General features: G+C 42.0%; 1 protein-coding gene and 1 long non-coding RNA gene across 3 annotated transcripts; both read left to right on the top strand.

The window, feature by feature from the left end:
• The first annotated feature begins 399 nt into the window (after nucleotides 1-399).
• LOC134558786 (uncharacterized) lies at nucleotides 400-4,005 on the top strand. The gene is made up of 3 exons (XR_010082408.1): nucleotides 400-455; nucleotides 1,161-1,275; nucleotides 3,876-4,005. It is a non-coding gene; the product is annotated as an uncharacterized LOC134558786 (long non-coding RNA).
• A 5,904-nt stretch (nucleotides 4,006-9,909) lies between these two features.
• ARNT2 (aryl hydrocarbon receptor nuclear translocator 2) lies at nucleotides 9,910-106,115 on the top strand. 2 transcript variants are annotated; one of them, XM_063412442.1, is made up of 20 exons: nucleotides 9,910-10,278; nucleotides 34,953-35,064; nucleotides 40,662-40,709; nucleotides 43,711-43,755; nucleotides 46,672-46,885; nucleotides 48,779-48,992; nucleotides 65,859-65,961; nucleotides 67,913-67,978; nucleotides 68,379-68,464; nucleotides 75,574-75,650; nucleotides 77,188-77,322; nucleotides 78,090-78,164; nucleotides 81,104-81,255; nucleotides 87,001-87,073; nucleotides 87,232-87,355; nucleotides 91,340-91,439; nucleotides 93,940-94,078; nucleotides 96,505-96,670; nucleotides 99,215-99,351; nucleotides 101,605-106,115. In XM_063412442.1, exons 1-20 carry the CDS (start codon nucleotides 10,248-10,250, stop codon nucleotides 101,701-101,703), a joined length of 2,196 nt encoding a protein of 731 aa, XP_063268512.1. In that variant the 5' UTR covers nucleotides 9,910-10,247; the 3' UTR covers nucleotides 101,704-106,115. The 2 variants fall into 2 exon arrangements, with proteins under 2 accessions (XP_063268512.1, XP_063268513.1); XM_063412443.1 differs by lacking the exon at nucleotides 43,711-43,755 and having other exon boundaries at nucleotides 9,920-10,278.
• Nucleotides 106,116-119,222: the final 13,107 nt, after the last annotated feature.

The raw sequence follows: 119,222 nt of genomic DNA on the forward strand, positions 1-119,222 counted from the left end.
TTTCTGTAGACCCTCTGTCTGTTGTCTCAGGAATGTCTGCTGTTTCTCTGCAATTAGAGTTTGGAGGCACCTGGGACCAATGGACAAGCAGAGCAGCCAGGTAAACAGCAATTTATTGTTTACTCTGAAACCTAATGGTGCTAATTAAAAATGTCAATAATCTCAACAATTCAATAACACTATCAATTCCAAATATAAGCATTTGGAATGACAGCCAAAACATTATTTTGAAAAAGCTGATCATAAAATAAAATTGCAGCTCCTCAGGCCATTGTAGCATCTCTAGGACTTTACTGAGTATCAGTTTAAACCCCCTAATTTTCGAGGGAGGGGCTGGTGTTGCAAAAATGCATTCAAGTCCAGAAAAGTCTCATGACTTGCTTCATTTAACAGGACAGAAGGATTTGATGCTGACTTTTGAAATTAATGATTTTGATAGGACTGAAACAGAACTTGTGAGTAAAAAATGCTTCCACTTTTTTGCAAAAACCTTTTTTTGGGGGGAGAAAAAAATAAGGCAGCTTGTTCCAAAGGAATACTTTGATGAAACTGCAGATTCTGGAAAAAGCTGTTGCATTGAAGAAATGTCATCAACCTCTGTCTTGGGGCTCATTCAGGCAATTTAATGAATACAAAAGCTAACACTTGTAATCAAGAAGGACTAGTGATACATTTTTGAAAGGGAAATTAATTTTGGAAAACACTAGAACTCAAACACCATAGGAGCCTGTGGCATCATGCCAAGTACTTGATATTAGCTGTTAATTGGCACTCAAATTCTCATTCTTTACGTGGGCATGTATGCCTGAAAAGTGATGGACCCAGGGCAGCTCTAGGCAGCACTGGATGCTAAAGGAGCCCCTTAAAACCATTCCTATAAATGGTCACACCTCGCTAGCAAGAGGCACATGTCCATCATCCAAATCCTGGTAGAACAGAAGCTCAGAGTTCATTAATCTTAGACTGTAACAGCCCCAAGCATTAGCAGAAAGCCCAGGTGGGCAGAGAACCTGTTCCTGTGCTCCTTGGGAAGAAAATGATGATGCTGATGAGCTATGCAATGGATGTCAGGAGATTTAGAGGCAAAGCTCCAACCCCTTGTGATCCTGCAGTGAGGGAAAGACAAGAATTTTCTGAGTATTATTTCTTCTTCCTGGCAGTGAAGAGAGGAATAAATGAGCAGTTACTGATGAGTTCTCCTCCATTTAAATCCTGTGACATGATCCACAGCATCACACTTAAGAATTTAAAAACACTCAATCACGCCTTTGAACTGTGAGTACTTAAACTTTCATTTGACTGTGGCAGAGATTTGTTTCTGAAGATACAATACAGAAAACCAGAAAATTTAAAGTTAATCTTTAGATAAAAATGTGAAGTACATATAGTGTGAGTGCCAGAAAAATGATTGATATTTTAAGAAATTCTTCTTCTTCCCTGTAACCTCCATGGTGTTGTAGCACAACTCAGCAGAGTTGACTTTGCATGTGCAGCTTTGTGTTCCAAGAGATGCTTAGATGATTGGTAATACAACATGACCTTGACCTCCATCACCCACAGACTAGTAATCACACAGCTTATTTCTGTTTTGCTATTGCTTTGGGCAGGAGAAAATAGAAGGATTTGCCTGCTTTGTGAATACCTTAACAGCAGGGCTAATCTGGTTCCATATGGTAGTAATAGAAGTTCATTCCTTTTTTTTTTAAGTATTTGAAAAATGTCTGAGAACAGCACTTGATATTAGTCATGGTAGTATGAAAACATTGTGTCAATATTTTTTCCATGGGAATTACTGCCAGAAAAGATGCATTTTGCAGATTCTGGTCTTCAGGACACATTCCTGCTATTCAATCACCTGTGCTCAGGGGTAAGGCAGTGAGAGGTACAACAAATATCTCACATACTGAAGGATGTGTTCATTGGGAATGAGACACAGAGTACACAATTCTATTTTTAATGACTGTCTTTCATTTCAGGAGGGGATTCTCAAAGACCTGATTTGCACAGGCCTTTTGAAGACTGTAAATTCAGTAAGGTGTCTGAGGGCCAATAGGGGGATGCAGAACTTACCCAATCCACATTTTGGCACTGGAAAATGTCTAAATTAACTTTCTCATTCCCAGATCTTGACCAGGGGTGACTCTAGCCACGTGCCTCTGTAACATTCAGCAGCTTTCAGGCAGTCAGATAATGACTGGGAAGTCTTACTGTTCTCCGTGGAAATAATCTGTTTCAGGCAACAGGAGCAGCAGAAGGAAACATTAGACTGATGCTGAGCATGATTAAAGGCAAATTTAGACAAGGGCCAGACCATTCCAGCTGGAAGCACTGGGGGAAGTGTGTTCCTGTGATCTCATACTGTTGCTTGTGCCCTGCCCAGCCACATTTCACAGCTCCTGCCTGCACCTGCTCAGTGCTCTGCTCTGTCTCCATCGTCCTGCCATGGGCTCTGCCCATCTAAGTGTCACACCAGGGGAAACCTGTGGCCCTGTCCACACAGACAGAGCTGCAGAGCCTTACCCCTCCCTCCTGGGGCTGGCAATCAGCATCACCTCTGGGGTCCTCTGCAGCTCCAGTGCACCAAGGGCATTTCTGGAAAATCCTGTTCTCTGATTTTGCCTTCCATCACCGTTCAATACTCTAATTGATAGATGGTAACTTTGAGGTGAAGCACAACGTGCTTAGAATGGAAAATCTCTGACAAAACCTGTAAACATCACATTAAAAAGGGTAGCTCAGGCTCTGAGGAATCAGGCCCCAACCCACCATTCCTCTGGTCATTTTGGCTTTGTCTTTCTGCCTCACACCAATGGGCAGAATAAAATACACCATGAAAGAGGCAGTATGAAAAAACTAGTATCCTGCTTACCCCTCACCAACAAAGCTTTAAAGCTGTGTCCTTTTCAACTCAGCTGTGAGTGTGCAGCCCTGCAGTGAAATCCATGTGCACTGAGGGAAAAATGCTGCAGTAAGTGGCTCTTCCAGAAGTGTGAATTGTCCCACAAATCAACCAGGAGAAGCCCAACACAATATCCCAGCCCTCATCACATTCCATTTTGAAATATGGAGACAGCTGTGAAGCAGCTTACTACTTTTAATTCTTGTTTTCTTAGAGCAAGATGAGTGGGAAAAGAAGATGCTGATTTCCCAGCTTCCAAACACCCAAAATTCATTTGCCTAATATTGTCTTGGAGTCTTATCCTCAAAATTCTGTGGCTGTGAACACTGATGTTGTGAATTGGGATGAGATGAACACAGTAAAAATGCATTTGAACCTCTGGATACCCAGGATATTCAGTGACAATTTTTTTCAGTATTTTGTCCAGTTCAAAGCACAGACCTCAGGCATTGCTATTCCATAGCCTTTTCTTTATAAGCATTCATCTCAGTTGCCTTGCAGTGCTATTTGCACTGTACTATTACTTCCTACCCCAAAAGATGCAGCTACCAAACAGGAATCTGTGTGCCAACTCTATCACTCTACTGTTTAAAATCCTGACACTCAGCCTCCTGTTTGAGAGGAATCAATACATGATCTGGCCTGGATGGATAGGAATTAATCGATGTGACATTTTACAACAAATACAGAGCACTGGGCTAATGCTCCAAGTGGATTTCTTTTGCAAATGAAACCTCCTGCTGCATGAATTCTTGTAGTTGCAGTTTGCTGGAAGCTGCAAAAGTACAGCAGAGGGAAGTATAGCTCAGTATTTGCCTTGTCTCTGCTTTCTTTCCTCAATTGTTGCAGAATTAGTGGACATTGTCAGAAACAAAATGCTCAGCCAGCTGCATCTTTGGTCTGAGTAGATGTTATATGTTGGCAACTTATTAATATACGTATATACTGATACAATATTTTTTTTATATATTAGCAGATATGGGAAAAGATTTTTATTATATTCAAGGTGATCTGGAAGAACAGATAAGAAAGAAAAATTGTCTATGGCTATATATCCAGCTATCCAAGATGGTTGCTCCTTCTTGTTAATGCAACTGCAAGAACCATAAAGCATATGGTAAGGGATGCTCCATCACTTTTAAAGAACACTTGAGCTAATGTAGAAATTAATTATGCTGCATTCCATAATTGAGGGATTAGATTTTTGAACACAATTGAGCATGTACTGCCTGGTCTTTGAGACACTGGTACATGTGTTCAGTTTTTCTGTTTCAGAAATAAAATCAGGTAGTGAGCTACCAAAAATATTTTGTGCAAGCTCTTTAAATAAAAGGGTCTACTGAGAATTTGCATAATGTCTTACTTGTGAAATGTAAAAACTGCTATAAATCATTATTCAATTTATAAGACAATTAAATGCATGTGTTTCTGTTCTCTTTTATGGTTCTTGGAAATCATTATCTTGTGCAGCCGGAGAAAGAGGGGCTAAAGGAAGCAGAGAAGAATTAGGGTAGAATTAGCATTAGAACAGAGGGCAAATATCAGACAGTCACTTCCTCTCCATATTTGTTTTTTCTAGCTGTCCTGAGCTCAACTGAAATAGCACAGCATGCTCCACATTCCTCAGAATTTCTTATTTTCCTTAGGACAGAGGTTGCTTTCTGTGTCTTATGAGACTCGGATGGTTTTGCTGCAATTAACTGTGAGAGATTTTCTGCCATTGTACTCTCTTTGCATCTTATGATACTCATTAAATATCTCTTGATGACATAAAGAAAACCCTGTAAAGAGGATAGAATGTTGTTTATAAAACTTACTGAAACACTCTTCATAAATTCTCATTTCAAACAAGGCAAAGGTGTCCCTTAAGCTAGCAGCAATATTTTTCTTATGTACCATGTTCTTAAAGTATGATTTTCAAACTGCATTGCCATAAATGTAAAGGTGTCCTGGTCCTACCAGTGGTTTTATTGTGTGTCAGAATGTATCAGTCTTTTGTTGGTTACAAATAGATCAAGTCTAGAAATATTAAAAAACTAGAAATCAAAATCAAGAAATTAAAGACTTTTTTTAAGATGTATAGTGTGGATGTTGCTTTACTTGAACCTTTAGATTTTACTACATTCACAGACTTTGCAATAGAGCAGATGGGGCAGCAGGAATCTGGGAAAATGGCACTTTGGTCCCACACTGAGCAGTGAGAGAAAAACGCTCTTTCCCCTGCAAAATCCCAGCCCTGGTTTTACTGCTCATTTATACTGAACTGACTGATCTTTTACTCCAGCTAGTATTATAGCACTAGTGAGTAGGGTGATGTCACACAGTAGCAAAAGTATTGAAGAAAAAGCCTTCACCTTATTGGAGCTACTATGTGATGTGCATGCTTTTGTTTCTGCAGAATTTAGTTTCTTATTTCTGAAGGTCAAAAGAGATAAAGATGTTCAAGACACTCTAGTGATGTGGAACTCCATTTCTGTGTCTCTAATCCAACAGGTCTTCATGCTTTAAATCATTATATCCCAATTAAAGTGTACCAGAAACACTTCCTTCAGAAGAAAAAGCTTTTAATTCAACATGAGATATATGGCATTTGGGGGAAAAAAAAGCCTGACTTGCTCAGTTCTCATCTCAGCTGCTGATTCAGTGCTGTTTCTGGGATATATCTTTTTTGCTCGTGTCTTGGGTTTATGTAAGTAGACCAATATTGTCTCTAACATTTTGGTTTCTTACCCACTGGCTTTACAGAATGGATTCAGGGATATAATTAGGTATGCAGAGTGAAAAGTGTATTCCCAGATGCTTTGTGGTCAGTTCTGCCTGAGGTAACCACCAACAGCTTCTCTCAGCTTAATGATGTCTACTCTTGGCAGTGCTTCTGCCAGAGAGTGAGGTTAATGTCAGGAAATGAAATAAAACCTGCTTAGTAAACACTGCAAAGAAAACAGGTTATGTGTTAATGTGCTTGCACCAGCTATTCGTCTCTGAGGCTTTCTTTTCAAGTTTCGTTGTCTAAATTTTGGCTTCTCACACGTGGTTAAATTTATACAAACTTTGAAGAAAGTCAAAATGATAGAGCTGAAATTAAGAGGTAAAAGATGTCTGTCAGGTGTTTGGCTCCAAGTCCATACTTCCACTAGCATAGGAACACTTGTCTGATCTCAGTTGAATTTCTTAGGTAAGAGACATCTGCCACACACATTTCACCTTTAGAAGGGTTTCTCTAATACTCAATGTCATTTTCCCTGGAGGAAAACCACTGCAGAATTTAACAGCAATAGCTGTAGAGAACATCACAGAAATTACATTTCTATACCTGCAGGACTGAATAGAGATTAATATAACTTACACATTCCTATCGAGGAGTTTTATTGCATTTTATAGGAAGAATACAATTTTCTCTTAAATTATATGGGATAGTTTAAAGAACAAGGTTGTAATTTCCTTAACAAATGCTTTTAAGACCTTCCTATGATAGTTCACGTTTTAAATTTCATCATTGTCTCTATAGCTTATTTAGGCAAGTGTAGCCACCCATATGTGACGAAACAAATTAAAAAGGGCACATAATGTCCCAGTTTCAAGTACTTGGGTGGATGGGGTTGCTTAATATACATATATCATACCCTTCCAAGCTATCAAAGACCTTTGGATGAATAGGGTGCAATATATTAACTCAATTACAATGGAAACACAGATCAAAGAATGTAGCTGGGAGGTCTTATTAAAGCATGAGACTTCATTAAAATGTCACTGGTTTTGATTATACTGGATTAAAGTGTCTGAAATTTCACTTCACTCCTTCATGTCCCCAGAAAAGAAAATTCTGCTGCGTAACTCTAAGTTCACGGTTTCAGACCTTGTTACTCAGTGTTGTTATTAAAGTGGACCTTTCATAAATTGGTAAAAAACACCAAAGATATTTTTTAATAATTTCTGACATTGAATACATAATCTCATTTGCTTCAATTTATTTCCTTTCTCGTTGCTTATATTTGCTGCTGACTTTTACTAATTCACATCCATCTTGGAAAGATTTCGGTTTTTCAAAGGAAATAACAATAAAAAAACCCTCCTTTTCATCCATTTAAAAGAAATAAAATCATTTAGAAATTGCTAGTTTGCATCATAGGATGAACACAGAAATGTAGCAAGTCCAGTTTTTTCCAAGTGGCAGAGCAGTGCTGAGCTTTCCAAGGAAAGCTGTTCATGGGGAGCAGTTTCTGTGCTGCAGTGTTCAGCTGATCTAATTCTGCCTCTCCAGCCAAGAGACTGAACACACATGAATGCTGAGCACTGCTATCAGTGGTAATAGCCCTTTAAATTGGAAACAATCATTGTAAAGACACCTAACAGGCATTCTCTGGTACATAGTAACAAGATTGAGATAAAAATCACTTTTCTTAATTCGTTTATTTTCCTGTTGCTACACATGATGTCAACACTCGTTTGTGATTTTAGTAAAATGATGACGCACCCCCTGTTGTGACGCAGGAACAGTGAAAAGTTTGCATATTTCTATTTTGCATATGCATCATATTTTGAGCTTGATATTGATACAGCCCTGCTTAATATCTCTGCAAGTACCAGGGTAGAGTCCAGCCCTGTCCCTGCTTTTGTTGTGAGGAGCCCCATTCTGTAGGATTTTGGCTTTCAAGGTACACAGCTCAGCATGAACTTGACAAAACATGAATTCATTCAGTAAATAAATTGATTTCCTACTTTGCTGCGTACGTGTTCCTTAAATGACAGTGAAAGTAAAACACAGAGTGTGCATTTCCACCATAACTAGGACACAGTTTTATGAGCAGTGATGGTTTCTCTCTCCACTTGCCGGTGTTATGGATCTCCCCACAGATCTGAAAGGCTCAGGATGAGATAGCAAGGAAGTAGTGTATTATAGATAAACAGAGAATAATTCCATTCATTTATGGATTGTTTCAGGGATTCTGAAAGACTCCACTAATACTGGCTATTAAGATAGAGAAGATGGGGAGGAGAGAAAATCAATTCATTTCTCAATCTATTTAAGAGAACAAAGAACTGCGTGTGAAACTGAACAGAGCGTGTCAACAAAGCTCACACCAAACAAAAAAAGCAAAGCAGCTTTATTTTGCATAATTGCGTCTGAATCACGGAAGATTTGACAGAACCTGTTCCATTCTAAGCCCCAAGGTCTTATTTAGGCAGAGCACAATATCAAATACCCTGTAATGTGTTTTTTCTGGGCTAATCTAACATCTCACGGGATATCACGCAAGGGGACAGCACAGGCAGTTGAGTGGTTTCCTTGGTTTATATTCAGTCTTTGTAGGACTTATTCCATCTGTCTCTTGAAAGCTACGACAGTGCACTGTCAGATCTCTCCCGTTTTTTTAGGGTGGCTTCCTTATCTCTAAAATAGGAAGGAAATAAGAAATATTAGTGCTTTTCTGGTAAGAGAGAGATAAGGTTTAACCTCTGAACACTTGTAAAGGTCTTCAGAGGACACTTCAGAAGTGCCTAATGCTATAAATTCTGGCTTTATAAGGTATTTTACTATCATTAGATTATTAGGAATTTGACCTTTTAACCTTTATGCACATATGTAACCTGACATAATGGTGGCTCATGGAAAAGCTTTCATGACCAGCATAACCTGTGCAATCTGAACACCAGACTTTGCAGAAGCCTAAAGGAATTGAGATATGACTCTGCAACAAGGTAAGTCACTCCAAATTTTGCCTTCCTCATAAAAGGTAAGGGTCTAGAAAAACTGTGGCCAGGATTCCCTCAAATCACAATGTTTTATCTGAACAAAAATAAGTTGCATTTGCAGAATTGCTGATATAAACAGTCTAGTATTAGCAGGGTAAACACCTTGAGATAAGAATTAAGATTGCCTGCTGAGCATCCAAAACTCTACAGCATCAGCAGGCACTAAAGCAGTAAGACACTTGGAAAAACAGCTCCACATCTGATAGTGAAAAGCACAATAAATCAAAGATAAAGTAAACTTTCTAGATAACTAGGAGCATTTAGTGCCATTCTGATTAAACTCCTCTACAGGAAATGAGTAAACACAGCCTCCATGCTTTCCCTGTCTTTCTGCCCATTTACGTCCTAATGGATAAACTGGTTCAGGTTACTCATTTGGCAAAGCAAGGGACTGATTTGCAACTTTTCATTTTGACTGTTCCCATCAACTTCTGCAGGGCTGTTCAGGGCAACTGAGCACAGCCATGGGCAGGCACTTAAAGATTAACAGGCCTTTGCAGCATTCCAGGGGGATGACAAAGCCATCAAAATATTTCACACACATTTAAGGTGATACAGAGCACCTCAACCTTCCTGCTCAGTGCCGGGGGTCACGGACAGCTCCCCAATCTTCTCCCTCAATTGAAGGGTGATACAGAGCACCCCAACCTTCTCCCTCAATATCAGGGTGATGCAGAGCACCCCAACCTTCCCTCTCAGTGCCGGGGGTCACGGAGATCAACCCAACCTTCTCCATCAACTGAAGGGTGATGCAGAGTACCCCATCCTTCCCGCTCAGTGCCGGGGTCATGGACAGCTCCCCAACCTTCTCCCTCAATGTCAGGGTGATGCAGAGCACCCCAACCTTCCCTCTCAGTGCCGGGGGTCACGGAGATCAACCCAACCTTCTCCATCAACTGAAGGGTGATGCAGAGCACCCCAACCTTCCCTCTCAGTGCTGGGGGTCACGGACAGCTCCCCAATCTTCTCCCTGAATTGAAGGGTGATGCAGAGCACCCCATCCTTCCCGCTCAGTGCCGGGGTCACGGACAGCTCCCCAACCTTCTCCCTCAATGTCAGGGTGATGCAGAGCACCCCAACCTTCCCGCTCAGTGCCGGGGTCACGGCCAGCTCCCCGTTTCCCCGCTGGTTTTGGGGGCGTTGGGCCGCACCCCCAGGGCCCCGCGCCCCCCCCCGCCCGCGGGCCCCGCCGGCCGCCCCTGGCCCAGGGAAGTTCGCGCCCCGGGGCCGCGGGTTCGAGCCCCGAGGGGGGCGGCCGCTGCGGGGCCGTGTCGGGGGCCGCCCCCGCCGGTTCTTGCGGGGGGTCCCGGCCGGGCAGCGGCGACCGCGGGCCCAGCGCACATGTGCGGCCGCCCGGCACATGCTCACTGAGCGCGGCGCATGAGCAGAGGCGGCGCGGGGCCATCGGACATCTTGGGGCGCCCCGCACGGAGCGGGCAGCGCCGCCGGTCCCGGGGCGGGAGCAGCCGCCGCCCCCGCGCCGCCGGCCCGCCCGCCCTGGCGCCGGCTGCCCGCCCCTCCCGCGCCTTCCCCGGGCTGCCCTGAGCATCCCTCCGCCCCTCTTGCATTTGTCTTAATTCTTCTCAGAGACAAGATGGCAACGCCGGCGGCGGTAAACCCTCCCGGTGAGTAGCTGCCGTCTCGCCCCAAGTGGCCCCGCCGCACAACACGCCCCCGCCGCCGGCTCCCCCCGCCCGGCCCGGCGCGGTGCCCGCAGCCCCGGGGCGGTCCCGCCGCTGCCCCCGCGGGGCCCCGGGCCGGGCAGAGCCGGGCCAGCGGAGCCGGGAGCCCGTGGGGGCTCCTCGGGACACGGCGCCGCTGTGGCCCCGGCTGCGGGCGCTGGTGCAGCCCTGCAGCGATGAACAGTTGTGCAGAAGCATTGGCGGGCAGCGGAGCAGCGGGGCCGGGCAGTGCGGCACAGCCGTGCCTGCCCTGCGGATGAGTAGGAACATTGGCTTTCCCTGCCTCGACGTTTGTCAGCTTTATTGTCGAGAAGCCCAAACAGGGTGTTGAAAGTGACCAAAGGCACCTCGGCGTGTGCCCTGTGTTTGTTTGCATTCCAAAGGACGCAGTAAACATTTGCTGGTAGTACTTAAGTTATTGGCAAAAGAAACTTACCAACATTTTCCCATTGAATTTTTTCGCGAGGGAAGGCATTCCCCGACGTTTCCTTACGTGTCTGTGAGATGTAACATCTGTTCTGTTCACTGCGTGATGGAATAAAGTGAGTTTGGATAAAAGGACAGAATAGTATTTTGGGGATGTACTTGGGTCAACTTGGTGTGGATCAACAAGTATCTGACATGAAAAATAAGTGGGACAACGGATCTTGCACTGTGCTCAGTGTTAATGAAGAATATTGCTATTAAAGTCAATTCCAGTTTTACGTGTTTTAATATGTGCTTGCATTGTGTCGTTTTTTGTAGAGTCAGGTTGAGTTCTGACAATTAAAGGCTTGCTTGAGTAAATGCCAACTAATGTTTAAATCTTGTTCATTAGATTAAATCCTGCTGTAGTTGGTAATGTCGTTGTCATGCTGAAAGTAAATATTATGATATAAACAATGAATTTGGTTCAGTAAGCGCCAATACAGTACGCAGAAACTGATATTTGTCAGATTAGGTTTTAATATCAGAATTCTACATATTTAATGAAAATCAATATTTAAAGGAAGGTTCTGAAATTAATACCATTTAGCTTCCAGGGCACCATGTTGTGCATCATAACAGAGAGTTTCACTGCGTGCACTCATAGCTACCATCAGTTTTGCAGACAGAGGAGGATACAAACAGCATTTTTGGCTTGGGTTTGCTTTGCCATTCTCCTGTTGGCTCTCCAACTTCTCTTCACACTGAAGAACAGCCCTGTCCACTCAGAGGTCAGTGCTGAAACTGCTGAGTTACAGCAGAGCCCAGTGCCCCTTTTTCATCAACCTTTTCCACTTTCTGTAGCCACCTGCCTGTGGCTGAGCCCACAGAAGGATGTGGTTTCAGGAGGTATGAAATGCATGGACTGCTCCTAGCTCTGAGCGGGGCTTCACCATTGCTGTCCTGTGACCACTTCGTGAATTGAGGGAGTGTGATGGCATTGTTGAGGAAATGTAAAAAAAAAAGAAAAGAAGAGCCAAGTGTGTTGTCTGTGTGCATCTCTGTGCACGTGACACAGTGAAAGTTGACTTGCAGTGTGCTCCTCAAACGCTCTGCAGCACAGATTGCTGGTCTGGGGGAAGGATGAGGAAATGTGTTGGTTTCCTGAAGTGAACCGAGATCACCTTCTGCAAGGCTGAGGTTACAGAGCATCATCCTGCTCCTGTCTGAGCGGCTGGAGCGGATCTGAGCTGAAAGACGAGCTCGCTGCCTGTAGTGATCCTCCCACGTTTTCTGTGCAGGAGCGTTGCTGTGTCTGGCACGGAGGGGCGAAGTCAAAGTGGGGAGCTGTGAGGAAAGGAGACCCTCTATGTGCAGCACCGTGCTGCCTTTGCTCTACCACGGACAGCAGAAGATAGAGCCTCTGAAACACCTGAACTTCTACTGTGGCTTTTTAAAATCATAATTTGTCACTGTTCTTTTTTTTTTTTTTTTTTTTTTCATAAGTAACTGCAAACCAATGCAGAGAAACAGTCAAAATCTGTAACAAAATGATTTTAATCCTGTTGTTTTCTCTTGGGGATAGATCCTCAGCTGGAGTACGATGAAAGTAGCCCTATTAGTATTGGTGAAGCTGTGCCACCTTGCACCAGTTGACTTTCTGATCTGCAATATTAGGGGAGCACAATAGAAGATTAACTTGTTAAGCATCTTTAATGATGATTAGAAATTACAATATGATTAAATTTTTATTAAGCAATTGTCTGGGGTTCTAATAGCAGTTGGTAATTTAGGCAGGACATTAACTTGCAGCTACCACAATACAAATACATGTGGTTTTAGTCATATTCCAGATAGTGGAATGGGGATTAGCAGAGAGAGAAAAGCTGGGTGTTCTCTGACCATGTGAAGTCTTTCAGTGTGGGATCTCCTGCTACAGAACCATGCACTGCTCTATGGCAGCATCTTCTCTCTTGTGTTAGATGCAGATTTATCCTTTTTCCCACTGATCTTTTTTTGATGGGCAGTTTCAGTTAAGGAAGGTCACAGGAGTGGGAGCAGTTTGCATCTTTGCATCCTTTCCCGTCTGAGGCTCACAGGAGCTGCAGCGTCAGGGACCAGATTTGTGGTGGGGTAAGGCTGCCTCTGTGGGCTTCCTGGGCTGTGTTAGATGTACACTGATAACTCTTTTTGGTGGAGGTGTTTGTGCCCAGCTGCAGCTGGACATCACCCTGACACAGCTGGGTGGGAGAAGCTGCTTCCTCTTGCTGCATGCTCAGCCTTGGAACGGGTCTGGTTGGGAGCACTGTGTTGGTTTCTCGTACTCTGGATGACAAACTGAAGTGTGAAACAATACAGGTGTGTGGGAAGCTCATCTGCATTGGCACAAAGCATCACAGTTAATTTATTTCCTGCTGAAATAAGATTGGCATATTAAACGGGATTTAAGAACAAAAAAACTGTGGAGGTGTAACAAGCGTTTCGTAAATTACTGCTCGCAGCGAAGTAACTTGGTGCCTTGTCTGTTTTAAATGTATTATTTTTGGAATGCAAACTTTGTCCGTAACTGTTGCTACTTTGGGTTCAGATTTTGCTTGAGTGCCACACATGAAGTGGGGATTCTTGTATTAGCCAGGGTGGGATGAAAATGGAAAACTCTTCATGAGTTTAGGAATTTCATTTTCCTGAGACGTGACCTGGTTTTGGGTGATGAGTTCCAGTCTGGTTCAGTCTGAGGAGTGAGCAGAAACTTTCTGCTGTGGTCAGGTGATGAGAAATGAGCTGAAAGGCATCCTTTCAATTCTTCCCAGTGAGGTACCCCTGAATGGAAGGTGGTACACGCAGATGTATTGCCAAAATGCCACGAAGTCAAGTCAAGGAAAATCCTGATATTTTGGAGTTTATCTGGAGTTACTTTAGAGGGAAGATCCCACAGGATGCATTTTATGATTTTATGAATCCTTAGGGTTGTATTTTTGTATTTAATTGAAAAAAAAAAGTAACTGAGTTGTTCATGTAATCTCTAAAGCTCCTTTTAGTGATTTCTTTTTAAGCAAAGAGCCTCAAACACAAAGGTATGGAGACTACATGTCCTCAAAAGGACATCTACTAGAAATGTGTAGAAAGAGATGATGGGACATGAGAGGAGTTGCTGGGACTTAGGACATTACTACTGCAACCACAGCAGCTTGTGAGGGGTAATTTCAGCCTATGACTAATCCAAAACATTAAAAAATGGCATTTTAACTTAAAGATTATTAAATAAGCTCTCTTTGCTTTCAGTTTGTAATGAGTTAACAGCAAATTTTCTGTCATATTCGTGAACACTTGTAACTCAGCCCTCCATCTGGGCTCTTGGTTTAGGTAAGTGCATTGGGTTCTGGGAGGCAGTTTTGGTTTTTGTGTGTTTGTTTAACTTGGGAGTTAAGTGGAGATAAATTATTCTTCTATTTGAACTAGGTATTCTGAGAACCAAATTATTTGTTATGCAGTCCTACATTTGGGCTGAAGTTTCTAAGATGTTAAGTGCTGTGGAAGAATTTTTTTGACGCTGCCCAGTTCACATTCCCAAAAGGAACTGGCTTTCTGACAATCTGGCCATTCTTTTCTTTGGATTTCGAACAGCTTTGAAACTGATGATTAAAAAAAAGAATCTACTTCAGTGTTTTAGATTTCAAAATCGTTCAACTAAAAGCCCAAAAGTTGTGTTTTATTGCTGCTGCTCTTCCCTTCATTACAATACAGACTATCCAGTAAACTAAAAAATCAATTTAACAGCATCCTGGAGTGTTGTAGTGATGGAGGTTATAATGAGCTCTGATGTTTCTGGTATGCAAAAAAGTACTCATCATTCTAAGATAAAGTTAAAAAAAAAGGGTTTCAGAATTAGAACACTCATTAGCTAATGGGAGGTTTACATTGCAGATCTTTTTCTTCTTGTATTTTTATAGCTCTTGTACTGCAGAATTGGTCCTTAATTCAGTCAAACTGTGGTATGAGATGCCAATGCCTCTTGAATTGTTCTGTGATAATGTTTTGTCCTTCAGGACTGTCTACTGAACAACTGGCGTTCTTCAACTGGCGTTGAAGAAATGCTATTATTTTTATATTTCTACTATATAGATATAGGGCATACAAAAGATTTCATCTCTTCTATCACAAAATAGTTATTTAAAATTTGCCTATGTAGCTTGTGGTTAGTTCCAAATATTTTTTCCAATAGAATGATGTTTCCCTATTCCTCTAATAAAAATGCAAAACAAAAGAGATATTGCTGATTTCTGTAATACCATATGGTGTTGCTTTGATATTTCTTAGCAGTAAGGAAAATTGCAATAGAGATGAGGTAGAAAAGAAAAAAAATAGCCTTTTCGAAATAGTCAAGGCAAAATAACCCTGTTGATGTAGTGATTATTGTTATTAAGAGGACAGAAATGGGGCTGTCATTATGAAGATGTATTCAGAGATTATGCTTAAATGGTTGTGAAGATCAGATATGTGTGTCGTTCACAGTAATTTTGGGGGGCTTACTGCTTCATAACTGACAAGCAAGAATGGAAAATGTGTTAATTCAGTGCTACCTGCAGAAATTACAATGTTATTAAAATTTGCAGTAAAAAAGAGAAAGAAGGGTCTTGAGTTAAAGAGATGGGAATTTAGATCACTGCTCTTGTTGTAGATCTCTGGCAGATTTTCCAGTCTATCTATAGCAGAGTCTTTGGCTGGCCAGCAGTGCTCAGAGAGGGATGAATCAGCCCAGGATGAGCTGTTCTGTCTCGCCAGCTCTGGGGAGAGCAGAGATGCTCCCCTGGCTGCAGGAGTGTGCAGATACCAACCCCAGCTCCTTCTCTCCCTGTAGGGTGTGCTCAGTAAAGGTTGTGTGGGAAACAAATCTGCAAAGTCAGAGATGCTCCTTCACCATTCTGCAACATATTTCATGCAAAACATTGCATTTGCTGGACGGCACAGACAAAAATGTGACATTCCAGAGATCGTGGGTGGGTGCTTGCTCTAGAAACCATTGGTACAGTTTACTTCTTGCTAACAGTGTTTTCTTTGTTCAGCTCTAAAGCATTTCCTGTCACCCCATCTGTATCAATCATTCTGTCAAGTGAGGAAAAGAAAAATTTTATCAGGCTGCATTTGTACATTTTATTTGCCTTCTGATTATAACCCAAGTAAGATAGATGCAAAGAAAAAACTTTAGAAAAATAATCCATCATCTTCCATTGTTTCAAATAAAAATCCACATGAAAATTAATTGATGGAATAAAGCCCCATGGACCATGCATTTTCTGTCTGTTCAGGGAAGAACTACTTTGTCACAAAATGTTACAGGATTTTGGCAAGATCTGGCCTTTAATGTGCAAAAATTACATGGTTTGAGAATGTAGGATGAAATGGAGAATGACAATTTTTTTAGCTAGAGCTGATTCCGGGTTTATTTTGGATAGTCAGAATTTCAAATGGATCTCAGTTTTGTTGTTGGCATGGATTAGTGGCCGTAGTCACGCGATGTGTAACGAATTAGAAGCTGTTTTCAAGATAGATGTAATTTCCTTTTTTTTGTACCCAAAGCACGCTGGTCTTCCTTGAGTGAAGCCATCTGCACAGGGAGAAAGAGAAATCCTTTCTTTTGGATACTCTACATATTGATGAATGTTTCTAAACTTTCTGCTTCCTCTCTCTTTTTTTTGTCAGCGTTTATTTCCATTTTGCTTATCTTTGGTGTTTCTATCCTGTGGTTTCAATCCTGCTTTTCACACTTAGGTGTCTCTGCCTTTCTCACAACTCCTCTAACTCCTGTATTTTCTCAGTGCTGAGCTTTCTATTGACTTCTCAGTGTTGTTGAAATGTAAATGAATCCTGGCATTGTGCTGGTGCTACTCCCAAGTCTTTCAACAGCTTATAAATTCAGATGCCGTTCTGTAGGGAGCATCTGAAGTCCCCTTAGAGAAAAGTGGTACTTTTTCTGTTCCCAGTAGCAACTGGGCAGCCTTCCCTGCAGCCCAGCAGCTTGAGGTGTGATCAGCTGGGTCAGCTTAGGAGCCCCTCTTAGCTTGCATCTGCCCTGGGTGTGTGTGTGTTGGTTTTGTTCAAGGACAGCTCATCGTATTCATTTCAAATGCTGAGATCTGGGCTGCTGCAGGTTTTTCTCATCTAAATGTCAACTGCATGTGACAAGTAGAATAATATCAAATAATTGTAATTTTTTCTCTAATCAAGCACAAGGGGTGTTGAATTGTTTATTACTGGCTTTGCCAGCATGCAGATGGAAAGGCTTTTCAGGTAAGTTGCTCACACAAAATGCCTAAAATGGATAGTAATTAACAACTGGCTCTTCATTGGTATGTTAATTACGCTGCCATTTGTCCTGGTGCCTGTCGTTCTTTAAATGTTCAGTTACACTGAACTGAAGCGTTCCCTTCCTGGCAAACACAGAATGTATCAGAACAGTTTGACTCCCAGATATATGCAAATATTTTATGGGAAGAGGCATGCCAGTAAATCACTGAGCTGCAAAGAACAAAAACACTGCCTATTGGTATTCCTCAGAGGTAAAAGCAAAACCTGTTTCTGAGGAACCTGCAGGCCTGATTTTGAAAAATGGTCTCTAATACTTTCCTAGTACTAACCCAGAACACAATTCCACACCAGTAGGTAATTTTAGGAACTTGTTTCTGCTGGCTGTTTCTATTAGTGAAGATAGGTGGACGTCTGGGTGCTGTTAAATGCCCTTGAAATGCATATATTTTAAAACTGTTTTGCTTATAATATCTGGAAAATTCAAACTGAACTGGAAATGCTTTTAGATCTTGGGATAGTAGTGATTATTTTCAATGCAAGAAGAGTTAGAGTAACTTATGGATAGATCACAGCAGTAGTCTCAGATCACATTCAATTTACTGTTTAATTCTTTTGAGAGCAGAGATTGTCTCCTGTATTCTGGACTGTTCTTTGCACAGCTCCTTCCCCAGTCTCTATATATTAAGTGGAATAATAAGTAAAAACAGGCTGTCTCTGGTGTGTCTCCAAGCCATCCAGCAGTGTCCTGAAGAGGGCCAGGCTCATACAGTATGTGAGTGTGAGGCTGGTATTTTAATTTGCTGAGCTTCTGCCCCCTGGAAAGTGCTTAATGAGCCCAAGACACAGTGACCCTCAAACATGACAGACTTCAGCCCTGAAATGAGGTGCTGATTGGAACAGGAGCTGTGGGAAGTGGATTATAGTCATAAAATTAGCTATTAAAAGGCACTTGCTACTGTGTCCTCTGCCTCATGTTTCATCCTTCCATGGACAAAAAATGGTGTTGCTGTTAGTGCAGCCAGGCCGTGGCTGAGCTGGATTTCCACTGTGTTGTGTCCAGGGAAGTTGCTAGCAAAGTTCCTAGCTCACTTTTGAGTCCAGCTTTAAGCACTTAAAGTAGTGATAGCTAGAAAAGCTGAGTTTGAAATGATGAATTCTTGTGTTCCCAGTCACTGAGAGGTGGCTCATTTAGCATCAGTCCGTGGATGTTACTGTGAGTCACATTCATGTCATAGTATATGAGACAACAGTGTTTTCCCTGGATTTAATTTATTTTTTTAAGCACCTTTGAGATACCCTGGTCCTCTGCATATAAATGTCTCACCCTGAAAAAGTTTTGCACCTTCTGTAATAAGTAGTGGTTTGACTAGTAGAAAACAAGGCTGTATAATTAAAACTTCCTTTTATTGTAATGAGATTTTCAGTCTGTAGGAATGTAATGGCAAATTATTGGAGCTATATCAAGATTTCATTGTCTCTGAGATGAGTTCCTCTGCTAAGTTTGATATGTTTTCATCTAAAATAGGCAATATTTCTAGTTTAAGGGAAAAAAGGGAAAAGCAAGTTTATTTGGTGTGCAGTCAGGTTTGTGGGAACAGCAATTGCAGTGTATTTTTGCTTACCAGTGAAGGTTTGAAATATGCATTTTCATTGTTGAAATTAAAGTAAATGAACCATCACTAAGAAAAGTATAGGAGCATTTTCAAACTCTCTTATGAGGACTGGAAAATAAGAATACTTTCTAGCTGCATCTCCAGCAAAGGGGACAGTGTACTACTGGAATTAAGAATATCTTAAATGAACATAACCATCTTCCCCAAATGCCAAGTGTTGAGGCCTACAGAATCCAAATTTCACAGTTTTCTGAAACAAGTTCTTAAAAATGTGTAATTCTCTGTGGATTCTCGGCCATCTGTGAGTTAGGGTTGGTCCAAGCGAAACTATTTCTCTGGAGCTGGATTCTCACTAAGAACAAAATGTTCTAGATCAGACTACATGGAACCCCTACCAAAAATAGCTCATTACTGACACTTAAAAATTAAGAATAAAATTTCCATTATGAATAGTTACAGAATAGGACAGCAGTAGGGAATTTTTCTTCCTCCTTTGTTGTTGTTGATCATTATGAAGTACTTGGGTGTATATGAGTCTTTGGTCTTCATGTAGTTTATTTATGACTATTTATTTAAGACTTGAGACTTGGTTCTTGAATGATCACAGATGTTGGATTGTTTTTCTTCTAAATAAAACCTGAGTGTTCCTGGACTTTCTGTACTCTGGTCTGTTTCTGATACACTCAATGAACATGTGCCTTTCTGAAATGCATTAGTCTTCTGCGTAAATATATCTTGATAGTCTTTCACTCTTCAGGCAAGCTCACATTATACATTTCCAAACTGATTCCTGACTCAAGACTTAATCATATTTTGTTTTAGTGGTGTCCTCCTCCTGCTTCAGAACTCTTTGGTTCTGAACTGTAAATGGGATTTAGGCTTATAATGGTCTTTAATGTTTTAGAGGAAGCTGCCAATCTCACTATCTTTGCTCTCCAAAGTGTTCCCTTCTGCCACCTGTGTTTCTCCCTCCAGGTTCCATGTGTGTTTTAAAAAGAGGAGGCACGTAAATATGTAACTAATGTTTGAGGTTAGGCAGCTATAGGATGGCACTGTGAAATGAAATCTTAGGGCTGGTGTACAATAGCTGAATTAAAAGGTGTGTGGTTTTACTTGTCAGCATTTTGGTTGAGTACTATCAGCTGGAGATGTGTGAGTGGGTGGAAAGAACAGTAACGTGGAGTTCATGCTGAATTATGTTTTGCTGGAGGAAAGTTATTCATTAGTCTCATAGCTGGCACATGCCTCTTTATTCCTTCTCTAAAGTAGTATCTGACGACTTTGATGAAAAGGTTGATATGACATTAAGGAATTGGTTCTGCCTCATCTACTGATGTGCAAAAGCCTTTCTGCCCTTGGCAGCGCTGAGTGAGACACAGGCAGCATGCCAATCCTCACTTTGCTCTAGGAAGGGCATGCATGTGGGGAATGGTTCAGGCTTTGAGCAGCCCTGGCTCCATCTCTGCGCGTTCCGTGTGGAGGTTAATGATGGTGTATCCAACTTCGCCTCCGGCTTCATCGTGTCTCCACCTACGCCCCTCTCTTGGGTTTTCAGGATGGTCCTAAGGATGAAATACTCTTTTGTCATTGCTGAATTCAAAATGAATGTGGTAATTATGAACAGGAATTCCAGAGACCAGTAAATTGTGGCTGTGCAGGAAAATCCCTGGCTGTTGCACGCTGGCTGCACATTTCTCGTGTGTCGCTCTCTGAGAATCGACCAGGGCAAGGAGGCAGGCTCGTGGTACAGGGCCTGGACAGGGCTCAAGTTTACTACAGGCTTTCTACTGAATCACTGACAAATAGCATTCACATGCCACTATTAAGTCATCTGACTTTTGTTTTCATTTATCTTACCACCAGTTTGCAAGTCCTGTTTATAAGACTGCGTAATTTGAGATGCTTTTCTCATATTTGTCAGTTGTAAAAATGACATATTTGTAAGATGCCTATGCTGGGACAAGCAGAGGATGTCTTTCATTGTGATGTACTAATTGATAATGTTTTATTAATAGGCTTTTATTTTAACCACGTTTATGTTGGATTAGCAAAAGATTTCCTCCCTTTGGGAGGAAACAGAGAGAGAAAAGGAAAATATACGGCTTCTTTCTCTCTGGAAACAGCAGTTAGTATTTATTCCAGGCACATGAATAACCATTAATTTTTATTTTCTTTACAGAGTAGGTAGGATATTTGGATAAAGTGCTTTTTAAGTGTCTTGGCAGAATATACACATGATAGATAGTTATTTCAGTGCTGAACTAGCAACAATCCACCTGGCTTTAAAGTATTAATATAGGTTTTGCAACTTATATCTTGTTGTCTTATGGTTGCTTTTGACACTTAAATTTGCTGTTGAAAATGCATTAGTTTATTCTCATCCAGTTACAGTTTGTATTGAGAGCAAAATGTACATTGCTTATACTCCAAAGAGATGATCAAACTATATGAAAAACAGATGCACTGAGTGAAAATTATGAGATAATTTTCAAGTGTTCATTGTGTATTTGCAAGTTAAATTTAAAAAGCAGGAAAATGTATTATATGGGGGTATTTGGTTAGTGGGTTAACTCAAACTGCCCTTTAAATCAAATCAGTGAGCTGTCCCTGGAAGTAAATACATTTTCAGCAATGAAATCATGATTCTTTCTAATGTTGAAATGTTAGGATAAAGTATTTGTAGTGATTTCTTGGTAAATGCCTGTGGCTGCCCCTGGTTGTTTGCTTTGTTGTGTGGAGTCTCTGTAGTAGCCCAGATTGCCAGGTTTGGAATTCAGACTAATCTTGTGTGTCCTGTGTACAAGAGCCTGTGCTGCTCTTCAGTCAGCAAATAGCAAAGCTAAAACCTTACTTTGGTCAATATTTACAGACAAACATCAGCTTGTTTTTTGACAAACATCCAGTTTGTTTGCAGTGAGATTTTTTTCTGTATCATTCTTCACTTTTGCATTTGATATATGCACGGAACTGTCTGTATGCTTTTGGGAACAAGCGGCTTGTAATGGATGTCAAATCATGTTTAATGTGAATATGGGGACATAGAAAAATAATGCTTTGTTGTTCTATGTTGTTTTCTTTTTTTCTTGTTTAGTGGTTCATGGGTAGAACATCCAGCAAATCTTGTATTCTGTAATTCTGAAAAAGCAAGTAAGAACCATGGTTCTTACTGCTGATCTCTTCAGAAAGTCTAGCACAGCCTACATGGAAGCAGCATTTCCTCTTATGTTAAAACTGGTAATTTTAAAAAGAAAGCAGGGGTTTGGTTTTATGAAATATGTTCGGAAAGTAGCTCTAGGAAGAAGTAAAGCAGAAAAAAGGTGTTCCAAAATTAATGACAAATTCATGGGAATGTAGGAAACTAAAAGTAACACTAAGAAATATTCTGAAGCAGAGCTTTGTAGTATTTTGTATTTTCTACATGCCCATGAAGGTTTCCCTTGTGCCATAACATTGGGGTGTGCCATTTAGAACATTTGTGGGAACGAAAAATTCTAGAAAGTAACAACAGCAGATACAGTTACCTTTGAGCACTCAAAAGCTTGTGAGCTTCTATTATTTTTTTGTTATTTACAGACATGATGTATATAACATGTGAAATTACCTAAAAGGAAGGTAAACATTCCTGACATTTCATTTAACATAAATGAAAAATATAGTGAAGTGAAGGGGCAGTAAAAAGTGGAATAATCATTAAGACCTTTATTTGAAATGTTGGGGTTTTTTTGCTTGCAGAAAAATGGGAAGTTTGGGAAACTCATCTGCAAAGAGGAGGGTAACTGCTAGTGTGGGTTGGTGTGTCAGATTAGTTAAGACATCAGAAGATGTTCTGAAGATTGTCCTTGTTGGGAGGTTAAACTGAACACATCCAGATTGGTGACAGGTGCCAGATGAACACTGTGGGAAGGCTGGTGCACTCTTTTCAGGTGCCTTTTCAAGATTCAGTTCAGTTTGAATCTGGAATTTAGTTATCCATAGCCCTCTTCCCTGTCTGAAGGCTGGACTACTGTGTTTCATAAACTGGGCAAGGAGTTTGAGAATTAATGGCTGGATTACATGAGCAGCCTGTTCATTTGTACACCCTGTTTGAGTCATATTTTTTGATCCTTCTTGCTACTCTGGGAAAGTGAGGTTGGCTGTTCTCTTCAATCTTTAGAGAAAAAAAATTAATCAGAAAATCTCCTTTGACTTAAAGGAATTTCAGACAGACTTAAAATGGACTGAGTATTTACAATGCTCAGGCTCAGGCTGGATTTTTGAAAGGGAGTTAAATGTGGGGTTTTTTCCCTGCAGTTTTTAGGCAGAGAATGTTGTATTAGAAATCATGAGAAAAGGATGAAGTACTAAACCACACCCTATATTTAGAATGTGTTTTTGACAAGGACTGATATTCTTTTTAAGGTGTTCCACATAAAAATTCTTATTCTTAATAATGAATTGGGGTGTGAAAACACCTGAAAGGCCAATTAATTATCATAACATCAAATAAGCATCATTTGCTTGTTGATCAAGCAGAACTGAAGTCATTAGTGCTATCAATAGAATGCTGTTTAATGAAAACAATAGCATTCTAATTACCCAATAGTGCCCAAGGACACTGTAAATTTACTGATAATTAAGTATTTGGTAATGCAAGTTGCTGTTCTGAATGAAATTTAAAATTAACATACCCTTCTGAGGTGCACTTAAAAATCTTCATAATAAATAATAAAGGCATTTGAAGGACACGAGTCAGTAATTTTCAATGAATAATTTGAATCAGAGTGGTAAATCCACATTTTGCATCTTTGTCACTGGACTGTGTTGCTCCAGAGCTCTCTGCAGCTGGTGGGGAGTGAATGCCCCGCTCTGGTGTGGTGGGAACACCACAGAGACCTCAGTCTGTCACCCCACAAAGACCTCAGTCTGTCACCCCACAGAGACCTCAGTCTGTCACCCCACAAAGACCTCAGTCTGTCACCCCACAGAGACCTCAGTCTGTCACCCCACAAAGACCTCAGTCTGTCACCCCAGCGTGGTCAGGGGCTTGCAGGGCAGCTTGTGGTGCTGGGTTTGGTGGGATGGAGGTTGGCAGTCAGCATTTCCTTGGAAGAGGATGGACAAAGCCTTCCTGGTCTTCCTTGCCAGCCCCTTGGCTCAGTGAAGCTCAGTAGAGGTTCCTGCTGGTGACTGCCCTGTGCTCTGTTGTAGGCAGGATAACACTTCTCTTTTGGACTGCCTCCATGCATTTTTAAATTTTTACATTTAGGGTAAATGATATAACCACTTGAACCCGTGAACTTGGAACAGTGCTTTCTCACTGAAAATGTGTTATAGGAGTATTTTTATGAAACAACTATAAGAGGATACCATGAATTTATTAATTCACTTGAACGTTTCTGCTCATTATTTAAGAAATATGTTGTCAAATTTCTTCTAACGTGAACCAAAAGTTATAGTCATAAATACTGCTTTCCATGCTGGTGAAATCTGAAAGCTGATTTCTTCTGTAATTAACAGAAAATATGGACAAGTGATGTTGGCAATGACTTTCATGTGAATTCTGTGCATTTCTGAGTAGAGGAAAAAACGAAATAGTTGAGAAAATACATTGGATTTCTGGGAAACCTAGGCTGCCCCTGATCTGCATTTAGTTAAAATCCATTTTGGTGAATGTTCTGGACAGATTTATTACTAATTAGCTTTATTTCTTTGCATTTATACTGCTATTGACTATGCTTTATGTAGTTGATAGGAGTTTAGAGCGCTGTCATCTTGTTATGATGTAAACTCTGGAGAGCCACAGTATTGATCTCAGTTTTTTTTCTTATTCATACCATTGCAAGTATTTTAATAGCAACTTCAAATGATTTCCACTTATAATAAATTGGCAGTTGAACTTGTACATGAACAAAATAGATTTGTGATCAAACACTGAAAATTCCTGAACTCTAAACCAGCTTCTGTTGCTGGAAAATAATTGCTGGATAGATAGTAAAAAGCCAGAGTACTTGATAGAAGATTGTGGAAATCTTATTTTAAAAGAAATAATATGAAGATGAATGAACAAAAATGAAGCCCCAAATGATGACATAGTGCAGATAACTATTGAGCAGTTACTGCTGTTATTATTTCTTTTTCATGAAACAGTTACATAGGAATTTATAAAGGAAATTTGCTTGCAAATATTTTTTGATGATTATAGAAGAGGGAAAGGAAACAAGATGAGTTTAGGAAAGAACAAATAGCAGTGATGGTATAAAACTAATAATCAGTGATCCAGAGCAAGGGCATACAATGGAAAATGCTTGATTTCATTGTTAATGAACTAAAGTAATAGGGGTAATTGGTTAATTTCCTGTCTTTCTTACCTTTGTAGAAGAAGCACACTTTAGAATGCTACATCTGCTGCTCCTGATGTAAAAACATTCTGTCTTGTCCTGGAAATAAAATTTTTCAAGCCCAACATGTCTTTTCTAGCACTGATCAAAAGAAGGTGCTTGTAGGAGTATAAAATCAGGGTAAGAATGTTATGTTGCTTCCCCTGGCTCCCATCCCACCCTCCACCCAGGGTGACTCTGGGGCTTCTTGAGTAGGGCTCAGTGAATTTCTTTTCCACAGCTTTGGATAGGCTCTACATAAAACCTATATAGATTTTTTGGCATCACAGATGCCCACTGTAGGGAGTTTGGGGCATCCAGAGATAATTGTGATGGGTCAGGAAAGCTTGGCAAAAATAGCAAGGGTGTGGGAAGGTAAGAAAGGTGAGAAGGGGGAGTTTCTGGGATGGTGTGACAGTGGCTGAAACACTTTGACATTGCCTTTGAGGAGTGGACTGGCTTGGGCTGACTCTCAAGAGAGGACAAGCAATGCAGTGGGAGAAGGAATCCAGGCTTAACTCTCCTGGTTTATATATATATGTGTGTGTATATATATATTATGTATGTGTGTACATATATCTAAATCTATATATCTGTGTATGTGTGTATATATATTTATGTATATATGTATATGTAGTCATGAGCAGCCAGCAAAAATTGGATGCTGTGCAAGGCAGGAGATGAGGAGTGGTTGGATGAGAGGGTTTTTCTTTCTGTGTAGACAGAACTCAAATCTCAATAAATCTTAAGAATGTAGAGGCAGATATGACAAAACACACCCATAACTGAAATCACAGTAAAGCTGATAGTATGGCCATGTGGGTTATTTTTTTTTTAACTCGCACTTGCCAACTGGGTAACTCTCAATTTGGTTTTTTTGCTTATTTACTGAGCAACAATTTTTACCAGGCCCTTTTAACAATTAGTGATAATCCCATGGGCAGGGCCGTATGCAGGTGTTTTGCCTAATTCAGGATTATTGTGCCTGGCTTTAGTGTAGCTTTAGCTGGTCTTGCAGCTTCCACTTTACCTCCTGATGTTTTACTGGATGAAATACAGCAAGTGTTCTGTATTAAAAAGGGAAAAAATTGTCCTGTACATGAATTTCTAATTGAATGCCAACCAAAACAAGCTAAATGAAACAGACTTGTTAAATGAAGAATTAATGGACTGAGCATGATCTGTCTCTGAGAGGCTTTAAAGTCCTTAGAGTTTATTATTTTTTCCTCGTGTTTGTTTGCCCAGGCTGGGTGTGTGCTTGCACAGTTTTGGTGAGTTCATTAATGGGTCAGCTGTGGGCAGTTGTACATAACAGAACAGCCACATATGCTATTTGCTATGTCTGCTACTCAGTAAAAAGTTATGGAAAATAACATTGAATGTTACCTTCTGTTTCTTGCACATAACTTATAATTATGCAGTTACTTTTGGCAAATACAAAATGTCAGAGAAGGAGGGAGAATCACCATTCATTTCAAATGGAAATGATGTATAGTTTGGGGAGCCTTGTTTTTTGGTGATTTGCTTGGTACTTTTGCCATGTCAGTAATATCAGCCAAAATAATGCCAATAAAACCAGGGCAAATTAATGCAGAGACAATGAAATGTGCAATTACGTTGTATGATTGCATTATCATGTCTATAGTGGCTGAAGACCAGGTGGGGTCACATTCAAGCATCTTAAATGGTCCTGCTGCTGTTGTCTGCTGTTTTACTGTGACCCTTCATGTAAGCTAAGCACCTGCCTCTCTTCTTTAAATAATGTTTGCATCGATCCTGAAACAGCCTTTCAAAGTCAGATTTTCATCCTCTCTGTAAACTGGCCTTTTGCAGTAGCTGCCCCACTTCCCTGCCCAATTTGCATGTGCACTTTCCCACTTGTAACTATTTATATCTGAGACATTTGCCAAGTGTTGGAGGCTCAGGTTGTGTTTTCAGTGTGAGTCTACCCCAGGTCCCTGGATTTGCTTCTGGCTCACTCCTTCATGCACTTCCAGACTTTGGATGTAAGAAATACATTTCTTCTAATGTGTCAGTCCATCGTAACCATGGTGGAGACCTGGGTTCTCTTCTGCTTGAGTTAAAACCCCCACTTCTGCAGGGGGAAAGATTATCAAATTTTAGAGACAGGCCAGGTGCTTAGGTTCAGGTCAGTTTTCACCTTCATTCTGCAGTGCAGATACAAGCCTTGTTTCAATTCTGAGAGCATTTATTGTTTTCCAAGACTAGAGACATGCTTTCAGAACAGGAGCCATTAAGGCTTCTTTTTTAACCTTTGCTCCCTGTTTTGAATTTCATCAACCTCTTCTGAGGGAAATGGTCATAGTTTGGCAGAACTTGTCAGCAGTTGGATGTATTGGCTTACTAAAGAGAGTACAAGAAATTGTTCACCTCACCCAGAGGCTGAATAGGTCATTATGAATAAGTGGAAAAATAGCCAGGGAAAAATGCAGGGGCATAAGATGCCATGCCATTTGTCAGGAAGATAGAAATGAAGAAGCAGCTACCCTTTCCCTTCTTCCTAGCCTAACTTTAAGTAGCCAAGTGCATCTTCTGTCTGTGCTTCAAGTTTAATTTTCAGTGTGTAACATTCTCTGTGGTAGGTGCAGAGGTGTGACTCCTGTCTTCTTTTGGATTGTGCTAAAGGGCATTCTGAGTTTGTTAGGTCATATATGGGTTGTGCTGGTCATTTAGGCAGTGAATATGAATGTGGTCCACAACCTTTCCTTACTCCATGATGTCTCTGGAATCTTTGTGCCTTGACCACAGGGTAGATATGGAGGAATGGAATTACCAACATGACTGGAAGGAATAAAGTGATTAACATGAAAGTTGGAAATTAAAATAAGAAGTACTGTCAAAATAGCATTCAAAATCACGCAGTAATGTATGAAATTATTTTTTGGTTTTGCAGATCATAAGATTGATGTTTCCACAGTGGGGTTTTTGGGTAGTGTGCTTTCTGCATGGCATGTCTAATTCTGGATGCTTCAGAGGATTGTGGTGTTTCGCTGGCTGCTCATCTTGCAGTGATTGGTCTCACATTGTCCCTCAAGCTGAGCACCTTGCAGCAAGAATTCCCCTAAAGAAGACCAAAACTATTTTGCCACAGTTTACTACCACTTCTTTGTCTGCATCCCACCTTCTTTTGCACACATCCAGGTGGTGGTGTTGAGCTGTGGGGCACACAAAAGGGTGTGGATTGCAGTGAGATCCCAGGGCATCCCACATGGATGGCTGCTGTGAGCACAACAGTCAAGTGTGGAGGCACCCTAGAGGCTTTCACCTCTTTGACTTCAAAACTTGCTCTTCCAATCTACTGGTGGGGCATGTGGTAAATACCTTTTATGTGTGTCAGTGACTCTGGCATCTCCTCCAGAGTCACAGCAGAGAAGGCAGGGAGAGAGGTAACTGGGTTTGGCCTCTGGAACAACAGCTAGGCCAATTTTAAATGCTTGCTCCCAGTCTCTGCTGAACAGACAGTGCCCCTTCAACTGAGCAGCTCAATCTCATCATCTCCCCCCCCTTCGAGTATGCTTAACATTCACCTGTGATGCAGGCAGAGGATAAAGCTCTGATCTTCATTTTGAAAAAGAGAATGTTTCTCTATAACTGCTCACCACATGCCCTAATTTATCTTCAGGATTAGGGGTGGGCTCCCCGCACACACCCCAAAGCACAGGGCATTGTGGTGGAGGGGAACGTTTTTAGCTAATTAGGATTTTTATATTATTCCTGTCTTAGTAGCTCTTTCCAGAACCTAAATGGTTAAAGTAGAAAATGTTAGTAATTTTGCTGCAAATAAATTGATCAGTATGCAAGACGGTTGTCACCGGCTGAATCATGGTCCACAGTTAAGGTAAACAGATCTGTGATGACATTTTCTGAGCAGAATACCAATGCTGCTACATTTCTTCCCAGAGGTTTCTGACTCTTCTTATATGCGGATAAAATTCCTCTCCAAGAAGGTTTTGTTCACGGGAAAGAAATAGCATCTTTGTAAGAGTCTTCCTAAAAGGTGGGATTTCTTATATTTTGTGATTTATTTGTAATCGTAATTCTGTCGAGAGCACGGCAAGGAATGTTTTTGCTTTTCTGCATCTCCTCTCTGTACAGTAGATGTTTTTGATGTGGAGTCTATTTAAAGTGTCTGGCAACGGAATGCAAGTAAAACAGTATTAACAGAGTTATCAGGAACAATGAAAAACGGGGTTTTTTTATATTCTTTGAGAGTGAGCTCTGTTTTATAATCTCTGTAGTTAACACGTAAAAGCAATGACTGAATATACAGCTAAATTTTTAGCATTCGTGTTTCTGTGAAATATTTTTGACTACATGATGGCTTCGTATTTTTGTTGGCATATTCTAAAGTAAGTGCTATGATATAGTTTATTCTTAAATGTCTCTGTGCTAGGCAGAAAAATCCCCCTTGCAATTGACTGCAATCAAAACCATTTAGCTGAGATGCATCTAACTCCCGTATGACTTCAGGGTAATGAAAAATACAGTTTCTGAAGAAGTTTTTGAAATCTACTTTCTTAGAATGTTTAAAAGAACATTTTGAAATCACTGTGTACGATACTGTTGATGGGATTAGGCATGTTTGTAATTCTGTGTTTAGCCTTAGTTCCACATTTGCTTGGAGGTGATTGACATCTCAGCCATTCTGTGGGTTAGTGGCTGGAAATCTGTCGCATTTGTATTGACAAAAGTAGAATTTCCTCTCGTTTAGTCAGATGTTGGTATCTGACTGTAGTTGTGTTTATTACAGTAAATGCTGAAGGATAAAGGAGCCCTGTGGAGAGCATGCTCTGTGATGCCTCACATGGAATAGCAAACCTGGAGCTGGTCCTCACAGCTAATGCCAGGGATTCAAAGGCTCTGGGAGTTGGCAAAACCATTTCTGTAGCAGACTTTGGGTTTAAACCTGGCGCTGTCCATGTCTACTCCCCTCTTAGGCGAGGGAGTATAGCTCCAGTGGGTGAAAATAGGACCCTTTGGAAGATGGACTTAGAAAGTCTTGTCATGCACAGCATTTCAGAGCCTCCCACAGGATGCATGGCTGTGGTTTGTGGAGAGGAGCAGAGCAAGGGACACCATCTCTGGAGCTGTGTGATGCTCCCTGTGAGGATACCTGGCCAAAGAGCTGCTCTTCTCTGGGGATACCTCAGCAAGTCACAAATCTGTGTCAGAGACAAGATCGAGCTGCATTTCAGGATCTGGGGTGGGGCTCGAGATTTAAAGTTTGGGCTTGAGAGCTGTGGTTTAATAATCCCCTAGCAAAAAAGAGAAGTCCAGGTTTATCCTGGCATGCTCCACTTTTCGGTAATTCTTGCTCTGATTGGAGTTCTTGTACACTTTCATGGTATCCTTGTGCAGCATTTGGCTTGCTCTTTGTGCTTTGCTTTGTGAAATGCACAGCAGCTATTTCCTTTGCAGTTCTATGTAACAGCTTGAGATGAACATGGATTTTTGGGGGAATAAATCCCTGTATTTTATCCCAGCATTTTAATGTGCATTCGCAGGTTATCTTTAATTTCAGAAACATCCATGAATATTTTGGGGTTGACCTAAATGTAGTACTGAAGTAAAAGTGTAATGTCCAAACTTCGAATGTTCAGCAGTGAAATTAGGTCTGGACAGAAATGAAGGGACTAATTGTGGATTAATGTGGCTCCTCAGGGATCCCCAAGATGAATATAAACATTAGTGGCAGGATCTGGCCTGCTCCCAGACATGACAGTGATAAGACAAGAGCTGTTACATGTTGTCCAACTGGAGGAATGTTCACTAAAGATTGTGAGTGTTGTGCTGGGTTTTGTTCTAATAAAATTTCTGTGTTCTTTGGCAGATCTCTAGGAACTCTCTAACCTCAAAATGAAATACTGCCTGCATTTTTCAGCAAAAAAATTATTGACACTAAGAAACACCTTTTGAAGATTTTAAAGAAATTTGTTAAGAATGCTGCCTTAATGGTTACAGATGATTTTAATGAATGTTCACCTTGACCTTGTTTCAGTTCCTGAGAATTATACCCTTATGTGCATGTTTTAATTTTGGATAGAGTAAAGCAACACTTTTTTTTTTTCCATTGGCAGAAGGGAAGTCCATTCTTTGAACATGGAATCTCAGAAAGAGAACACCTTTCTTCCCAACACTTGTTGCTGCTGAAACATTTCTGTTAACATCAGTGTTAGTGTGTATCTGGATGTGGATTTAGATAAACCTGAAAACATGATCTTTATGATTGTTGACCCAGCATGGCTCTTTGTTTTGTTTTGTTTTTTAAATGTATCTGTAACCAACCTGATCCTGCAGGTCTGGTCTTCCATACTAATTTATGCTCCAACAGAGTAACTGACACTGCTCTAAATTTATGTAACTATACAGTCTTAAGACTGTCTTAAGTTATTTTTTTCTTTTGGTCTGTATCTGATACATGCTTTTTTTTTTTTTTTTTTTGCTTTTTTTTTTGCTTTTTTTTTTTTCTCTACCACAGTGTTTCTATCGGAGACTCTAGTTTATGAGTGTCATTTTTCTTCTCTCTTGTTTTCTTTCCAGAGCATACATAGACAGGTAACTTCAGAGATGTTTAGTCAGAGAAGCAGCTGGTAGTTCCATTTGGCTTTTGGCTCTTCCTTCCCAGGTTGGCTCTTGTTTTTGAGATAACATGTCAATGTTTTTACTTTTCTCACTAGGCATATTTTATAAATGTAAAAATATCATCAAGATCTGCTTCTTTTTTTATATTCTCATGAATGAGTTGAGATGAAAGTAATTTGGGAAGCAGTTCAGATCTATTCCTTCTATCCAGATGTTCTTGCAGCCTTCAGCTCTTGTGAGTTAAGTTTTTGCAGCCACGATCTATTGTTTACATTTCTGCACAGCCCTCCAATGTGGATAGAGCTCCTGACACCCAGCTGGCTGCAGCTGAGCACTGAGATCACTTTGTCATCCCTGAAGTCCCCTGTTGTGCTCTGGTGTCCCTGTTGGCACACCAAGACAGAGTGTGAGGAGCTCCCCTGCTGCCCTGGCTGGGTCAGGTTCAGGGTGTTCCATGCTCCACCATCATGTTGCCCTTGGAGTTGCTTTCTTTGCTATGTGGTTTGGAAGAGACCAAAACCTCTTGGTTTCTCCAGCTGCAGAATTCTTACGTCTGTTGTGTCAGGAGAGAGAGCCTGACTGCTTTTCTCAGCAGTGGATGTGCACTTGGAGCACCTCACGAGAGCTCAGGCCACGGGTGTTGTCTCTGACGTGGGAAGCTCTGAAATGGAAGGGTGGATTGAGTGTCTTACACACTGATACGTGTGCAGGTCTGTCACAACTTCACCACGCTGCTGCAGAATGGAGAGTCTTGTGATCTGAAGGGCCTGAGCCTTTCCTCCCTCTTAGCTGAGCTTTCGTGTGGATGAGTGTCAGTGCGTCCTCTGATAAATTTTTCTTCTTGTGCTCATATTTTGGAAATGGAAATTTTTGAAGACCTCTTTTTAGAGCAGTCAGCACAATGAGCTTGGTTTCATTCTCCCAGGACTGTGAGGACATATCTGAAGGCTGATTTGTCTAAGTTCCTTTCTGTATTGCACTGTTTTTGATGTCATTCTATAGAATCAAGATACCTAAACAGTAATTCTTTATCTTACACCCTGATAAACAGGTCTGTTTGTTGTAAAATGTTTTCTTTCACTTGTTTTTGGACACTGACATAACTGAACCTCTGGTCTGACCATTCCTTAAATCTTTTTTTCTCCCCTTATAAAAAATACACACTTCTATTTGACCTTCCTACATGAATCTTGCTAGCTGCCCTTGCCTCCTATATTTTCATACATATAAGGCTAAATGTAAGTGCAGAAAAACAACTCATTCTGCCTATCCACAACCACCTAAATTGGACAGTCATCAAAAGTTTCTGCCTAGGTCTCCCTGACTTGTCAGTGGTGAGAGCAAGGGCTCTACAGAATGAGGTTTGCTCATTTTGGATGCACCTGTAAGCATGGAATGCATGAAGGAGAGGAAGGGGGCTTTGTTTCCTTTTTTTGGGTGAGCTGTAAAGTTACCTTAAAAAATCAGTTTCAGCTTTTGGACTTTTAGAAGTAGATGAATACTTTTGGCATGTTTTTTCATCATCTTTGGTTTAGATTGTGGAAAATGAGATTACAAGAGTTTCTCATCACAATTCAGTATTGTTCTTACTCTTAAAATACTGCTCAGAGATGATCTGAAATTGTATTACAGTTACTACTTTAAAAAATCTTATCTCCTTGATGATCTGTACTGAAATGTGTTTCTGAGTGACAGGGACACTTTGCAGGTAGATTTATTATTGTTTTTACCATCTGCTTTAATAAAGTACTGAGCAGAGCATTTCAAAATGACCTTCGGTTCTATCTGTGAGAGATGAGTTTGAATGTTCTGAGTGAATTATGGGCATGAGACAGCTAAGGGTACTTATTCTGGAAATAGTGATTTACCAGTTGTTTGCATGCTGATGCTTTTATTTGTCTGAAGATATGCTAATGTGCATTAATATTGTGTTCCCACGTAGCTGCAGCTTTAGCCACTGTAGAACTTTCTGTGATGTGTGGATGCAGGCATAGGTCTCATTGTTTGGCCTTGCAGACTTTGTTAAAAAATATTGGATTGCTCTGTTTCTTTTTAGTTGAAAAGGAGTTAATAAAACTAAATGTACTCGGAGAAATTCATGAAATCAGTGAACAGATAAAATGTTATTATTTGAAATGCATAATGTTGCATAATGGATGTGTATAAAGTGTGGCAGAGATGGAAGTGCTCTCCAGACATAATGAAAGAACATGGATTCCTGTTTCCGTAATTGAAGTTATTTCATACTTATCTGTTGGGGAAAAAATAGCAGGATTTTTAAAACAGATTTGCTTTCCATTAGTAATTATATTTAGCTGTAGCTCCACATACCTTGGCAAGCCTTTTTTTTTTTTTGTAAAGTTGGAAGGAAGATGCATTTTCTTTCAAGATAATTAAATGTTTTGACTGTAGATTTTGCCTCCAGAGTGAATAAAGTATATGTGCATTAGAAAAAAGTTTTAATTGCTCTTATAGTTTCTAAGAGTTATATAGAGGAAAAACATTCTTAATCCCATGCTTAATAATGGGATAGAAGAAAAGGGTATAAATATGTTATATTCCACTTCCCTTTTTTGAAGTGTAATGAACTGTTATTAATAGATTTTAGAAGTACTTGCCACTAGTGGTCTGCAAACCATTGCATGAGGTGAGCTTTTGCAGTTTCTCATATCAAAGTTTTGAGGCTCTCATTAACCTGTGGCTACACCTGGAGCCCTGGCAGAGGGGTGACTATCAGCCTGGATTTTGGGCTCAGTTCTGCTCTGCAAGACACCACACAGAAATGCAGGAAGCCTCTGAGCTCTTCTAAGTTCTTTCTGGCCCTCTGAATGCCTCCAGAAGATAAATAATAAAAACCAGTATCATCTGATAATTCATCTCTTCTCTCAACTCTTGGCCTCTCTGGCAAACCGAGTTTGTGAACTCTTATTTTTCTTGGTACCCTGGTACCATGATCTGCAGCTTCATTTGCCTTGGGAATTCAGCTCTGCATTTCTGTACAAGGCACTTTAACTGCTGTAAAAGGTTGTTGGCCTTCATCTGACAGCCTCTTTGAGACTTCAAATGAGAACCACTACGTCAGTGGAATTACAGAGATACCTGCAATTCTCTCTGTCTCCCAGGCACTGTAATGTCTGTTGACCTAGCTGGGCTTTTTCTAAAGGATCTGTGAATCTGCTGGGTTTTAGCAGGAGAGCTTTACTTTTCCTTAGAAATAAAAAGGAAAGCTTTCTCTGTTTGTTTTGGGAAGAGCCTGTCTCTAATGTTATCAGCAGAGGTTTCTCGTTGAAGGTAATGGATTTCCCCCACCTCTTCCCCTCCCTGTGCCTTTCAGAGATGGCATCAGACATTCCTGGCTCGGTGGCCTTGCCGGTGGCTCCCATGGCCAGCGGACAAGTGAGGATGGCAGGATCCATGCCTTCCAGAGGAGGGAAGCGTCGCTCGGGGTAAGCCATCTCCTCCTTTTTCAGGTCTGAAACTGAACATTACTTGTACTGTAAAAGTCAAAATGCACCTGTATATATGTATGTGTTCATTATGTAATGTTATAGTTACATAAACTGTGTTATGACATTAGTCACTGATGTTTTGTTTTTCTCTTCAATGCATCTGTTCTTCCTGCAAGATCAAACTTGCTGATAAGCATATGACTTGTTGTTTTGCTTGTTTCAAAAGATTTACAGGTTTGGCAAAGCACCCAGAATGGAGTTTGGATCCTGTGGCTGTTGTAGATATAATGAACGTGTATTGCCTGCATCTGTTTAATCTCACAGTGATTTATCAAGTGAATAAAGGTAGCAAGATTGCACATGCAGACTTACTCAGCTTCACCTGAAGGTTACACTTGAAATCTCTTAAATAGAGGCCTGTTAAAGATGTTTTCTTTATAGTTCCAGGTACAGAAATAGCACGAGCTCTCACTCTTCAGAGATTGTGGACCACATTTTAGGTCTCACTGGAAGTGCAGCACAGTCTTCTTATGGGAGAAGGGCCTGAATCAAATTCAGCCCTTACACAAGCTTGAGGGCTCTGCTAAAGAAGGAAATTTGTTTTATCTAGCATCAGAGGCTGATGTGGTATAGGGGTAGTTGGCCACATTGGATTGCTCTGTGGCAACTCATAGTAATTCTCTGTATTAGAAGGAAAGTGTAGCAGAAGCTTGAGAAGAACAGAAAACTACTCTGTTGTTGGCAGCTCCCCCCTGTTTTTATCAAAGGTTGATCACAAATAGTAATGTTCTTTGGGTGATACTTTCTCAGAGATAAGTGATCTGAGAGTCTCTTCAGAAGAGATTGATTAGTCTTATATTTCATAAGGCAGTGGTGGGGCTTAACAGGATTGACAGTGTGAGTAAAATCTTCACTGGCCTAAGGAAGATGTTATTCCTTGCAAGAGCTACTCTAGGGATTGTTCACCAAGGTCCATTGCCAGTTTTGTGTGTCTGCTCCAGTAACAGTGCTGGAGTTTCAATCTTGGAGTGAATTAACAAGGGAGAAGGTTGACCTTGCCTCGAATGCAGAGTGAGTTGGTGTGATGGGAACACTCTGGATGGTTGTTCTGAGGGGTGCTCCTTTGAACAAAACAGTTTGGATATCTCCCCCCTCTGAGAGCCTTTCTTATGCTAAGCTAACTCTATGAAATTGGTTTGAGAAACTCTTAAAATCTGTCTTTGACAGTCATCACATTTTTATTTTCAAGCTACTCAATGAGAAAACCTTTTAAACTTGCACTCAAAAGACAAAGCATTAAAATCTTTTCATTGCTACCTATCATAGATAAGGTTTTGTACTTGAGTTGCAGGATATTTGATCTCTTTTTTGATCATAAACCATGTCAGCTCTGAGTATCAGTTTGCAATTTACTGTTGCCAAGGTTTGATGCTGCTGTGACATACTCTGATATTAAATACTGACTTGATATTAATTGAAATGCTTTAACTGTTGCATTTTAAGTATTGTCATCCATTTGTGAGAAGGTGAAGTGAGGGGAAGGTGGGAGGAACATAAAATCAAATTATTTTAAATGTCTTTAACATGTTAATTCAGTGAGTAAATTAGTATAAATTCACTTTTACACCTGGATTGTGGTATTTCATCTGTGCACCATAGCTCTGAACTAATAGCCTTTCTCCAAGCCTGAGCTAAGTGTGCTTTTTTTTTTTTTTTTTTTTTAATGTTTGCTGTGTATTCAGACCTTGAGGGAAAGAATGCCTGCTGTGTCTAATTCCTCTGAGCTTCTCTTTGAACAAAGTTGCATCTAACACTTGGTCCTTTCACTGCTGTTCTGGTGATACATCTTTGTACACCTCAATCCTTGGGCGTTTTAGAAGGGAGTGTTTTGTGTCAAACATAAAGGAGCAGAGCTAGCATACACAGCCAGCCAGCTTTCCCAGTTTGGTTATCTCTGAAAATTGTTTCTTTTTTCATAATTGCTGAGGCAAGCTGGCAGAATAATTGCTGTGTGGACTTGAATGTAGATCAGTTTAAAGTCATTGGCTATCCAGAAAGTGTTTCTGCCGTGTTGGCATTTGGTTTCATTGACAGCTTGGAAAAATATTTTTCCTTTCTATAAATTATACCAACTACTTCATAGCAAAAAAGTGACAGCATGAGCTAATGCACTGCTGTGGTCAGTGACTACCTTATATTAATGCACCCTCAGATCTTTGTTTAGTGTGGTTTTAATTTAGGCTTTGCTGTATTAGAGGATAAGGGGCTCTTTCACCTTCCTGCACTATCTGTACTTGGCAGGGAGGGTTGGGGTTTTTTCCTGAGCTGGTTTCAGTTGCATTGGTTTTATTTCAGTTCACAGTGTAGTCTTGCCTTTTCTCTGAAACAGAACTATCAAAATCTGGGGAAAAGAGACCTCATCCCACCATTCTACCCCCAATGTTGTGCTGGATAAAAGGCTGTAATACAGATCCCTGTCTGCTCCTCAGCTGCATTTGCTCCTGACCATTCCTGCCTTCCCTCTTCCTACACTGTGTAATCATGGCAAGCATCTTTTGACATTTGTGACATTGGGAATTTTACATAGTAATTTTGTTATAGGGTTGAAATCCTCATAAAAAATGTCAATTTCTTTAACCCGTGCAGGTCCACCTTGTTGGAGGTTTTGCTTTGTTGGGTTTTTTAATGAAAGTATTTTTAATTGAGAATAATTAAATTTTAAATAGTGTTTTTATCTCTGTATTTATGGTAGCCCCGCATCTTCTAAGGAAAATACATTTTAATAAGTACCTCATGCATCAGGCCTTTTCACGATTGATGGGAACAGTATGAAAGAGGAAAACAAGATTTATGCTGTCTCTTCAAAACAAAAGAGCATAGTGCAGCTCTTTTTTAAAGCCTCTTTTTAATGGGAATTTTAAATGAAGATAAAAGATAGTCTTTCTGAATCTTCTGAAATGATGTCATTTGTCTTCTGGGAGGCTGCTTCTACTGTTTTGCTAATGTGCAGTATATTCTATCTAAACAGAAGATCTTATCTGTCAGGGTGTGAGGAGGTTGATGGAATATTATTTTTACGTGTTCTGCTGTGTTCTACTAAAGGTTACAACTGATTCACTGTCTTTGCCTCTGCCTCACTGTAAAGCAGACACGGTGGATCAGGCAGGACACTGGAATCAATGACTTTATACCTGAGGGTTTTTTTTTAATGTTTCAAAGGGTTTTTTTCATTTTGCACAGTGAAATTAGGAAATGTGTTATTAACAAAGATGGAACAGAGGTACATTTGCTGTTGCATTTTTTAAAAGTATTGATATTTTAAATTAAATTTATGTTCAATTTCCATAAGAAATAAAGGGGTTTGGGTAGTTTAACAAAGCAAAGGCATTATTTAAAGACTTAGTCTGGTGTAGACTGATGTTACACCCAATGCGTTCAGATTCTGCTGTGATGAGCCCACTGTAATGTGGGAGGTGTTACCTGTGGATATTAATCCATCAAGAATCTCCTAAAGTAAGAAGCTGATATGCAACCATCTAAGTAAATAGGTGTGTCAGTCCCTCATACTCCCTCTGAGGTGGTGATACAGGCAGCAGGATCAAGCCTTAATCTCTTATCATCATCTCTAATTCTCTGTATTCCAGTAATAATAAAGTAGATTAAATGCTGTACAGCTAATATTTGATTTTGGGGAAAACCCATCCCTTAGCATTCAGCTGGAGTATTTGGCTGGAAGCTAAATAAATCATAGAATCATCTCCACCAAGGCATGTGATCTCAGTGTACTGGAGAGGAAGGGAAAGAGTTACAAAATTAATCTGCCCAGATTAAAGCAGTGTTTTATAAAATCCTTGAAGAAAAGGCTTTCTCCCACAGGTGTAAATTTTTTCTGCAGCCCTTTTCCCGCAGTTTGAAACTGTTTTTCTCAGATGTGTTTCAGCTGCCAGTGACACAAGTAAGGGTGTGCTTGATGTGATGCTTTTGTGAGTGGCTTCAGGTGGAGCCATCCCAGTGCTGCCCTCCACTTGTAAACAAGCAGCTCTCCTGTAACATTGACTTTTGCATTTTCAGTGCAGCTAAAAACACAGACATTCAAATAACTGGGAAGGTTTTTCTGGAATGCCACCTGCAGGCACATTATTACACGTGGGGAGGAAGCAGGTAGGTGAGAGGAGAGCCTGGGCTATACCACAATGTGTAAATGTTGATTTTCTGGCAGTGCTGCAGGTCGAGGGGGCTTCAGGCTGCTGGTGCCAGCCCTGATGGGCACATTTGGGGTGCCAGCAGCAGCAGCAAGTGGCCCTGGGGCAGAGGGGAGGGCACTGGCCACTGGGGGTCGGTGCTGTTCTGCAGGAGCAGCTGAGGCATCACAGACCTTGGAACCGGATTTGGTGGTAAAGAGGCAAGCCCAGATGGAATTTATAGTGAAAACAGGCAATTGCATCGAAGTTAGGCAAGTTAAATACACAGCTTTTCTTAAAGCTCTTTGGGGAAAATGGTTTTCTCTTTGCTTCCTCCAGAAATGAATAATCACTGTTACCATCTGGAAAATATTATTGTGATTTTTCCAATGCCATGTCCAATTCCTGTGCTCACTTGCTGCCCTCATTCCAGTTGTACAGAGGTTGCTGTGACTCAGACACGTCTTTTATGGGCCAGTCTGTCTTGGTTGTCAGAATTTAAGAAGAAAGGCAGTGCCTGACTGGCAGTTCTGCCTCTCTGTGCTGATGTAGTTTTAGAGACTGTTTTTGCATCTTTGTTCCCACATTCTGGACATACAAATCTCAGTTTGTAGGGATCATTTTAATACTGAGATAAATATCATTGTCACTTTGAAGGGTTTTTGCCTTTAATAGGACTTATGAACAGTGTTAGAGATATGGAATCTGAAGTTGTATGAAATTTTACTGCACTGAAAGGTTAGAAAACTTAGAATGCTAAAGACATTTGAGGAAATGTTTGCAAAACAAAACTAAAATTTCCTATCTATACAAATTAAAAGTGATTGATCAAGGTGTGTATATCATATTAATTTTTTTTATTAAATACACTAATAAAATAATTGTATATGATAGTTTTATATCAGCTTGATTGTCTTATGTTTAATGGCAGAGTTGCATCCTTATTATTGGGGATATAAGTATTTATGCAGAGGTATAAAAATGTCTAAAAGGCTTTGTAAATTATATTATTGTATAACTTTGTAGTGATAATATCTATGATACAATCACACTGCCTAATACAGGAATCTAATTTAGATGTCTAAATTGGGAAGATAATCTTCCTAGTCTGTCTGTGGAAGAAGTGGAGAAAGAGGTTCCTGCTTTTTGTGCCTCTCTGGAGGAGCCAAACTGGTGAGCTGGGATTTGGCCCAAGGAGGAACTCAGCTCTTTCACAGCCCTAAGAAGGTCTGGGACATAAATCAGGTGATGAGCTGCTCCTAGGTCTGGAGAGGAGGAGCAAGCCTGGAATCCTCAGTTGTTAACACCTCTGGGCAAAACACAAATCTACCAACAGTGAGAACAGCTGGCTTGAATGTTCATGCCACCATTGCCAATGCCTTGTTTGCTGATTTGGAAATCTTGCTTTTACAGAATGGACTTTGATGATGAAGATGGGGAGGGGCCCAGCAAATTTTCAAGGTGAGCATTTACAAAAGAGTTGGCTAAATCACTGACTTGTCTCAGTGGGGAAAGACAGCTGTCTCCTTACTGATGTTTTAAAATCAATATAAATATGGGTGAAGAACTTGCCAACAACTCGACCCAAACAATAGTTACTCGTTTTATCAGCTTCCTCTGAAAATTAGGCATTCTGGCAGAAATCTGCCTAATGTAGTTATTAGCTTATAAAGCTGACAGCATGTGTGTCACAATTCCACTCTGCAGCTATATCAAATGAGAAAACTTGTGATTTTTAGCTTATTATTTCAAGTGCTGTTGATGAACTTTGGTTATTTGACATTGCTGAAGCTGTCTTTCGGCCACTGAGAATGAAATTTCATTTCTAATTTATTTCAGATGTTAATTGCTTGTGAAGACAATTTGACAGATTCTAGAGGTGGATTGTTTTTTTAAAGTTAATGAGCTCTACATTATGTACCATTAGGTGTAACTGAATAGTAAAAATTGACAAAAAATGTTAATTAACATGGAATAGTCAAAACCAGAAGAAAACAGTAAAGCCTCACTGCCATTTTTTCACTTTTCCTTTTTTTTTTTCTAGTCACACTGTTTGCATTTTTTCATTAGAAACCAAGCAGCTGCAGTGAGGGGTGTAGATATTTGAAGCCTGTGGGTAGCTGCTGATTATCCAAATTGTAATTGCAGCTCTGTAGCAGCAGCCATGTTGAAACACAGCTGTCACAGTAGGGTTTCACAGGGTTATTCCAGTCAGTCCAAAGAGAAATGTGCTGAAGATACACTGTGACACCATATCATAATTTACTGCACAAGACCAGCAGCACTCCTGGTTGGTTGATGTCATTTACAGAAAAAATCCTTCATGTTAAAACTGGTGATTTGAGGGCTGAGTCCTAATATTTGCTAGAAGACACATGCTAACAGTATTTGTGAAGAATGGGACCTGATTTGTGCCTGCACGAGCATCGGGGTTTCTGGGCACACTGATACTTGTGTCTCGGTCCTTCCCCATTCTGGTTTTGGTCTTTCAAAGTTTAGTGGTGGGTTGAGCCAATAATTCCATTGCTTTTAATGGAGAGTTAAGCTGTGCTGTGCTCAGGCTCAGTTAATTCTCGGTGTCAGATGAAAATCTGATGTTTAAGTCTTAAATGCTGTATAGACCTCAAATTGTTCTGCTTCTAGAGTGTACAGAAAAACCATGCAGAGACACTCAGGGCTACATTCAGACATCCTCTTGTAGTTGTTCCCTTCTCCAGACTGCTCACATGACTTATTCCTGGCTTGTTTCGGTCAGAATTACTCAGTTCTCAGACTGCAGTTTAAATGTTGCAGCTGACCCAGCTGGCTTTGGCTGAGGTTTGAGAAGGAGCCTGTGTGCAGAGATCAGCTGGGAGACTGGGAGGGAAAAACCAGTGGTTGGAGGCAATAACATCTTCAGGCCAGTCAAGCAGAGAAGGATGAGCAGACAAGCCCCAGGCTTGTGGGAGCACAGGAGTAGTGGTTCTAATGCTCCATGGGATCTAACACACTCTGCTTCTCAGGGCTTCCAGCTCAGCTCAGGTATCCCTGCATGACACCACATCCAGACACATCCTGTGCATGTGCTTCCCCTGTCATGTGCCCGTTCCTCATTGAATTGGTCTTTTTGCTGAAAATTACTTGGACTCAGTCTGTTCTCCAGGCAAGGTCAAGGGGAGTAAAGTGGCGTTGTCACTTGAATGTTTGAGGGTCCTGGTGTTGAGCACAACATAAAGAAATACAGCTCAAGACTTGCTTAAGCTTTGTATTCACTGTTTGAATGAGGAACTTGCATAGGTAGTTACTTAAAATTAGTTTTAATTCATTTCAGACAGAAAAAAAGGAAGTTCATTATTGATTTGTTAGAAGAGGAGAAACATGCTTATTTAGGCTGTATTAATTTTATAGCTAATACATGGGATCTCAATAGGCTCTCTGTTATAATAAATGACATCATTTTGGAAAGGTGTAATTCTAATAAAAAATCTCATTAACTGTTCTTGAGCAGTTATAATCTTCACTTCTAGAAAAGCCATTACCTTATTTTTGTGTTTTCCAAAACATACATTTTGTGTTTTGGAACTGGCAGTTTGGTCTCAAACAAATGAGTCTTTCCATAACTGTGCAAGCGAAATCCAATTTCAAATGATTAGTGCATTTTTTAGGAAAGAGAAAGAGGAGCAGCGTGTCATTTTTTACTGAAATGTCACATTCCTCTCTGTCTCTGGGACAATGCTTCAGAAACAGTGAGGCTTTAGTCCCACGGGATAAAAGTCCCATTGGTCTGGATTTGCTCCATAAAGGTGCTGCTCAAACACCACACATACCTGGCTGGGCACCCAGCTTCTGTTGATCTGTGTAAGAATGGGGTACCTGTTTACTTCTAGGGAATTAAGCCAGTTTAAATTTCACTTCTATTTACCCAGCAGTTTCACCTGCCTGCCTGCCTTCTGCCAGCCTCCATGACAGTCAGTACAGTGTCTGTACCTACAGAACTTTCTCCTGAAGGTTCCCCTGCATAAGGCATCACCTTCAGCCGTGTCTCTGCCCTCCCGTGTTATCTGTAGACCATCAGTGCCCTCTGCTGAGTGGAGGGAGCTGTGGTTGCAAGCTGGAACAGTTACATCCCGTTCACTTCCAGCACAGCAATGAATATTTCATGGCTTGCTGTGGATAAAAGCTCACTGGTGTTTTCTGTACTGGTGCTGCTTCCCAAGAAATCAGTGTATGTCAAAGTGTTTGCTTAAATCCACTGAAATGTGTCTTCTATTTTTTTAAATACACAAATGAAGTTTCTGAATCAGCATGGCTTGGAAGTATCATCAGACTCTGTGTTTTCTTTGCTGTAGCATTCTCATTCTCTTGTTTTTCTTGCTGTTATTTGTAATGGTTTGCAGTTGTGAATTTTTTTGCTTTCTGCTGTGTGTTGGCTATCATGCAATGCGTAACCTCTCCTGATTGATGTACTATCTTTTGTTTCTAGGTATGATGGTGATCAAATCACTGGTGATAAGGAAAAGTTTGCAAGGTAGGCGTGTCCTGTAGAGCTCCTCTGCTGAGAGAAAAGAGGGGGATGTTCGTGTCCAAAAAATCTCAGTACGTGTGCCTTAGCTTAGAGAGATGGTTGTTTTGTTTTAGGTGGGACGATGATCAAAGTACTGCTGACACAGAAGGGAAAAGTCGGAAAAAGGGAAGTCAAATATGGCTTGCCCAATTTTTCTTTTCTGTGATACTGCTCATACTGATCTTCTGGCTGTTCCAAAACTGCTTGAAGTCAGAAATACAAACCCTTAGTGATTTTGGATCAGCTCCCCCGTATCCCAAAATTTAATGTCCCTTTGTAATTTCCATATAAAAATAAAGTTAGAAATGACAGAATTAGGACATCATTCTGTACAAGTTTGTGAATGCCAGGGTTCCTAGGACACACACTTTGGAAGAGGAGCACAGCCCCTCTTTTGAGGATTTAAATTTGAACTAGTTTCAGGAAACTTTTGGGGTATTGTCTGCTTGAACATTTCCACAGCCAGTAGATTAAGATGCTATTACTTTCTAGCTTTTAAGATCATAAATGAAATGGACTGTTGGGGTACTCTTTTTCTCTCAGGAAGTTTTACAGTCTCTTTGTTTAGTCTCTGTAATGGCTGTTTTCAATGTCCTGAAGTACTAAAATACTTGAGTGGTAGACAATGTATTATGTACTTAAAAATTTGAAATGTATGTTGAATATGTCTGTTCTTTGTCTCCCTCTCTTTTTTTCCTAACCACCGCTTCTGTGAAAATGCTGAACTTAGAGCAAGCTTTCCTCATGTAAAAGCGCTTTTATCTCCCCCGTGTCCGTGTTTATCTGCGTGCAGCAGCTGGCATGTGCACACTGTGCTCTGTGTACATGTGCAGTGTCACACCAGCTCCTCTGCTTGGTGTGTGTGTGATCCAACTCCCCCTGCTCCCTCCTGCATCTGCGCAGGCCCACACAGGGCTGGTCCTCAGCCCGTGGAAGGAAAGGTTCACTATTAGAGTGCCCTGGACAGTGACCTCAGGCAAGGCTTGGCTGTGATTTACTGAGCAGCCATGGGCTGTCATAGCTGGATTTTCTGTGTATCACACAGTGAGCATAGCAGTAATAACTCTGCATGCAGCCCTAACCAGTGGTGTTTCTGCAGACAGTGCCTCATGCATGTAACACCTGTATGTGCAGGGGCAGCATGCCCAAAGCAGGGCAAGCCCTTGCATTCCTTTATTTCAGGAAGCAGCATACAATTCTTTCCTGCATTAAAAAAAAAGGCTTTGTAGATGGGGGCAGATAAAGATCGGGGACTAGAGAAACGAGGGTCCAGCCAACATGGTTTTATCACACGTTCTCCGCTTTATTCCTTGAGATGGCGGGTTAAATACAGACAGAATAGTTTACAAGAACAGGTGTATTCTGATAGGCAGTGAGAGTAAAGAAATATGCAAACAATCTAGAGTTAAGGCAGCTATGGAGTTTCAGTGTAATTACTCTATTCTGTGGATAGATATACCTTAACACAATTCCCAGTGCAAAACAAGCTTATCTATTTCTACGTAGGGCAAACGTCCGAGGCCTAGCAGGCCCTGGTCTAAGGCCTAGTCTGAGGCCCAGTTTGGGATAGCTCTACAAGTCATCTTGCTCCTGCTACAAGGCTTAATTTCTAAAAGTATCCAAAAGGTGTGCCAAGCCTAGCTTCTGCTTTCATGGTCAGTCTTCATAGCAGTCAGCTCCAAAGAATGTTGCAGTTTCTTTTAATGTTGTGTTATCACATCAGTCAATGCTGGTGGACTCTCCAAGTGATCACCTCTCACATCTTGTTGGATCACCAGCGATCCCACAAGACAATGCCATGCACAGCTCATTGAAATCAGTGGAAGATGCTGCTTTGACAACTGAAGCATCATCTACCTCTCGTGTACTTGTATTTAGCTGCCACCTGACAGGTACAGTATGAGAAGAATAAGTGCTGGGCACTGAAGCATTCTGGGTCCATTTGGACCATTTCAGATGTATATATTGGTGTGATTCCTTAATGCTGATCAAGCAATGGTGATTTTCAGAATGGGGAGACTGAACTCTGAGATGTTTATTTCTGAGAGATTCTGGTGGGTGTCCACTTTGGGATTTCTCAAATTTGGCTCACCACCTCAGCCATATGATTGCTCTAAAGGATGGGAACATTGCAGCCTAGCCCAACTTGGGGCAGCATCAAGTACTGTCATTGTTGCTTCCCTGCTGTGCTAAATTGTCCCTGAACATAAATTCCAGTCTGTGTCTGACAAGCCAGATGTTTACTTGCTGTCTTTCGTACTCATTTTATTTATTTATTGGGATTTCTTTTTTGGTATGTGCTGTTATCCCATATTTGGTCCCAGTGCTGCAGTCTGATCCTGCAGGCATGTAGTGACTCCCTGCAGGGATGTGGGGTGTTCCAAACAGCATTGTTTGGGATCTGTGTTGTCACTGAGTGGGTTTTTTCATAAGTCAGTGCTGACATTTCCTGCTGACCTGATCCAGTTGTTAGTGAGAGGTTTCCTCTAAAGGACACCTTTCATAAGTAGCCAAGAGATGCATCACAGTAAATTTGGGAGCTTGACTGGAGTTGGCAGATGTTAGCTCCTCACATATTTCTACTTCATTTTTATGCTTAAACCAAAGGAGATTAAACTGGTTAAGAGATTAAGGTCACAAGCCAATAAATAGAAATACAGGTTCTTTTCACAGCTATGGGCAAATCATATTTATCTGTCTGTGGCCTGGATTTTCTGTCTGTAAACTGAGGGATAACAGTGGTTGGCTTTGTAGCACTTCACTCTCCCGGGGTGCAAACAGCAAAACGAGTGTGAAGTATCACGATTCACTGCCTCCAATTCAGATTCTTACATTCTCACATCTCTTTTCTGTTGCTTTGGTGTTTCTTTAAATGCTCAGGGAGAATCACAGTGAGATTGAGAGGCGCAGGAGAAATAAGATGACCCAGTACATCACCGAGCTGTCGGACATGGTGCCCACGTGCAGCGCCCTGGCTCGTAAGCCCGACAAGCTGACCATCCTTCGCATGGCTGTTTCCCACATGAAATCCATGAGGGGCACTGGAAACAAATCCACTGATGGAGCTTACAAGCCTTCCTTTCTTACAGAACAGGTAGAATTTACAAAAATGTTGGTTTTCCCTGGTCTTTTTTGGTCTTAAAAGGTGTGAGGAAATGCTGAGAGGAGTAGAGCCTCAGCTTGATCCTTCAGTGTAGTGTAGCAGCTGGTACCATGTTACCACTTACATATCCAAGGTGTGAATACAGATAGTTTTTTGTGACTGGGCTTGATTTTAACACTCTCACAGATCTTTCTTTTTGGAGAAGCAAATTGACATTCTTACAACTGAGGTCTGTCCACCTGAAAAACAAGTCGCTCACTGCCTCGCAGAGAGGAATTTTCATCTCCAGATCTGGGTTCTTCCCATCCTAACAAAGATTCTCCAAAATAAGTAAAAATTACTCTGGAAATACCTGCCTCTATCTCTGGGGATTAGAGGAACGTTAAAAACATCATTTAGTCTTAATGCTGGAGTTCCCAGCAGCTGAACTGGGCAGAGATGAATCCCATCTGGATTGGCTGAGGTACTTCCTTGGTTACATATCTGATGGAAGAAGGAAGGATGCACCCAGTGCTTGAAGGAAAACTGTGTTTACTGAGCACATTGAAAATTCCTACCATCTCCATTGTTTTTGAAGTCCTATGGGTCTAATGTTCATTTTTGTGGTCTGAAGTGATTTAAGCACTTACACATGGAAGTTATGGCTGGAGGCACTACTTCTTTCTCTTAGGTAAACAGCAACTGCTGCTGACCCCTCAGTGCTCATGACTGCTTACTCCAGCTCTCCTGAAGTGTGTTTCTGGAGGGACTGTGCCATTCTGCTGATGGCACACCCTAGTCACTTCTCATTGCATTTTTTTTTTAAATCTTGCAGAATTACTGAGTTTGTTTTCATCTTTTTTAATAATGTGCAAAACTGGTTATATTACCCTCAGTATAGTGTGGCCAGCTGTGCTATGAGGTTTTTTGTTTAGTCAGGATCAATGTGCTTTCTCTATAACAAAGCAGCAGAAGTTGACAGTCTGAGTTTCTTGAGATGAGTTATCCATTTCCTGGTAGTTGGCCGGATTTTTATGCTCACCCCATCAGTTAATATCTCCCACTCACACACTAACCCTGCTGAGCTATCTCACCTGGAATGGGACTCAGGTTGTCCAGAGCTCTGTGTCTGAGTTCCAGGTGCAGGATCTTAACAAGCTCTGGTGGTCACTGGAGCCACCAAAGGCTGTTCAAGCTTCTTTTCCAGGAATTGGAATGGTAGTTGTCATCCTTTGCTGTGAGAAGTTTTCAAGCTCTGTTAAAGAAAGGGAGTATTCCTGGGTGATGCTGAGGCTTCATACTCACAGGCTGGAAAAAGAAAGCAAAAAAGCAATAGAACCTTCTTGTGTAGTGGTTCCTAATGGAAGAAGAGGCTGGGGATTCTTTCCTCGTTTCCATTACACTTTCTGCCTTTTATCCAGTGCCTGTTCAATTCACAAACAGAGCTCATCCTGAGCAGGGCCAGGGGGAACCAAACTAGAAAGTCTTATTGGTTTCTTTCCAATTAAATTATTCAGAACGTTTAATTAAGGGATGAGTTTGCCACGAGTTAGAGCTGTTTATTTTCTCTGTTTGTACTCTGAAATATCTTTTTTTTTTTTAATGTTGGATGCCTATCACAGAATATGCAGTGAGTATTAGTTGTTTATTTGCCTAAAGTACATGGAGATCACCAGATGAAAGGCAATAACGGAAAATAAAATGTTGTTTGTTATTGAGATGGGCAATTTATTCCTTGCTGCAAGTTTGGTTGTATTGTTACATGAGTGAAAATTTCTGCCTGGGTTTTGATCAGCTACTAAGAAAACAAATCATCACAAGAAAACAATATTCTCTCCCAGTGACAGAGTCTGTATTTAATTCCCTTCCCTTGCTGGCATTCTAACCAAATCCTTTCTTTGGAAGGAGCTGAAACACCTTATCCTGGAGGCTGCAGATGGGTTCCTGTTTGTAGTTGCAGCTGAGACAGGAAGAGTGATCTACGTTTCAGACTCTGTGACTCCTGTGCTGAACCAGCCTCAGTCTGAATGGTTTGGCAGCACTTTGTACGAGCAGGTTCATCCAGACGACGTGGAGAAGCTGCGAGAGCAGCTGTGCACCTCTGAAAACTCTATGACAGGTGAGATCTGTCTGATGTATGGTTCTGTGTGTTCAGGATCCCTGGAGAGCTTTTCCTGACACTCAGAGTGCATGGTGTAAAAATCTGGTTAAAGTGAAACTCAGAAAGATTAAACTGTGCTTTCTTGCAGGCAGTACAGTAATATAAATCTTCTTTTGAGTGACTACATTTTGCTTCCTATTCATTTGACTTCAGTCAAACCACCTTCATGTAGCTCTGCATTCAGACTCTGGTTTGGAATCAGGACTGTTCTCAGGCTTGGTCTGGAAATCTAGATTGTTTTCATTTCATCCTCAATGAACTTGTGACTTCTTTACAAGTATGTGTTTCTTTAGGACAGTGTTTAATTTGAAGTCAAAAATCATACTTTAGACTTCTCTGTTTTCATACAAGTTCCTTGTGGTTTGCTAATTGGAATCTTGAGGGGAAAAAATCCAGTGTTTGGCAACTGAAAATACACTGGATTTTAATCGTGAGGCTCCTGTGCAGGAGTGTAAGTTACCTGTAAGTTGATTCCCTATTATGTTGCATGTAAAATTAAACGATATTCACATCTCCTCTACAATTCTGGCTTTTACAGTTCTTCATGCTCAAAGCTGCCAATAGGAAACTACCTTGTATTTAATAGGATATGTGTATGTTAGAGCTGTGAGAATTAGCTAAATCCTGTTGTAACTCAAACTTGGAAAGGAGGAAACTTAACTTCACTTTTTATTCTTAACGTATTATGTTTATAGCTGAGGGAAAAAATGTAGGGGATAATATTCAAAAAAACCCTGATGCTTGCAAAAGTCACATAATTTCTCTTTGCTTTAGTAGTTAAGATTTCTGACCTGGTTTGCTGGAAGTTTTGTTGTGTTTCATAACTCAAAGGACAGTGATCCAGTTTTGAGTGAACCTGCACACTGTTTACAGCTTCCATGTCAAAACAGTGCCAAATTCATGATTTCCTGTGGTTTGAATGTGATGTGGTTTTGGCAGAGCTTTCACGTATTCAAATTGGAAGCTTAAAGCAAAATTCTGTGGTGGAAATCCAGATGGATAGAAACCAAGTGAACAGTTAGGGGAACCTGTGCAGGGCAAAACAGCTGAGTCTCATACCACGAGACCTGCAAACGAGCACAACCTCTGTTTTTATTATGTAGCCTATAATGCATTTTAACACTGGGACCATCTTGTCCAAGAAGCAATTACTCCAGAGCCTCAGTGAACAGTCATGTTTTGACTTCCAAAAGTGCTCAGTTGTGGGACTTAACCTGCTCAAACTAGAGCTGGACTAGACAAATGCAGAGCACTTCTGAAAACCCAACTCTGTATTTTTTCCAGCCTTAGCTATGGGCTTTTCTTCTGCACTGAATTGATCTGTAGCCAGTGGAAAGAGAAGTTCAATAGTATTTATAGAGCTAAATCTTTTCCCTGGCTGAATCTTTTGGAGTTGTCAGATTGACACAGAAGGCCTGTAAATCTGATGTACATGGACAGCTGAACATTTTCCCAGCGTGAGGAAAGCAGGGTCGCCTGCTCAGCTTTTTGAGTACTTTTGTTTTAAAGGTGTGGCTGGTGAAGTACAGGAATTTTGTACACATGTAGTTCTGTCAGTTTTTGGAGCATATAGATAACCAGAAAGGTCTAGAGTTGTTATTTTAAACTGCTATTTCCTCGGCTCCACAAGGTGCCATTCAATAAGAGAAGCAGTCTTCTCTAAGAACTGTCAGTCCAGCCTCAATGTGTTTATAAACAGGGGGCAGCAGGGCTTCAGCACCATCACTCGTGCTCCTTTGAGATACTTTTCTAGGAGAAAGGTGATTCTAGAGCCCATTCAGCCAGTTAACACTTCTCTTGCTGTAACACAGGCCATATTGAGAGCTTTGGAACAAGTAGTGAATGAAATCTTGCAGTGACCTGAAATAATGTGTGTCTTAGTGACCTTTTAAAAGATGTCAAGGAGGCAAATGCATTTCCTCTAATTTGGTGTTTATTGAACCAAGTTTTCCTTGGCTTTCCAAAGGCATGTTTCATGCAGAACAAAGGGCAATGTAGAGCTTGAAAGTGATGGAAACCACAAGCCAGTCAGCTGCATCTGAAATATTGTTTGCTCCAAGTGCAGTTCACTTCAGGCAGTAGGAACATCTTCATCTTTTAGTGACATCTGGCTGTTGAGCACAGAATCTGCTTAGGGAAGAGATTTTCAAGTGAAAGTGTAACAGTATGTTATGATGTTTAATTTTGCTCTTTTCCTCATTTTCTCAGGGTCCATTTTCTCAGTGCTATAACCTCTCCCTTCAGCCCTTGAGCTGGGAAAGCAGTGACAGCATTTTGACCAAGGAGAAAATTCACTTGCCCTGCAGCAGATCCGAGTAGTGTCCTTTGGTTGTAATTGTCTTATTACAAGAGCTGATCATTAGTGTGGTATTGCTGGGATTTTCCCAGCATCTCTTAGGAGTCCTGCTACCCAGAGATTCTGCTCCAGACCCTGAGAACTTGGGAGGATGCCACTGCCAATGAGGAGGGACAGGGAACAAGCCAGTGGAGGAAGCAGGCTCCCGCTCACATTTCTGCCCCCAGGAATACGGCTGGGACTGGGGCTGTGCTCACATGAGCATTTCTTTGGCAGTCACACAGCTTATGCAATCCTCACCTCATTTCACCCTCTCCTCTGGCATTTCTGTGGTACTACATGTGAGTCACATCAAGAGGTTGACCTGCTGAAAGCTAAACTGAGCTAAAACCCCTTGGTTTTGGTAGAGACGACTCTTTGGCCCACCTTATCGTGGGGTTTCTCAAACTCTTCTGAGTGCTAACACCAAGAAGAACCAGGAATGGTTAGGAGAAGACAGGACTTCAGGAGCTGTAAAATGTATGTCAAATGAAGTGCCTGTTAACCTCAGCCACTTGGTGTGTTTGGGAGTTAATTGCTTGCTCTTCCTTGATATCTTAGGATATGGGAAAGGATGGATAGTTTCTATTTAATTTTGTGTCCTTGGAGATTTTATTCCCTGGAAATGGAACAATTGTCTGCTTGTTTGTTGTGCATTAATTGCTAACACATTGTAGCAACAGGAAAAAGCTGAACTATGAAGTGTATGAATGGTTAGAAATGATCTAGAAAAGAGCAGCTGAGCCGTGATGATGGCAAAAACCTGAGCTCCCAAGAATTCTTTATGTGCGTCATTGTGTGTGATTAATCAGAGTGGGGCAGATATTCAGAGTGATGAATTCATTTTCCCTCTTTGGTCTTGAAAATCTGCAGATTCAAATCTGGATGAAGATCAGATCCCACGGGAGGATCCATTAGCAAAGATCTCTTTGTGCTTAGGGTGCACTGGTGGGACCTGGTGGATGTTGTGTTCAGCTGCAGGCTCAGTCCCAGTGCAAGTGAGAGCCTCTCAGCTCAGACAGCAAATCCCTAATGGCACAGGGAACAGACAGAACTCAGACTGAAGTGCAGAGAAAAAACACTTTTGAAGAATTCCTCTTCTACATTAGCTTTCAAAAAAATGACTGAGCAAGTATTGTAGTAGACAGTCCTTCTGTTAAAATACAGTGCTGCAGAGCAAAAGACTGATTTCTACAAATCTGATTCTCCACGAGTAATTCATGAAAGAATAGAGTGATGAATACAGACACCTCTGTATGGTTGCCTGGAAATACTCCCAGTGATTCCATGAAGTGTCTGAGATGTGCTTGTCAGGGCTGTAAGATCCCTGCTCCTGCACCCAGCATCTCCAGTGGTGCACATGGGAAACACTCAGGTTTGTTATCTTCAATCCTGGGCTGCAGGCAGCAGGGCACATAGAAATCAGCTGTAACATCTCCCTTCAGCCTTACCATCTCTTCTTAGGCGAGGCAGGGAGCAGCATGTGCCATCCCACCCCTGACACCAAGGCTCCTCAGGAGTCCTTGCACACTGTTCCAGATGAACAGTTAAGGGGTGCTGAAAGTGCAGGGCAGTGGCTGCAAGAAAATGATGAGAACCAGAACCTCTACAGCTTTCATTTTCAAGTGATTTAAAAATGACTAAGTCACTTCACTTGCTAGCTGGCAAAGATTAGTTGAGGTTACTTCTGGACAGAACTTGTATGCCAAGTTTAGTCTTGGCATGATCTTTTATTGCCATATTTTCTAAGTGGGACAAAGTAGAACTTTATGATGGAAATGGTGACTGACCACAGCAAAAGTTGAGCTGATAGGTATCCCTTGAGAAGAAAAGAGCATTGCGTGACGATTTTCTGTGGTTTGTGTATATTATGGAAGCATCACTCAGTGTTGTACAGACATAGATTTGGACTGGGGAACCTGTCTCACAGAACCTTCTAACAACGTGTTGTCTTGCAATGATGATTTCAGCTTAGGCAGTTTCCTATCCAGCTGCAAACCCTTGTTACCATGCAGTTTGTGGACACAGCCACAAAATCCAGATGTTGTAGATAGTCACATTGTAAAAATGAGAAAACTAATGTTCAGCTCGAAAGAGGGAAGTGCCAGAGACCAGGGTGCCAGTGGAGAAGCAGAGGAAGGCATTGCACAGCACTGAACAGATGATAAATAACCATGTGAAAGAGAAGATTAGGGATAATTTTTCTCCTCAACGCATAATCTTCCTAAAAATCAGCACAGGATTTTTTGTGCTGTGAGCTGCCTTATACTGTCATGTCTGTTTTCCAGCTCTGATTTCTGCATGATCTTTCTTAGAAGGAGGGGGTGGTTCTCATATTGACAACCAGCCAAGTGAATGCAAATATGTTTTGAACTCTGACTTTCCATGAATTATTTAGAGCTCCAGCTGATACAGAGAAGAGCTGGATGAGACTTCTCTTTGGCTTCACATATAAAATTCTCCAAAGAAATTCAAAGACTGAGTTGAGGCATGACAAGAAACACAGTCCTGGCAAATACAAATCCTGTTCTGCCTTAAGGGTCATCATCAGTGATAGTAAAACTCATGTCTAATGGAAAAGTAATATATTATCAAAACAGTGGTTGAGTTCAATGGTTTAGTTCTGCACTCTATTGGCAAACTGCTGTATTATTTTCCCCGCATACACTTAAAAATTGACTGAGCCTATCTATTAAAAAAAGGGTAAAAAAGTCTGTTGCAGCTATTTGTGCCAAAAGTTCTATACCAAAAAATATATTGTCAGAAGGTCTTTCTTCTGCCTTTTATAGACATTAGGATACTTGTTGAAGATTGATACTTTTCTTCTCAGAGCTCTTAACACTCCCTGCGAAAAAAACGAAGAGAAATAAAAAATCCCTTTTTTCAGGGGGGTGTATTTTTGCTGAGACAGTTGACTAAACAAGAAGCTGTCGTAGAGCTCCTTTGGGACTTTGTTCTGCAGCCTTTGGTTCTGAAGAGCACATTTGTCAGAGGTTCATGCACCAGAAAGGTACTCTGCATGTGAAGGGCTGTTTCAACTGACAGCACTTGATTTCTTTATTATAATATTTTTTTTTTTACTTTTGCCTGTGAGCTCTTTTAAGTCCATGAACCCTAAAGAGCCATCTGTCTCTGAAACGTGCCCAGCCCAGCAGATTAGGAAGTCAGAGAACAGAGAATTAAAACCAGATCCCAGCATTTTTGATTTTAACATCTTAGTACAGGATGACTGACTAGTAAGACTGTTGCCCCTGGGCAGGTGGGGAATGAGTTATATAATATTTTGTTTATAGAGAGTTAATAGCTACTTGTGCTTTTTATCCCAGGATAAAACAGAGGTTTTCACTGAATGTCCATGAAGCACCACAACCTGTAGGGTGAAGACAAGCAGGCACCCAGTAAACAGCACACAGCAAAGCTGGTGGAGTGGGGAGGAGAGAAAGTTTCCATAGACATGATATGTCCTGAATTCTTTTATGTCTCTGCAGAACTGTCCAAGTCTTGACTCAGTTTTTTATGGGATTTTCCACCCACCCACACATACCCACACAGCCCCCACTTTGTTCCTTGGAGGGCTGGAGGCTGGAGACAGCTGTGTCAGGATTGTTGTACCTGCAATGGAAGGTAACAGAGAGATTGCTGAAAATAGTTGCTTAGACATTATGGTTGCCCTGAGAAAGAAGGAACAATTCTTGAAACATACTGTCATGTATAGAATGTATATGAGTGAACAGCATATTTCAGGTTCCAGTCTGTTTTTACTGTAGAAAAAGCCCATTTTGGCAAGGCATCTTTTTGTCTTTTAAGTGTGAAATCTGGAAAGAGATTTGCCTTGTTGTTGACAACTACCAAATCATCATGTGATACCTGTTTTTTAGTAGAGTTATGTGGTCCCACTGGCATTGTGGAGAGTGAGGAGGATGTTTCAGATGTGAGACTTTCCATCCACACCAGCCCATTGCTGTGCTGTTGTTCCAGAGAAAAAGACCTGCCCACATTTTTGTGGACAGCCTGTTCTCATAGCAGGAAGGTCACAGTGCCAGCCAGAGATGGCCTTAAAACTTGGGCAGTGCCAGGCATAGGAATTTGTGGATTTTCAGCTTTAGTCTGTTAAGCCCGCAGGATTTTTACATGCAAGATGGAGGAAATGAATGTCCTGCTTCTTCCCTGCCCATTCTGTTTGCAAATAAATGAATTAGTGCAGAAACAAGCAACCTGTGACTGCAGGGCATCCTAGAGTGCCATTCCTGCCCTTTGGCACACTAGACAGTGATACAGAAATAAGAAAAAACAGAGTCCGCTCTCAAAAAATTGGCACTTGCAAATGATCATATTTTAAATGTATGGTACATTTAATCTCTCAAACATTCCAAGAGAATTTTGTTTTCCTTTGGTCTCTAGGACTGTTTCTGGGGGGGGAAAAAAATCCCAAGTATTGGGAGAAGCCAACTATGTATAAAACAGTTCAAAAGCAACTCCTACACAAACACAGTGACCCAGTGGTCTCCCTGCTGCTGACACATTCCATTTGGGTGGATAGTACTGGAGGGAAAACCAGTGATAACAAATTGCATTTTTTAAAAATTACTTTGGTAATTATAATGGTGGTTTAAAGAGGTCAGTACATGCTTTTACCAAAACAAGGAAACAACTTTAGCCTAGTACTCCTGAGGCAAACTTACTACACCTGATTAGCATTAGGGAATGCTTTTAGGGTGAATTTTCAGGTGTTTGGACACGCACATGCAAGTGGGTTTTGTGGTTGCTGTTTCTATTCAGTCTTCACCTTGAGTTTCCCACTGGGAAACTTCTGCATTCTTGGGTCTGTTATCACAGATGTTGGACAGGATCACTTTCACTTGCTGGGTTTCAGGGGTGGTGGGTACTTCTTTAATGTTCAGTATTTGTTCAGCCTCCTCTGTTTTGTTAAACACGATGAGATATATGGAGTTAGTGGGGTTTTCTCCCTTTCAAAAATACTGATGTTTTACAAATACCTGAACAACTTCTTTGGTTAACACGTTGGTGATAAAACAGTCCAAGTGTGCCTGGAGGGTTTTGGCACTGGCAAACTTGGAACCCTCTGTGCTTTGATGGCAGCAGATGCTGGGACAGTGCAGCCTTAGCATCTGCCTTGTGCAACAGGAGTTTTGAATGTTGTGTGGTCTCAGTGAAGTCAATACAAGGCACTAAAATATTTTATTATTGGTGCTGAGTTGCAGTAGCAGCCCAGGGAGGCGTGGGGAGGAGGGCTGCCTTGTGTGCAGTGCTATTCCACCCGTAATTGATTTATGCCATGCTGCTCTCATCTCTCCCTCCTTAGCTGAGGCTCAGCTCTGTGGCAGCAAAGACAGCTCTTCTTGGTCTTTGACCCTTCCCTGGCCTTCCACCAGTGAGACCAGAGCTCCCACTTGCTCCTCTCTGATACCTGCACAGAGCTGCGTGGAGGGAAAAGCCTCCTGTGAGGCAGCTCCCAGCCTCAGTGGGAGCATGGCCTACGGGCAGTGTTCTTTAGTCTGATCTGGTTTATTGTAGTCCCTGGGATGTGAACTTACATCTTCAAACATTCTTCTTTCTGTTTTTGTAGTGTGGAGACTTTTCCATGTGATTTGTAAGTGTTTTGAGTCTTTAAAAAGAGAATTAAAAGCTGTAATGGGTGTTTTGCACCACACACCCTATTTTAATTGAAGTAAAGAAGTATCCTGTAAAAACAGCTAGACAGCATCCTTGAGCCTTTTTCTCCTCCCTCTCTTTCCCTTCTCATGTGTTTAAATTTAATTCTGTCCACAGCAAAGTATCTTACAAGGTCATCTTGTGGTCATTGTTTCCCCTAATGAACTATTTCATGGTCTGTCACCACAGCCACATTACACAACCAGACAATACTAGTATTTACTAACAAAGCATAAATCCCAGTAACTGGAGTTTGATAATGAAGTACAAATAATATAGAATACCAGGAGCTGAAGCTTGTTTGGCAAAAGGGCTTTTCAGTAAAGCCTCTTGCAGAGCATCCAAGTGAAACAAATAGGTCAGTTTAGAAGCTACTTACAACCTTTAAGTGTTGATTTATTATGCAGCTGCAAATGGTAAAAGAATAAATTACATATTCCAGTATTGCTTTGGATAGCTGTTCTATCCTGGGAGTATCTGCTGATGATGCTTTGGAGTTTCTGGGTTTCCACCCCTTTTTCTAGAAAGTCCATCTGTATTTTGAGGAGCTATTTGTACCTTGGATCACTGACAGGTGTTACTGAAATAGTTTTCTCCAGCTCAGTCTTTCCTTCAGGTACATCTGATATTTGTGACAGAAAAGCTACCCTGATCAAATCATGGAGCTGTGGACTTCATCATACTTGTTTTGGGAATGAAAACACCTGCAGAGATCACAGACAGATGTCTATTTATGTCTACAGAGTGCTTAAACACATCTGTATGGGCTTCAGTAAGCTATTTTACTTAATATTCTGAATGTGCCCCATACTTTCAGTAACCATTCTTGAGAGTTCAAAATACATTTTGTTAGTGTAATACAGGTTGATTTTTTGAGGGGTTTTTTGGTGTTATTAGCTTAACTTTCAACATATGCTTTGAATTATTTGCTCCAGTTTTGAGTCCAGTTTTTCCAGGTCCATCAGCAGAGAGACTTGCATGTGATCTGTAACACTACCCCTTCAGATAGTCCCTTAAAATTAACTGAATAGCAAGGCTCAAAAGCCCACATAGTTTCCTTTTTAATTTAATTAAAATGATGCATATTTGCCTGACACTGTGGAGAATTACATGATGCAGACTGGTTAGTCAAACATGAAGGCAGGCACAGCAGGGACCTTTTGGCCTCGTGAGCTTTTATAATAACAAGTTGTATTAAGCAAACAACTGTGTAACATGAGGGGTTTCTTATTGAAAAACAAGAGGGGGTGAGAAAGCTTTTCAATTTCCCCCTTGTGGGTCAGTGTCTCCAGTTGGTAAGTAGGGAACAGACAGATATTTAAAAATAGGTGCATTTCAGTTGCATTACTTCTTTTTTTATTTTTTTAACTTTGCTGTTGATTGGATCAACTCTTCATTCTGTTGCAGGAATGTCATAACTTGACTCTAACGCTTATACAACGCCTTTTGCAATTAGATGATGTAAACCTTAACATATTTAGAGAGGTTCAAGTAATCCCCCTGAGAAGCTAGGCTAGTGAGGAGAGTGAGCTTTGATGGTTTATATTTATAATCATGGAATAGTTTTGCTTGGAAAGGACCTTGAAGATCATCTCGTTCCATGCTCCCCCCCTGCTGTGGGCAGGGACACCTTCCACTAAACCAAGTTCTCAGAGCTCCATCCAACCTGGCCTTGAACACCTCCAGGGAAGGGGCATCCACAGCTTCTCTGGGCTCACCACCCTCAGAGGGAAGAATTTCTTCCTCATGTCTAATCTAAACCTGCCCTTCTTCAGCTTAAGGCCATTTGTCCTTGTCCTTTTACTCTGTGCCCTTGTAAAAAATCTCTCTCCATCTGTCTTGGAGGCTCCCTTCAGGTACTGGAAGGGGCTCCAGGGTCACCCCTGAGCCTTCTCTTCTGCAGGATGAACAATCCAGATCTCCCAGCCTGTCTCTATAGCAAAGGTGCTCCTGCCCTCTGAGCATCTTCGTGGCCTTTTATACTGATATATCCAGACTACCACTGCATATAAATAGGACACTCAGCCTGTAGTCTTCTCTTGGAAGCATAAATTTAAGCTGATTGTGCCCCATTCAGTATATAGGTGTCATGAGATTTATAGTGACTTACTGAGAATCACTGTGCATTATATTATTGAGTATTCTTACCTAGAATGGTTACTGAAACTATGGGGCACATTCAGAATATTAAATACAATACAGTATATTGAGAACTCCTGTCAGTCCTGTGAGTTTGGACCCTGGCTGCACCTCTGGTGCTGACTGACTGCAGGCAGGAGAAATCATTGCTTTGGGCACAGTGTCCTCACCTTTAAAATAACAATAAAGATGTAGAAGTCCTCTGGAAGTTGCTTTGATGTCTGTTAGCAGCAAATACGTGCTCCAAGCCAGTTAGTTATTTTGTGTGTCGATACATTTATTTATCAGTGTATTGCAGTGCAGTGGTGTGTGCAGTGGGGCAGGGCTATGGGGCTGCTTCCTGCTGCAGGATAAAACAAGCATGTGAGGCCAGGGAAGCCCCAGCCTGGCAGATCTAAAGCAGTCTCATAACATTTGGGTGGAAGGCAGTGCCAGCTTTGGAGCAAGAGCCAAGGAGCAAGGGCAATGCATTTTATCCCTGCCATCCCACGAATTTCTTGGTTGGTATGTGTGCAGTATAATCACAGCTGGGAAATCCTGTGTGGTCCCTGATGTTGTTCCAGGCTGTGTGAGCTGACTGATTTTACAGTTCTACTGTGTTCTCAAGGGATATCTGTATACCAATGTCCTCTTGGCTTTGTTCTTGTGGAGAACTTGCCAGGCACAAAATCCTGCATGGCAGAGGAGAGGTTTAAGTGTTGTGCTGTTGTACAGCAGGCTGGCAGGATGCAATCCCATGGGGACAGGTCCCATCCTCTGTAGAGTCAGGCCAGCTGGGAAGCAAGAATGTGAAGTATACGTGGAGAGAGCTTATTTCCATCTTCAGTGCTTCTTGGTCCTTGAAACTCCTGAAAGGATCATGATTTTAATATCATGGGAGATTTAGATTGCATCAACCATCTCCAGTGACAGAAGTGTGTTCCTTTTTGTCATTGTTCCCCCACCTCATCCTGCCATGTCCTCAGTTTGTCATAAACCAGGGATGGAGGGGGTGATTCTGGTCCTTAGTTTGTAGCTTAAGTTTGGATGGTCTGAAGTTCACCTGTGTTTTGAGTATTGATGCTGTTCCTGTTGCTCATGTGTTTGTTTTCCTCCTGATGAGGGGGCAGAGGGATGCACTTTTTGTCAGTACAGCTTTATTAGGGCTGTATTTTTTGGTGTGTACTCTGATACGGGTATCTGCATGGTAGGTAAGTCTTTGCTTTTATGAGCCTTGTCTTTATGTAAATAATAAATCCTAGAATGCTGAAAAAAGGCTGCCCACATTTTGGGGTTTTTTAAGTTTATATATTGTTCTATTTGTATACTGCGAACTTCTGGTTTATGTAATATGAGTTCCTGGAAGGAGAATCTTCAAATGCTGTGTTTGCAAAGCAGCTGTGATTCCTAATGTGTTCTGTAATTTTTTTTACATTGGAATCCACAGGGTGGATGTGTATTTATTACACTTAACAGAGCTTAAAGCACTTGCTGAGCTGCACTAAACACGAGATAAAATTGTATCCCTTACAGTTGGGAGGTGTACATTGTAAAGCTTTTTTATTTTGTTTTAATTGTTGAATTAATGTAGAATAATTACTCTATCATAAGTGTATCAAGAGTAATTTAATATAAATTGATCACATTTAGGCTATTTAGTCTTATTGGAGAGATTTTGTTTATGCATTTGTAATGCATCTGTTGTTTTGAAGGGGAGCTCTGTCAGCTGAGCACCTCGGTATAAAGCTGAATGCCCAGCTGTAGTCAGTGCATATGTGTAAACTGATAAATAGCAATTTCAGGAAGAGTTTCACCTTGTTTTCTTGAACTTGACTGTTTATCCCAAACAGTGACCTGGATCTTGATTCTCTACAAACTGTAGAACACTCAAAGATTTTTTTAACCTGATCTTTTCTGCTAATTTCTAAAGACTTAATGTACTAATACAGAACATCACCACAGAAATCCTTTGTTCTCTGACCTTTCAGTTTGAGGGTGAGCTTACATTTGGAGCTGTGTCCAGCAGCAGCAGTACTTTGACCGTCACTTTGTTTTTATTTTTAATTATTTCCTCTTGTTTTCCTCCATCTTGGTCTTGCTTTTTCCGGTTTTGTAGTAAAATAAAGATGGTTTTAGTTTTCATAAGGATTTTTGGGTGCAGTATTCCTGTGTTCTGTTTGTCTTCCTTGAGCAGCCTGTGGAGTATTTTGATGAGCACAAAGTCATCTTTTGTTATCTTGTCCAAACTAAACTTAGTTTATCCTTCATTTTATTTTGCCTGGAAGGAAATATGTGGACAATCGGTGGCTGAGAATAATTATGAAATATCTAGCTTTGTCTTTGTAAGACAAGACATTATCATCTAAAAGGTGAAACTTGCTGGGTTGCTGAAGGTATTGAGGTCAAGGTGAGAGTCCATATCTTAATTCAGACTGTTTCCCTGTTGTCAGGTCCGTGATTCTGTGCAAGACAGGAGTCCATCTACTGATGAGTTAGAGGGAAATGGAAAATCGTATCATGTACTTTGCCAACAGTATTTTTGTGCATGTGAGGCCAAACCAAATTTCTTCTGAGATCTATAAGCTGGGTTTTTCCATGCTGCAGACTGGATGTGGGCACTGTATGGTTACTTTAGACCAACCATTTCAACTTGCACTGAAATTTGTGCAGAAGAATTCCCTTGTGTAACAATCCTTCTTTCTAGTTACAGACTGCAGCATTTTTAGGAACTGGGAATCCAGCAGAGAAAGCATTTGTGGTAGAATTAGGTGTTGAAGTTTATGGAGTTTCGAACAAAAAACCAAACCAAACAAAACCCCAAAAAAAACCCCTCAAAAAAACCCCCAAATAACCCTGAAACAGTAAAAAGAGCAGACTGTGTTTGGTTACCAGGCTATAAGCCTCAGCATGCAGTGCATAAACATGCAGGAAAATTTTCTAACAGGCTGGTGCTATTGTGTGAAAGTGGATTTGAGCCAAATTCTCAGATTTGAAACCCCATGAACTTCAGTAGGCCCAGGCCAATCCTTGGCTTAGGTTCATCTCAGAACATTGCAAGCACAGAGCACAAGTTTGAACATTCTCAGTAGCAATTGGAGATCCAAAAGGGGAAAGTTTGTGCATAAGCCAGTCGCTGTTTGCACACGCAAGGGGCACGTCAGTGCCAACATTTGCCCTCTTGATCATCATGAAAATGTTTTTAGAGCATCTTTGAAAACACCCTGCAGGAAATGTTTCTGGCATGTGTCCTCAGTTCTTGAATCTGTTATCTCTTTGCTGGTAAGAGCTTTATGTGGCTTCTCGAATTCTCCCCAAATAATGAACTTGCCCATTGTCCTCACCTCTGTGTGCCAGCCTTTCCTGTCACAGCAGCTGACATCAGGTTCCTGGCTCACACACTGCTTTCCTGCTCAGAGAACAACTGGTTTATTACAGGTTGAAGCAATACTGCCTTCTGGATGGGGACTGTAGTGGGGAGATTTCAACAAATTATCAATTATACGCAGACCAGCCAGAGAGATTTATGTGGCCATTTTAATCAGCATTGTGCTCGTTTGTTTGCTTTCTGCTTCTCAGCAGAGCAGACTCTGCTTTCCTCTGGGTTGTGCAGCTGCTGTTAAGGGCAATAAGGCAGCAGTGTCAGTCCCAGCAGTGCTTCTGCACTTGCTGCATCCCAGGGTTGTGTCTGGAGCTGGAGAGGGGAAAAGTTTAACACGAAAATGAGCCACATGCAATTAACAGTTTATGGGGAAACTCATAAGGGATCCAGCTGGTGGTGGCACTGGGCTGTTAAATGGCTCTTCTGAAGAAACTAGGAGGAGAAATTAAAATAAATACACACTTGCACTGTTCAGTTAAGAGAAGTTGTCAGAGCATCCTGTAATATTTTTTATTAATAAGAATGTAATTTCCAAGTTTAACATCAGATGTGCTTTGTGTTTGTCCCATGGAGAAACCTAAATGAGCATTTATCACCAAGGATGCTGAAACAAACAGAGCTAGGAATACTTTATGATTCTGTGATAGAGCTATCATCAGGACATACCACCCCCTTGAACTGAGCTGCCAGTGTGATTAAGGGGCAGTTTATGTCAGTTTGCTTGATTTATTCTATATTATTATTCTATAATTAGATATAATTCAGTATATCTGTATTTAGCAATGATTAATCTATAATTCTTCCTCTTTTTAGTATGATTTGGTAATAAGATTCTAATAACAGATGAGACAAAAACTACTTCTCTATTTCAGAATCTGTAGTATATTGTTAGAGCTCTACAAGGTTGACATATGCATGCTGGACTATTGAAACAAGCTGCTTTGACATAATACCAGTACAGCAAACATTTCTCTGACTCACATACCCCCTGCAGCGATTTTGTAAGTCAGGGCAAAATTTAGAACTCTATTTGTTATCTGGTACATATTTTAAAGACATTGCCAAACAAAAAGCTAAATTTAAGAACTCTGACTTTTGTTGTTTGGGGTTCCAGACATTCCAAAGGAACATGTGTCAGCAATATTAGACTTAGTGGCCACGTCATTGTGAAATATCCTCTTTTTTTTGTAATAGATGCTCTTCGATGGTAAAAACACAGAAATGTCTATTAGCTGTTTGAGTTACATTCACTGTCAGTGCTTTTTGATGAATCTTCTTTTGGTATATCTTCAAGGATTTGTATTGGAATGAAAAAAGAACGTGCACAGAAAACAACTTTCTTTTGTTTGTGCATATGCCAAAGTTATTTTCCCCTAAGAGAAAATTTCTTTAGTGGTTTGATTTGACTGGCCTGTTGACATGGGCAGCCATTGGATCCTGCACATATATTCTGTCTTTATGTGCTTTATTGTATGATGCCTTCATTTGTGAATGAGTTTGCCTCCTGCCTGGTGGTATTTTCTCTCTCTAAATTGTCTGATTACTTGGGGGGATGGGGAAATAGACTGTGACTTTGGCTATAGAAAATGTAAGAGACTGTCCAGTGCATGGAGGAGAAGTGTGTTAGAACTTCAGATCCATCCTCCATCGTGGGGTCAGCACAGCTGAGCTGGGAAATGTGGTGTCATTTCTTCCCAGCTCACACCTGAATCATAGACCAGGATTTATAGCCCAGTGCTTTAAATTGAAGCACCTTTAGTTGTTGTTCCTCACACTTGCTGACTTCTTAACCATCTGAGATATGCCTTGGAGATAACACCAAATGAGGTCTGACCTTCTGTTGGCAGGGGTGACTTTCCTCCAGAAGGAGTTATCTGGGGTATACCTTAAAACTAAAATCCTGCTGCCTAGTTCCTTATCTTAAAACTATCACATTAGGATTTCCTTCCCATTTATGGATGGAAGTAAATATTTAGAGGTAGAGTAATTCTGAACTTAGTGTTTGGCAGGAGGTGTACTTCAGAACTTAATTTTTGGACAGAGGCTTTTAGGTCAGTCTGGTGAGGGAGACTTTGAATGTATTCTGCATGTTTTCCTCAATTCAGTACAGACAGAATAGGTGCCTTATATTGCTGTAAATCTGGCTACTTAGACCACAGTGAAGATTAGGCTTGTATAGTTTCAGTTGCTGAAAGATCCCCACCTTAAACATGTGGGTTTGCTCGTGGCCATTGCTGTCAGCACTGGTGGCTGTCATTTCATTGTCTGGATCTGTTCCACTGCATTTCTCTGGCCCACTGTCACTTTTGTGGCTGCATCCAGCCCTTGAGCATTGTAGAACTGGTCCAGTGATTAATTTCTAGTCTGTGCTAGGTTTTGTAGTCATCTCTTAACACTTGAGCTGTAGATGTGAAAATCCATTCTGTTGGTTCTTTGGTGATTAGGAGGATTCTAGGTGATACCCAGTGTCCTGAAACCCCTGATCTGAACTTGTCTGTAGTAATCAGTCTTCTGTTTCAAATGAAAAAATTAATCTGTTACCCTCTTCCTACCTTTGCATGCATTCCCTCTGTCCTGTCCTCTCCTGAGCTGACTTGGTGGCTGTCATCCCTTTTCCATGCTGTGCCTGTGGTGTGTGATTCTGAGGGTTGTAGGGAGCAGGGTCTGGCCCTGGACATTGCACAGGCTTGTGTTGCTGTGTGGTGAATCAGATCATCTCTCTGATCTGTCTGAAAATAAACTCTAGAAATGCTCTTGACATGTCAGTTTTTTAGCAACTTTAAAAAGGCCCCAGCACAAGGGCTGTTGTGACAAATCCTGTGTCTCATCATCAAGGAGAAAAGTTTGGCCTTTTGTGCATCTGCCCATCCTGACAGCTCTGAGGTGGTGCTGTGGTGAGAGTGTTCTGGATAGGCACAAGCACAGGGAAAGAGGAGCAGCTGTCAGGGGACTGATAAAAGTTGCTTTATCCTCAGTTCTGGTAAAGAGTGGACAAGCAGATCATGTCAAAAGCTGTGCCTGCTGTCACTGCCTTGTTTGCCTCCAGGCATTTGGCTCTGCCCTGGAAGCTGGTCCTGGGCCAGCCAAGAAAAGAAAGAGCCATCACTCTGTGACTCAGAGTCAGCTTTGCTGAAATCTTTAGTTAAACCAGCACATAACTGATCCTCCCCTGTGAGACCAGCATCAAGACTTTTTGTTGGTTTTTTTCCCCTAACTGGGCTAATGGCATCCAGCTCATGAATTTCTTGTTATCTTAGTTTCTAGTAAATGGAATTAGATTTATGTACTGAACACCAGTTGCTCTCCCTGGCATTTCTAGGACGAATCCTGGACTTGAAGACGGGGACAGTAAAGAAAGAAGGTCAGCAGTCCTCCATGAGAATGTGCATGGGATCCAGGCGCTCTTTCATTTGCAGGATGAGGTATGCACTTACCCTGTATTCCCATACTGGTTCCAGTCATGTCTCAGCTTAGACTTCACACATTTTATTGCACTAATTTGGCCTTAATTACAAACCAAAGCTTGAAGTATTTCCAGAATCCTTGTTCTAGGAACTGGAGTGAAACTGAAACTAGTCTTCCTTAACAGTGACAAAACAGCACCTCATTTCTGTCGTAGTTATTCTTACCAGTGTGGAGTGTAGGTTCCTTTTTTCAGAGAACTTCAGGACAGCTTCACCCCTGGGATTTCAGCCATTGTCTTTTCTAGTAAGGTCACTCAAATCGATACTTTGGGAACAAAGACTTTCGCAAGTGTAATGAACACCCAGCTCTCTGTGTATTTTTTCAGCAAACCAAGAATATTAAAAGAATCTTGAAAATAAACGGGAATTCAGTTGCGAACCTGCCAGCTATGTAGAAATTAACCTAAGCCTGGTATGAATTAACCAGATGTCAGCTGGCTGTTGTTAGATAAATGAGTAATTGTTAGAGGGTTTTTGATTTGCAATTTTCCAATTTCTCCTGCATTGTTTTGGGCTTCTTTAAAGAGACTTGTCCACCCAGTGATTTTTTGGGGCTTGTGAGCACTTCTCTTGTTTAAGTGCTAACAGGCTAAAATGCCTGTTGCTATTGCAATAAATTTTTGTCTGTGGTTAGGAGGGGAAAGTACATAATTTCATCTGTAGTCTGTGTCCAGTGTAAATGCTGATAACAGCCCTATAAAATTCATTACAGAATGAAAGACACAAAGCACAGTATTTGACATATTGAAGTGCATTTGGTAATGTGGTGGATTTTTTCAGTCCTGTGAGGGTGCTGAAGGTATGGCTCTGGGATGCCTTTGTAAGGTGTTTATAGATTTTATACCTGCAAGATTGGACTTCAGAGCTGTAGAACCTTCTTCCCCCTTAAGTGGGAGGGCAGAAATACAGCCCAGCAGAGCAGCACTGAGAACACTGCTTTTTCTTCCTCCCAACATCATGTTAGGAGGACTTGTTTGTGCAAAGAACACCAGGCCTAGTGTCCTGTTTGCAGTTGTAGTTCCCCAGCTTTCAAAAGAGTTCAGATTGCAGATATTTCCTGGCACCCTGATCCTGTAAACTCCAGTGCATTAGAGTGATTTTACACATGCCTGTAACCCCACTGTTTTTGTATTTCTAAATCTTATTTTAGTTGTTCATTTCTTCTCCTTGGCAGTGACTGATTAAAAAAAAATAAAGGAATAAAAAGAAAACCTTCTGGGAAGGATGAGCCTCAGATAATGTGAACTTTCCTTGTGGTTGCTTCTTTCATTTTTGTTATTATTTTTCCATTAAAAATGAACTGCTTTTACCCTTCAAACTATTTACTCAGCTTCAGATGGATTGTTGAAATTTTGCAGTTAGGCATACTTACAAATATCACAAAATACACATGAACAAGTGTTAAACAAAGTTACTTGACAGTGTAAATAGTTTGATCTTGCAAACATTATCTTAATGTCTACAGACATTGTAGCTGCTGTATGGCAGTGGAATTTTTCTGTCCAGGGAAGCTACAGGAACACTTGAGATTGGATTGTGTGGATATTTGGGGGCCTAACATATTTTTCTCTGGTTTTCACCCCTGTTTTATGGCATTTTGAAGTGTGTCTATTCTTTAACCACCCTTGAGATATCAATTTCAAATAGTCTTTTTACTGGGGGAGTGTGGAAGGGAATCTTTTTCTAGTCTCTTTTATTTTTCTAAAATAAAGAAGATTTTTATAGCACATCTAAAAAGCTCAGCCTGTGAAGCAGCACGTTCTAAGTAAATATGAATATGCAAATTTTTTGCCAAAAATAAGTATCCATTATTGTCTACTTACATATGGTAGTAAAGATCTCAAAATGCATTTTTGTCATGTGTATTTATATTCATTTTTGACCCTTTAAAATATTAATTTACTTTTAGGTGTGGAAATGCTCCTCTGGATCATTTACCCCTGAACAGAATAACCACCATGAGGAAAAGATACAGGTACTGTTATTCAATTTACCACAAAGCAGCTGTAGCTGCCCTCAGCCCTCTCCTTTGCCACTGGGTTAATGCCCACTCCAGGAGTGTTACCTGCTCCTGCACACTCTGGATCCTTTGCAAACAAAATCTCTTTGCATGTGTCACTCAGATTCTTTGTCTTACACCAGCTCCATCTCTGAATCAATCTTCAATATCTTTCTCAGAGAAATATTACAGAAAACAGGTACAGCCTGAATAGCAACATAACGCAGCTGGCAGTGCACAGAGCCCTGGGTTGATTCTTGGGTGTTTCCAGCATAACTTACAAGTACTGGTAAATCATTAGTAGTCATAGTTTGCAAGCATAAAGCTATTCTGCATGTTGATCAATGTGATGTTTTTGTGTTTCTTGTTCATTCAGGAATGGCCTGGGCCCAGTGAAAGAAGGTGAAGCACAATATGCTGTTGTCCATTGCACTGGCTATATCAAGGCTTGGCCACCAGCAGGTTTGTATTGTTCACCAAACTGTCCTTAGGGCAGCTGACAACCTGGCTCTGTTTCCTTGCTGCTAGAAAAACAGGGAGAATTTTAGTGGGGTAACTGATTAAAGCTCATCTTGAGAAGCTTTTGATAAGAGGAAATCAGCTGTTGTTACTCACTCAGGGCATCCCCAGTTTTCTGCGTGGCATTCTCCATTTCATTGTCACAGAGGAACCTGTAGGAACTGCCAGTGATGCAGGATTCCAGAAACTGGGGCCAAAAGTTTTCAACTTACACTGATAAACCAACATAAAAACGGTCTCATTTTAAGATGCAAGAAATGTGGACTCAAGGGATTATGTACCTCTAGAAAACACCAAGTAATGCTTTTGTACTGAAGTACTGAATTGCAAGCACCTATGTATGAAAACGTGCAATGTCACTTTAGACACATGGATGTTCTCAGTAATGGTGTTAGTTGAGAATGTTCAGTATTTGTGATAAATTCTGTTTTGAGGCTGTTTGTCTGGGAATCAAGTCTTGGCTTTGATCTATGGAGAAAAACATCTACCTGCTGGAACTCAGTATTACATATGGGAATATTTACCTTTGAAAAATTCCAAGAGGAGACAGTGGAGCTCATCCAGACCTCGTTATGAGCGGGGTTACTTGACCTTGGCATTCACAGGAGTTGAAGAGGTTGTTTGCAATGTGACAGCACCTGCTGGCACAAATCAAACCAGGAGCTGTCCTGCCCTTTTGTGGTTGTATGCCATGGCCATAAATCACATTGATCTGGGAATTATGAGCCCTAAGAGGTGATTTGTACCAAATGTGTGCAGATACCAGCATGCAGATGTGAACTTCTTGTTGGTTTTCTGCCTGAAATGTGGTTTTGGAAGCAGAGGAAAACTGCCTCTCTTGTTACTAATAGGATTTAATAGGAGTCAAGATGTTTCAATTTTGCTTCTATCTCAATCTGTTTATATCTTTGTGTAAGAGCAAAGTGTCTCTAAAGTGCTCTGCAAATGGCTGGTTTTTTTCTGTTTTGTTTTCTTCTACAAAAAGATTTACTTTTCTGTTGGTAATTCTAAACGTAGTTGAATTTGACCTTGATATATGGGATGTCTCCTCAAGAAGGTGCAGGTCAAATAAGATTTTGTTTAGCGTGAATGAGAGTCTTGCTGCACGTTATGGGATGTTTAAAAAGCTCTGACTCTTCAGGGGTGTGTGTTGCTGATGCAGAGCTGATGCATGAACTCATGTCAGCACTAGGTCCTGGTGTTGGCAGTGTGTGCCCTTCAGCCACCAGTTCTGCAGGACACAGCATGAGATTCAAAGGAGTTCTGGGTCTTTGAGTGCCCAGTGGCCAGGTATCAATCACACTGCAAATCCCAGTTGGCATTACTGAGGTCTTTTCCCCATCTCAACCCTTCCAAAGCCTTGCTACTTTCCCATGCCTAACAACCTCTTTAATTTTCAGTCTTTATTACTTCATGTGAAGTTTTTAATTCACTGAAGGTCAAATGGGAGTTTTCCTGCCTTGTGGCTCTGTGTCTCTCCAGTGTTCTGGTGTGTTTCCAGAAGGAGGTTATATCCTGTCACCCTGGACTTTGCAAAGACAATCCAGCCCACTTCTACTTTCCATTCTCAGAATGCATTCTCTTTACCCTGGTGACTTTTCTCTGCAATTGTTCGTGTTTTCAGTTCTCTTCTCAGAATGTAGGTCACTGGCACTATGCATTCTTATTTCAGATGAGATTGTAGTGATGGATAACACAAACAGTGTTACCTGTCTTGCTTGGCAGTGTAGGTACAGCATCCTTCTCTTTTGTGTGGCGCATTCTGCAGGCATCCTAAGATGTCTGATATAAATTTATGTCTTCCAGGTTGCCTTTTTCTCACTTGTCAACTGCAAATCTTGCTTTGAATTGTGTGATGTTTCAATTAGTAATATCAAGTTCCATCCTATTTCTGTTGCTTTAGCTTATGACTGTTACTGTTCCCCAAGTGCATGCTTATGCATTTAGTAATGTTGGATTTCATCCCATTTCTATTACTCCACTCCTCAAAATCACATGGTACTCCCTTATGATATCCCAGTGCTCCTCCACAATGTTAGTGCCTCCAAACTATAGCACAATCCTAAGGGATGTTTTTGATTTTGACAGCCTTATGTGGAATTTCATTGGTCTTTTATGTTACCATCCAAATTGTTACTCTCTTTAGTCATGTCTGAGAGCCTTTTTCAGGGCACACAGAACTAAACTGGGGCCTTTTTCATGAGTGTTCATTTGCCCTCCCAGTGTTCCCCTCTTTGTGTTGGTGATTGTCATGTATCCATTGACTTTCAAAGTTGAATGGGAATGTCCATGGGCTGAATTGTTCCCCTATATGTTTGAGTAAATAAGTGACAACATCACTGTATTTGTTCTCATTTTCCAGTGATAGTCCAACCATAATCTGCAAAGCAAATGAGATAACTGCAGCAGTAATGGAATTTGCCAAGGCTTCTCAACTTTGTAATAAAATTACTTTGTTCAAATCAGCAAGTCCTGCATGGTCTCTGGAATCTTGGGAATAAATGGGCTTTTGCTAAATCACAGCTGTTTAAAATTTCAGCAGTCAGAAAGATAATTTTCATTTATTTTTCAGTTGCCAAGTGGACACTGGTAAAAACTCTAGATCCTTTTCTTTCAAAACATGCAGTGTGGCATGTGCATTATGCAGCTAATATACAATACAAAGTGTACTTTCATAAGCAAAAGGACCAATATTATCAAATGCCCTTAATCTGTACTTAGTCTCATTTGTTTAGCACTTGGTATTTTCTCTTTCTGGGTTGAATTGCATTGTCTGTGGGCACTGTTCAATTTTTTTAGTCTCACACTGAACAAAACAATCAGTGTTGATACAGAATCATCAAGAGAAGAACTGCTTTGTATCATTGGTGTGACAGACTATTTGACAGGGCTGCTGCAGGGAGGAATCTGTGCAAATCTGAAGTAATCTGAGTACTTCAAACAGATGAAAATGAATAAGCTACAGACAGCTGGTGGCACATTTTAAGGATTGGGTTTGGTGTGTTAAGGCTCAGGTCTGTGTTCAGCATGGAAACACTTTGCACATCCAGCCTGCCTTGGTAGTTTTTCTCACTTGTGTGGAGCAGCAAGGCTCACGTACTGGCAGACTGTCTTCAGCCCCTTCTTCACTGAGAAAGGGGAGAGAAAACACAGGAAGCATCATGCCTCACCCTCTGTTCAGGCTGGGTGTTAATGGTCTGTTCATTTTCCACCATTGTGCCTAAAATGGTAAAATGAAGATCAAGTGCAAAACCAGGCATGTGATACCTGCACACTTCTGTCCCCATGGGTTATATGCTGGCCTCAGGTAATCAGGGTGTGAACTTGGTGTGGAAGTGAAAGGAAAAAGGAGTCAGATATTTCAGATGGATGTTCCTGCCAGTCATGTTGTATGTTTGGTTAAATAATGAGAGGTGTTGGATTATTTTGAATAGGTAAGAGGACCCCTTGTTTGAAACAGGCTGAGCAGCAATCCCAGCCTTTGTCCCTCTGTTCTCAGCAAAGCAGCACAGATGGAACTTGTGATCCTCAGCCTAGACACTGCTGCAGGTTCATAACCAGTCATAAAACTGAGAAGTGCTGACCTTCTCCTGGGTTTTTTTCCCGTTTTCAACTTAAGCAAGATTTGCTTTTCTTCTATTTTTTTTCCCCTCTGAATATCTCATTCCTGGAAGGAAATGAGTCTTCTGTGGTCCATATGATATTTTCCTAATAGGTTTGTTTTGCTTTTTTTTCATGCTGTAAGATTTGGTGGGGAGAGAAGATAAAGCCTGTCAGGATGTTGGTAGTTTTCTGTAAATCAAAGCCAGGTTCTGCAGAAAAGCACATAGTGAAGAAAAGAGATAGATACATGTTTCGAAAGCTTCAAATAAAAGTCACAGAATGATGTTAAATTCAGATAATGTTGAAATCTTTTTCTTCTCTTTAGTTAAAAAAGAAACATTTTAGCCTTCCAAGTCAGACTTACGGTAACGTCTTAACCACAGCATGCCAAAGCTGTTAGGTTATTTTAAAGTTTTGGCCAGAATCTGGACGTTTGTGCAAAGTACTCCCTCTTCCAATACAAAACAAAATAGTTGCTTGAATATTCCTTGCAGTGCTGTCATTTTTAAGGGGTTTTTTTTGGTTTTTTTTTTTAAGAATGGTTAATTTAGTTTTTACTGGGATTTTTCACGAGATTTTTATCCTTAGTGTGCTATCCACAGCCTTTTTTGTGAAAGTCTTTTTCCATTGTTTTGTATGAGAGATAAAGTCACACTGTAGTTCCCTCCCTGCCAAATAACTATCAGAAATGGTTCTAGTGGAGACAGGCATTATCAGAGGATTGCTAGTGACCACTGGACACCTAAATTCCATAATTCCATCTTTCTAAAGAATTATAAATAATTCCTTTTTTAGTGTAGTGAAGTAAAACCATAAATCCACTGATGCTGTTCTGTGTCTCGCAGAAAATGTGGGGCAGAAGGGTAGAGAAAGGAATCAGAAAATGAAGCTTTTCTGTTGTTAGAGCCAACTGGAAGCTCATTGGGAAAACGAAAAAGTTCCTTATGTCCACACCAACACATGCTGTTGCCCTGTGGGAAACTGTTTGCTGGTATAAAGGAAATTAAATATAACCTCTGACGGCACAGCATTCTATTTGTGATGCTCAGTTGCAGCTTAGCTGTGCCAATTGTTGATATGAACTCAGGCAAGCACAGCAGTGTATTTATTATTTGAGAGGGGTGTATATTTGGTGTTGAGAAATAAACCCTCTCCCAGGGTTACACATGAAGAATGTGAATGACTGAAGTATGTTTATTTTGCTGATGCCCCCTTAAAGATCAGTTTCGTGGCTGCTTTCCTCCAAGCACTTACAACATTTTTTAGATATAATGATGGCACTTGGTGACATTAAGGAGCAATGTTACATTGTGTTAAGAGCTGGAAAAACTGATAGAAAGTGCAGTGCCCATCTTTATTTACCTGTCCATACTGGAGTGTGTTCAATAGGAAGTGTGCTAAAGCAAAAGTAAATGTCATCTTACAGATGCACCCTCCCATATAAAGGCACTCAAAGTTGGATCTTTGAAAATATCAGCTGAAGAATAAAGAAAATATTTTCTCTCTATGGAATTCTGCCAGTAATAGCACCTACATTGCAGAGAAGCAGGCAATCTTTTTGTCATATATTTTCTCTAGGCACTTTGGGAAGGGGTTAACAATCCACTGGGTCACGTATTGATTAATTCCAGGCAGATTGGTTTTTATTTGTAGAGTGTCTTGTGGCATAACCCAACTAAGACATTTTCCATCATGCAATACAGACCAAATGTAATCCATCTTGGGCAAAAGGAAAAAAAAAATGAAAATTAGAACAACAGCCTCCCTTTGTCAACAGAGTGACATCAGAAATAATGTTTCTTAGCTAGGTTTAATTTTGGAGGTTGTTTATGTTACTTTAATTTTATTTGAGCAGTAGCAAGCATGGACCAAGTTCCTAAAAAGGAGAGCATTGTTGAAAGCTACAGAGAAAAAAAAGGTTATGCAAAGTGGAAGCTGTCCAGCTGTATCTTTGCTGTACTTTGCAATACTCTGTGCCACTAAGGAAATAATCAGAAAAGCTTTTGAAGTCAAGGGAGTATGCTTAAAATGTGTCCTTCTCAAATGGAAAACTCCATTTGAAAGGGACCTTTTGGTTAAGGTTATCCAACTAGAACATTTAGAATTATGTCCTTGAAACAGCACTTGTTAGATGAGACAATAATATTCCTCCTTTGTAAAGCTCTTGAGACCCCTTGATAAAATTCTAGTTATCAGTAGGGGGCTGCAAATAATGTTGTGCACCCCAGATTGTGAAATTATTGTAGAACAAATGCCAATATATTATACAAAGACATGTGGGGGGGGGGATGTTCTTTCATACTTGATGTATTTTATTTTACTGTATATTTCAGTGAGGACCAAAAAATACCTGTGAAGTGCTGTTTGGAAATGGATTGTCAGATAAGATTCAGTTGTTTTGATACAAAATAACATCCTTAGAGATGACACCAGTTCATTCAGCAGAATTTTTAGTCATTTTTCAGAGGTGTCATTTAAGAAAGTGGTGTGCTGTCATCCTTTAGACTGTCCAAAGATTGACTTGCATTGGGGATTATAAATTTAAAAAATAAAGTGGCTGTTGTTTCAGAAATAGTAGCTGTTTTGCAGTTAATTTCATTAATGCTTTAAAGTGCCTCTTAAATGATTCACTGCCTGTTATGACTGAATTCCTTAAAAATCCTTGTGAAAGAGTTTACAGATCACTTAAAATAGGTCAGTGGTGTCGCTCCTGGAAGACGTTTTTCAAGTGTTTTATACGAACTTGATATCTCAGAACTGGAGTTGGGAAATAGCCTTAACTCAAGGCTTAGCCAACAAGCAAGTAAACAATGCTAATCTGAGTGTTCCTATTTGTGAAACACTGACATGGAAAATAGTACACATGTATGTTTTGAAACTATTCCTGTGTTTATAGTAGTTACTCCTGTTACACAACTGGAACAAGCAGTGTTAGCAAAGCATCCACATTATTTTGGTCTTTCAACGTCACAATGCAGGTTTAGTCCATTATAGAGAAAAGTAATACCAGCTGTTAAATATGAGCACAGAATTAGTGATTATTTTAGGCTGTGCTTTGTTTTTAAGGCTCATTATAAAATAATTTTCACAAAGAAAACTGAACATTCACTGACCGTATTAAGTGACCCCATGGTTCCATGGCATGCTGGTGGAGCAGAACTCATGGAAATGTTACTGTCCATCTGAGTGTATAATGGAATTTTAGTATTTGCTTTGTCTTCAGAAGCCAAAATTGCTGCTATGGGTACTGTGTGTGAGGTATGTAGGATTGAGCACAACTGAGAAGGATCATCTGATCTGAACTCAGAAATAATGACTGAATCCTAGAGGAGGAAATGAGGTTATTTTTTAAGATTTAGAGCATCTAGAAAAGTACAGAGCCAGGACAGCAGCATCTCTGTTTATCCCAATTTCCTAATTATAACAGTATTTATTATCATTTACTCCAGGAATGACTATACCAGAAGAAGATGCTGACGTGGGACAAGGTAGTAAATACTGCCTTGTGGCAATAGGAAGGCTTCAGGTAATGCCAGTCTTTCCATATACAAACTATTTCTGAAAGCATGACCATTGTTCTGGTGTGTTTGCAAAAGATTTGCACACTGCTTTGCTACTAGACTATAACTTCTAACATGCCTCCAGTTTATAAAGTGCTTTGATGTCTGTGCAGTCAGTGACTTGTTTAGAACTTGTCAGCAGAGCAAAATGAAACTCTGATTTTGGTGCATGTATGTACTCAATCCAGTAACAGCAGCAGAAATGCTCCTGAAGATGAGTGATCACAGACCTGCCATTCTCTAGGTGTGTAGGGCTGGGGTGTTGGATATGGTGAGAAATGTCTCAATGCTGGTGCTGCAGGTAGTGGGTTAAAGTGACCCCCAAAGCCAGTGAAACACTCGCTGCCATTTTTCCAGTCATTCACTCTCTGACTAATCAACTACTTGAAAAACTGTGATTGCAGGAGTTATTCTGAAAATGGTAAAGATAAAGCAGTCAAGAGGCACTTCAGAAATCACAGCTTTATTCTCAGCATGTATTATGTTATGCATTCAGATGAGATGTGAGCTGAAGGAACTGGGAGAATAAAATTTTCCTTCCTTTTTGTGCAGACGGTTGTTGTAGTGCATTTCTTCCTTTGTGCCTTGCTGAGCAGAGTTCAGAGCTCTGAGCTAAAGCAGTCGTGGTGAATCTCCTTCCCCACAGCAGGGAGGACAGTTTTGATCTTCCTGGTCTGGGAATTCTGCCATGGGTGAACGTGTTTGAACCTGTTGTGTGATCCCCTGCACCCTCTGCCATCTGCTAGGAGGGGATCACTTTCACAGGTGCCAAACCCATCTTACCCCAAGTGAACAGCCTGCAAGTGTTAGCACATCTGCAGAGAGGCTCTCCATGGCCATGGCAGAGCTACAGAACTACTGCAGGATGGTTAATCATGCTTTTGTAATCAAGAGTAATATATTCCACTAATGGAAAGAGGAATGTTATGGGGGTTCATGTGTTTCAGCTTCCAAAGAAAGATGATTTCCAAGTAGCGTCAATACATCTGTTACATGAGAGGAGCCATTGTGGTATGTGAGGGAGGGCAGGAGGAAGCTCTGTGGTGGGTTAAATCAGAAAGGAGTCAGGGTGCACAGATTAAAAACTCTCAGTCTGTAACAGCAAGCTGAAATCTTGCATATGGTTAACTGGCTATCCTGAAATGAGTGGACTGCATTGTCCTCTGCAAGTCATTCATTCTTGGTTAACAGAGATAGGAACCACAATGCCTGATGTGCTGCAAAGGGAGATGAATCCAGCTGCACTTACATTCTCACTATATCCCCCCTTCTTGGGAACTTCTGGTGTGTTTGTTTCTCTGCTGTGCTGTTAAGCCTCGATAGATGCCATGGGGTAAGATAATTGCCCTTCAAAGTGGACTAAAGGCTGTTCTGTCATTTATCTGTGCTGTTGTTGTATTTTACTTCCTTCAGTTGTTAGCAGGCTGCCAGCAGATTGTGCTCTTTAGCTGTGGGGTCAGAGCTGGCCCCGGGTGACCGTGGTGTGGACTTGCTTGTCCCTAGGTGACCAGCTCTCCCGTGTGCATGGACATGAACGGCATGTCGGTCCCCACGGAGTTCCTGTCCAGGCACAACTCCGATGGAGTCATCACCTTTGTGGACCCACGGTGCATCAGCGTCATTGGCTACCAGCCCCAGGTCTGTGGCCACTGGGAATGTGGAGAGTGGGGCAGGCTAATGCAGGAAAATGAAGTGTTTGTAGCTGGTAATTCATACATCGTGCACTAAATGCTGTTCCTTTTTTATTTGCTGTCCACGCCTCTGTGTGGGGTATCTTTTTATACCTTTAGATCTGATTGAAATTCTAACAGCAGAGTGCTCTGAACCTTGCACAGCTTTCCAGTGAAGGCATTTCTGTGATAGAAAGTTAACAATGCTTGGAGAGAGTTTTAATCCTGTAGGCTTTTGATTCTGCCAATCTCTTGAACAGTAAGCAAACATGATTTGCAGCATCTATTTTCCTTTAGGCTTACATCTGCTCCTCTGAACAGGAGGCTAGTACAGGACTGAGTAGAATAGTAAATGAACCATAGCTCTCCCTCAGATAATTCCCAACAGTTGCAATTTAGAGGCAAAAGTAGTTCCTTTTCTTACTCATATTTTTTTTATTTTGATTTGCTTTATAATGAGCATTTTTACAAAAATTAGTGCCATAAAATGAGCTGCAGTAGCAGATGTCAGTCTTTTCAAGACACCATTTCACAGGTATTAGAAAATCACTTAAACTTTTTTGTAAAAACATGGAGCATGATGCCTACAAACCTTGTTTGTGTGCTTCATCCCTGATTAACTGGGTAGTCCTGTTAAGTGTGATAGATCTTGTGTTTGCAAGAATTACTTGCAGGTCTGCATGTGGATTTGTGTTATGGTATGGGTTTTTTACATAGCTTTATGTTTTATTCTAGGATCTTCTGGGGAAAGATATTTTAGAATTCTGCCATCCTGAAGATCAAAGCCACTTGCGAGAGAGTTTCCAACAGGTGCTGTGTCCTGCTCCTTTTGTTCCACACTTCGTTGTTTTGTTATTATTTTGACCACAGAAGTAGTTCTTACTTTATAGTATTTTTTCTGTTGTGCAGGAGAAAGAGCAGCAAGATACAAAATGATTTGTTGGTCAGTTGTTGGCTGGGGATGTGATGCTGCAGCTGAATCCTCCTGGCAGGGGGCTGTCACCAGGAGTGAGCTCCTGCTTCCCCTCTTCTCCCCTGCCTGCCCTCCTCCCACCTTCCTGCTGCCTTTGTGCTGGCACCGAGGGACTGGCTGGGAAGGCAGAGGCACTAATTCCTTTTGCCTGCAATTGCAGCTTTGGGCTGCTTCAGCCCCCTGAACTGTGTTCAGCCTGATGGTGTCAGTGGCACAGGAGCAGTGAGAACACATATGCTGTTTTTCAGCGGTGCCCAAATGATTGATTCCACTCATCTGTCCAAGAGACAGTGACAGAGAGCTGCTGGATAATGGCCCATCAGAGATCCGTGTGCAGTGAATCCATCCAGGGATTGCCTGGGTCTCAGCAGGGCTGTCTAATGAACATTGCAGTTAATGATTTGGCCCTCCCTGTGTTCACTGGAGGGACATCAGGCTGTGGGAGCTGCCACCGTGTCCCTGGACTCGGCTGCTGGGGACTCCACTCACTGCTAGGCATGTGCAGGAGTGATTTGCTGGATCAGGGTCCTGCATGATTCTCTTAAGGTTGTACAGAAAGACAGCAGGAAAAAATGCAATTAGGAGTGAAAGTGCCTGCTCCCTCCATCTGTGTCCATTCTGTGAAAATGCTGTGTTGTTCCCTTAGCAGGCAATGCCTTCTTGGGTGTATTTGTGTTCAGTACAGTAGCAGTGTGATTGGGGCTGGTATTCCCATCCTGCAGTAAAAGACTGAAATAAACAGTTCAGCTTTGCACCAGGTGGTTTTTATTTCCAAAGAATATAAGAAAGTGAAGTTTAATCATTAGATTTGACTTTTTTTGTGCTAGTTTGTTTGTGTGCTCTGTCTTAAGACAGTTCAGGATTTTCCCACCAGCAATCTCTTTGCTTTATATATTATTATAGAATTACTGTTTGCTTAATCAGGGTTTCAGGGTAATAGATCACTGCCATTTGTTTTATTATTGTTAGTTCGGACTTAGAAATCTCTTAATTAAAAAGGTAACTGTGATTTCAAATAAACTTCTTTTTCTTTTTTTCCTAAAACCTGAAAACTTGACACTTCTGATTTGCTGACAGTATCAGAACCAGGCTGGTGCATAACAGAGGAGGGAGGGAGGGTGGGTTTTGCAATTTTTGGTCAATTGCCAGCATCTATCTCAGAGCTTTATTTCCTTGGAAAGATAAATTCATTCATCAGGGTGGGAAAATCAGGCCAGAATAAGATAGTCTCAAGGCTAAGAGCAACAAATACAGGTTAATATCAAAGGGTTCAGCTATACAGCTCTTGGATACCCAGTAGGATACTGTTCAGATTGCACACTCTACACCAGCTCTCTGGTTTATACCCTGGGTGTGGTAGTAGAAAATTGCTGATAAAAGAATGTTGCTCAGTGAGCTCAGAAAAACCCTGTAAAAGCATTTTAAAAAGCCCCCAACAAAACCAACTAAAAGTCATTTATTTCAGTAGGATTTTGAACTTTCCTGTGCTTTGCTAAAGCTTGTTGTGTCTTCTATTTGCATTCTCTCCTATTTGCATTCTTTCCACTTAGTCCTAAATCCAGTTGATTAATTTGAAGTGCAAACCTCTGAAAAAAACAGGATTGGAACATTTTTCTTAATTTAATTGCTTGTCAACAGAGACAGAGGGCAAATAGTGGGACTTCTACTTTTAGAGAATACAGGCTGCAGATAGCTAATAAAAAGTAAATTCCAGATGTTAATGATTAAGAATCCACAAGATGTGGCATGTATTTGCAGTAGACCTTCCCTTTCCTTCCTTGAAGCAACCCTGAGACAGTCTGGTGGAAAAGCTGTAAAACATAAACAGAGATAGGCCAGGTAAGTGCCAGCAGAATGACTTAAAACCATGAAAGTTTTCTTCTGGCTTAACCCCAGATTGTTGGATAAGACATGAAATGCAGGGTCAGTGTGAGAAGACTGCTTTGCATGTACTTTAGTTGGCTGCTTCTTAATCCTCACTTGGTGCCCAGCTGTTGACTTGGACAAAACTTCAGCTACCAAACCCAGAGATCTGAATTCTTCGTTACGCACAAATAGCCTGTGCAAGCACGGAATTTATGCTATTAAAATGGACAGTGGCTTGTAGGTGTTCTCTCCATTCAAACACTGGCTCACACATTTTTCTTCTGAAAGCCAGGGGCAAGTGTTTCTTGTTAGCAATTTGCCATCCTAGAGAGTCTTTTAATATGCCTGGGGTGAGGGGGAAGCAACCTCTGGTGGTTTCTAAAAAAAACAAACACCATTGTATTTAAGCATTGCCCTAAATTTTGATGCTGGTTTATCACATATATTAATTATATAGCTGGGTATCCAAGCAGAAAAGTAGTCATCCTCAAAATGGCTTTTCTTGTAGGCTTTTGTTTAGCTGCAGTGATTGGTTTATGGTTTACATATAAACATTTAAAAGATCCTCAGTTTGATTTGTGTCAGTCTCTCGATAAGTGTTTCACATTAAAACGTTCTTAAAGTTTCTGTGTTGGGATAACAGCACACTGATGATTGTCCTGAGTCTGTATTCTTTTTATAAGCAGGCTGGAAATTGACATTTCATATGACAAAGCATGAGGATTTCATTCTGGAGATAACTGTAAACACGGATAGGATTTTGCGTGTTCTCTCCAGATTAAAAATTGTTCTGCTGTACCTGTAGTTTTCTGGAATTCAAGTTTAAAACACACCATTTGCTGCTGTTGACTATTCACTTGCACAGCAGATAGCAATCTCCTGTTATTAACCTTTCCAAATGTCTTTGCAGGTGGTGAAACTGAAAGGTCAAGTCCTGTCTGTGATGTATCGCTTTCGCACCAAAAACCGGGAGTGGATGCTGATCAGAACCAGCAGCTTCACATTTCAGAATCCTTACTCTGATGAGATCGAGTACATCATCTGCACCAACACTAACGTCAAGTATGTGCCTTGCTGGGTGCTCACCTCCGTGGTTTTGAAGGAATCGTAGCCATTCTTTTTCCCTGTAAAGCACATCCCAGTTTTTAACAGATGCTTTTTGCTTCTGTGTAGCAGTGCAGGCTGTAACAGGGTTTTGCTGCATCAGGAGATCTCCCAGTGTAGCTGTTTCTCTGTGTCATTATCCTGTGATGCTTCCAGGGCCTGGCTGCACTGGGGGGAAACATCACTTATCTGTTATGTCATTAGACAAGGCCATTGATCTCAGTCCAGGCTGCCTTGAACTAATGCAGAGCTTCCAGCAGCACAGCAGCTGTCCTGATACTGGAGGAAGGTTAGCCTGACTCCTGAGCCAAAAGAAAATTCCGTGTCCATGTTCATTGTGATCATACCAGTCTCTAGTTCTGGGCTCTTCTGCTTGAGCTGTGTCTACTCTTGTGACCTAATGAAGCTGGCAGAATTATTTCCTAGTAGGTTTGATTGGGAAGGGGTCCTGATAGTTTAGATTTGATGGAATATCCCCAAGTATGGGGGTGATCCAACTCCTTATCCTAAGTGGGAAATGAAATCATCCTGTCTTGGAATTAATATTTTCAAAAATCTTGCATTTGGCCTCTTGAGTGTGAGGAGGTCACACTCAGAGTATGGTGAAGATTGATCTCTGTGGACTGAGCAGAGATGCTTTTGGAGCCTGCTGAGTTCTCAGCCAGTAACTGCAGAACCTAATCTGGCCTTGATTGCTTTATATTGTGAGGTTTTTTAATAAATGTTTCTTCTTTCAATATAACCTTAATCTATTCTTGAAACTAAATCTGCCTCTGGTCTGACCAGAGATTTTTTGCCAAATCTTTAGCTGAGAGGATGTTACTGGATTTGAGTTCTCAGCCTGTTAGACTTTGTATCAGAAATGCTGAAGGAGCAGTCTGCTGCTGGAGGTGCCTGCTGAGAGCTCCACAACAAAACCAAACCCCTGGGGCTTTGGCATTGGAGTTTGGAAGTGCCTCTGGGCATTCCTTGTCTTGTTTCTCTGTACATGGCACATACCTGGAAGGGCTGTGCATTCACTTCATGAAACCCAGCATCACAATTGTTTTCCTCTTTTTTGTCTGCTTACTCAAAAAGTTGGGCTTAAACAGACCAGTTCAGCTCATTGAAAACAGGCAAATGTGCCTTGAAATCAGACAGTTTGTCTGCACTGTGCATCAAAATAGCTGTTTCCACATTTCTGCTGTCCCAAAATACTTCTCTAAATAATTTGTATATGCAAAAAACAGGCCTGCAAAGTAAAAAACATCTTCTGAGGTTTGTCCCAGGCTGGCTTAATTGTGCTTTGTTCCCAAGAGGCCACGGATGAAAAAGTGGGGCTGGAGGCTTATGTTGTGTTGACTCTGGGAATGGTTTTTCTGAGCCTGCACTGTACAGTTCAGCTTGGCACCACTGTGGTGAGCAGGACTGTGCCAGCTCCTGGCTCTGCTTCCATCTCTCTTGCTAGGTTTGAATAGCAACCCAGAAATGCTGACCTAATATGGAAGTTGCCTGCTGCTACTTTGACAGAGGATGTTCCCTCATCCTGTCATGTTGAAAATGTTCTGAAATGGGCAAGATACAGCCCATTATACTCCTGCTTTTGAATAGTAGAAAGAATGCATTATTCAGACTGGTTTTGTTTTTCCCCTTATTCTCTCCCAGTTCTCAGATTTCCAAAGAGGACTTACTGTAAAGTACTGCAGTTCCTGCCTGTTTCTGATTTTTTTCCCCCCCACATTTGGGGTCATGTTTTGACTTCTGTTTTCCTAGCTGCCCTGAAGAGTTGTACGTCACTGGTGATTTCCAACACCTCATTAAGCTGCTGCTGGGCCTGGTGGTTTGGCAGCAGCCCTGGGGTGTGTGGCCATCCTGACGTGTTCCTGGAAGGTGCTCTGGGTCCAGCAAGGTGCTTCCCATGGAGAGCAGGCAGGGATGCCTTGCTCTGCCCCAGCTGAAGGCACAGAGACAGGTTTGATCTGCCTGGCACTGTGGTGACCTAGCAGCCCCATAAAAAACAGGCTTGAAGTAGTTAAAAGTTCAGCATGAAATTGTAGAGGCAATGTAGCCAAAAATCTGGGTTTAAATCAGTTTTTAACTGAGGATAGTTTAAACCCACAGTACCTACACATCTCTGTGTGTGTGTTAATGGAATAGCTCTGGTTGGTCAGTAAACAGCATTTTCCCAAAAGACTGTAGAGGGCAGTGATGATTCCAGTTGTGGAGGGATTCATTGATTTTTTACTGTTATTTATTGTCTTGGTTTGATTGTTCTGTTTCTTTGTATCTTTCTTTTTTTTTTTTTTTTTCTTTTTTTAAATAAAGATACTCCTTTGGCGCTCCAGTCAAATGTCCAAACTTGTGTTAGCTACAGAAGGATAAGGAAACATCAGGTTCAAATGTTCTCTTAGTTCTTTGCACAAAAAAAAAAAAGAAAACTTCTCTCAGTTTCACTTGGGTGTAGTCATCCAAGAGAAACTTCCTGGAGAAATGAAGCATTTAACATTTCACAGTTGTGCTGTGTTGGACTGAAGAATCTCCTGTTTGACCACGTCTTCCTGTGTAGTTGGGACTGTTTGATTTCCAAAGAGAAAAAAAAATTGTTATCAGTGTTTATTTATTACAGAGATAGAGCAGTGTGTATTTGAATAAAATAATGTTGTGGTGACAGGTTATATAAAGGTCTTATATGTATATATATTTATATGTATATACATCAAACTACAGGAGAGATGTATTTTTCTGACCTGTGTGGAACAGCTGATGTCTCATTTTTGGAAGCTGCAAATCCTGTGCTGCACTGTGTGAATTTATGAGTCCTGTGGTTGTCCTGAGTCTCGAGACTTTTTGTGTTTGACAGAGCTGGCACAGGTCACTGCTGGAAGCAGCCTGCTGCATGAATCAGCCTGTGGGAGAGAGGCTTTCTGCTCTGGACTCTCCTGGGCCAAAACACTGAAGAGATCAACTGTCCTGATAAAAGTCCAGTTGGTGTGGTGGTGGTAAAGACTCTCTCGTGCTCCTGTGTCATCTGTGGTTTGTCTGATGCTGCTTTAGACAGACCCTTTTGCAGGGCTGAGTTGAGGCTCTAGGCTAAAAGAGGCAGATACTGGGAATTTCTGAAAGAGGATTTTACAACCACAGCCCCAAGGCTTTTACTGCTCTGCTTTTGTTCAAACCAGACACAGGAAGCACATGTGCCTTTATTACATAAAAATAGGTTAGTAGGGATGCAGTACTGTTGTTTCTCTCCCACCAAAGAGCCTGTTAATTTTAAAGTTCAGATTTATTTTTGTTTACTCTGATGCCTGGAAAGGGAACCAGTGACTTCAGTTTTCATAGAGAGCTTAATATCCTCTCAAATGTCAGAGCTTCCACTCTATCTTCCTTTTTCCTCTATGTGTATTTACTGAAGTAAATTTGAAGTAACTATCCAAGCCTTCAGATTTGCTGAACCATTCCTTGTCCAAGCCAAGGGCTTTCCCAGTTTCATACTCAGCCTGTGGGTCAGTACAGACAGAATCCACTGCTGACCCAGACAGTCCTCACTTGCTGTGCTGGGTATCCTGTAGAGCCAAGAAATTGTTCATTTACACCTTGAACCCCTGAAACTGAAAGTGAAACCAAGGACAATTTTTGGGTTCGAAGCTAGAAGGCAACTTTTGAGTTTTGCCTAAACTGATGATAACCCCTTGTTCTGTTTCATTTTTGCTGTGCAGCAGTTGGGTGACTGAGGGGACCTGCCCGTGCTGGCTGTCAGAAGGGTGGTCAGAAGAGATGGCAGGGTCTGAAGCAGCCACAGCAGTGGCACTGAGCTCTCCCTGGTTGGCTGCTCCATAAATTGCAGTTCCTTTCAGGTTTCAAGCACCATTTAAACCATTTATGCAGCAGCAGCAGCCAACAACAACAGAAGATGCTACCCTGGCTTTGCATTTCAGTCTTAATCAAGTGCAGCATAGCTTGCACAGAGTTCACTAACGATACACGCAACTACTGGGATTTTATAGGAAATGGATTTGGGGAGGTTGTTCCCAAAGTTCAGTGCTGTTAACACAATGTGATGTTTATATTGTACTGCAGCTTAATGAGTATTAGAGATGAAAGATAGAGAGGGGCAAAGGAGCACTAAGTTAGAAAAGTGCCTACAAAACAAATAACGAGTGAGTGCGCTGTTTGGTTTGGCTCATTTGTATGTATATGGCTGAATCAAGAAAACATTCTTTATAAGGAACAGAGGAGAGCCTAATGTGCTGTTTATTGACACACGCACCAAGTCGGTGGTAATAAAAACAAATGAAACAGTGTAATTAGCTTTCCCATTAACAACGGGATTTAATGGGTGTTTATTGTCCACGGGGTAGTGTTTAGAAACTTCCCCATAGATTCCCCACGACTGAATTGCCTCCCGTAGCTCTGTTGGAAGAGTTTGCATTTTATGCTTGTGAGCAGAGAATGTCTTTGCATTCCAGAGGTAATTTTTAGGAATTTTTCTGTTTGCTAAAATAAGAGGGAAAATCCATGGCTCTCTGAGGGCATGGAGGACTGCCTTTTTTTTTACATGTTACTTCTAGGACAAAAGTTATTCCCTCTTTATGTGTTCTCACACCTTAAGGCCTGCAGAAGGCTTTTGGCCACTTACTCAGACCTGCTGTTTGTTGCAGGACACAGATTTTTGCCATGGAGCATAAAAACTGACTAAAGTGTCTTCTGGAAAAGCTTCAAGGAATAGCAAGATCTGTTACTTCAGTAGCTTGTTTGAGTGATTCCTCACATTTCCACCAGTTTGTATCTAATTTTTCATTTGACTTTGTCTGCAAGTTTGTCTCTCAGTCCTTTGGCATTTGAAACTTTCAAAATTTAAAAGAAGATTTGGATGAAAATCTAAAATTTAAGCCTGTGGCTAAAAATACATGGTAATTTTCCAGAGTTTCAGATCCATGATCTTGCTGTTTTGCAAAACCTCATCTACTCCTGCCTGTCCAAGTATCATCTCTCTGGGGAAGGACACACATGGTGTGTAATTCCCGTTTTCTGGCTGGTTTTTCCTTCAGAAAGAAGCCAGAAACATACACAAACTGTGAACACTGTCAAGGATCATTTACAAGCATCAAATCCAAGTATTTTGTCCGTTCAGCTCCAATCCTATCCTAATCTCTGAGCTCTAGCATAATTGTGGGGGTTTATGTCTTTTTTGCTAACTGAGCTAAGAGCCTCACAAATATGAGTGTTCTACCTGTGCATCTCCAGGCCAGAGGTTTTCTTGCTTGTTGTGACCAAGCAATAGAAGGCAACTGTTAATCAGAGGTACAAAACATCTGGATAACTTTCCAGCTGTTCTGTCAGTAGGTATCTTGCTGGAGAGCAAGCTTACTGTGTCCTTCAGCAGAATCAGAGGGGGTCTGGTGTGCTCATCATCAACATGAGGAAGACAATGGATTAAGAATAGTGAATTTTTACATCTTTTATAAAGAGATTGTGTTCCATCCTCCATTACTTACCCACCTACACTTCTGTGCTATCACAGCAGAATTCTTCCTGTGCCCTGTTGCATTCCTGTGGTGCAGGTTTTCTCAGTGAAAAGCTGTAAAAACAGATAGATCTCACAGGGGAGGATTTATTAAATCATCTGAGACACGTTTCACTGGGAGTGTAAAATAGGAGACCATGACTATTCCTTTTTGTATCTTAATTGGTTTTTGTAAGAAAGTCATTTTCTCTCCCTTGCAGACAACTTCAGCAACAGCAAGCAGAACTCGAAGTACATCAAAGAGATGGGCTGTCATCCTATGACTTATCTCAGGTGAAATTTCTCAGATTTTTCTTTTTGTGCCTCTGATCATTTAAGATGTAAAACAACAGCATATTTCAGCAAAACTAAAAGTGCATTATGACTGTCCCTGAATTCCCTTTTTGTCAAACACAGTAGGGGGATTTACCTTCCTCTGTGTATCTCCACAGGTGCCTGTTCCAAGTATCCCAGCTAATGTTCACGAGGGTGGAAAGTCTGTGGAAAAGCCTGATGCTATCTTCTCCCAGGAGAGAGATCCTAGATTTGCTGAGATGTTTGCTGGAATAACTGCTTGTAAGTGAATGTCCCTGATGTTTATTTTATAATACTGTGTTACACTTGGTTATATGATCTAGAGCACAGCTTCAAGAGAATGAAGAGAAACTTCTGCGTGGCAGAGAATTTCCAAAGCAGCATCAGTCATGGGGCATTTCCTAGCATTTGTCATGAGTTGGTGTTTCCCCTAAAGATGATAGGAGTAAATTCAAAGAGGGAAGGATGGCTTTTGTGTCACCAGAGCTGCCTGGTTTGGGTTCTCTTTTCATTTCACAGGGACACGTTAGGCCATGCTCCTAGATCTTAAATATACTGAGCAGAACATTGCATTTCTAAGTGTGTATTTTCTTTCTTAAACAGCATATGTAAATTTATTTCTTTAAATAGGGACACATTTCTCTAAAGACAAGAAAGTTACTATACAGTCTTAAGATAGGCTGCAGTTTTTTATCAAATTATCAGCTTTTGTATCAATGCTTTCAGAGCCACATGCTGCCAACAATATGCTTGTTCTCTGGTCAGCTGAGGCATCTCCAGTCATGTTACCCAGCTGTGAGGAGTCTTTGCTCTTTTTCCCCACAACTTTTAAACTTGCTAGCAAGTTCTAATAGTGATAGGAGTTTCTGAAACAATATATTGTTGTATATTCCTTGGAAGTTACAGTGAGGACAGAGTCCATACTGATGCCATCACCAAAGGATTTCCCAGCCCTGTTCTAAGAGGTAACAGCCAACTTATCAGTCAGACTGATGGAGCTGTCTCAAAGCAGCCCAGCCTGTGCTGCCTGATGCCCTAAGAGACAGAAACCACTAAGACTGGCAGCTGGAGGGATCATCTGAAATATATCTGTAGGAAACCAGGCTCGTTAGTGCCATGGCTTGTGGAAGAGCTCATTGATTGTTTATTGTTCTTAACTGTCCTCACTGAAAAAGAGGAATTTTTACATTTGTTTTAAATAAATCAATGTGCAAGTGTCTTGCAGTGCAGGGAGGAAATGACCCACAGCGTTTGACTCCAGGGCTGTTGGAAGGTGACCTCACTGTTGGTTGCTTATGTCTGGATTGGCTTTTTCAATTGGAGAAAACACTGTAACTGCAATATATACTTGATATTCTGTCCTGCTGTTGCAAGGACTTCTCTGCTATTCCTGTTCATCTGTCTGTTTACTTGAACAGTGGAGTCAACAGCTGAGGCCATAAAAGGGGTCCATTAGAAGGTAGCAAGATTCCAACCCTAAACACCAGAATATGTTTTTCCAAGCAAGAACATCTTGCTTTTTGGCTGCCTTACTGGCTCTTTTTCAGGCAGCTCTCAGCTGTTTGTGGGGAGGGGTTAGGGTTAAGGGTGTTGCAAGCTGTGAGGTAGCTGGGAGGTTATGTTCTTGGAAATGCCATTTCTCTTTTCATTCTTATCAATTTACAGGCTGTGCTTTTTTTGGGACATTCTCCCTCTCTGAATTTCTCATGGGAGCTGTGATCAAGGTTGTCTCTGAATGATAAAGGATGGTTCCCAGTTAGGGATGAGATACCTTGTCCAAAACCAATATTGACAAGCCTGTGTGCTGCCTGCCAGACATTTGCATTATGTTGATACTCAATCTCATTCTGTAAGAACATGAGCTGAGCTGACACAGGGAGATTGCTGCTATAATTGCATGTAGTGGCCACACTTAATTAAACCCCCAAAATTTGGGAGAGGAAGCCTGGCTTTACTGGTTCATGCAAGTGATTTGAAGCATGGGATGATGCAGTTCTTAGAGACTCAGTCAAGAGGCAGAAACATTGGAAATGCTGGTCCTGCTGGGGGAAGGGCCATCATTGACCAGTACAGCGTTAGAGTTTAGAGAGAAACAGGTGAAATTCACCAAAAAAAACCAAACTAAAAAACCAGTGCTGTACCAAAGGTGAGAGCAGAGAATTGTGTGAAAAATCCTGAGTAGGAATACAACTGGGAGAGATGTGGGCCAGATTCAGAGGCTAAAGAGCATTCAGGGTAACTCAGGAAGGAGAATTAGCTGCATGCTATTAGTTTAGCTATTCCCTTTGTCTTAGCCTCATCCTGTGGCACAGACCCTGGTAGCTGCCATGGCAACTCTGCTGCACTAGGGGAATTCCAGTTCATTTGGGCCACTCTCAATTTTTCTGGTGAGCTGTTCTCAAATATCTAAAGCACCCGCAGGATTTTGGCTCAGTCTCTTCCAGCCCTGAGAGTTTGGTGTCCCTGCAAAGGCTGCCCTTAGAAAATGGGGCATGTCATGCAAGAGTGACATTACTGCAGAAAAAGACAAAATCATCTGTCCTTCTTCTCAGAGATGAGCCAACCCATTCTCAATTTTTCCTAGTATATACACAACTTTCTGTACACCTTGTCCCCATTTCTCTCTGTTGTTTTTTTATATATGGGTTTTGTAGCCCAGCCTTGGTTTCTATGCTGGGCAGTAGGTAGCCAGGGAGGAATTTCTACAAATTTTTCCATTACGAAGGACAAGCAATGCCAGCTTGCATCAGTGGCATCCACACTCCCTCTCCAAGGCTCCTGTGAGGGAATTTGAGGTGACTTTCTTCTTTTGAGAGGCAAGCTTAGGTTCTTTTTAGGAACATAATATAAGAAACAACTTAGGTAACAGAGAAGAGCTGGTGTGTGTTGGAGGCCTTTGGTGAGTCACACTCAGGAGGTCTCTAAAAGCTAGGGAAAGCTAAAAAAAAATTGAACACCTAAAAAATACTTGTTACTTGTGAGTTGAGTGGGCCTTTTGTCCGAGAGCATCTTGTGAAATGAGTGGGAAACTGAAAAAAGGAAAGGGGAAAATGAGGGGGCAACTTGATTTCTAGGTCTGTCAGGTACATAGCAACAAAACCATCAGTGAGTTGCAGGATGTTTTGCACTTGGAGGGGAGATGGAGAAAGTGAATAAAGGGTGGTGTAGCAGACCTGTAAATTATTTTAAGAGAAGTAGTGGTGAGATTTCCCTGGGCTTTGGAATAATCCAGTACCAGAAAATTAAATTAGGGGACCAAATTGTTCTGTTCATCCAATCTTGCTTCATTCAATTAGAGATTGATCTCCAGTTACCACATTTAGAGTAAACTTACCAAAGTTAATGGCATCTCTTTGTACAAGTTATTCACTACTCTCATTTGTCTTCCATCCCTCTGGAGTGCTTCCATCCTATTTCATGGCTCCCCCAAGCCACATGAGGACAGAAAATTCCACAGCAGACCTGTGTTTTGCCTTGCCACAGCTCGGGTGTGCAGGTCTGGTGACACTCAGAAGCAAAGTGCCTGCAGCCCCTGTGGTGCAGGTGGGGCTGCAGGTTGTCACCCTGAGAGGAGCAGGCAGTGCCACCAGGCTGGGGAGGTGGGTGCTCCTTGGGCTGTGCAGGAAGCAGATTGTGAGCTGGTTAGGAGAGAGCTCTTGGACACCTTCCTTGGGTTCTTTAACCCAGCAGGGCCCTCAGCTGCCACCTCAGTGCAGGCAGTCTGTGCTGACAGCAGTGGGGCTGCAGGACTTTTCCAGGTGCCAGAGATGCACCCTCACCTGAGCCACAGAGGTGCTCGTGCATCACACCCTCTGCAGAGCAGGCCTGTTTGCTGTGCCATCCCTCCATCCCCCTGGGCAGACCCTCACACCTTTCTTGCAGAAAAGCTTTGTTCCCCTCTCCAGTCTGTGCCTGGGGACACCCTCACTCCCCACCTGCTGGAGCTCTGCTCTGTCCAGTCAGGAGCAGCTTCCAGCAGGTCTGACTGTGGCCAGAGGGCACAACCAACACAATGTTCCATGGAAACAATGGTGAGGAGAGTACAGAGGAGACACAGACCAGCTGTGCCTCTGCTTTCACACTCAATTTTCATTTTGTGTCCTTCCTGATGTGTTCCACAGGGCTTCTTTATGAAGCTTGAAGAAGGGAAGAAAACGTATATTGCAATTGTCTTTAAGTATTTTTTCCTTCATTATCTCATCCCCTAGGTTAATTTTTTTTCTATGATTTGTTTTTCTCTTGTAGCAGATAAAAAAATGATGGCCTCTGCATCTACAGCAGGAAACCAGCAGCTTTACTCACAGGGAAGCCCATTCCAGCCAGGACACTCGGGAAAGACTTTCAGGTATTTAGTGCAGATCCTGAATGTGTCAGTCTCTGTCTGAGAGGGGGGACTGTCCCCTTTCAGTATGGTGCAAACAAAACCAACCCAAGGTGCAAGAGCTTTCTTTACATGAATGAATTTCACTTTGTGTACACTTCACTGCTGGTGATGTTTCAGCACTTACACTGGGTTTACAAGCTGAGATGATTTGGGTATCTCTCTTAAAAATACTGGCTGGTAAATATTGCTGTGATATTGTAATTGGAAAAAAGCTGAGAAGTAGCATAAATTCTGAAGGGAAGTAACTCTGAGAAGTGACAGGACAGGGTCAGAGACCTGAGGAACATTCAACCAAGCTAGGAAGGTGCAAAGATTTGTTTTGCAGTTACAGCTGTCACTACTGCAGGCTCACTGATGTGAGTATCAAAGGAAACAGAGGGATGCTGCCTCCATCATCCCATGTGAGGACTGGAACAGGGGCATGAATACTTTCCTAAGGCAGCTTCCAAGTGCATGTAAGGTGGTGGTCTGGCATGTTCCAAGGCATTTTTGAGTTGTTCTAAGTGTGTGTCATTTCCTAAGAGCTGGCAATACAGGTTCCAGTTGCTTTTGGAGAGTGGTAACAGCAGTCTTGTTCACCTTAGTGCCTTGTGGTATCACCATTGTCTTGCTGGAGTTTCATTCTCCTGTTCAAACCAGCCAAGGTTGTGAAAGTGAAGGAACAGCTACTCAGAACCTGTCAGTTCTGACAGAAAACATTGGCAAGCACTGATTTTATTTAAACCAATGTGCTCTTAAAGTCATAATTGTTAATAATCTCAGTGAAGAGAAATAAGATCCATGTGAGCGTATTGTCAAATTAAAACCAAGTATAACTTGGGGAGATATGGCAGTAAATTAAAATATGTTTTAATTGGCTATTGTGTATTACTGGGTGACTGACTTGCCATCAGGGGCTTTGGCTTGTGTTCTGTTCATTTCCTTTGCTAATTCCTGATGTTTAACTATAGCTCTTTTCCTACTGCTGTTCTGTTACAGCAAGTAATGGCTTGCATTTCTGCCAGCACTTCCACTCTCTGTACAGTCTCCAGGCTGGCCCATTCAGTCACAGCCTGGGCAGCCTCTAGGCACTGTTCTGCAGAATCCTGCTTTCAAAGTCCAGTTCCAGATACAGTCCAAGCTCCTCAGATGATGGGACTTGCCAGTCCAGCTGAGAAGGTGTTGGCAGTAGGGCCAGCCCTCCCCAGCATCTACTGAGTGCTCCAGCCAGATTTAGATGGACTTTCTGGTCTACATTTCCCTCTTTGGAGACTCTGTGATAGTATAAAATAAAAATAAAACAGATTAAAAGAAAAAAAACCTAGAAAAACTACAAAGAATTTCTAAACGTACACTTTGCTTTTAGGCAGTAAAAAATCCAGAATAACAACTCCCATATCCAAATGCCTGCCACGTTTTGCTTACACTCTGGGAGGGATTCAGTCAGCCTTTTCTGAGGATTCAGATTCCTGCTTTCTCTCTGCTCAGCCTTGTTTACTTCTTTTCCCAATCTGCTCTCTTCTCTCTCTATAAGATTGTGAAAATAAACAATAGGGAAGGGATTGGAGAAAAGAACAAGCTGTTTCAGTGGATCCACAAAGGTGGTTTTGTGTGCTGTCTTCATTTCTATTCCTTTATATGTGACATGTAAAAAATATGGTTTTATATATAAAAGTACAGTCACAATGCGTAGATTCTCTTACTCAAGACTTCCCTGAGAATAAAATGAAGTGGAGCAGTTCCTTCATAACATTTTTCTTATAATTAGGAATTTCTGTGTATTCTCTGTAATGAAAATCAGTAAGTAGAAAACAGCTAACATATAAAGAAGTTCCTTCAAAATATCATATTTTATTATTTTTGTTAGTGTTCCAAAGTTACTACATGAGTTTAACTTTCTGTCTTGATTATTCTTTTACCTGCATATATAACTGCCTGTTCTTCTCTAGCATAAGTTGATGAAAAAAAGGAACTAAAAGCCCTTATTTTTAATATGTAGCATGTAATTCTTCATTTTCCAGGCAGGAAACAAATAAAGAAGTGTTTATAAGTATCATATTTTGTGCCCATCTTCATTTAGAATGGCATTTATGCAAATGCTTGAATACTGTTGACTTTAAGCACAAATTTGTGATGAAGTACCTGCTTGAATACTCTCCAGATTTTTAATGCATTAAATGTTAAACTGGTGTGGGGCTAAGTGTGTATGCACCATGTGGGAGACTGCTTTTATTCTTAGAAGCCCTTTCCAAGAGATTACTGAAGTCTAATTCAAAATAATTTTGCCTGCTGTGTCTATTAGGACTGACATTTAGAATGCCAGTCTGTTTCATAGTTTTGTGATGGTTTTCAGTCATTTTTCTTATCAAGACAGATTGAATAATTAGTGTTAATGTATCGTCAATATTTCTTTATGTGGGATACAATTTGTGCATTGAGAATACACCCCACAAATGAGGCTCTGTGTGTTCTGAACCCTCAGTTCATCTGTGGTGCACGTGCCTGGTGTCAATGACATCCAGTCGTCCTCCTCGACGGGCCAGAACCTGACACAGATATCGCGGCAGCTCAACCAGAGCCAGGTGGCCTGGACAGGAAACCGCCCACCATTCCCAGGACAGGTATTGCTCCAAGTGCTTCATTTTCACGGGCATTAAAGATTTGCACTCCCTGTGCTTTTTGCAGAAGTGTTATTAACCCATGTATGTAATTAATTTGTGGTTGGGGTGGAGCTGTGGCAGTGTGAGCAGCTGCCCCAGTAACTGCACTTGGTTTGGGTGGTGGTCACTGAGGTGGCAGTGGCTGCACTGGCCCAAACCCCAGTGGAAGGTTTTGTCCTGCATTTGTTTCGTGTGTGCACTGGATGAAGGAAAAAGGACAGATCTGCTGCTTTAGGATTAAGCCTGGGAATGAAATCTTTCTTGGACCAGGACCTTGCACCCAGCAGTGTTATCAGGGTGGGCAGAAGGGGCACGTACAAATCCAGGCATGGATTGAGAGCAGAGCTGCTCAGCCTGGTGCCCCTCCATCAGCACTGCCCAGTGTAGCTCACACTGTTGTGTGCTGAGCACCTACCTCCATCAGATGCACTGTGCTTGTCAGTGCTAGCCCAGAAATCACCCCTTGTTCTGTATAACAGTGAAAAAACGGTTTAAAGCTCTATTAAAAGGCAAATAATATGAAATAATCAAGTTTGATCTTAATAGTGGTGCTCTTAATCCCTCCTGAGTTCCCATTGTTTGGCAGGCTGGAATGGCATGTTGGGGTGGTCACTAAATAAATTTTCAGTAAGTGAATTGTTTCCACATTAATCACTGATTATTCCCAGCCCTGAGAGTGTCATGGTTATCTGTCACACCTGGTTAATGAAATCCAGTCGCAACATTAACTCATTTCTCCAAATGATATGGAAGGTGCTGAAAATTACTAAAACAAATTACTCATCCCTCTTGCTGCACAAATTCTGTCCAAGTCAACTGAGTTTGTATGTGAGTGTAAGGAAATTGGAATTAATTCTTCCCTCTTAAATAAAGTAAAAAGGAGCTAAGCCTTGCAAAAATGACATGTGGAGTTCCCACTGCCATTGTGGAAACCTTCAGAAATGTACAATTTCTTAGCTTGGAACTGAACTGAAGACTTAATAGCATCTTCCACATGTTATATGCCTGTTGGGATCTGCTTTCCTCCCCCAGCTCCCCTGCATTTGCCCAAAAATCATAGAATCATTAAGTTTGGAAAAGACCTTTATGGTCATCGAGTCCAATCATTAACCCACTGCTGCCAATTTCACCACTAACCCCCATCCCCAGGTTACATCTACACATCTTTTAAACACCTCCAGGGATGGTGACTCAGTCTCTTCCTTGGGCAGCCTCTTCCTGTCCTTGACAACCTTTTTGGTGGAGGAATTTTTCCTGCTGAGAAATGATTGGAAGTGGCTCAGTGAGCACTTCTGCCAGCTACCTCAGTGCCTTTGGGTGGATCCTGCCCAGCCCATGGACCTGTGTGTGTCTGAGTGGTGTAGGAGGTCGTTGACCTTTTCCCCTTGGATTGTGGGGGCTTCATTCTGCTCCCTGTCCCTCTCTTCCAGGGAAGAACAGCTTCCTTTGCATGCACTGATTGCAGTAACAGTCACATTCTTACAAGGTATCCAGAGATGTCATCACATTCAGTTTCTGTTTGTGGGATTGAGCTTTTCTTGGGACTGCTGGACTTACTTATGATGTGGGAGATGGTTTATAATCAGATTCTGTCTGTGCACCATACGTGAGCACATGGCTTTGGATGGAACACTTCACTCCCTTTAGTCTCAGTGTACCAGTTGTACATGTCTCAAAACAGCCTCTGCAGTGTTTAATCATTTGTGTAACATTCTGGGAGATCCTGTGACAGAGCCATTAAGTAGGTGAAATGACAGCAAGCTGGATTTTAGTACCTTTGAATTAACTCAGCTATCCAGTTAAAGCAGTGTTAGACTGTTTCTTCCCTTCTGCCAGGACTTGGTGATTCACGCTTCCAAAGGGTGTATTTACAAAGCAAAATAACTGCTGCCTGTACTTCATAGGCAGGGAGAGAAGGCAGCTCATGAACTTTGAAACTTCTTTGGCCATTTAGTCCCAAACACTGGAGACTCTGGTCATCTGAGACCTGCATGTGTCCTGCAAGACATTCAGATAACTGATTTTACTGTGGCACTGCAAAATCAATACACCTGGGAAGATAAAGATGAATTCTTCATACCTGTTGAGTTTGAAATTAAGTCTCATAATAGTGGTGAAGGAAATCCTGGTTTCCCAAATATCTTTGATACAGAGTGCATGTGAGCTAATCAGCAGGAGAGCTGTAAGTGTTGGGTTATAGTCTGTTGTATTCCTTCTGCAGCAGTAAGCTGGCTTGGACAGAAATTAAATATGGCTGAGACAGGAGAAACGTGCCTATTGGCATCCACAGAGTTTATTTAGTCTTTGCTTTATGTTGTAAAAAGTGATTCTGCTGTGCTGTTCCCCAGCAATAAAATTTCTTCCTTCTTTTATGCTTTATTCCTCAGCAAATTCCATCTCAGTCTGGCAAGGCTCAGTCGTCTCCCTTTGGCATTGGAACAAGTCACACCTACCCAGCTGATCCATCATCATACAGCCCCCTGTCCAGCCCAGCCACCTCTTCTCCCAGTGGGAATGCCTACTCCAGCTTAGCAAACCGAAGTGCAGGCTTTGGTGAGTTTTCAGTGGTGTAACACAGAAATGCACGTAGAAATGAAACTCTTTGGCATTAACGTCATTAAAAATCTTCCATTATTTAATCAGAAAAAGTTGATTTTTATTGTTCTTTTGGTGGGTCAGTTGGGAAGCTCAGGTGGTGAAAGGATTTTGCTTTCTGCTGCTGCTTAGAGAGGATAGAACTGGCCTGTTCCCTCCATGCTGCATCTCTTCCACATCCAACACACTTCAGAATATTGTCATTTTATGATATGAGAGAACTTCTTTATTTTTGTCCAGTAAATGGTGTCCTGAAAGATTCAAAATTTGCTTATATCACTAGTAACCATCCTCCCAAATTTTTCACCTGGTTCAATTTCTTTTTACTTCTCAGGAGAACACCTAAAAGACACAAATTGGCTTTCTTTTGTTTCATTTTCTATCTTCTTCCTCTTGCACTGAGATTGTGTATTGGAGTTTGGCTGAGAACAGGATTTATTTTGTACACCCAGTGTTACTAACCTAATCAGAGCAGGTGCCATGTTCTGAAATGGTTTTCTTTTCCTATTACATGCTGATTTGGTTGCTTTCAGACTGTGACCCAGTAGGTAACCCCTTGGTAAGTTTTCTGCGCTCCAGCAGAGGAATAATACTCGAGTAAAAAATACAGTGGATTCCATGAAAAACGTGACTGGGTGATAATGATGTGCAATCCCAAAGAGCACGGGTAGCAAATGTGTGTTGTTTGCTCCTGTCCCTGGGCAGCAGATCTGGCACAGACCTGTGGCAGACGGGCCCCACCGGCACCGACCTGTGCCTAGAAAAGGGCACTGAGGTGGAGCTCTTCCCAGGCAGCCTATTCCTCCTTCCATTTCCATTTCCACCAGGCACTGTACATTTGTTTATGAGACAGCCTTGTATTTCAGGCTTAAGCTACTTGGCAAGAACCCTTTCACTTAATGAGAAACATCTCCTGACCTACATCAGTTTGGGTGCTATTAATAACCCAGCCTTCACGGAGAGGAGTGGCTTCGACCGCCGGCTGGCAGGAGCTGCTCTGCTGAAAAGAAGCATCATTTGCTTCACTCAGTTAATTTCAATGTGTTGTTCTGAGGGGAAAAAACAAAACAAAACAAACTTGCAGCTTGCTTTGAAAGGGTAACTTAGATGAATTTTATTTTGGCTCTTAAAATGTCTGCAGGGTTTTTGAGTCAGCTGAATTACTGGTTGTAGTAATGTCAGTAAGGGAAGAACTGTAATCATCTACTTCAGATGTGATAGAAATGCATCACTACAGCCTGTTTACTTTCCTGTAAAACCTTCCCTTTATCTGTTTTGCATGGCTTAGCTGGTAGCCAAAGGGATTGGGTTAAATACGTGTGTCTCTATTTTCTGAAGTCATGACTGTGAGTAGTGGCTGATTTGACATGATTGAGTCTGGGTATCAAAGACTTGGCATAGCACAGGTGGGGAAGTTTGGCACAGGAAATTTGGCACCCTTGGCAGAGGATGCTGGTGATTGGGAAGAACCAGACATGCACAGCTTGGTCCTCTGCTGTGAGATGGAAACAGGCAAAAATGGCTAGAGCACTTATAGAAAAAAACATTAAGAAACAAGAGGAAGAAATGTTTGGAGGAAAGCATAACCCTGGTGGCAAGCTTTCTAAAATGCTAATTCTTAGAAGGAGATACTGTAACTAATTAATGGAAATTATCCAAAAATATTATAATTCAGGGGCAGTCTGTAGAAATATAGGGTAAAATGAGTCCAGCTTAGGTGTAATCTGTTACTTTACTCATGCAAAATGTATGAGTAATAGGTAACCAAATTAAAGTATAGCAACATGTTTTTTACCTGATAGAGTATTTAGAAGAAATTAATCTCCTTGAAATCATCATTTTAAGTGTATTTACAATAAAGCCTTGCTATTCATGTTACTCTGTCAAATGTAAATGGCCTGAGACTCTTAGGAAAGTATCACCATATTGATAGGATAATAATTAGCTGTGAACTGCATATTAAATAAATCACTTTGCAGATGTATCACTGGAGGACAAGACAGTCCAGCAATGCCTGTGTTTAATCAGCAAGGCTGTTGTCTGTTGATCATACTGTTTCTACATCTGCTTAAAAAAATCCTGGATCTGCTTACATGCTTCTTGGATGAGTAGCAAACTGTGCACCCACTGCTCCACAAAAATTCAGTGTTTTGAAGAGAAACAGCATTTGGATGTTGAAGTTTGGTTTTTAAGTGAAATGAAAAATACTCCTTATTATTGATTAAAAAATGATGGAGGGATGATTGAAAATTGTCTTCCAGTGCCTGGCTCGGTGTGTCACTGCGTGTTTTGCTCTGGGCAGTCCATGGCTGTGCAGCCGTGGCCTTGAGCTTTGCTCTGGGGCTGAAATTCCCTCACTTTCCTCCTCCCAGGGCTGGTGTCACTCAGGGCCTTCCTCCAAGGCTCCTTTGCAAATCCAGGCACTGAAGGATGCCGCCCCAGAGCAGGCAGACGTTTTGGAGGAGCTGCTCTCTGACTTGTGCCTTTTCTCCCCCCGCCCAGCTGAAGGTGGCCAGAGCAGCGGGCAGTTCCAGGGGAGGCCTTCCGAGGTGTGGTCGCAGTGGCAGAGCCAGCACCACAACCAGCAGAGCAGTGACCAGCACTCGCACCCGCAGCCCAACCAGACCGAGGTGTTCCAGGTGAGCCAGGGTCCCTCTGGTGACCCCTCAGCTCTGACTTAGAGCCGTGGCCCTTGAGGATCAGGGTGCAGCAGGGCCTGGAGCACTTCTTAGCTGCCCTTAGCTCCTGAGTTGTTTTGGTTTTCTGCCACACAACAGCATCTCTGCTGATGTGGAATGCTGTTTTTCCTTCTCCCTGTACCCTATACTTAGGGCTTTCATCAGAACCCATCAAGTATTCCCAAGTGGAGTGTCTTTCTTATCCTGGTGCTGGCCTCTGCCAGCTCAAGTTCAATTAGATCTCAGTGTCATTCTCTTTGAAGATCAAGCAGGAAAGTAGTCTGATACTGCATAGAAGATAGTGGACAATGATTTTTTAAAGATAAACCCAGTCAGATATCAGATAGGTGGTAAACAATTGTCTTCAAATACTACTAATTAACTATAATTCTGCATCTTGACAGATAGCAAAGTCAAGTTGCCTAATAACTTATCTATCCTTGTGTAACTGGTTTTTAAATTGGATGAAGAAGACAGTTTACAAGAAAACAATGCAGATAAATGCAAGAAAGACAGTTCAAGCCCCAAGCAAGGTTTAGAAGTGGGGCGCCTCCTTGTCTTTTGCAAAGTAAATTCACCTGCAAGACTGGGCTCGTGTGCAGCTGCTCCCAAGAACTCTGCAGAAGAACTATAAGCATGGGAATATTCCCGTGTGGATGAACCATTGCTTTCACACAAGATCAAACAGCAGAATTCATCTGGAATAACTGCCTGTCTGCGTGCTCTTAGCCCACAGCCCAGGCAGGATTGGCCTGTTGCATCTCTTTGTGTTAGCAAAGGCTAATTGCTATCCAAGAGGATATTCAGGGTAATTCCAGTGGAGTGATGACAGCATGGTTTGATGGCCAGCAGACACTTGGAGCTCCAAGCAGTGTCATGTTTATTTCTTGACAAACTTCTCATGAAGTTAGTGGAAAGAATGACCAAAGATCAGAGCTCTTGGAGGTGAGCATGCATTTGGAGGGAATTAAGAAACTTGGATGAATTTAAAGGCCTTCAAGAAGTTGCTTGGATTGTGCCCAAAGTCAGCTCTGGGTTAGGTGGGCTTAAGGAGAGAGGCAGACTCAAGAGGAGACCTTGCTGGATCTGTGCCTGAGGAGACTTTGCCACAGAGGCCCCAGCAGCAGAAATGCATTCAGAGATGGAAATGTACACAGGAGGGGGCAGCTACAGTTCCCTGTGGCTGGGAGAGAATGTGGGAAAACATCAGATAGGTGCAAGTTTTGGTCAGAAAATGAAGGCTGACCCTGGCAGCTCAGACACTGCCAGTTATGTTCACGGTCTTTCTCACCACATTGACAAGGATGCTGTGAAGATTTCAGATGGATTTTAATTGGTCTGTATTTTGGAGGAACTTCCCAGTACGCAGCAGCTCTCAGTTCTTTCACAGAACAGATCCCATGAACTTTCTTATTTGTTTTTTTGGTTTTGTTTTATTGTGAGGATAATGAGCCATCCCTGGCAAGACTTGGCTTTGTGGTAAGAGCTTATTATTGTACGGACTGACAGGAAAAGGAAACGTAAACTCTGGTTTTCCCAGCGAGGGATATCTTTTCCCTGTGGCTTCAGTCTCCGGCTGAGAGGAAGGGTTGAGTGTTTTTTGAAGCCTCCTGCAGAGACCTCGCTTGGCTCAAGACACGTGAGAGCTATTACCACAAAATCTCATTTCTCTTGGGAGTTCCTGCTATTTCCTCTGCCTCTGTACATGCATGAAAGCTGCTTGGGCACCTGGGTAGCTGGGGTGGATGTCCAGTCTTGAGTGTTCCACAGAGCAATGCCCACCTAGAGAGTGCTGGCAAGGAAGTGGGACCTTCCCAAGCCCACCCTGCCACAGGGGAGCTGCAGTGTGTGAGATGTTGTATACTCCCCATGCAGTGAAACCAGAGTCTGCTTCTCTCCATATGTAGCTCCCATTCCAAGGGGAGCTGTTTCAGTCTGGGAGGAGTGGGACGCAGCTCAAATGTGTTTTATTTCAGAGGAGCAATCCAAGACTTCTTCCCTGCTTAAGTCCCACCTCTTGTTCAGAAACACTCCAGCAAAGCATAAGTAGCACATAAACCTTAGCCCAGCCCTTCACATAGGTCTGATTTTCACCTTATTTATTTAAACTTGGTGTTTTCTGGTTTTACACTGACAAGATGAACAGGAAACAGTTTGTGTTTGGATAATGTGTTGGCAAGTGAGAGTTCACTTTGATTTCTCCTTATCATGCAGGACATGCTGCCGATGCCAGGGGATCCAACACAGGGTACTGGCAATTACAACATTGAAGATTTTGCTGACCTGGGCATGTTTCCACCGTTTTCTGAGTAGCTTGCGAAGCAGAAATGGAAGTTCTTCTTCTCCAAGGCCATTTCAGTGTAATTTTGGCGCTGCTTTTTCTGTGTTGCATTTCTGTAGAAGCTACTAAACCAGAAGACACATTTCTCACATTTCAGATAGTGGTGTAGGGCTTGCTCTCTCCTCCTTGGGGTGCATCAGTGCCAACAGAGGAGCTCCAGCACTTGTTAGTGTTCATTGACAGCTCCATTGGGTTTTTTTATTTTATTGTCATCTACCTCAGAGATAAAAATTTTGCTTGTTTTTCAAAAAAAAATCTCTGAGTCTCAAATATTTGAATGTGAATGGTACATAATACTTCCTTTGAATGGTAATTTTTCAATAGATAAAATAACAAAGACTAACAGAGAAAAGGTAAGGTCATGTCTCGTTACAGTGCCTACCGCGCAATTTCGATGCCTTGCTTTAAGCTTAAGTTTCTGAAAGCAGACACAATATTCTGTTTTCTTTGATTCTTGTAGGTTTTAGGTCACTTTAAATGTTGAGATTAAGCAACATAATGTAGGCCTCTCTCACCAGAAGATTCAGCTCTGCCTTTTCTAACTTAAACTTGAATGTGTGTACATTTTGGTACTTTATGTATATCTTGTGCTGTATGGAGTGATTTCCTGTACTGGTTTCTTTTGCCTTTACAAAGGGTCCATTCTGGAGTGTACTGAAAAGGTTGATGATGTATGTGAAGGATTTGAATATCGTGAGAGTCTCCATCTCTTCACATAGGTGTTCTTGCTTTTAATTCAGGTGGTTCTCTATTCAGAACAAACATTTACTTACATAAGCTATTAGTCTGGTTTTGCACTGAATTGAGGCCTATAACCTTGTACATTTCTCACTGGCTGCTTTAATTATTATTGTTCTCGCTTTCCCAAAAATATTGCCTCTTAAAAAATGACTGTAAACACATTGAGATTGCATTTTCTATATTAGCTGCATTACCTTTCTGTGAAGTACTTTTTTATACTGTGAAACCTCACATTTTAACAGTGCAAGGTGGTGGCCTGTTACTAGGAAATCATTCAAGCTCATTTGCTGCAAGCAGTGAGATGGTTTTGTAGTGTATAATTTTTTTAGAGTGAGTTGGTAATAGATATTGATTGGACTATTGTCCACTGCATACACAGTGATAACTTGAATTTTTGCTTGGATTCCCAAGCAAGTGCTTCTGGTAAACCCTTTTAACCTGTTCTGTTACATATGGGATTTTCAGCTTGCCAAGTTTGTTGAGGACTCTTGACTGCTCTGAATGCCACATTGCATTTTGTTTTTCCACAGAGGTAAGTTAATGGCCTTCCTCTTGGGCGAGTCACCTGCCATGTCCTCATCAGAGATGTGGCAGGAATCTTTTCGTTCAGTATTTCATATGGATGATGAGTTACAGAGGTTGGATTGTAAAGGATTTCATCCTGATCATTTCTTCTGGGATGGGAGGAGAAGGAATCACTCACAAAGCCACAAGGTCCTGCATGCAGGTTGTTCATAACCTTTGAGGTTGGGTGTTGGTAGGCAGCCTCTGCAGAGGAGGAAGGAGCAGCTTCCCTCAGCTTTTGGACATTCAGGGGCCATCTCACACCTTGAAAGAGCAGCCCCAGGGCACAGCCCCCATCCAGAATATCTCAGTGTGTGCAGTAATTTTTCACAGGATTAAGCTCCTCCTTCTCCTAGCCCCTCTGGAATTCTGGGGTGTCTCTGAGTGGGGACACAGTGCACATCACCACAGTCCATGTTTTTGGGATAACATCCTGGAGAGCAGGCAGGCCCTGCCCGCAGCCCGCCCTGGCCGTGCAGGCTTCAGGTGAGCGTGGCCCAGGGACACGGCTGGCACAGATGGGGCTGTGCCCATCTGACACTGCTGTCCCAGCCTTCTCCCACATCACCATGTAGTGTTCAGGAGCCAGGAAGAGTCCTTCGTACTATTTCTCTCACTAAATCTGGGACCAATCTCTTGCCCTATGTGCAAGTGGGGCTAGGGAGTCTTTTTTTTAGGACAGTTTTGTATATCTCTAGGTGTGGTATTGGAGAGGCCTCAGATCTCCTGGTCTCACCAAATCACACTGAGAACAAACAAAAAACCTCCTGTCTCTTCTCCCCCAGACATCAGGAAAATACCATCTTAGGTGAGCAAGCCATGTGCTTACGCACTTTTCTTTTAAATGCATGGATGTTTATTCTCTTGGAGCCATCTCCCTTTCCCCTCATACTGCTCAAAGGAATGACTGCTCATGGAATTGGAGAGGCAAAGCTCTGCAGCCTCAGAGTAAAGTTCACTGGTGTCTCTAGGAGGTGCCTGGATGCTGCACCAGTGAGTGAGGTGCTCATTGTCTGTGCAGGGCTTTGGAAAGGGCTGCTTATGAAGGAGGGAGCAGTAGGTGAGCAGTTTGTGTCTCTACACAGAAGATGCTTGACATGATAAATGTCAGTTCCTCTGGAATTTTTATAAATTTTTGCATAAAGTGAATAATGTATTCAGCAAAACTTCTGTTACTGTGTTTTATTTTACCCAGCAAACTGCTCTAAGTATATTTATAGTTTATTTTACTTCCTGAATTCAGTTGAAAAATAAGGTGTCTGAAGTAATTTTCTTTCTCCTGACATCAGCAATGATAACTTCCTCAGTGTATTGTGGGTTTTCTACTACTGGAGAAGGCTTCCCACATACAGATTTTGGTCATGCAGTTCAAAGTGCACTGTTAGAAGAAATTTAAGCACATCTCTCTTTTTCTTGTTGTTTTTTTGAAGTCAGTACGCCTGAGGGATCAGAGCATGGACTGCTTCTCACCTTGTGGACTCCTCCTGCCTTTCTGATTGGGCAAGGTGATGGCTGCTCTCCTCAGGGCAGTCTGGGTAGCGCCAGGTTTGGGTTTTCCCTCTCAGCCGTTTCTGTTGTGCCATCCCAAGCCAGCGCTTCATTCTTGGCGTTTCCCCCTTGCCCTGCTCCTCTCCATTCCTGCCATCCCATCTCCCCCAGCAGTGGGAGGTGTTGGGCTGCCCTGCCCCAGCCAGCGAGGAGGGAGCCGTGAAGGAGTTTGGCAGCTTTGTGCTTGTGCTCGAACAGAGGCTGCAGTGAGGCTTTGCTCGTGTCCATCTGCTGCTCCCAAACAGCCCCAGCTCCTGTGGCTGGCAGAGCTGGGGAGCCTTGGCTGTGCTGTACCTTGTGTTTGGTTACTAAAGTGACTTAACTTATCCTGTAGCTGCAGTTATCAGGTGCATTGGGAATGCTGATGTTTTTATTACGTGCTGTCAGTGTAGCTTCGTTGGCACTTTGGCTTCCAGTTTCCAGAATTTCATAGGTTTCGTAGATTTGTCATTCCTTTTGTGGTTTTTTCCTAAGCTGGAAATAAAGCTGTGATTTCTGATCGAACTGTTGCAAACACAGTGTTTCTTGAAACTGAATCTTTTGGGTTTTAAACTAATGGAGCAAGAAACTGTAAAGGATGGTCTGGGTGAGTTATTTCTAGGAGCAGACATGAAGACTGAGACAGTTTTAGATACTAAAATATTTATATTCGTTTATTCAGTCAAATAATCCAAGACTCCATCACATTACTTGTACAAATGCTACTGGCAGTACCTACAGTGATGCTTTAACCAGATAGTTCCATTTGTAGCTTTGTTGCCTTTTCTTTTCTTTTGAAGTACAGTATGAAACTGTAAATACTTCTTGCAGAACTGCCTTTTTAACTCTTAATTACTTTTGGCACAGTGTTAAATAGTGTTGGATTTACCCAATTGCTATGACATATATTTTTATACATAGGTGTACTCTTTTTTCGAGAATAATACAGCCATTTTGTCATTAATGCCTTACTGGTGTCATACTGCTGTTGCTCTTTGTTTGCAAGGTATCGAGTGGACTAATTTCTAGTTCAGATATTTTCACTTTTCCTGGCAGTGCTCAAGTTTGGCTTCAGGTGATTTTTTTGCCAGAGCCCCATTTTTCACAGTTGTTAACTGTGAGAAGAAGAGAATGTGGGCTTGGGCTTGTTGTTGTTAATGGAGCAAAGAAAAGGTGATGGCATCTAATTGTCTTTAAAAGGTCAGTCTTTTCCTACTCTAAACCAGAGTGCATTTCATGAAACTGATGACTGTGGGCACTGATTACTTTGTGTAGATTAATGGTCTTTAAAAAAGAAAGGGAAAGAAAAAAAAAGAAAACAACTCCAAAAATGGGCTTCTGTCATTGTTAGCACTTGGTTACGTATCTGTTTAAACTCTTCATATTGATGTGAAATTGTGCTGTGGATAAAGTGTATTTTGTACTTCTGAATGTTCTATATTTATGACTAACAAGTACAGAATCAGTTGTGTGTATGTATAACTAATAACTGCCTTTTTAAATTTCATTAAAATAAAACTGTCATGAGTTGTTGTTAATTCCTTTCTGTAAATAAGTAAAGCAGGCTGATGGGAATTGTCAAGTAAGAAATAACCCTGAATTACAAGATCCATGCCAAAAATGAGAAGATGAGGCATTGATCTTTGTCTTTGAAATCTCCTCCAGTGCTGTGTGGTTGGGGACAGGATGTTCCCCTTTTATCTGTCTTGTAAAGTCTGTCCAGAGGGAGCAGGTGAGGAATGATAGTTTGAGAGCTCAACTTTTAAAAGTGCTCCAGAAAAACATTAATTAACAGCCTGTTCTACTGATGATGCTGAGGTGTGTGAATTGCTGTCTGTATTGTAGAGAGTTTCATTAGAACACAATTGGTTTAGAGCTAATTCATGGTCTGGGGCAGTATTTTTTCACTCCCTGGGGTGGTATCACACTGGTTTCCTTGTCTACCTTTTGCTCTCATTGTTCAAAGTTAAAAATACTTGTATCTTTGCCACAAACATTCTGGTGACCTTTCAGATTGCCTATGTAAGGCACATTTGCCTTTCACTGGGGGTCTTCATTGCATTTACAGTGTTATTTGCTTGTTGACTTGATACTTTGTGAGTGGCACTTACCTCTCTCATAAATCCAAAAAACTGGTGAGTGTGCCACGGCAGGAGCTGAGGACACTGTGCTCAGGGCTTGCATTCCTGGCACGGGGTAGGTGGTGTTTCCACAGCTCACACTCCATTTTCAGGGCTCTGCCTGTGGAGAACAGGCGTGGGCTCTGGGGGTCCTGGCAGGGAACTGGGCACTGGGGTGGGATTAATCAGATGGAGCTGCCAGCCCACCCTGCTCTGCTGGGCTCTGCTCACTGCGTGCTCATCCCAGAGACACAGGTTGGCCAGTGAAAATGGGCTGTTCGTGATGATTTGCTGTGAAAATTGGCTTTTCAACAAAGTTCTTCTGGCATTTGCTCAGGTGCTGGTGAACGTCTTTGATGAATGGGCATGTGCCAGACCTTGAGCTCCATTTGGAAGTGCAGCCGCTTTCATCCTGGCAGCTCTTTGCTGCTTTTCCGGTGCTTTTTAATAGGCTTGTAGCTGCTTTTGAAGAACATTATCCAAACAGAAAGGCACACACAGAATGGGTGTTGCACCCATGCCAAGCAGGGTACAGTGTGGCTGGGCTGTTTTAACATCCCTCCTTGCACTCCTTTCATGTGGGTCATCATTAGCTGTGCTCTCACGTGCTAAATCAAGTGTACTCTGGGCCCCGTGGTGACAGCTGGGTGTGGGAGTGCTGGGAGATGCTGATTTGGGTGTGGAATCTGGGTTTGGAGATGCTGGATAGGGAATGGAGCCACGTGTTTGGTGACTGATGGTCACTGATGGTCTCAGGAGGACTTTGTGCTAGAAATCCATCCAGGCTGGCACACGGGGAAAAAATGCAGCTAAGGCTCACCGTGTTGCCACACTCACCATCTTTGCCTCTACCAACTGGCACTAATGAATCATAACAGGTAGAGTCTTCATTATGATGATAGAAATATATTTTCCTTTATTTTTCCATGGGAGCTATTTCTTAGCCACATTTCTATCAAAATGCCATCATGGTTCAGGAAGTATTACTCATTTAATTTTCCCAGTTTCTCTCCAAGTTGTATATAACAGAGACAGATACAGGATGAATTCTTCCATCCTCTTTTACCCAGTTTCAGCATATTCTTGGTTGAAAATACTTGGCAGCATTTTTCTTGAAACTTTGTGGTCTGTCCCACATAAAATGAAACAGAAATGCTTGAGCTGTATTAATGGATTTGGGATCATATCCAGGGGTTGCTAGGGCATCTTTTCATTAGCTCTGGAAAAAATTATCTTCTAATTATAGACTGGCACTAAATACTAATATGCAAAATGTGCCACTTGGGACCCAGTTGAAAAAATGTCACTGATAGGCTCACCCTGGACAATGCAGCAGTGCAGAAGTGCAATGCCATGGCTTTTGCAGACAGAAGCGTAAGGGCTGTACACACACCACTGCAGTGACAACTGTGCAGACGGAGCCTGGGGACAGAGGACAGCCCCAGCTGCAGCTTTGGAGCTTTCCCCAGTACACACACCCCTTGTTAGAGATCCCCCAGCCCTTTGGTGTCCTGCTGCCTGTTAAAGATAGCAAGTGCCTCTTTTCACTTAAGAAGGTGAGGTTTTGAATACTTGGAACGTGTTTAAAAACAAGAAGCAGTGCAATGTTGGACTGCTTTGGTGCACTCTGTCATCCCAAGCATGTTCTGGGTGGCTCTCAGAGCCTTCCCCAGTCACTCCCATCCCTGGCTGTGGCTAGTGACCCTTCCCTTGGAGCTCAGGGCACTTCTGTGTGTGGCCCTGATGGGAAGCGGCACCAGTCTACAAATTCTACAAATCAAATCACAGGATAGTTATTTTCCATTTAGCACAGGAATTACTGACCTGATAGACCCACTGCCACTGAGGAGCAAGGATTTTGAAGACCTGAGTTGCTGTTTGCTTTGTTGTCTGAGGCCTCCAATTTGCTAGATGAGTGCACAAGATGCTGCCCTGGCACTTGTGAACACAGCCCACTGCCTTCACTGCGGTGCAAGTAGCAGGAGGCAAAGGCTGGATAAGAATATTTCCCACTCAGGGAAGGAGTTTGTCCACTGGAGTTGTCTCAGCAGCAGCCCTCTCCCTGCATGTCCTTTCAACATCTCCTGGATGTGATGGACAAGGGATACCAAAGCTTGACTCACAGAGGGATTGTAAATGCTGTGGAATTCCTTCCTTCGTGTAAGTCATACTCAGGCAAATGTTACATTGTTTCTGATTCACATAATTCCGAGCAAAAGTCATCAGGAGGCAACACTGTACAGTGCTGCTGAATTAAATTCTATTTCATTTTAAAATGGGACTGTTAATGGATGTGTCCCATCCTTCTTCTGTTACCTGTTGCTGCCTTCTCCAGGCACCAAGAGAGCACAGAGTACTCTGAAAATTTAGAGCTGGTCCCTGGGTGTGAGGGACAGATGGAGTCAGCTTGCTCCAGCATGCTCTGCTCTGGGAAATGGGAATGACATGGAGCTCACCTGCATAAAGGGTACCTGGAAGCACCAGCTCGTGACCTCCCCACAGTGTCCCCTTGGCACAGCTTGCAGAGCTGGGATTGCATTCCTGGGCCTCCCCCCAGTGCTCTCCAGTGTGACTGCTCAGCCCACCAGAGCTCCTGCGTGGCTTCTGTTCCAAAATGGAAAAAATTATGCTACAGTGAAAGAAAGTCTGGGTTTGGACAGTGATTTTGTGCAGTGTCAAGGAGTCATAGCCTCTTCCATACCAAGCCCATGTGTCATCATGGTTGTCATGTGTAGTCAGGAAAAGTTCCTGCCCCGTGATTTATTTGGTGACGTAGGAAGGGATCTTTGTCATTGTACCCACAAAACTCAAACACTGAATGTTTACATCCATTCTGATATGACGCGGAAAACTGCCAGGCCCTCTGACTGAAAAATGTTTGGATTTTAATCTATGAAACCCTGAAAGCAGATGGTTGCAATTTTGTGAAAAATTTGCCAAAATGATACTTTGGTAACTTGAAGTGCTTATCTTTGCATTTGTCTGTTTAAAAACTGCATTTGGTGGGGTTGAGAAAAAAAGTAATCATTGAAATTTGTGACATTCCTAAGTTTTAATTATTGAAAAACTATAAAGGATTGTGCACTTCTTTTAAGCCATATTGATACCCCCACTGCACAGAGATGCTTAATCTAGTGGAGTTCTGAATTGGAGTTTATTTAGATTCTTCACATATTTTTTGTGACCTCTGTGATTTAAGGTCGGAAACCTCAGCAGGGAGTCAATGGAAGTTGTCACTTTAATCATTTTAGTTCTAAAGGTTCATCAGAGTTATGCGAATTGACCTAAATTTTCAGATCCTGCTGAGGGAGTGGGGTTCTGCATTAACCTGCCAGGGCTGACCTGGATATATCAGCTGGCAATGAAATACTGAAGAAAACCCACTGAAGCTAGTGTCAATTATATAAAAAAGGCTACTAAAAGGCAAAAATCTTAATCCACTGAAAGGTAACATTTGATATTTATAGATCACTACAGATCCAGATACTCAACACTTCATTGCAGAACCGTTGAGCTCAGGCTTTGACGGGTTTGTAAAATCCCCATTCTGTCCCTTGCCACCACCGTGTTGGTGAAGGGTGGGTGGATTTTTGTATTAATGTTGATAAGGTGTCAAGGCAATTTTACTTTTACAAGACTCTTTAACACCAGCCAAGACCCCAGCATTGAAAAAGAGAACTTTATTAGCAGAGGTGGGAATATCAGATAACAGATTCCTGTTTTCCTCTTGGTTTTGTGCTTGTTCTCCCATCAGGAGCATGTTTCACAGCCATTTAAAAACACTGGAGCTGGGCTTCCAGCAACAAGTCCATTAATAGTTCCGACTTCGAGGAGGTTCTAAAATTGGGTTAAAGATACCCTGAAGGCATAAATTTCTTTGCTGTTTAAGTTTGCCATCCAGGAGAGAAAATGTTTCTCTCAAAAAAAAAAAAAAAAAAAAAAAAAGAAAAAAAAACCCCAAAAAAGTTTCTAGTTATTTCAGTTGTTTCGCTGAGAAACTAAATGCTGTGTCAGATTTGTTGATTCCCTGTCACCTATGAAATTGAGGTTAAAATGGTGCTTCTCTCCACTGTGCCCAGAAATGCCACTGAAATGGTTTCAGCTTCCTCTGTTTCCTCACCAGACTGGGAGCTGGGTGGTGGAGGAGAGGGTCTGACTGCTGAACCACGGTCACAGCAGGGCTTTGCAGCCATGGCCATGAGTGTGCAGGAGGTGCAAATCTGTTATCAGAGGGTTTGTGGGGAAAGGCTGCCAAAGGTCCCCCTGTCTCCATCCTTGGACTGAGTCTCAGGCTGGGAGAGCCCTGCTTTCCCAGGAGCTCCATGTGGTGCTGTACCTTCAGTGGGGACAAGCTCTTGCAGAGTGCTCATGGATCTCAGTTTGGATCAGGACAACCTGCACAGGAGCATGTCAGATGCATCATTTCTGATTCAGGGGCTGTCTAAGCCAAACCCACCAGCAGTGAAGGTGGAGAAGCATCTCCAATCCATCCCTCCACAGTCTTTATTTGTATGTTTCCCACCCTGGGTGCCACATCAGGGCTCTGATCCTTTCCCAGCCCAGGACTAACGTTCAGATCTTCAGCCTCACGTTGTGATGAGGACGTGTCATTTTGGGACACTGACATACGTGGGGGTTAGGTGACTCTGTGCACCAAACCAAACCACTGGTGACCCAGAATTACAACGTGGGAGTTCCTGACTGCTAGGCCCATGCTCATTCCACTAGACCACACTGCCTCCTGAGAAAATATGTTTTAATGTTATCTGGCCAGCTGTGTAAACATGTCAAGAGACAACCATGTAAAACTGAACTGCTCCCATTAGGCAAGTTATAGTCTATTTTATTTGTAAGCACAAATCTTAAATCCCTCCTCTAGGATGATATTTTCACAAACAAAAAGTAAGGAAATGAAAAACAAAAGCAATACAGAAAATGTTGATGTTTGGGGCTATGGGTAGCATGACCAAGTTCATTTCCCCAGGAACAGTGAGCCTCTTCCTCTCTACCAGACTCTGCTTTCCAGCCTGGTTCCTGATTTGAGAGCTGGTTTTGGGGACAGATGGGCTGGTGCCCATATGGCAGGTAGGAAAGGCACCTCATTCCACCTTACGAGATTTCCTCAGCTGATGACCACTCACCCCTGCTTAAAAATATATTGCTGTAAGAATTAACACTATCAGTTAATGAGTCTGAGCACCCTCAGTGCTCAGTGTTGTGCTTTCTCATTCTGCCTGTATTATGACAAGACAAAACTTCGCCTGGTGTGGGACACGGCCAGCCACCCAACAAGCGATCTTTATTCTTTTATTAAAATGCCTCTTTTCTGTCTGTGCATTGCAGGGTGCAGAAGAACAAGGGATGTATTTAACACTAATGTGACCCATCCTCCCAAACGCAGTCGTAGCAGCATCTAATACAATGAATTTTTGCTGGGTTTTGTTATAAAAAACACAGGATGAGTTGCCACTTACTACCACTCTGAGGATAAAAAGCAGTGGGTTTGGGTAAGTAAAGTGCCTCAGAACTTCCGTGAGCTGATTCCTCTGAAGAAATGTTTCAGTTTGTAGTGGGACTCATGTCTTAAAAGGAAAATCTCTGCTGTACTCACTCCCTTGTTCACTGTTAAGTACCCTTCTCTGGGCTGTGTAGGTGGCACCAGCATCCCAGGACCCAAATCGCTTCCCTTTGCTCCAGAGTGTGGGCACAGCTGCATCAAAAAATAGTGACATTTCTCACTTCAGACAGTTTGGTTCTGGTTCTTGTGTTAATGCAGTTGCTAAGTGACAGCATTTCCCTGATCCCACTGCTCCACACTCTTCAGCACTGGAATGCTCTCGCCACAGGAGCAGACTCTGCCTCTCGGCTTTGCTCTTCACGTGTATCACATTGTTGCTGCAGTGTTATCAGTGGTGCTTTCTCTGCTCCTCTCCAGCAGTTACATGTAGAGCCAGGTTCCCCGCGGAGGTGGACCCATGCAGGGCTGGAGATCCAACGCTGTTCCTCTGCTGCTGACTGCACAGTGGCAACAGGAAAGAGAAACATTCACCTGCTGTGTCACCTGCAGCAAACTTGTCTGACAATCTTCAAGGTCCACAGAGGTTTTCTGGGGCTGGAGGCTGAATGACAGCAGTAAGTAATGAGCCAAGCACTGCAAAAAGCACAGCTCAGGATGGGGCTCTGAGCATTGACAAGGAATTATTTTATTCTTTGTTCAAGGGGATCATGTTGGAGCCTGCAATCCCCACTCATGCTATCATATTGGGCAGTGGATAATAGAAATCAAAACACACTCTGTTCACAGTAAAAGAAATCACAGATGATTCAGAAATTCCAGGTGTTCTAATAAAGCAGGAATGCCTGGTACAGGCAGGAAGAAAGTTTGAGTGTTGGATGTTAAAGAAAACGCCCAGGTTGGCAGTGCTGAGAGCGGATATTTCTCACCGAGCAAATCATGGGTAGGGAGTTCTCATGACTTATTTCTTATCTGGGTTTCCTGCTGGGACCATTGCTTCCACGATTTCCCCCTTCTTCCTTGCCCTTCCCTTTCCCATCCCCAGCCCTCTCTGGGCTGGATTTCTCTCCAGGGGGTGGCCCCACCCGGTGGGTGAGAAAATGCCTCTGTAGATATGTTGAGTGTGGTCCCTGCCCCACGTACAGAGATTTGAAGCTGACAACGATAGCAGTGAGGTGGATTAGCCTCTTCCCTGGCCTCAGGGCACCAGCAGAGGTGTTCTGCTCCCTGGGTGGGCAGCTCTGGGTCTCTCCCACACTCTGGGAGTGAGCGTGAGCTGTGCACCCGAGTGGAGCCCTGCACAGAGCGGGCAGGCTGGGGAGTCCTGCTGGGCTCACAAGGAGATGCTTCACCAGCCCTGACCTGAGCAGGCAGCTGTGGGCAGCTGTGGGCAGCTGTGGGCAGCTCTGTCAGGCTGCAGATGGGTCCCTCAGACTTGACTTTCTCACATGGGCTCCTCCACTCTCCCTGATGCTGAGACTGGAGGGAGAGATGCCTTGTAAGCTGTCTGAGCTGATGGACTGGCTCTGAATTCTGCTGACGAGGGCTGTGGTGGAGGAGTTTTGTAGAGGCCTCAGCTCAGAGCAGGATTTTAGCAGGTGTTGAGGTCTCCCTGAGGCCAGTTTCCGGCAGGCTGAAAGCAGCCTTTCAGCATTACCGGTGATGACATTGGATGAGAAAACATTTTTCTTTAAGCAGTAGTTTCTTCAAAGCAAGATGTGAAAAGCAAAAAGTCCTTCTCAAACTGGAATTTGCTTCCTAGAGCAGAGCACCAAAACTAATGAAAGCCAGGTGCCTTGGCCTGTCCCAGGAACAGGAAAGGGAGGAAAAACCAACCTCAGCAGCCTGAAAATCTACAGTTATAGGAACCTGCTCCAGCACCCAGCATCTCCCAAGCAATAGAAAAGCCCAGGAAGGACGTGTGTTTGTGACACCAAAACATGGTGTGTACAGGCAGTGGAGGGGACTGGAGCTGCTGCCACAAAATAAAACAGCTTCCAGGGCCCAAACTGCTTCCAGGATTTGCCAGAAGGTGAGGGAGGGTGCTGAAAGCTGCTTCAGGGCACTCAGGTGCACTAAGCAAAGCCCCAGTGAGCCCAGAGCCTGGCCTAAAGGCCAGCTGTTGCAAAAGCTGTGTACGTGTTCTGGGTCTTTCCTGGATGGGGACAGCAATTAGGAGCTGAGCTGTGACAAGCTATGTTACACAACCTTCAAACCAGTTTGGCCACCCATTGCCCCCCAGTTTCATGTTGTGGTGTCAGTGTGTAAGGCAGCACTGGGCTGGCTACACTCATTGTGTGTTCATCCTGTCCTGCATCATCATTTTGCAGGAAAAATGTTGGGAGTTGAATGCTTGCTGATGGAATTGCATGAGCATGGCAGAAATTAGTCTGACACACTTTCTGACAGACCAAGGTGACCACAAAAATGTGTGCCCATGCAGGAATATATACCTAAAGAAGGTGTATGTGCACGTATAAATGTGTACATATATGTCTGTGTGTATATGGACACTTGAGCTTCACTTGAGCTGGAAAATACCTAAAAGGGCTACAAATAATTGCTCTGATGGGCAAGAGGACAAAATGCCCCCTTTCCCTGGGTTCCCACAGCTATCCTGGCTCTGCCAAAGACAATGGCAGGAAGCCAAGGGGAAAAAAAGAGATCAAGGGGAGCAGAACCAGGCTGGGCATCCTCTGTTTCACACTGGAAGTACAGAAACTCAGAGGCTTAAGTCTTTTTTTCATGAACCTTTCATCTGGACCAAAAGTGCTTGTACAAACCTTCTCACTAGCTGTGCCCCTGGGCTTACTCACAGGACTGCAGATTTTATCCAGTCCTGCTGATTTTTCTGGGTGGAGATGAAACACTGATTTCCTTTCAGGAAGGCTCATCTCTTCCTGGGAATGGTGAAATAGTGCTGACTGCACGTATACCTCCTGGGAAGAATAAGGGAGGAACAAACCCAGCCACTTCCAGGTTTTGCAAGTGGTGCAGACATTGGAGAATAATCTTTACTAATGAGGAACTGATAAGCACTTTGTTACAGTTTATTAATTAAGATGCATGTACTCGATTGATCCCAAGGTCAGGTATTTCTGCTCTGGTGTCCTTGTTCAGTCCAGAGAAGGATGCCAGATCCAGGCAGTCCCAGGTCTGTGTGTGTGCAGGATCTGGCTCACACCGATGCTGCCTGCAGGGGTGGATTAGCACAGGCAGCATTTGGTTTTGGGAAAGCTTCTGCATATTTCTCTGTGCATCCCTCTGCACATCCCTCTACACATCCCTCTGCTTGTCCCAGCCGACTCCTCACTTCGCTGTCCCAGGCTCAGCTGCCAGGTTTTGATTAATGATTGATCCAACACCACGCAGGTCATCCAGTTCCTGCTGACTCCTGATGGCACAGAGTCCAGCAGACACATGTGTGTTATTAACACTGCAAGTCCAGCGGAGTAAACAGCTCTTCATCATATATGCTTTCGCCAAGATATTATAGCACAGTTTCCACTTCCTTGGCAATTAACTTCATCTTTACCATTCAAGAACAAGAAGCACTCTGTTCCAGATAGGCGGGTCTGCACAGTTTGGAAGTTTCCTATTCCAAGTTGAAAACTCCAGAAAATTACTTCAATGAAACATTTTTTCCGTCATTTAAACACAAGACAAAAAGCATGAGAAGTGGTGTTGCTCACCTGTCTGGGCACAGGGTTGAGTTTCAGATGACCTGGGAACAGCCCTTGACCCTTGGCTGTGCTGTGGACCTGCATACAGTGACCTTGAGTTAAGGTCCTTGTCTCTCGCCCAGCCCTGGTGTTTGTCTCACTTTGTTACCTGTGGAAATTACTAAAGGTACTGAGGTTAAGAGTAAAACCATCCATCAAATGAGGAGCTATTGGGGAGGAAAAGGAGGGCTGAAAGAGGCTGCATTTCTTTCAGCTTTGGTGCTGTCCTTCCAGGTACTCAGTAGCATCCTCCAGGTTGGGGATGGGTACATTGGGCTTGGAATAGGCTGGGCAGGTTCCACAGATCCCTGGTGGCCCTGGCTATAAAGGAAGAGCCAAGCCCTTAGCTTGGCCTGTTGGTAGGACAGGTCTGATTTATTCACATAGGTGAGTTCAACTGCAAAGGCTTTGCAGCCAGGACTGTTTTCAATCTGCTGGCTGTGCCCAGAATAACAGGAGCAGGATGTCAGTGGGAGCCTCCAGAGCCACTGCAGTACAAATACTGATCAGTGCCTAATAGATAACATTTCCTGTCTCCAGCTTTTAAGAGAGCCTCATGGGACAAGGGACTGGAAATCTTCCTCTCTGTTTTACTGGTTGTGGTTTCCACTTCAGGCAGGTATTACAGGGAAGTGCCTGTTCACTGCTTCATCAGCTCTGGATGTTCTCCAGATGCCATTGGGGAGATCTGGTGGCTCCTGAGAAAGAAAATATGCTCATGGAGGCTCACTGGAGTGATTACTAGCTGTCCCACACCTTGGGAAGCCAGTGCTATCTGTGGCTCTGGCCTGGTAAAACTGGGTACTGGCTGGATAACAGCCAGGCTTGGGCCAAATGGCCGGGCAGAGCACGACAAGGGAGCCAGGAGGAAGGAAATGAAGTCAGCCCTGTGATGCACACCAGATGCACACTTACACTTTGCTACGAGCTCATTACCCCCGACAGAACCCTGACGTGCTGCCCTGGCTGCAGATACAGCTGCTGGGGGAGCTGCCAGACTTGGCACAGACCTGGCCCATTCCCAGAGATCCCTTTTGGAACAGGGCAGCCCCTTCCCCAGGGCCCTGTGTGGAGCAGTGGTGTCTACATGAGTTACACATAACTATCCCTGCAGAGCCAGCCACAGCACGGTGTGGGAGCATGGTGATCCATAGGGGCTGGTGTGATCCTGCCCAGGCTTGCGTGGGCCTGATGGATGGCCAAGGCTGAAAATGTTGGGTGGGTAGTGATCAAAGAAAATATTTGCATTGTTTATCAGGCCATGAAAATCATGGGGTTTAAAGGATATATCCATGGAGTACAACCAGCAAGTAGTTGCTTAAGACAGCCTGCTGCTGGGACAGGCAAATCACAGCCTCAGGACAAACTGGGAAGAAGATCCTGTTCCCAGTAGGTCTGCTGGCAGCAGCCCCAATGCCCTGAACTCCTGCAGGACTGAGGTGACTCTGGTTCCAATGCCAGGGGCTGTGGCTGAGGAAGGAGGAGGCGAGCTCGGAGCTCCACAGGAGCTTCTGACACCAGGAGATGAGGTGAAAGAGTAGGAGCCTGGCCTTTTCATGACTCAGTAGCACCAATTTGTTCTAAGAAGTAGCAGTTGGAAGGAGAGGGAGCAGAGCAGATACAGCTGTGGGGTAGGAGGCCAAAGGAGAAACAGGCAAGACAAGGGAAGACCACTGCTAGGACATATGCTCAGCCAAGCCAGCTGCTCATATTGTGTTTTGGGGTTTCTTAATTGATTTTTATACTAACAGAGAAGCTGGTTTTTTTTTTTTTTGGTTGTTTCTCTAGAACTGAGTCATTTCCTGGGGTGGGGGGTGGGAATAAAGTAGCATTTTTCTCAAAGTTTTAAAACAGAGTTTTAACATTTGGATTGAGGATTCTTTCTTTGTTTGGTTATTCTTTCTTTCACTGAAAGAGTTACATTTTTAAAAAGCATGAAAAAAAAAAGCCAGTGGTTGAACTTGTGCCAGAGTTGCTCTTTGTTCAGATTGTCCATCCCAGGTAGCCCAAAGCACAGGGTGGAGGGTGAGACTGGCCAAAGCGGCCCAGCTCCAGACTGTCTTGTCATCATACTCACCCGCAGAGGTTGATGCTTTTTCCAGCTCCTGCACATGTCACTGGTATTGGTGCCTGTCTGCTCCTCAGCACAGTGACCTTTCTCTGGTTTACACATCAAAATGGGCTGTTTTGGCAGCAGTTTCCAGTTCAGTGTGAGCCACATGCCTTTGCACTGTAGTGGACATAGGGCAAAGCTGCCTAAAGGCACCAGAGGTTATGTGTTGACCTGGGGAAGCCTAGTGTGAAACAGCAGTGACTCGATCTTTTTTTTTGGCCAGAAAGTCCTAAAGACAATGTGTTAAAATTAGTTAAATCTTAAATGGACGTCTGCAATCAAGCTTATTTGATAGAGTTTAGAGCCTAATTAAAATATAAGAGGCAAATGGGCTACCAGTCTCAGAGCAGCATGCATTGACAATTAAGGGATGCACTGGCTTTTGAAAATAAACAGGAGTTAACCACCTTGAAGAAGAAGTCACACCATCCAGGAAGCTCCAGGTACCAACTTCCCTCTGTCTTGTCTTGCCTGTGGACTGGAGACAGGAAAACCACTAGCCAAGGTGAAATGAACAGCAAAAACTTCCTTGACATCAGTGGGTCCTGGACTCGTGGCGTTTTTTGTTTGTTTGGTAAGCGTGTCCTACAGTACTTGGTTTCTGGAATGTTTTATGCACAGTCTCTGGATGGAGAAGGAAGTAAACATACCCTTTCAGAGTTATTGCCTATGCATCACACAGCTGGCTGCAGAGGGACCTCTGCTCTTGGTTGAGCATTGGCGTAATTGAGCAGGAAATCAGTCAGAGTCACTGCAGTTACCTCAGATCCAGAGAGGTTTATCTCACTGCACTGTTTAGCTGGTTATCCTCCCGAAGTAGTGTGCAATGAAACCAGAAGTAGAAGAAAACTTTTAAAGGTGTACTCAGTGAATACAGTAGGAAACCACAGAAGATACCATGCAGCAGCTTGATCCAGCTCTACCCTCAGTTCCTCATGTGTTTCTTTCATGGTGGCAGTGCTCGCTAGGACCCTTAGCACACATGATGTGCAGTAACATCTGCAATTACAGACTAGCCTGGAGCACTGACCCTGGGAAGTCGACAGGCACATGGTCAGCAGCAGGCGATTGTAAAACACAGCCTGGCCCTTGAAAACAGCTTGATTTCTTATCCTCAACAGATTATATTAACCCATTCCTATCTAAACTGGTTGAGCAATGACTGAATGGTTTAAAACAAAAGGAAGCT

Source organism: Prinia subflava, chromosome 15 (genome assembly GCF_021018805.1).
Source record: "Prinia subflava isolate CZ2003 ecotype Zambia chromosome 15, Cam_Psub_1.2, whole genome shotgun sequence".
In the NCBI taxonomy this organism is placed as follows: domain Eukaryota; kingdom Metazoa; phylum Chordata; class Aves; order Passeriformes; family Cisticolidae; genus Prinia; species Prinia subflava.

Bases quoted from the DNA above. Each gene is read 5' to 3' on its own strand.
- ARNT2 (XM_063412442.1), top strand. From the start codon at position 10,248: ATGGCAACGCCGGCGGCGGTAAACCCTCCCG. The intron at 91,440-93,939 runs GTATTTAGTGCA...CTGAACCCTCAG, and splicing joins CACTCGGGAAAGACTTTCAG to TTCATCTGTGGTGCACGTGC. The intron at 94,079-96,504 runs GTATTGCTCCAA...TTTATTCCTCAG, and splicing joins GCCCACCATTCCCAGGACAG to CAAATTCCATCTCAGTCTGG.